General features: G+C 42.3%; 11 protein-coding genes across 13 annotated transcripts in view; 5 read left to right on the forward strand and 6 right to left on the reverse strand.

The window, feature by feature from the left end:
• Positions 1-3,168: 3,168 nt before the first annotated feature.
• Positions 3,169-16,288, reverse strand: LOC310966649 (protein-glutamine gamma-glutamyltransferase K-like). The gene is made up of 14 exons (XM_083940456.1): positions 16,216-16,288; positions 12,296-12,598; positions 12,001-12,192; positions 9,140-9,391; positions 7,915-8,033; positions 7,714-7,821; positions 6,229-6,406; positions 5,998-6,136; positions 5,712-5,904; positions 5,245-5,398; positions 4,816-5,100; positions 3,985-4,145; positions 3,760-3,896; positions 3,169-3,663 (listed from the first exon to the last, which is right to left on the reverse strand). Exons 2-14 carry the CDS (start codon positions 12,585-12,587, stop codon positions 3,504-3,506), a joined length of 2,370 nt encoding a protein of 789 aa, XP_083796582.1. The 5' UTR covers positions 12,588-12,598; positions 16,216-16,288; the 3' UTR covers positions 3,169-3,503.
• A 1,416-nt stretch (positions 16,289-17,704) lies between these two features.
• Positions 17,705-27,463, reverse strand: rabggta (Rab geranylgeranyltransferase subunit alpha). The gene is made up of 17 exons (XM_083911544.1): positions 27,398-27,463; positions 27,011-27,051; positions 26,740-26,850; positions 26,104-26,228; positions 25,797-25,984; positions 25,394-25,651; positions 25,130-25,213; positions 24,903-24,985; positions 22,282-22,377; positions 21,231-21,336; positions 21,094-21,145; positions 20,078-20,166; positions 19,843-19,931; positions 19,651-19,767; positions 19,434-19,547; positions 19,189-19,276; positions 17,705-18,487 (listed from the first exon to the last, which is right to left on the reverse strand). The coding sequence occupies exons 2-17, from the start codon at positions 27,011-27,013 to the stop codon at positions 18,339-18,341; spliced, it is 1,752 nt and encodes a 583-aa protein (XP_083767670.1). The 5' UTR covers positions 27,014-27,051; positions 27,398-27,463; the 3' UTR covers positions 17,705-18,338.
• Positions 27,464-29,395: 1,932 nt separating this feature from the next.
• Positions 29,396-36,397, reverse strand: LOC310945431 (GTPase IMAP family member 8-like). Its single transcript, XM_083911517.1, has 6 exons — positions 36,230-36,397; positions 34,385-35,095; positions 32,488-33,186; positions 31,166-31,945; positions 30,888-31,064; positions 29,396-30,806 (listed from the first exon to the last, which is right to left on the reverse strand). Exons 1-6 carry the CDS (start codon positions 36,243-36,245, stop codon positions 30,604-30,606), a joined length of 2,586 nt encoding a protein of 861 aa, XP_083767643.1. The 5' UTR covers positions 36,246-36,397; the 3' UTR covers positions 29,396-30,603.
• Positions 36,398-45,192: 8,795 nt separating this feature from the next.
• LOC310945292 (capping protein, Arp2/3 and myosin-I linker protein 3-like) lies at positions 45,193-77,846 on the forward strand (the record flags this gene model as incomplete). The annotated part of the gene is made up of 40 exons (XM_083911341.1): positions 45,193-45,250; positions 48,536-48,630; positions 51,531-51,581; positions 51,676-51,735; positions 52,491-52,612; positions 52,707-52,801; positions 53,124-53,194; positions 53,319-53,392; positions 53,471-53,546; positions 53,641-53,729; positions 54,755-54,849; positions 54,979-55,065; positions 55,586-55,695; positions 55,800-55,877; positions 56,000-56,076; positions 56,598-56,702; positions 56,834-56,903; positions 58,770-58,851; positions 59,176-59,272; positions 59,493-59,547; positions 60,525-60,697; positions 60,802-60,870; positions 61,314-61,407; positions 63,442-63,540; positions 63,628-63,747; positions 63,837-63,950; positions 64,225-64,400; positions 64,511-64,598; positions 64,695-64,811; positions 67,625-67,691; positions 68,015-68,202; positions 68,608-68,687; positions 71,981-72,154; positions 73,622-73,820; positions 73,917-74,664; positions 74,801-74,901; positions 75,065-75,191; positions 77,047-77,118; positions 77,279-77,386; positions 77,619-77,846. 40 exons carry the CDS (start codon positions 45,193-45,195, stop codon positions 77,657-77,659), a joined length of 4,602 nt encoding a protein of 1,533 aa, XP_083767467.1. The 3' UTR covers positions 77,660-77,846.
• Positions 77,847-95,765: 17,919 nt separating this feature from the next.
• Positions 95,766-99,356, forward strand: nrl (neural retina leucine zipper; the record flags this gene model as incomplete). The annotated part of the gene is made up of 4 exons (XM_083911029.1): positions 95,766-96,383; positions 96,488-96,775; positions 97,887-98,102; positions 99,195-99,356. The coding sequence occupies 4 exons, from the start codon at positions 95,766-95,768 to the stop codon at positions 99,354-99,356; spliced, it is 1,284 nt and encodes a 427-aa protein (XP_083767155.1).
• A 2,889-nt stretch (positions 99,357-102,245) lies between these two features.
• LOC310945054 (GTP-binding protein REM 2-like) lies at positions 102,246-108,192 on the forward strand (the record flags this gene model as incomplete). The annotated part of the gene is made up of 5 exons (XM_083910996.1): positions 102,246-102,299; positions 103,503-103,812; positions 103,936-104,009; positions 105,781-105,958; positions 107,900-108,192. 5 exons carry the CDS (start codon positions 102,246-102,248, stop codon positions 108,190-108,192), a joined length of 909 nt encoding a protein of 302 aa, XP_083767122.1.
• Positions 108,193-110,920: 2,728 nt separating this feature from the next.
• On the reverse strand, positions 110,921-120,424 carry paics (phosphoribosylaminoimidazole carboxylase, phosphoribosylaminoimidazole succinocarboxamide synthetase). 2 transcript variants are annotated; one of them, XM_083911431.1, is made up of 15 exons: positions 120,102-120,424; positions 119,379-119,852; positions 119,240-119,299; positions 118,540-119,163; positions 117,911-117,988; positions 117,460-117,608; positions 115,395-115,437; positions 115,098-115,295; positions 113,081-113,259; positions 112,811-112,990; positions 112,603-112,716; positions 112,432-112,515; positions 111,627-111,807; positions 111,394-111,552; positions 110,921-111,277 (listed from the first exon to the last, which is right to left on the reverse strand). In XM_083911431.1, exons 1-15 carry the CDS (start codon positions 120,394-120,396, stop codon positions 111,111-111,113), a joined length of 2,985 nt encoding a protein of 994 aa, XP_083767557.1. In that variant the 5' UTR covers positions 120,397-120,424; the 3' UTR covers positions 110,921-111,110. The 2 variants fall into 2 exon arrangements, with proteins under 2 accessions (XP_083767557.1, XP_083767556.1); XM_083911430.1 differs by having other exon boundaries at positions 120,096-120,424.
• ppat (phosphoribosyl pyrophosphate amidotransferase) lies at positions 115,453-125,503 on the forward strand. Its single transcript, XM_083911432.1, has 11 exons — positions 115,453-116,206; positions 120,961-121,027; positions 121,299-121,505; positions 121,753-121,865; positions 121,947-122,092; positions 122,235-122,307; positions 122,391-122,542; positions 122,670-122,797; positions 122,884-123,105; positions 124,534-124,654; positions 124,802-125,503. The coding sequence occupies exons 1-11, from the start codon at positions 116,079-116,081 to the stop codon at positions 124,975-124,977; spliced, it is 1,533 nt and encodes a 510-aa protein (XP_083767558.1). The 5' UTR covers positions 115,453-116,078; the 3' UTR covers positions 124,978-125,503.
• A 104-nt stretch (positions 125,504-125,607) lies between these two features.
• LOC310966543 (uncharacterized protein) lies at positions 125,608-126,887 on the reverse strand. The gene is made up of 3 exons (XM_083940301.1): positions 126,127-126,887; positions 125,950-125,985; positions 125,608-125,856 (listed from the first exon to the last, which is right to left on the reverse strand). The coding sequence occupies exons 1-3, from the start codon at positions 126,723-126,725 to the stop codon at positions 125,853-125,855; spliced, it is 639 nt and encodes a 212-aa protein (XP_083796427.1). The 5' UTR covers positions 126,726-126,887; the 3' UTR covers positions 125,608-125,852.
• Positions 126,888-130,163: 3,276 nt separating this feature from the next.
• aasdh (aminoadipate-semialdehyde dehydrogenase) lies at positions 130,164-138,306 on the forward strand. 2 transcript variants are annotated; one of them, XR_014593158.1, is made up of 14 exons: positions 130,164-130,489; positions 131,215-131,335; positions 131,990-132,285; positions 132,362-132,554; positions 132,625-132,866; positions 133,565-133,671; positions 133,760-133,932; positions 134,228-134,552; positions 134,637-134,749; positions 134,850-135,549; positions 135,631-135,794; positions 135,909-136,034; positions 136,144-136,270; positions 137,870-138,010. XR_014593158.1 is itself a non-coding variant. In XM_083911584.1 (14 exons), the coding sequence occupies exons 1-14, from the start codon at positions 130,239-130,241 to the stop codon at positions 138,263-138,265; spliced, it is 3,339 nt and encodes a 1,112-aa protein (XP_083767710.1). In that variant the 5' UTR covers positions 130,164-130,238; the 3' UTR covers positions 138,266-138,306. The 2 variants fall into 2 exon arrangements, 1 of the variants encoding a protein (XP_083767710.1); XM_083911584.1 differs by having other exon boundaries at positions 136,139-136,270; positions 137,870-138,306.
• A 170-nt stretch (positions 138,307-138,476) lies between these two features.
• cracd (capping protein inhibiting regulator of actin dynamics) overlaps positions 138,477-142,276 on the reverse strand; it is a 7,515-nt gene continuing 3,715 nt past the window's right edge. Inside the window, exons 5-8 of the mRNA XM_083940484.1 lie at positions 141,396-142,276; positions 140,940-141,130; positions 140,673-140,835; positions 138,477-139,917 (exon numbers count right to left, since the gene is read on the reverse strand). The exon at positions 141,396-142,276 is cut by the window's right edge and continues 1,364 nt beyond it. Of these exons, the coding sequence (XP_083796610.1) occupies positions 139,757-139,917; positions 140,673-140,835; positions 140,940-141,130; positions 141,396-142,276 (1,396 nt within the window). The 3' untranslated portion in view covers positions 138,477-139,756. The remainder of the gene's footprint in view (positions 139,918-140,672; positions 140,836-140,939; positions 141,131-141,395) is intronic.

The following is a 142,276-nucleotide window of genomic DNA, read 5'->3' on the forward strand; positions in this document are numbered from 1 at the left end:
GAATATAAAGGACCTTCTGCACCTCCATATCATAAGTCGAGCTCTTAGGTCCTTTACCCAGGGCTTTCTAAGTGTACTCATTTTAAGACTTGGGGAGATTGTGCCTTCTTTATTTATTGGACTTGTTTTTAATTGATTTTATTATTTTGACTGTGAAGCACTTTGTGACTGGTGTCTGTGAAAGGTACTATATAAATAAACTGCTTCAGCTTTGCTCAATTTTGTTGTTGTTGTTGTTATGCTGACTGAATTACATTACAAGGTGTTCCTAGTGTATTGGCTCTTCTATTACCTACAGTGTATAAATCAGATGACTAATTTTAATATAATAACTACTAAGGTTGTCAAAACTATCAGAGTATTGAAACTTGTGTTTCAAAACTGTATGATATCCACATTTGATAGTATTAAAAGTCTCAAAGTTACAGTATTTTAAAAGAGGCAGATCTATAATCTTTTTTAAAACCAAGGCTGCACATATACCAGCACACCCTTCACTATTCCATACTAGTGATATATCCGCGTTTAAAATTCTGGTATTATGACAACTGTAGTCACCACGAAGTACAATCTCAAAGCATACCATTAAAGGTCCCATATTGTAAAAAGTGAGATTTCTAGGTCTTTTAAAATATAAACCAGGTCCATGTGCTGTATAAATACTCAGACAGAGTTTACTGGGGCGCCTAAATGTCACCATTAACGTTATTTATAACTGTACACCGTGAATATCTACATTGATGATGGTCCATATTTCTTTTTCCAAAATGCAGGTGTGCTGTCAAAGTCTTGTAGATGCTGTATATGCTAGATTTATCTTAGCACAGCAAACTTTCATTAAGAAGGATGAAAGTCACTTTCTGTGTAAACATATAGGGGGCACGCAGTACAAGCTCCTTCATTTTTATTTGACAATATTATACTTTGGGAATCTTACTCCATATATTAACCCATCCACCTCCCATTGAACACAGTCAACAGACAAACTATGCTGGGGTTATTAACTAAGCTTTGATCATTTCTGTTTGCCATTATAATGCAGAAAAAGAGAATCAGAGAGAAAGAGAAAATCAAACAACACTGAAACTTTTGCTTGTCAGAAACTCAACAACAGTGTGAATATCTACAAACAAAAAAAAATAATCATTCAAAACTTAACTCATTGCCTCTTCTCCAGTCAGAAAAGCGGGTAAATAGAATAACAAAATGGCAGGGGAACTGAATGCTTTATGGAAATATTTTGGCCCATCATTAACATCAATTTGTGTCTGACTATGTTGTCTCCTTGTTAATATGCACCTGTGTGATGGAAATGCACTGCATCTTTTAGTCCTGTCACTATTAGGTAATCACCAAAAGCAGTGAGACAAATGCAATCATTGCTGGGCACTGACTTCATTCCCATTTTAACCACTTTTGAGGTAGGTTCAGAATAGGAAAATGTGATTTGAACTCTCCCAGATTCCCCTTCATGAATGCAGCATGAGGTTCCTTGTGGAAACCCTCCGCTGTCTGCCTGCGATGTGTCTTGATTGTAAAGGTCATCTAATCTAAATGTCATTAACATTAACTATGCAGCTCTGTACTCATCTTTCTGCCAAGACCTTAAAATGCAGCACAGAGCCAAAACAAAACCTATCTATTTGACAGCAAATACAGCAACTGTGAGGTCAGTTAAGTGGCCACTTAGATCACGAGCAAACTTGTTGAGGTGGGCAGGACACATTTGATCTAGCTAATCAGAAACACCGATCTGTTGTGTAAACAAGTAAACCTGAGGATATGTTAAGTTCATGGAAGGTTAGGCTAAACGCATATTAAATATATGACATAGACTCACTCATTTATGCTACAAGTAATGTCAGTCAGATCAGTTACTCGCTGTCAATAGTCAAAAAAGATAAAGGAAATTCAACACATTTAGTAGGCCTAATGTGAGTACTAACTATACCTTTAAAGAGGACCTTTAAGCCTTGCTAATGCTTTTCCATCTTTCCTGACCTTTAAATGTTGTTATAATGTTTTATAGTCATGTTAAACAAAACCAAAGTGTCAAATAAAGAAGTACTTGCAGTTAGACGTGAGCCCTGTCGCCCGTCTGGGTTAGCTGTGCTCAGCTCTGAACGCTAGGGTGTTGGTGGCTATTAGCAAATTCTTTGAATTTCAGCCAAATATGACCCTGAAAACTAGCATAAAAGGGCATCTTTAATATTCAAGACTTCACTCACTGTTGATGCAATGATCCATGCAGATATGATGATTACAATTTTGGTAGTCATGGTTCTTCACATTCAAGTTTTTCCTCTGGAGCACTGGTAGGCTGCCCACTAGAGTAGCATGTTTCTGAAATAGAGCGTCAGTCTGCATGCAGACCGCATTCATAGGGCATATCTAGTTTATGGGGGAAGATGCTAGATGTAGTTTCTGTAACCCTAACCCAAACACTTTATTTTAACCTAACTTTCATAGCTAGCTAGCTAGCTGCTACCATAAGTGTTGACGCCTGCGCAGTATATCAGTTTTGTTCAGTAACTAGGGTCGTAGAAATGCGGTCCATGACTGCTTATATGACTTGTTTACTCCATAAACCGAAAGTCTGACTCAAACAGCTTATCCGCGGAGTAATACAGTGCACGATACAGTTGCACTTACTGTATGTGTAAGAATATGTTGAGAAAATGTAGCGCCAAGGGAAAGGGTCTGATTGCAAGATGAAGCAGGGAAAATATTCTATTTATAGCATACACTTAAACTGATAAACATTTTCTTAGGTGGGCCTTTTCTTAAGGGGACTAAAGTAAATTTTGGTTGAAGCTGTTGCCCCAGTCCACAGCAGGTACTAGTGTCTGTTTCTCCAGACTAGAGGTGTGCTAACCACCATCTACCGTAGGTAACACTGATTATGGATAAGTACCTCATACAACCTCATTTAAAAAAGCTGAACTATGCCTTTAGCTTTAAGTGTTAAGTGTAACACTGTGACTATTGGCAACCTATGTGAATCCATGGCAACAGAACATTCCATGACAAAACTGTTTTGTAATCTGACCAGACTTCAGGATACATTTTGAAATATTTTTTATTTAATAATACAACAGTTTTAGATTAAGATTTAAATAAAACAAGTTTCACTGCCAACACATGGCAAAGTAAACAAAATAAATGGGTTTCATAAATACAAAACATGATTTCAATGCAGAACCTGTTTAGTACATTTTTCATCTAAGCTGCCGCACTGATTTTATATATTTTTATAGATTTTATTATATATAATACTGGTTTTCAAACAATATAAAAGGTGCTGCCCCACAAACACCACATTTTTCTCATGCTTCATTATCAGGTGTCTTTTTGTCTTTTGAGATTTGGAAATTCTCTTGCAAAATAAAGCAGCACTGTAGTGTCATATTTTAGTCAATTTAAACACTAAGTTTCCACATAAATGATCAAAAGATTTCTGTCAAAGAAACATTCAGTGTCCAAGTGTCTCTGTTTTCAAATGGCTATAGAGTACCGTTGCTTTTTTCCTCCACAGTGATGTCAGTCACACCATGAACCTGTGTGAGCTGCTTGCAGTCCATTGAAGCCAGTAATTTCCTCAGTCCAGGCAGAGTGGGGACAAGGTGCTCAGTCAGAGACACATTGGCACGACTACCAATATCTCTGAGGGTTGGACAGGAAATGACAGTGGCAATCACAAAAGAGAAAGATAAGCAAGGTATTTTCAAAAAACTGAGCAAGTATATTTTCCCTCCTTACCCAAAATTAATCTTTCGAGCAGTTAGCAGGCCCAGTCCTTCAACGTGGAATATCACGGCTTTCAGCACCTGTGCTAGTGGGTTGGTAAATGAAATCTCTACTGCCATCTTCTGCCCTACCACCGCCTTCCCAATTGGCTGTGTGAGAGAACAACAAAACAAGAAAACAAAAATCAGATCAGAATTCACATTTTAATCTTCTTACTAGTAATATTGTTTGGCTTACCGTTATTATGAGGTCTGGGGTCCTGAGTCGGAAACTGAACTGAGTGGCCAGGACCTGCTGTGTATCTTGGACCCTGCCTGACAGCGTCAGCATCAGGGCGGCCTGGTCTACCAGTTGGTCCTTATAATCTTTGTACTCCAGGGTCCACTCCAAACACTTCACTGTAGACAGAAAATGTAGGCAAGTGAGTTGCAAGTGTATTTCCATCTTTGTCGTCTGCCTTATTGCTTTTTAAGCTTTTTTTTTAATTGTTAAAGCAATCGTTTGATATTTTGCTTTCTTACTTAGAGTCAGATCAGAACACCAATAACGCCCTCATATCCATCCATTAGATATAACGCTGCCACCAGCAGCCAGTTAGCTTTGCTTATCACAAAGACTGCAAACAGGTGGGAACAGCTAGCCTGCCTCTTTCCAAAGGTAACAAAAACAGCCAAACTTCACCTCTAAGGTTCACTTAACATTTAATTTCTTGTTTGTTTATCCATGTGAAAGCCAAAGTGAATGGAAGATTTATGTGCAATAATAAAATATTTCTTGGCTGGAAGCAGTAATGTTTACATTACTTAGCTTTAGAGGTCTGGTAGTTGTTTCCAGTCAATGAACTAAACTAAGCTAACCAGCTGCTGGCTGTAGCTTCATATTAAACAGACAGAAAGGAAAGTGATTTCAATCTAACTCTTGTATTTCCCCTAATACTGAACTCTTCCAGGATAAAAAGCCTTTGTTCCTTGTTACTTTTCTTTGCAGTTTGCAGAACTTTCCACTCAAGAAATGCCAAAACCTTCATATTCTTCTTGCACCCCACGATGACTAAGAAGCTCCTCTCACCTTCGTTGGGCAGCAGGTCCACATCTGTCTTGTCCGTTCTGACTGTGGCCTTGTGGACGCCGGTGTAGTACATAACTGCCACCTGGCTGTGCAGGATCAGCTGGCGTGGCTCTGAGCTGCTGTTTCGCAAAGTGATGGTCAGCTCTGCATCCTCTCCCATTTTTGGACCGTCACCATCCATGGTCACTTCTAATGAGACGTCCTCTGCCGTGGGAGAGGAGTAGGCCTCCGCTTTGGAGCCATAGCTACATGCTGTTTCCACAGCAATTCGTTCCGCCTCTGTGCCTGAGAATGACCAGAAATGTTGAGTTTAGTAAACAGACGATACAGTATAGATATCTTGGTCAACCCACTTTTGAAAAGATTTTTTTTATCTCATACGCTGAGTTTCTATCATCTCCATTAAATGAGCATTTTATTTTTTGATACCTTCAGCGTGTTTGTAAAGGTGCGTGATGTCATCGCGTTCATCAGTTCCAACAGCCTTTGTGCTGATGAAGTGGCCCACCACCTTTTTCTCACTGTAGATTTGACTGAACGTGCCATCTAAGTTCTTCTGCCAGTAGATTTTATCACTGTTCACCTGAAAGTGCGCAGAGGGGGAGAAAGAGAGAGAGAGTTAGAAAATAAAGCCCTGAACAGATGGGAGACGTCACGCCTCGCTTGATGTACGCCATATGGCTCATGATAAGTTCACAGCACATGCATAATCTAAGAACACAAAACAACGCCTGAAAGATCAGTTGTTCCCTCCTGTGGATCAAGTTTGTGAGGGAAACTCTATTTTAGAGGGTTTCTTTCCTGCATATATTTTACCATTCTTTGTCTACAACTTTCTATAAGTGCAAAACAGAATATATGGAGTGCTCTTAAGGTAAACTATATATTCCACAAACCTCAGCAAACACAAACGGAGAGTCATGTTTGAGGAAGACCTGACCATTGCGCACTGCAGCAAGAGAAGCGGGACCACAGCGGAAGGTGCCCTGGCTGGTCTCCTGAGGTGTGGCGTCGACAGCTTGCCAGCCTCCATTGCCGGGGGGCAAGTCTGGTCGAGCCATCCAGCAGTCGGTCCACACATGAAAGTTCCTTTAGGGAAAGACTCCAAGGTCAGGCTTAATAGAGTAGAGTGCGAAACATGTCACGATGAGACAGCATTACAATGATGGTGACAGGACGTACCAGATAGAGTCAGCGTTAAGGTAATCTATAGGTTCCAGGTTCTCGTCCAGGTATATATCTGTTGTCAAGGAGACGTCTGTGTCATGAGCTGAGCTGAAGTTGGTCACAGTTCGACTGGGAATGCCCAAACACCGTAAAACTAAAAAGAACATAGAGGGATAAGGCGTTAGTGGTCAATATCTGGGCAACATTTATCCGTTACATGTGATAATAATAATAAAACAAGCCAACCTGTAGTGAAAACACCAGCAAAGATCCAGCACTGGCCGTACTTAACGGGAGTGCCATTATTTTTATGGTATTCCCTCAAGATTTCCACACTTCCACTCCAAACTGTTGGACTAGTTCCAGCTGAATAGTCCCCTGACCAGTCTCCCTCCACGACACCACGATCATCAGGGGAGTTGATCTGGATAAAAGAAGCAGTGTTTTGGTTGTTTTTAAATATATTTCTGAGTATGACGTTATAATCTCAGTTCCCAGAAAAACAGAAACCCAACCCTGCTGAATAAGACTATGCTTCTCTTCTCTGACAACATAGTTTTAACAGGTTCACTGCTAAAACTCAGTTACATTATTTCAGTCTCAATTACATTCAATAAAGCAGATAAAAGAATGGTTATATGTATTTTTATGAAATGTGGGTCTATCCATCCATCCATTTTCTGTAACCGCGTATCCCAGTAGGGGTAGCGGCGATGCTGGAGAAAATCCCAGTTTATCGAGACACGGGGTACACCCAGACTATGTCAGGGCTGACATATAGAAACAGACAACCTTTCACGCTGATATTAGCACCAGGGTCATCCCCATGTTCCCCAGTCGGCGATGGGAAGCGTCATGCCTCGATTAGGGGATGAGGGTCAGAGTTAGGGGGTAGTGTTAGGGTCTACATAGGAATATTTGCCATGGAATTCGGCACTGATTTTGGAAAAAATAACAGACCGGGGAACATTAGACTCTTTCTTTAAAAAAGGCGGAACATTGGTACGCTCCCTTGGCACCTATAGGCAATTTAGAGTCAACAATTAAACCCTGACACCTGCATGTTCTTGGACTGTGGTAAGAACCTGGAGAAAACTCACGCTGACACGGGGAGAACATGCAAACTCCACAGAAAAGGGCCCCAACTGGCTGACATGGTCGACCACGAACCCTCTTTCCGGGTGTGCTAACCATCACTTTGCTTGCTAATGTTAAGCAATATTGTATCAAAGTTATTTCCCAGTGTTTCACATTAGACAATGATTGGTTTATGGATTAGCGACGTTCCAACTAAAGCTGCCTGAATATGTTTTCAATATGTTCTCGAATCTCAAATTTCAAAGAAGTGCACAGACATCTCCTTCAGGAGAGGAATATGAAAACACCTCTCTAGTGACAGAATGTGCTCAGATACAAGTCACTAAAGTCAATGTCAGAAATTTAGTAAAATTAAGAAAAACACTTTTTTTGTGTAGAGGGGGAATTTGAGCATTGCAAAGACCTTTCTAAATTTACCATTTTGCACTAGAGCACAAAAAGGAGAAAAATCTCTCCGCCTAGACCCTGGGATACTAAAGGGTATCCTGCTGAACCACCGCTGTGATGTGTAGAAACTGTTTTTATGGCCACAGCTGATGGCACTGAGCAGGGTTTCAACTGTACCGCTCCAGCACATTATGAGGAGAATGTGCAGGTCGGTAGTTGAAGTGTGGAAAAATAGCACAGTCTCACCATGGCTGATATGACTCGCACCACATTAATTGGGTCTCCCCAACCAGACGCAGGAGTTCCACTCTTTTCCAGGACAAAGACACAAGCAGCAAGAATCCCATCATCAAACTGAAACCAACACACAGAAAACACACGCAGGGTGATTGGAACCAGCTCAGTATGTTTACCAAAGACTGAAGCATTACACAGGAACCCACTCACCTGTCCATAGTTCCATGTCCGCACTCCAATTTGATCCTGTGTGCCGTAGTAGATGCGTCCGATGTCATTCAGGACATATTCCTGCCTCTCCTCCTCAGAATCCAAGAACACTGTGTCATCTGACAGAGAACAAGTTAGAATTTTAACACACATTTATGGGATTTTTTTGGTCGAGTGCAGAGCTTATGTCTGCAGTATGTCACAAGTTTTACTGTGTTTACAGGTTACATCTCTGCTTCATACGCATTTTCTCAGAAATCAGAATCATAAATACTTTAATAATCCCAGGGGGAAATGGTTTTGGTTGCAAACTCCAGCTATACAAACAACATATTTAACAACAACAATATTATACAGCTAACATATATTTGTAAAAACAGAAATATAAAACAGTATATACATATATAACTATATATATATATAAATTACCAAATTTACAGTACATACTAATCAAAAGTACTGTAATAATGTGCAAAGTACCGAAATGATGGTGAACACCAAAGCTCATAAGACTAATGAGAGATGCTGAAGTCGTCCTATTAGTATCTCCAGGGGCACGATATAAAAAACATTTAACATACACTTATTTGCTTTCTCATGGAGTGAGATGAGAAGATCAATATCTCATGTCTGTTCAGTATAAAGACCATGACGCACCAGGCCAGAAAGCCCTAAAGGCTACCTTGTCCAGTGTGTCCAGTCTTCCAGTTCAGTTATTTCCTCTCATGCAAGCACCTGACGGCTGACGTACGGTGGCTGATGGATGTCGGTGAGCCTTCGTCAAAGCTATTTCTCTGGTTTGTTGTGTCTGGGCCTATTTGTAGCCTGTTAGCTTAGCTTAGCATCAAGACTGAAAATAAGGAAAGCTAAAACTTACTAATTAATATCTATTTCTCTACTTTATGGTAAGGTGTTTCTAGGACGGTGTATAAGGGCCGAAAAAACCCATAAAGGATTATGGACCCGGGAGAGTGGGTAATATTTCAAGAATGAAGTCACAGATCTATGAGATCAAAGTCGCAGATTTACAAGATTAAAATGTATCAAATCTCGTAGATTTTCCACTTAAATCTCATTAATCTGCAACTTTTTTTCTCAAAATATTACCCTCTCCCCTGGGTCTATAATTGTTAATGGGTTTTTTTGGCCCTAATATGCCGTCATATGTTTCGGACACATGTAAACCTTTAATGTGTCTTTGATGCTTTTTTAATCCAGTGTTTACCTTCACACCAGGGGTTGAACAACAGGTAGATGTCATTAGCAGGGTCGTGTATGGAAACAGCCTGGCCGTTTGTACTATTTGTTTCCACTGTGAATTGATATCGGCCAATGATCGCCGTGGGGGGAGAATTCACCGAAAGCTTTATCCTTTTGTCGTCCTGTTTCACAACGGCAGCCTCCCAACGGTCGTCCTCCAACTCCTCCACCAAAGGGATGACTACATGGGTTCCCTTTGACACTGTTGGCAGTGCCCCTGGGAAGAAAGGACACAGGTGAAGGAATAAAGCATGTGGAATTCATATCATGCCCAAACAGAACTGGTCTCATTCAATTTAAGCCACACCTACATTCCTACATTATGTTTGAGTAACATAAACAAAAGAAGAATCCAAAATGTACTTCCATGACAATATATGCACACACACACACACACACACACGCACACACACACACACACACACACACACACACACACACACACACACACACACACACACACACAAACACACACACACACACACACACATGACTCAGCATGTCATGACAGCATTTGACCTCAGTGCAGGTGTGCCATATAAGGAATATTTGGCATCAGTTTGCTGTTCTGCCACAATGATATGTCTTTCTTAAACCGTGCTGATGTCTAAGGTAGCTGTAGTGCTTCTGCATCATTTAAAGAGAGATACCAAACTCTTCAAAGGGCTCAGTGTTTGTTCTAGAGGAAGAAACTCATGATTACCTTACATAGACGTTCCCTTAAAAGTATGTGTGGAAAACTACAGCCCTCCCTGGATTTTACCCTCTACCCTCAGTGGGTGTGATTTGATGTGTTTGCAAATGTCTCAACAAAATTGAGCCACTTTGTTGCGATTTTACCATGACATGTTTATTTGTGTGAACCCTCCTACAGAGAAATGGATGAAACAACTAATGGGAAATAAACAAGCCTCTGCATTACACGACCAAGAAACTGAACTGACTCCTTTTTTTGGTGACTTCCTGTCCTCTTCTGGTGCGTCAGAATCAGTCACATTTCCATGAATATTACTGAGCACATTCACGCTCCCGAGAGGCCAAAGTTGAGGCCCGGAAAATTTCACAGTTTGACTGGAACCTGTTGACGCAGCAGGGGTGCCAAATGCCCCCTGCTTTGATTTAATGAAGGGGGCTGTTTTCAGTCTTAACTGCTGCTTAAAGCAATAGACTGACATTTGGGGAAAATAAGCTTTTTTGCATAGAGCTAGATGACAAGTTTGATGCTATTGTCATATCGTTCCAGTAAATATACAGATATAGCGTGGACTGCTCTGGGCAGTCCCATAAATCCCCCCTAAAATGTCAATTTTGCACACAAGATATCTTATAATCAAAGAGGCAATACATTCATGCTCCCAGGGGGGAAAGATTATTTTAGTTTCTACTGACACTTAGATAGATAGATCCTAGATAACTTGAATTTTAAAAACTATACTTGATGGATTGGGCTGTGATTTGCTTCATGCTGCGGGGCTTGCTTCTCAGAATACAGGGTGTGGACTGAGTACATTGCACTGTAGGCACTGTTGAAAACTGATACAAGCAGAGCAATGGCACTTTAAAATAAAATATCTAACATTTTCGGAGTGCATGATTTCAAAAGACTAAAAACTTGCATAATCTGCAGCTGCTATTATCCTCAGGCTTAAGACTGGTATGGCAGATGGCTTCTTTAAATTATTGGATGATTATTCACGATAAGTGTTTTTTATCACACCACATTGTGGACTTAATAAGTTGCAACAATATATGTTTTTCTCTCAAGGCAACATAGGAAATATTTATTTTTCAATTTCATCTGCAAAATAGCAACCAATCAGTATACCATGCATGTTTCCTCAGGGATTTTCATCCCTGGTATGGATGCACAGCCTTTTCAGTAAAAGAGACAATGTAATTATTCTCTTCAAGCTTCACTTGTTATCACACACAGCTATAATTGTAGGATCTATATTGGTCTGTGTCCTCTCTGCCTTACAGTACCCAACAAAATGAGTGAGAGAGAGAGTGAGAGAGAGAGAGAGAGAGAAAGAGAGAGAGAGAGAGAGAGCGAGAGAGAGAAAGAGAGAGAGAGAGAGAGAAAGAGAGAGAGAGAGAGAGAGCGAGAGAGAGAAAGAGAGAGAGAGAGAGAGAGAGAGAGAGAGAGAAAGAGAGAGAGAGAAAGAGAGAGAGAGCAGAAACAGAGACAGTTGGAGGTGGCAGCATCAATGGTGAACTGTCAGCAGACAGGGTTTTTAGTTAGAGCGGGACTGAGGACTCGGCATCCGTAAAACTCCCTCCCTGAAGCATAGCAACCAGAGCTGTTACCATAGCAATAGTAACCAAAAATCTCTCTCCCTTCCTATATCTCTCACCCTCCATTCCTATCTATATATGTATCTATTTCACACACACGAATGCAATAAAATTTAAATTCCCCCCACACACAGACAGCCAAAATAACAGTTTAAAACACGAGCATGAACAGCAAAGCTTCCTTCTGGTACATCTTCGCTTCTCCCGTAACCCTCAACCCACCACCTTCCTCTCTGCCCCTGTGACTGTCTAGAAAGAGGGAAGTCTTAATTATCATGTGCAACTATACACAGGGTTGCATGGAGGGTCAGGCTGGATTGCGTCTATCCAGTTTCACACTTGGCCTCAGAAGCCAGTCATGTAGGAAATTAGTATTCATAAGCATGGCTACTGTCTGTGGAATCATAGTTTATTTTGTTGTGAAAGCTTCTGTCTTCATAAAGTTATTCTGATGTCTTTTTAGAACCGTAAAACATAAAAACACAAATGAGCAACTTTCACACACAGTTTCTTTCAAAGACTCTGACTCACCTGTTTTAAGTTCAAGGTGAAGTTTGTCAGTGTCGGGGCTAAATGGTCGAGACAGGGTAATCCACATCTGGAAAGTCTGTCCTCTGCGAATAATAAAGTCATCACTTTGGTAGAGGTTTGTGTGGTGCTGTGTGCGGTTCACCCCTGATTTACTTTTCAGCAGATCAATTGAACGCACTCTCAGGAGGAGTTCTGCGAAAACAAAAACGAATACATGGGTGAAGTCTGTCTCATGGCCGGCATTTACTTTGCTTGATAAGGAACACAATTGCGAGCTCTCTGAGATGCCATTTACCATCAAGCTCGCTGTCGTTAGTCTCAGGTTTGTCTGTCTCGGGCTTGTCTGTCTCATCCTCCTTGTCCAGCTCATCAGTCACCAAAGTGTCTTCGACATCATCTTCATTTGGCTTTGGACAGCAGCAGGGGCAGACCTTACGCAGCCATCTCCGACATGCATTTTCTTTCTCACCACTGATTTCCTCTGGCTCTTCCTTTTCTTCATCTGCGTCATCCCCAAATCCGAGAGTGACTGATGGAAACCGACCCACTGCAGATCTGTCTCTCATTGATCGGGTTTCTACAGGCATCCTAAGAAAGGCTTTGACATTGATTATGCATCAGTTACTCATAAGACACAAAAGGTTGTCTTTTGGATAGAGGTTAACACCAGTCTTCACACTAAAGACTGCTGTGCATATTTTACTTTGGTTTAAAAAAGTGACTGAACGTCTACAGTAATCTTAAAGTTAATTCCTTGTACAGCTGAGCTGAATTAGTCTAAGATTGAGAGTGAGGCAGGTTTTATTTGAGTCCCATGTGTGTGTTGCAAATGGAATGAACATCACAAAACAAGCACATAATGGTCAAATTAAAGAAGATTCCTAAGTGCTACATCGAGTGACAGAGAAATGATTAACTTCAGTATAATGTGAGTTGACTCCAGACTAGATGATTTAATATTCATTTTAAAATAAATGTAATGTGTGTATTTTGGGGCTGTGTGTAATACAATACAATAACGAGTGTGAATCTTATTCTTGATGTTAACCGTTTATCCTTTAGTCATATAATTGTAAAGGTGCTCCAAAAAAGTGGACTGAGATCGCCTCCACGTTGCCAAAAGGTGAAATTAAAACAACAAAACAAAATAAAAAAATGTTTACGTCAATATGCACTAAGATGTACGCATAGCCGGACCGGCTATCACAACAAACAACAGAGAAACTCGGATGTGGGGAAGTAGGCCTACCCCTAAATACATGTACTTGGGAATCACTAATATATATGAAGAGACACAGAAAAGCTCCTGTGTACTTGTACAGTATAGTGTAATAGCCCTCTGTTCATTTACTGTATAATCCTGTAGGCTACAGATATTTTGATAATCGAATCTAAAGTATAAAAAGAGGAACTGATTCATGTGTGATTTTGCATGAAAGAGCTTTTTCTTGCAGTAAGAACAGCACATGCTGAATAAATCTGATACTGATATTGCTGCTATGCATAATAAATCCACAACTATTTTGAATTGTTCATTTTAGCTTTGTAGCCCACACACAGAATAATCCTTCAGGACATCAAACAGCAAGGCTGCTTCCACTGTGTGATACCATCAGGACACAACTGGAGCTGATCCACTGTTGCTGAATTACAATCCGATTAAGGAAGTCCGTAGAAGCATCCAGGAGATTTTCTGGGGAGGTTAGCACATGCTCTGATTCACAACTGTGCTTTGACAGAATTCAATTAAATTTAAACATCGAATAAAGATCGAAACACTGTGCCCTCTGAGAATCAAAGAAAAATGCACATGACTTCTGCAAAACCTGCAGGGCGATATGTTTCAAATCTGTCATGTTTGCCTCTCAATTCCTCCCTCCACTTGTGTTTGTTTTGCTTGGATGCTCACCTCACTCTGACTTTCATCTTTATAGCAATTCCAGCTTTCAAGAAATGCTACAAAACCACTGAAAACCTTTCCCACCCACACTTTACATTACTCTGCAACAATGCCTGTTACAGTAGGAGGTGACTTAAAAGACTCCGACGAAGCCATAGCAAGACTGACACTGAGTTCACTCCTCATCATATGCCACTGGAGCTGAGACAGTGAGTACAGACAGACTGCAGGTTAAGAAATGCCTCCTCCTCCCACCTCAGCATTGTGCTCATATTTACTGCAGACAGACGAGGCTAAAAACAACTTAACAAAACCATGTGAATTAAAAAATAATCCATATTGACCTGATAAACTAGCAAACTACTACTGTACAGAAAAGTGAACAGTATTCTCCAAAGTAAGAAACTTAGACTTTGTTTTTTCAAATTGCATTCAGTGAACCAAATGAAACTTTACTTTAGTAGTGAACAAGACTAAGAAGCCATGCTCTGAGGCTAAAGCGAAGCAAAGCTTTGTGCTAAACACTAGCATTGACATGCTAACATGCTGATGTTCACAGGCGCATACATATCTTCCCTGGGACCTATGTTCCCCGCTTTGTTTGTGACCTTTTTAAAGGTCCTATGTTCCCTGGTTTTCACAGAAAGGGTTCTATGTTCCCTTGACTGTTATTTTTTCCACAAAAAGTGCCAAATTCTATATTCCAATATGCCTATGTAGACCCTAACCCAGGCCCTACCCCCTAACCCTGACCCTAACCCTAACCCTGACAAAATGCTGAATTAAATCGGCGAAGGCAGAAGCTTACACGACTGGGTAGGACCCGGAGAACATAGGGATGACCCCATGTTGACCCCCTCAAGCACTAAACACAGCTGAGGCTGGTGTCATCAGTTTAGCAGGTAAGTACAGTCAAGGCTGTCATAGTCATTGAGATATCTGCAAAAAAAAGGCTATCCAACCAGTATTTCCATCCCATGCCAGGAGCATGTATGTTCAGCTAAATGTACCTCTGATTAGCCATGTCACTAATGCATTTTCACCTGCAAGTGCCCACAATGGTAATGACTGGGAAGCCTCAGTAGGTTGAGAAAGTCTACTGACGGGTGGGCCCTCACAAACAAATTATAAGTGAAAATGATGTCCACCACAGCACCTGTCTCAGGGCCAAAAAAAAGGGCGGTGGAGGAGAAAGATTGCATGGAATTGTGCTCCATATGGTTGAGATTACAGTCTGCTTGCAGGGCAAAAAAAATGACACACCCATACAGATCAACAAAACACTTTGCATCCAATAATCTGTTGAATAAATAATAAAATGTTTGCACTGCTGTCTGTAAACTAATGCAGTGTGATGAGGAGGTACAGTGCAATCCTCACCAGGCTGCACAGCAGGGAGAGCGACATGTTGTGGATGATAAGATGCCCGACCACTGTGATATGAGTTCCCCAACGCTTTATCATCCTCACTATCATCCCCACTACTCACAGCAGGCTTTCTCTGGCTCCCTCTGGGTCGAGGCACAGTTCTGGGTGTCTGCATCCAACATGCTTGCTGGAGCCCATGTGTTTGCAACTGAATCATACACAGCCCCATATCTTGGAAATGGTCCTAATGTCAAATGAATTGAGTCTATGTTCACTACGACGTGCTATTCATCAAAGTTGGACATTTTCCTCCAGGAGGGTGATGATCCAGCAAGCATCTCTCGGCTGCACTCATGACCCGTTCACTGCTGATGTCAGATTCAGTGCATCCACAGGGTGCAAATTAACACACAAACACTGACTTTGTTTTTGTGCCTGAGCCAAGTGATGTAAATATCTTGACCTTTCACATCAGTCATGATGTGATGATGATGCTGTCAATGTATGGCATTATTATTCTGGTTCGTTACACTTTTTAGCTGTGGGTCCCATGTGATATATTACATATTTTTGCAAAGAAAGGATCCCTTTCTCTCACATTGTGAGATGTAAAACAAACAAACAATATGTTATAGCTGTCTTGTGCAGTTGTGAGTGAAGAATGTAAATCCATTCAGGAAACAGATCGACGTTAAATGCACAGTCTTGTTAATCATGCAAAGTAGATATAAGTCCTATAGAAATACTTTGTTAGGGCATGTCTCCTTTTCATACACTGTAAATCAAGAGAATTACTTGTGCATGCAATCCAAGAGTCCTCTGCTCAGGAGAACAGCTTGAATGTGAGTTAACTATTGTTAACAAAATTCATAAATCAAAGGCGTCATTATCAGGCTGTATAAAAAACAAGAGCAGAGCTACACGTGAAACAGCTGCTTCAAACTCACTCAGTTCAATGACGGAAGAAGTGAAACAATGCAGACTGGTTGAAGAAATCTTCTGTTCGCTGCGACGTCTTTGTGTTTCACAGACTACGAGTTCAGACCTCCTTTAAATACTTGTGAGCTACAGTAAGACGTTGAGGAGGACACGCCTTCTGCTGCACAGACAGACAGCAGTCGGGCCAGATTTTTTCATGCAAAAGCAACATATGAAATCATTAAGGCAGGAGTCAAGCAAGGTTGAGGATTAGAGTTTTGCAGTGTGATGCATTTTTTTTACGACAACACATTATTCTATACTTTTATATAACCAATAACCTTCATCATAAAAGTGTGTGATTATTGGATTATGAGAAGTAATAGTAATTCTCATATCAGGGAAAGCACTGGTGGAGCCTGTTAATAAGGTCCTACTGTGACATGTCAAAGAGGCTACACCCATCAAAATGACAGGTTGCTCACCCACTGGGAGTGGGAGGGTCCACTCCTATTTTATAGTCTGACACTTTAAGGGAGTGGGTTTTACTCTACTTTTGTGTTAAGTTTAATAGATGTGACTTGAGTTGGATGACGGAGTTATCTGACTGGTTGAGTCGGTTTTCATTGTGTTTCTCAACTGTGTGACGGGTCAACTCTGAACAAAAGCAGCCTGATTCGATTGCATCATTTAGAGGCATACGGAATAAGTGTCAAGTTGAGTATTGCACAACAATTTTTTGGATGCCATTGGAAACTGAAAAAACCCCCAACAAAGGCAGGAACATCATTACACCTCAGGGACCTAACAGTATGTGCCTACAAAATATTGCTATGATTATTTGACTGAAGCTGACATTTGTGGTTTTCAGTGAAATGTCTGAACCATTGAATGAATTGTCATCAAATCTGGCATTCATGAATGAACTATAATAACTTTGGTGATCCCCAGTTTTCCCTTTAATGCTACCAGGAGACTGGTACAAGACAATGTCCTCGAGATGAATTGTAATAACCTTTAGTGAGCTTTGTCTCTCATACTCTGAGACATTCTTAATAATTCGACCAAACGACTCCACTACTAGCGCACTGTGAGGTTTGGCCATAGCCTCTTAGTGTGGTTTCTCTACAGGTGGCAAATTCTAGCTTCCTCATCAATTTAATTATATAAGAGAAAATAAGGATAAGATTATTTTAATCTTGTTCTTCCTTAATGAGTTATGAGCCAAAAGGTGTGATATATTTCAAATTAAAACAGATTTCATTTCAGTTTACATGTTGTGGTAAGACACTCCCAAAGGATGGTTCTCACACAACGGGTTTCCAAGAAAACGCCAGGACATCATCAGGGTAAAACAAACATCAACTTGATAAGTCCCAAAGTCAGATTTATCACATGAAAAGGGCAACCATATGAACAAAGACAGTAATACAAGTGAAGGCTGAATGAGGTGACAAACTCTGGCACACCTTTAAAACCACCAAATGAATGGGTTAGGGATTAAGGTGCTTTCAGGAAACTGTATATGCTCATTAGTTTCTGACAACAGAAAGAAAAACACAAGAAGCTTTTTGGAAGGCAGTGACACAATGTGTGCTGTTTTATTACTGAATCTGTGACTCACTGTGCAACAGTATAGTGTCATATATTAAATGCTTTACACAACCCTTTAAAAAAATGTTTGAGACAACTATGTGATGTTCTGATCATTAGATAGCCTTTTCCCCCATATGCAACCGTTTAAAGCTTATAGACGCAATAAGCCAGCACTGATGTAACGCCAATCCATAAACAATCAATTTACTCTATTCTCAGGGTTTCCGCATGCATTTGGGTGTTGTATTAAGGACATCTGTACACACACACACACACGCACATGCACACGAGCGCAACATTGGCAATCACTCACACACAATTCTAGACATTTTTCTGAATGTGTTTGAGGTTTCTGACATTTGCTCTGAGGCATCAGGCTTTCAGACCCTCAGGGATCAGTGTGATTGACAGTGTCCCAAACAAACAGGTGTAACAAACAGTCACAAAACGCTTGAAAAACACCCACTTGCAACTTCACAAACAAAACACGCCGGAGAATGTGAGGGACAAACGAACGACGGGGTGATGATGGCAGTGATTCCTGCCCTGCGTCTAATCAGAGCAGGAGGTCTGTGACTGAGGGCAGCAGCTCGGCCAGCTCTGACTCGATGTTGGCTGTCTGAGTGATGGGGTTGCCACGGAGATCAAGGAACTTCAGCTTGGGGCAGGATGCCAGCGGCTGAAGATCTTCCAATGTCGAAATTTCTGTGCATTTGGGTTAATGGAAAAGCCTTTCTGCATTAGCAGCAGTGGCTAGAAAGAGATAGGGTGGTGCAAACATAAGATCCCCATGTCAAATATGACACTGGGATATTAATTAATTCTTCTAAATATAAAACCTGGAGGCCTAAATTTGCATTAGAAGGTATGCTCTGAAGCTGCAATTCAAATGTCATTACAAAAAACAAGACTTGAATGTAGCCGCATAACCTGTGAACCTTTATTTCTCTCGAGCGTATCGGGGGACGTGAAGCATGAAGGAGAAGGAGTCTGGGGAGATGATGTGTTGTCAAGTGTCTCTTCCCTTCTTAATGATGCCGTTTGCTCTTTAAAATTGCAGTGCTGTTTATTTTTTACTCAATCGCTAAACAAAGTTTCAGGTGAAAACAAATTATTCATGCACTGAATCTGAAGAGTCTCGTTCCCACCGCAATTTTCTAAACTCTGTAAACATCCTCCTGAGTGTGTGTAGTGTATTTTACATCGCGCTCTTCACACTCCGTCAGCTGTTTGAGCTCTTTAGCGGAGCTGTTTTGCAGCACCGAGCCCCGAGCTGATTCACATGTCTTGAGTCACTTGTACACTGTGAGAGGAGTATGCAAATATAATATTAATTGTTCTCTATGACACTGATGCTACAGGATTCAAAATAAACAAATGAACATCAACGACTGATTTAAGGATACTGTTATTCTTCAAGAGGACTTCCTCCAGTTTGGGAAGGTGATACACTCCTTCCAGATTTTCTATAGAGTTGTTATCAGCCTCCAAGACCTGCAAGCAATTTAAAAAAAAAATTTGAATCAGACATGTTGCAGAAAGAGAAGTAATCAATAAGTATCTTTCATGTTGTCAGCCACCAATTGTGGGATGCACAAAAGGAGAACAATAGTGCTCTTGTAGGACATATAACCAGTTTGAGCTTCATCACCTCCAGGCACTGCAACATGGCGAACTGAGGAGGCAGACGCTGCAGCTGATTGGAGGACAGGTTGATATGGGTAACCAATAGCAGCTGGTCCAGGTGGCATAAAGTGGTGAGGTTCTGTTGGAAAAAAGAAAATGGAGAAATCACTTTTCAGAATGTGGGAGGCACGTAAAAATATTTTCATTATAAGCTCATTTATTTTTTATAATTCTGAACCAACCTTGTCAGAAATACTGAAGACGCGCACTTCAGCATATTCCATTTTCAGGATGGTGTTTTCAATCATAAACTTGCTGCACAGGTCACTGTAATATGCAGAGCGCATGGAATCCACTTCCTGAGGGAGAAAATGAGAGCATTCAGTCAAGGATCTGTTCCCTTGTCTGTGTCATAGACTGTGGTTGGTACTCACTTTCAACGTTTGGAAATGAGCAAGGGTCTCCTTCTCATATCCCAGGGGGTCGAGTGCCCTCATCAGGAGGATAATGGTCAGTAAGCACCCTGCCAAAGCAAGCAGAGTGTTTCAGTGGCTACCTGAAAACATCACAATCAGCTGCAGCAAACTTCAGGATTGAAGATGAATTGTTTCAGTGATGTTGGTGACTTGGTTCTGTAAAGAATACAAGGATGCATTTAAATGCACTTACACTTGTTGAGTGGCTCCAGTTCTTGTAGCTGGTTGCATGACTGCAGCTCTGACTGTAACACCGAGGTCTTCTCTACTGAGAGTTCACTCCTATGGAGAAAGAACACACTCAGTTCTTACTCCTTAAAGCTCCCATATTTGCAAGCCGCTTGCTCGATAGCTGCATACATCTCATCCGCGGAAGTCACCGTTGTTTACACTGAACAGCAGGTTCACGTTGCCTCACACTTTGAGCCGCCTCAAAACCAACCTCGATTGGTTCGGTCGCTTGGGCAACCTTCTCAAAATTTTCTCTGCCACAGGTTACCAGACTGATCTGCCAGTAAAATACAATGGAGGCTTGTTTACATGCTTTAATGATCAAAAAACATTTTTTTACACTATCTGTCTGAATATACCGGTACTCTCTCACTGTTTAAAATGCTTTTTTAGCCAAGGGAAACTATTAAAGAAGAAAAAAAAAATTTATCGTAATATACATAATGTGTTTTCTTGTATTATGTGGAATCATGTTTCAGTCAAAGGTGAAACAACACAGACATGATGGGTTATAGTGAGACAATACAACTGGCATCGAAGCATAATTCTAATGATGTCATGACCTTCTTTCATATTTTCCTTATTTTTCGCGTCTGTCTCTTTAAGACCCCACCTGCAAAAGCCCAGTCTGCTCTGATTTGTCAGTGTTCACAGGTCTTACCATTTGCACTCCATGTCTCTGCACCGCCATTGCAGCGGGGGAATGACTGGCACTGTAGCTGCACCTGCACGTTCTACCTATATATACTACAGCTGTGACATCACAACTGTACAGAAATCCTGACAGCTTGTTTAAAGACACAGTTTCTTAATGCAGGGTGTGTGCATTTCTCTGTGGAGTCAGTGTTTGGATACTTTCACAGTATTTATATAACACCTCAACCTGCTTTATAATAAAAAAAGTCATGGAAATCTCACTTTTTACAATATTGGACCTTTAAAAGGACACAATGTGCTGACATTGTGGCAAGACAATACCTGAATAGTTCCTGGTCAGTAGCAGAGTCCCGACACCAACTCTCAGTTCGACCTGTGGAAGTTTAAAAGTTCACAGTGTAATGAGGCTGAAGAAACACACATGAACACGACATGTAAAGACGCACGATATGCGTCACCTGTGTACAGCGCACAGTCTCTGTGAGTGTGTTTTTCAGTCCAGTGCACAGTCAGGTTGTGTTCATTTGTTATATCACTTATCGTTCCAGGAGGAAGATCACATATCTGAGCCGGTGTTAAGGTTACAAAGGGAAAAGATACTTGGATTATTTATTCCACAGGTAAAAAGAAGGAGTTTGATCAGCCACTGGCCGAGACCCACAGCGTGAGTGTGCATAGTAAGTTAATGTCTCATTTCCATGCCATATAAAAGACTGGTAGATCTGGGCAGTATGACAAAACATTACATCCTCAAGGGAATAGCAAAACTGTATTTAGACAAACTAGGCTTTAATAAATTAACTTAGATTGACAGACCAGTAAAACATTGTTTCACTGAGTGAGTATTTTGGCATTTCCAGTTTGAAAGAAAACAGAATTAAAATACAAACTTAAAAACAAAAAAATCAGATTATGCCGAATATGCATACAGTCCCTAAGTGAGCCCACACCTGCATCTGCTCTCACCATGGAAAAACAATATTAACATGGGATTATGAATGAATACAGATGAAATCATAACAGCTACTTGGCTTGCTTGGGAACGGATCCATTTCCATGACAACTAAGCAAAACCACATCCACTCAGGAAGACTGTGCGATACGGTTGAAAGCTCTAGCAAAGGCCAGCGAATGGACCTTGAGTTTGGACTGTTTTTTCGAAGTATTAACACCCACTATTCCATGTTAATTATGGATATTCCGTATTTTTTTTAAAGACTAAACTTGGCGTCCTCTGTGTCACTGTGCCCTAGGAAAAGCTTAAAAAGCCATGACAGGAAGTCCCACGACACGTCTGCGGCAAAGGTAACAATAGCATTCATTTGACGATAATCATAGCTATTCCGATGAAACCTCTTTGTCATGCACATACCACAGCGTGTTATCATCATCATGGGGTATGTAAACAATGACGAGAACAGAATGTTGAACTGGTATCACGCTCAATCAGCAGCACAGTGACAGTCAATAATAATATCTTTGGCATGACCAGCCAATGGAAAAGGATACCCAGACAGGGCTTTGTTTAAAGCGCGGATGGACAGTCCTCCACTCCACTCTCTGGGGCTGACCGTCGAGGACCAGCAGGAAGCCGACAGACTGCGCCTGACCGAACAGAGGCAAATAGAGAGGTTGTTCAGTATTTGTAAGTAAGACTCCCCTGCATGACACTGTGCAGCTCCTTCAGTAAAAGACTGCGGAACGCAAAGTGCATGGATGCTTGGTGCTACTGACATGACATCAGATAATGTAACAGGGTTGTTGTCTCTGTCACCATGACTTACGTCTAACATCACAGCAGTCTATCCTGTGTAATTGACCTGCCAGTATCCTGTGCAATCATATATTATATTATATTTATGTTCTTGTATTCAAGAACAATTCTACATGCCAGTGCATTACATTTATTGGGCAACTTAACTCTTCTGGGTAATTCGTCCAGCATGGACATATCTGTATAAGTGAAAGGTGTACATAGCTATTTTGGTATATAATATTATATTAAATTATTAAATATTTGTATTTCTATCTGTTTCATTTTTGTATCACTGAGTCACTCGTTTTCCTTAGCTTTTTTTTCTAAACTCTTGAGCTGCTTTAACATGAGAATTTCTCCAGTGTGGGATAACTAAAGCAGGGAACCCCATATTACATCACAGTTTGTTACAGTTGGAATGGTTAAAACAATTCTGAATACAGAGTTCACTTTTCTAAAACTCTTCAAACAGTCGCACACAACAGTCATAATGGACTAAACTGGGAGCAACTTTTCATTGATTTGACCCAAAAACCGTTTTCTCACTCAATCACCACCCAAACTCTGCATACCAACATACTTTACAAGTCATTTTCCACGTGTTTATGTTTAAGCAGTAGATCATATTGGTATATTGTGACTAATTACAGCTAATGGACGTTGTTTGGCCCAATGCAGAAAACTACAATATGAAATTTATAGACACAATTCCAACAATTCCAATAATTAGACTTTTATTCATAATGTTCACAGTAAAATGGGCCCTCCTGGGCTGGCTGCCTGCACATACTGAGGTGGATGCCATCAGTGGTGTATTGGTAGCAGCTAGTATTTACCAAAGTCACACAAGAACACAAACAAATAAACTGATGAAGGCGGTGGTAGACATCTCCTTTGTTCTAGGAGGTAAAATTACTGTTTTTTGTGAAAAGAGTCTGATGGCTTTGAAGAGAGCGTAGATAACAACTTCAGTTCCCTGTCGGAAAGGGCTGTCAGACAGCAAGGTAGGGCTGATATTCGCCATTTTTTTTTAATTAAATTGAAAGATACGCGTTGCAGCACAGTGTTTGCATTTCAACTCAGTGTGAGAGTCTTTACGTGTGTTGCTGTCATTTACAGTTGCTTCTCTCTTCTCCTCTCCTCACACTCGGTTGCTGGGTGGAAACAGAGAGCAGCTGCAGGACAAATGCTAACTTTTTCTTTACTACCAACATTAGCTGCTCTGTTTCAACAATGTAGGCTTAAAAGATGTGCATGCAGACTAAAATGAACCGCAGAGCAGAACTGCAGCCTGTGCATGTCAGAGACACAGAGACAATTCTGTCAGAGTTGCGTTTTAACCGTGTGTTTTGTGTAGAGGTCTGCATGCTTAACTCTAGCAGACTGCTGTTTTTTTTAGGTTTAATGAATTTGAAAACTGTGGGCTGTGCAATATGCCCATTACGCACTGAGCTGAAATATTCGAATATTCCCTGTTGATTAGTCCTGAATATTCAGAGCTCAAATAATGGTACTCTGGCCCTATGGCAAGGTGACGTTTTTTTCAGACAAGCAGTGATGCTGAATTATGCAAAGGAATTAGACATCATAGCTGTTATATGCAAGTATTTAGCTATGTATGTATAATCCATTTTTTTAAATCTTACATTGAAATTCAGAACATAATGCAAAATGAGTGTAAATTGCACAGCGACTTGCTAAATTCTACAACAACCTAAAAACATATAAATCCTTTAAAAAAAAAAAAAACAACAACACATAAATGCTAATTAGGGTGTAGGAAAGAGCTGTGCCAGGTGAGAAAAGGGGGCTACAGAGGACTTAAAGAGGGATGTGGATGTTTGTTTTTATTGCATTACTTGAAAATAAAACCTATTAAGGCACAATAATGCAGCGATTGTGTGTTGGGCTCTAAATGCTGCCTCTACATGGGTTACCTACACTCAATACTGCGCCCGAACACATCCTGTATAGACACAAATAGAGCACTGAAGCAACACGCTACTCACGCTATGTAGATTCATTTCTGTAATATATACTTTATGTTAGGACAAAACATGCCGTAAAGAGGTGTCATTTCGAATCTTCAAAAAGGTGTAAGTGATACATCCTGTAATGCTTCAAGTTGTTTGTGATTTTATGGCATTGTGTTATGAGTGATAGTTTTCTTGTTTGCAGACATACGCTGTCAGTGAGTTTATCCTGGAAGTGTTTTGGTTGCATTTCGGACTGCTGTGCTGAGTTGTGCTGGTTAAGAAAACTGTGAAGAGTTTTAAAAAAGTGGACGCAGTACAGAGAAATGTGTGTAACCATTTCTTTGAGGACATGCAAGAATGTGAAAGCTTAATTTCATGAAAATAAGTAAAGAACTCACATTAACAGGCCTAGAGAAGGCGACGGCCACTCTCTCTTTATCCCGACTGACATACACACAGCTTATCATCTCTTCGCGCTCCGCTGTTAGAAAAAACAGTTGTATTTGTGAAACGTATGTCTGATAAATGACCAAGAAGAGCAAATATTTGCATGCACTGAACAACTGCTTTGTACTTTCATGAATATTTCTGAATACAAATTATTTAAAATTACAGATGGACATACCTCTGCCTAGCAACCATCGATAGTAGAACCACGCACTCTGGTCGTTGGGGTCAGTGAAGAAAGCATTCTGTACAAGCTCATATTCTGAAAAGAAAAATGTGTAGAAGATGTTACATGTGTTTAATTACACAGCAGGCATCACTTTTACTGTACTACTGTATTTACAGTCATATTAAAGCCTCAGACTGCCCCCTGTCTGTTGTTATTAGGTAATGCCAAGTGCTCAACCTGGCCATTTATTTGCTGAGTTGTTGATAAGTTTACCTTTGAGGAGCTGCTCTTCACAGACGCGGTGGGAATGGGTTTGCGGAGAAGGTGGAGGGGATGACTGGGGAGGTTGGCGGCATGGTGATGGGGGCTCAGGAGATTCCGGGTGAAGCAGCGGCAGCAGGGTGCTGCGGTAATGCCAGCTGGAATAGTTGGAAAAGTTGGAGCCAATGAGACGATCAGTGAACGCCAACTCCTGATCCACAGGAACACCTGACATCTTCACAACCATCCGGCGATAATCCCAGCAATGAACTGGTTGAGATGGGAGAATATGGTGTGAGAAAAGAAAAAAGTGCATTGACATATAAGGTCAAATAAATGAAAAACAATGACACTTATTAAGTTTTAACATCCTTGTTTTTTTTCATGGCTTCCTTTTTTTTACTCCATTACTCACAGTTGCGGTCGTCCAAGCTCAAGCAACGATCACACAAGCTCAGCTCTCTGGCCCAGTCTGGTCGAGGCAAGCGGGTTGAGACCCAGCATCGGTGGTGCCAGCTGCCGTAGGACTTTGGGTTCACTTTCAGGCAAGACTCCAGAAAAAACAGCTCAGCCTCGTAAATATTTTGCACTTCATCCTCATCCCTGGAGTGGACATCGAGAAACAAATGCAGAATTCTTCCATCATACCTTTGATGATTAATCATTCAAAAGATGCTATAATGTGAATATACAGGTGACAAGATGACAGGTAATGATCTAACTTCACAGTCTCCAGGTGCATTAGGATCTCTCTTCTATAGTTCCAGAGGGTTGCGAAGTCAGGATTGGATGAGAGTAGCTGCTGGGTAATCTGGAGAGCCTCATCATCCCAAATACCCTCCTTCCTCTGTCATACACAGAGTCATAGACAGATGAAAGGACATTTAAGAATCGAGCACAAGAACAAAACAAACCTTAGTAAGTGAAACTATTCAATAAGCACTTAGCATGATATTTTGTTTTAATACTGTCACAGGTAGATGAACATGTAAAAGATAAGGATGGTGTTATTCTTCCATCCATCTCTAAATCCGTTCACACTTCCCTATCCTGTCTGTGGCTGTCAGCCTTGAGTCCATTTGATCTTACTCAAGACACAAAAGCTTTTAAAAAACAGGCCAAAAGGTATATAGTTTAATTTTTTAAGGCTCTGCAATTTCATATAACAGCTTGGAACTGTAGTTTTTATAGAAGGTTACAAGAACAGGTAAACTATGTCAGGCTGTAGCTACACGGATGATATGTATTAAAAGGATCACTAAATTATTAATACATTTGTTAAAAACTAGCAGGACTCTGGAATATTACCAGCCTTAACATGTAAAACATATGGTATAGATGTGTCTTTGTAAAAGGACCTTAGAGAAACAGGCATCACGTGCAGCCACGTATATCTTCAGCTTCTTCTCCCTCTCCTTTCTCTTCTCCTCCTCCTGCTGGGCTGTAGATTTCACCTTCACTCGTCCATGCTGTCAAAAGTAGAAAGAAAAACAGGGCAGGTAGGGTGAGTAGAGTTTACTGGTAAAGGTCAAAAGTTATTAATCACTCCATGTACAATATGAACACTGCACCAAACAGTAAATATACATACATTTATAAAAGAAAACGTGTAACTGATACATTTCTTACCATTATGTCAGTCTGTTTGCACAGGAGACTTCTCAAAAGATCTGTTTATGATGGAAAATGAGGAGTGATGTTCAGGTTCAGGCCTGAGCAACGTTCACATGACAAAGACTGGCACTAAAGTCATGACAACTCAATAATATAAACTCAACCGCTAGCTTATCATCGGCAGATATATATACTTAGCCATCAGTAATGTTAAAACACAGAATATAAACAGCCCGAGTCTGCAGTTAGCTTGCTGATTAGCTACGTGTCTAGTAAACAACAGTGGGCTGGGCTCATTCAAACCTGCACACAACAGTGAAACAATACAAATAACTTTGTAATATTATACTTTCATATCACATAATAACTGAACGCCACATAGTTTATCTCATAAACACCCACCTGTTTGTTTCCTTGGCTTCTTGTAGGTTTTTCAGAGAGCAGTTTTATTTGTCATGTCACTATCAGCATCTCTAACGACTACAAGTCTTCACTTCCGTCTCATGACATCTGCGTCACGGAGAGCGCTTCCTGCCCGCGGTGATTTGCAGCTCTCTGCTGGAGAAAACAGCGAACAGCACCGCAGAAAGGATACACGGAGCAGAGTTTGACGTCTGAAGACACATGGACATGATGGAGTAGTCACATCTCGTAGACTTATGGCAGAAGTCCCATGAAGAGGGGAAATTAAATGACAGTGACACATCCGCTCGAGAGCATTGGTAAGAATAACATTTGACTTGTTAGCTAAACATTTGTTAAAGCTAAAGAGACTTTTCTAAGCCATGCTTTAAGAGACTTAACATTAAACGACAGACCTTTTTGCTAAACATTTGGAGATGTTTGACTTGATTGTTTCAAATATGAGAGTCGTAAATAGTAGTTTGTGTGCTACTCATGCTAGAACTTAAGTTACACAGATACATTTGCTGGACCAAAGTATCAGATATTAGTAGCATACATTTCGGGTGGTTATATATTTTAGTTATTTAAATAACAAAAACTGCAGCATATAAACATCATAGATATGTTTTAGGTAGTTTCAAAACAATTTTGCCCTTACGTTGTTGATGATAAGAACTGCCATTTTTTAATTTAAAACTGTAAAATGCACCAGTCAACATGTCTTGGTCACCTGGTCCACACATGTTAAAAATGGTGATTGCATATCATTTTTTGAAACTCTCAAATATCTGTCTTGGTATCGGCACAAAAAACCCTAATCGGGTTGGGTTAGTTCACATGCCGTAAAAACGTTCCCACAGACCAGGTAGCAATGTGTGGTGCAGGGCCGTAAGGAGACCTTTTAAGGGGCAGGGGCTCTGAGCGGGGGAAGGGGGCGTTGCTGTTTTCTTTTGTACAGACTCTGAGAACAGACGATGATAGATAACCATAGGCTGTATAAAAAATGGACGTAGCCTCTCTATCAGGGTCCGTTCTCTCAACTTGATCCAATCGTACTCGCCTCTGGGAGTCTCATTTCCTCTTACCAAAAAAGGGCATTGATGTGACGTTGGGGGGAGGGAGATACGTCCATCTGGCGGACGCTCACTGAATTAGCCACATTAGCTCCACTGCCTGGGAGCTAGGCTAACAGAACACGTTACTAGATAAACGGGAATGGGAGTCAATGTTGAGATTTTTTTGCCGGGGCCGGAAGGGAATGGAATTTTTTTTTTTTTTTTGTAACGGGAATGGGATTTTTTTAGAGGGGAGTGACTGACATGCCACTCCGTGTATCTGATTTCACCGGCTCCGCGAGTCAAGTGCAGGCAGCCAGCATTTACTATCTATGTTTTAAACTGATATTCAACACAGTACCATGCTCATAGACTGACCTTCGTGGCCCGAATCCTTCGGGTGGTTATAACGACGCACCCTAAGTCAGCACAAACAACGTTGGTAATGCAGCAAACAATGCGATTAAGATGAAATGTGGTTATAGTTGATATAGGCTACGCCTATAGTCCTATCAAAAAGAATAGAAAACATTTCCAAGTTGTTTCTATTCTTTCCCAGATGAGTAGATGAGTACACACACAGAGACACACACACACTCTCTCTCTCTCTCTGGATTTCTCAGCTGTGAATAGGATGAGCACATAGAAATTCACTATGCCCCAGTATCTTTCTTGAAGTAATGGGCATTTTAGTGCTTGATTGATAATAAATTGTATTTCATTTTTTTAAGGATAACAGTTTAAGGATAACTGCAGTATTCAGGCTCTAGTAACTTTTCAAATGAAAAGCATTTTTATTAATAGCTGTCTCAAACGGCTGTGGATTATTTACGATAATGATGACTACTTTTTATGCATGTAATTGCAAAATGATAGGGTGTTTCATTCATAATAAAAAAATCATTATTTATTATTGTGTAACAGGAGTAGAAGAAGCAGGACACACAAAGTAAAGTTACAAGTGCTCAACTCTCAACAAATAAATACCCCACATAGCCATTCTACTTTTATGTACCACTGCGCTTGACTGCATACATCATTGAAGAAGAAGAAGAAGAAGAAGAAGATTGGTTTATTAATTGAGTGGAACAGTACACTCTGACATTAAATTGAAAAGATTGAATCTTTCATTTTAAAAAAACAGGGAAAAAATGACATTACCTGCTGAAGTTTATCATCTTGGTGGGTAAATTCTCAGGCTTCCATACAAAAACAAATCCGGTCGACTGTTTCTAGATTGCCTTCCCTTCATTTGGGATTACTTGTTGGTCAAATAAAATAAAACTGCAGAATAGTCTCCATATAGCCCAAGTCAGATTCAGACAATTTTTCTATCGTCTGCATCGCAGGTTTGATACACATATTTTGTGTAATTTATGTATAATGGTGAATACTTGGATATATAAATCACCAAAAAGAAAAGGGAACTAGGTAAAGTTTCATGATTGTAAGGTGTACATTATATATGTATTATCATTATTCAAGTTATCAAGTTATTCCAAAAATAATGTTCAACCATAAACAATTTTAGATCTATTAGAGAATACCTGAAACCTAAAGCTGCTATGATTTTCTCTATAATATACATACTATATAACCACTGGGTCTCTTACCACTGATAGATACCTCTACATGTGTATATAAACAACTCTCAAGGGTCTGAACAACAAGGCTGTGGATTAACAAGAATCTGGCGATATGATGCGTATCATGATACAGAGGTTACGATCAAATATATGGTGGTAAGTTGCGGTACTGTAAGCAAGGGGATATAGGTATTACAAGGTCATAGCATAAAGAACACTATATGCATACGTTGTTACGTTGAAGTGGAAGAGTCAAATGGCTGAAGTACATTACAACACTGTTATCTAAATGAACCACTGTATTAAATATTGCAGATTTGTTCCAAGGAGGCAAACATCTTTCAGTCAGACATCTTTACAGTAAGATCTTCCAATTTTTGGAGCATTCTTTCATATGACATCAATGGAAGAACTTTATCATATTCTGATAACATGATATTATTCCTTCTTCGTATTTAACATAGGCCCACCTTTCTCTAAGACCATCTAAAATTCCCTGAGTGCAAAGTCTGCATCGCTAAAAGGCATTTTTTTATTACCCCAGCCTAATGAGACTATTTATTCAGGAATATTCTTCAGCGTCAAGGTCGTCATGTGGTATCACAGATCTGTATCCTGATGTCTGAGAGAAGTTGAGCGTCATCTGGTTCTCTGCATTGGTGCCAATCTGAAGTGTGGACAGCCAATCCAGAACTCTATCAAAGTCGCCGGTTGAGGTTTTACTGTCTGTCTCAGCGGTAGACCCTGCTGGACTCTCCCCTTTCACTGTAATTGAAACAAAACACAATTTGATGTCATGCTCATTACTACTGTGATGTTAGAAATTAGGACCCCATTGTTACTTACTCTCTGGGAGCAGGAAGTCCATGCTGCTGTGAAAAAGATCTGAGGATTTCGATAGTATGTCCTTTTCCAGCTTTTCAATTTCCTGGCTGATTTTTGCGTCTACGTTTTCCGTCTTGTTCTTAACATCTTTCTTCCTCTGACCAATACCCGTGGTTTTGAGTTTGGTCATGTCACCAACTAACAATTTATCATCACAACAAAAGGTTAAAACAACAGAATATTTATATTATGATAGAAAACAAAAACAAATGATTAATCAAACACAGCGTAATACTCACTCAGTGACTTGGATTTAGTGCTTGTGGCACTTCCCCTGATCTCAGCTTGCAGCTGGAGCAGTTTTCCCCTGAAGCCTGTCAGCAGCTCCAGCTCTCTCCTCCTGTACTCCTCCTCCAGTCGCTGCTTCAGCACATGTTTTAACTGCCTCCTCCTGAACTTCTCATCAATTCTCAAGTAGATGTCGCTCATCTCGGGGCAGAACAGCCGGCCGCTGTTCCCTGACACCATTTCCTCTATCTTCTCAAACAGCTCGGTAACCTGACTCATATCGGCTTTCTTCATATTGTTCACAACATGGTATTTGTTCTCACACTTGTCTATTAACCAGCGCAGAGCAACATGCTCCCTCTCAATGTGCTCTTCTACGGATTCATCTGCTAGTTTGTCTCTGTATGTGAACAGAACCATGGTGTGTTTCCAGACGCTTGCATCAAAGAGGTTCATGTGTTCCTCCAGGGCGGCCCGCTGAGCTTCTCTGAACGTCAGGTCCAAGGGAACAACCAGCAGAACAGCATGAACCCCTAACGGGCTCATCGACAGACCGCGGACTATTTCCTTGTCCATCTCTTCAGTGCAGCAGGAGGGATCCATCCGCCACCCGGGGGTGTCGATCACTGTGACCAGTCTGCAAGCAACTTCCCCCTCCTCCACCTGACAGCACTCATTCTGACAGGTGGGAAACACTTCTTTACGCAGGAGGTTATTTCCTGTTGCACTCTTTCCAGATGTCTTCTGACCAAGCATCACAATTGTCAGCTCCAGTAATCCTTTACTGGAACCTGAGGAGACAAACAAAGTGCAGTGTGAAAAACCACATCCAATCCTGTACACACAATACTAATGAACAGCAGGGTGATTTCATACCAGTATTCATAATTAGTAGCCCTACAATAAGTAATAATTTGACAAAATTAAAGCTCAGTCTTGACCTGTAGACTCCACCAGTCAAAATCAACATTTGTGTATAGAGAGGCAAATACAGATTGCACTGATTGTCTATGGCTGCAAAAAAATACCAAGCGAATTTGTTGTGATAAAAATCCACATACTGACATTGCCATCCGTAATGTAGAGCCATGTGTGCAAGCATGGCTAAATATCTGATAACAGCAATACATTGTATACGTGCTGATATATCTGTGAGTAGCTCTGGCTGATAATATTGACCTGCCATCTGACACCCAAATGGAATAATTACTTAATAACACTACACACTGCTGCATCAGCTCTGACAGTCCCAACAAAAGCGTTGGGAGTGTGACAACTGTTCTGTCAATGCCAAACTGATTTACTTGTTACACTAATGCTAGATGACTGATACCTCTGAGGGACTTTCTTTTGGCCTTGACTTGATTTTGCCTCAGTATTGCTCTTTCTTCCACCCTTCTCCTTCTCTCTTCGATGGTCTGAAATATCTTGTCATCTGGGACAAAATAGTCCCAACCATTTCCAGCCACAGTCTCAGTGATTTTCTCCAGCAGCACCGTGATTTGAGTCCCATCATCTGCATTCTTGTTATCAATGACATGGTATCTGTTTCCACATTGTTCAACTAGAGACTGCAACGCGTCCCCCTCCCCTTCGATGTACTCCTCTATGGTGTGTGGTCCCAGCCAGTCTCCTCTGGTGAAAACTACTACAGTGTGTCTCCACACTTCTTCTCCAAGAAGATCCATGTGTGTTGTCACTGCACCTAAGTGTATGGCATTAAAGGATGCATCTGCGTCTATCACCAGCAGGAAGACGTGAGGCCCAGGGAGGCACAGAAACGGGCTCCGCTTCACTTCGTCTTTGATCGCTTCTGGAGTGTCAAACGCAGAAAAGCCTTTCCACCAGCCTGGCGTGTCAACAAGAGTTATTGCAGTTTTACCCACAAAACCCTGCCGGGCCACAGCACGAGCCGTTCTTTTTCCATTTTCTAGCTCTTTGATTCCAAAGATGGTGTTTCCTACCAACGTCTTTCCAACGCTTCGGCTACCCAAGAGAATCAGGTTGAGGTTTGGGATGGTTTTCTTCTCTTCTGTTAGACAAAACAAAGCTTCATTAGTCATGGAGCTCGCAGCAATTTGGACTCAAACTACTTAAAAGCCAAATGGTTTTATAAAGCAACTAATCAGTTAGGTTTTGATTTTATCCTGAGTCTGAGATAAAAGAAAAAAATCCATCAATACATAAATGGAAAAACAGTGGATGTTTGAAGTCATTGTAACAACATAGTCTATGTCTTAACTGTCAAACTGTTAAACCTGAGAAGATTTTATAGATGTGTATATTTCACAGTGGATAAGCAAAGGTAGTTTGCAGTGGAAGCAATTGGTCCTGTTAAAAGGCAATTGAACTTACAATTTATTTTTGTATGGATTTAAGAAACAAGATATATAAAAGTGTTAATAGGTTTACTGGTTGGTGGATTATGTTACCATCAGACAGAGCCAGGCTAGCTATTTCTCTTTCCTAATGCCTAGCTAAGATAATCGTCTGTTGGAGGAAGCTTCATGTTTACCATACAAAAACGAGGCAGAAAGCAAATAGTATTTCCCAATATGTCAAACTGTTGCTTTAAAGCTGTTAAGTATGATATGGGAATATATAATACAAGAAGTGATTATTTGAGGTCACCTAAGTCCCTTTCACAAAAGCATTTCTCACCTGAACTTATCTAGACATTAACTGGATGGGCTGTATTTGGTAACGCAAATGTCCGAATTAGTTGGATCGGACATCAAACGGTCTTTACCCTACCAACTCCCTAGTTTAAAGTCTGTGTAATCTCCGATTGATGGAGCTCATACAGTATGTGAATAGAGCAGGTCATTGTCCGGAATATTCACAGCGTTGGGTGTTGCTACTTTTGAAATGAAGAATAAAATGACTAAATTGTCTAACTGTAGAGAAATCCGAGAACTTCTGTCGGTAAGGGTCGATGCTCAGATAAATAATTGGCACGGCAAGAGACTATAGTTTCTGATCAAATCTGAACCGGATATGTGACCACAGTGTAAGCCGCGGCATGACCTGCTTCCTGCACACTCTACCAAAGCACCACCCTTCAACTAAACCGACCTAAATATTTCCAGTAAGTGAGAACCCATCTGACAATGACAATCTCCTGGTGTGTGCTGCATGTGTGAAAGGGAAAGTTCAGACAATGCCTGGACCTGTTTTGTGCGATATTGTCCAGGGTTCATAAGAGAAACGGGCTCTACTGTGACATTCACCTTGAATGAGTGTTTTCATTCGTTGTCTTTGTTCTTCTAACATCCTCCTTCTCTCTTCCGCCCTTTCAGCCACCTCTCGTTGCTTCTCTTTAATGATGACAAGGGTCTGTTCATCTACCTCGTAGAAACTGCCATTGTTGTGCCTTACCATCTCATCTATCTTCTCCAGCAGCCGTGTCACCTGATTTGAGTTACTCTTCTCCTTGTTATTAAACACGTGATACCTGTTACTGCATCTTTCTATTAACCACTTAAGTGAGTCTCCCTCGCTTTCAATGTGCTGCTCGATCGTCTTCTCCCCGAGGTAGTCCCCACAGGTGAACAGCACCATGGTGTACCTCCAAACCCGCTCCCCCAGGAGCTTCATGTGCTCCTCCACAGTCCTCCTATTGTCCACAGAGAAAGCTAAGTCTATGGGAATAACAAGGAGAAAAACGTTTGGGCCAGGCGTACACTTGGACGGGTTGAGCTTAAATCGTTGCTTGTCCCCCTCTGGGATCTCAGTTAGGGAAAGGGAGCTGCTCCATCCTGGGGCATCGACCACGATGAGCTGCCTGCCCTCAACCTCTCCATGCCTCACTTCAGATTGGGCCGTTCTGGTTCTGCCGCACTCAAACCTTTCCCTTCTCAGTATGGTGTTCCCAGAGGAGCTCTTGCCAGCCCACCTCCCACCAATCAGGATGAGTCTGAAGGCGATGCTCTCTCTCTCCCCTGGAAGACAAAGGGAAACTTTTTGAACCAGATGGGAAGCTATAGAGAGTGATAGTTGTACCAACATGTCATGTTTCAATAACTTTGTAAAACAGCTTCCTCAGCTTGATGATAATACATTTTGTCCTGATCAAATTTTCTTAGAAACTTTCATGAGAGGACATCAGCATATTCCTCATGCTGAGGATGAGAGCACAAGTCAGTTGAGATGAGAAAAATCACCGAAACTAAAATGAAAAGGTTATCAAGCAGATGTCTGTGCTGCTTTAGATGACTGACAGAAGAGAAATGCTTTGGTAAACTTGTGCTTGTGTTGTTCCTCAGAGTTATTTTTGACTTTATTAATCCCTTTGATTGAGTCTGAAGAATAACAGCAAGGTTAGAAAAACACATTTTTAGAATGACCCTGCACCAAAACAAATCATTTTGAGACACAATGAAAATAAACTACAAGATTGGAAAAAAAAAAACATCAGCTGAGAATGACTCATCGCCTCCAGTTGTCTCAAGACATACTGCAGTGCAACATAAGAACATAATAACCAAATGCTTCAGTTTAGAATATTTTGTCCTCCTCACTTAAATAAATAAACTATATCTACTGTATATACTAGAAACAACCAATTCATCTACACCACATGTAGATGACTGCATGGAGGGCGCAATTTGTGCATTGGATTGTATTGTTGTTTTTTCCCCTTATGACTCAGTATTTACACAAAACTACTGGGCGGAGTTTTAACCTTCAAGGAAGGAAGGTGGTTACTTTTAGATCCTGATGGGAATCAAAGAACGAGTCTAACTGGTTTTACTGCAGATTACATTCTGTTTCGCTGTTGTATTTTTATACATGCATACAGACACGTAGCTATTTCAATTAATATGTGAAGTCAATGCTTTTTGCTCACTGTCGCTGGAGAAGAAGCTGAATTGACCTCAAAACAGGTCTGCATGTTGAATGGATCAATACACAATCTAAATAACATAAGGAAGAATGCCTTTAGAAAAATTAAATAAAACATATAAAGTCCTGTTACTAATAAAGTACTTACGCTTTAAGTTATTGCATCTTGAAGTGGGTTAAACTAGCTACAGTACCCATGTATCTTCAACATTACCTTTGGATTAACTCACCGAGACTGTTTTCCATTTTTAGAGTTCCTCTCTTTTCGTAGCCGAGTTATTATCATCTGAACACCCTCGAGAGCTCTGCAGAGGTCAGTGGACGAAGTCTGTCCTCAGGAAAAAAACGTTTTTTTTTAATAAAACAGGTACTGGCATAATTTACAGCCCGTCCACACAGCACTGACTGCACGCAATGAGACAACAAAGCAAAAGTAACTCCAGGGCAGCCAAAACAATGCAGCCGAACTGGTTTTACACAGGTTGTGTAACAAGTGCATGTTCTGACATGAGAATTCAGAACACAAACCCATCTATTAAACTATGAATAACAAGACTTGAATAACAAGGCTTTCAAAACCTGTGTTTTCTGGAATGCAGGGAAGTCTATTTTGGACTAAGTATGAAAGTAGATAAAGTCTATAATTGTATTAATGCACAAAGTGCTGAGCCTAAAAAAACAAACATTTGCCCCTATATCTGTATGTTTCTTTGCAGCAGAGTTCACATCAACACTATAACAACATTCCTCCGGGTCAATATTTTATGAGATTGAGCTGTTTCTGTATTGATGTTTTTGCAGAGGTTTTGCAGAACCTTGTCTTGTTATGTTGTAGGCTTGCTGTATTCATTTTAATCTGTGTCCCAACCAGAGCCCTGTTTCCTCTCTGTTTCAGCAAATCTTTAAGAACTGGGACCAAAAATTCTCATTAAACCCGTAGATATTTTTTTAAGACATTTTTACCACCTGCAACCGCGATGCTGTTGCCATCCGTGACAACAACACTGCCATTGTTTTCACCTTGTGAGTCTGTGTGTGTGTGTCTGTGTGTCTGTCAAAATGGCAAAATATCGTCCTGCAAACACCTACTGTAGCGAGAACTATTACAGTGTTACAAGTTACAAGTGTTTATGTCTGTCTGTCTGTGTGTCTGTCTGTCTGCAAACACATTTTGTAGACTTCAAAAAAATTTATGTGCTCCAAGCAAGAGGACTGGGCCATCCTACAATAACTGTGCAAGGTACAGTCTCTAAAAAAATCCACTCTAGTGTGGTTCCTTGTCAGCATTCAAGGCAATAAAAAGTAGAGAAACTGTAAATAAAATGCTTGGCAGAACTTTGGAATGAATTAAATCAAAACCAAAGATTTACTGCATGTGGTATGCATATGTATTTATTTGACAGTAATGTGCTTCATTGAAATTACAAAAATATAGTGTGTTCAATGATGAGTCATGCAGTGCAGCGTGCCATCATAATTATCCTGACAGATACATAATGGTTATTGCTCTCTATATCGAATGGTATCATTTAAATCCAGAACCTGAATTAGCCTCCAGTGGATTGTGAAATTACAAACCTGTCTTTCAGTCTTTCAATAGACTTATATGTGCGTGCAGAATATGTAGAGTTGTGTTTGATGTTTTGGCTCTGACTTCGCACATTGTGAATTTGTTGCTCTTGTAAAGTGTAGGAACATATGTGTGTTTGTGTGTTTGTGTATGGATTTAAGGTCGCACTTACACTTGGCCCAGATGATCCGTGCTTTAGGATGATTGTCCCCCCCTCCCTCTTCCCCCGCGGCGCAGGCCCGCCTGCACTAACAATTCTTGAAAATGATCCGAGCCTCGGCCTCGATTGCCTTGCTTATAGACGTCATCACCCCTCTGAGATTTTTGTTGTCCAACTTTTTTTGAATGTTTTCATCTGACCAAATATGCAGCAAACACTCCACCTACGCATCAGACCACTGCAAATCCCTCAGTGGCATGTTTTTAAATATCCGTCACGGGGAACAATTGTATATAAATAGTCTCAGGATCGCCATCAATGCTTGTGCTTGTGCTTGTGCTTGTGCTTGTGCTTGTGCTTGTGCTCATGCTCGTACACATGCAATCGTCCTAGGCCTAGACATGGCACACTTGTACTCACACTCGTCAAACGAACTAGAATTTAGCCGGGATTTGTGCTTGGGCACGGTACGTATGGACAGCGTGAGTAGCCCCAAAGAAGAAAACATATAGGGGACAGATTTGAAGTAGAGAGGTGAATGTGTTTCAATAAAGTTTAAAAAAGAGCACAAAAACAAACAAAAAAAGTCAACACACATAGTGGCTGCGAACGTGACAAGATGGAGGGCTCTGAAAGAGTAACATCTTACCGCCAAAGAGGCCGCTAGAAACAACATATCTCAATTCTTATGGAATACAACTTTAAGAAAGAAAATCAAAGATAAACAATAAAGAAAAAACAGCAAATAAGCTATTTGACACTGTCAACACTTGGGGAAATGTCAGGGTGGTTATTGCAGTTGGTACAATAAAATATTTAAAATGTGAATGTTATAAATACATAATAGATTCTTAAACAGTGGCACAAATGAGTTACTTGAGCTCATAGTAGCACCCATGATCATCAATAACTATAAATTGTTCTTAAGTCGTGTTAGAAGCAGCACTGACTGAACTACCTCATAGGTTTGACTCCATTAAGTGTTTTCTATATGCTTCAGAGTGATCATTTAAGTGCCAGGATATAACTGTTTATCCAACAGATTGGACATCTCCATCCAGGACAGGTCCCACTGCACCTCTGTCACATCCTGCTTGGTCGCAGGGAGCTCCACTGCTGGAAGATCTTCTTTGGAAAATGGCCAACACCTACGATTGCAAAACGCCTGGTACCTTCATATACAATACAATAATACAATACACACAACAATCAGTGAAGCATTTGCTCAACTGTTGCACTTGTGATTCCTGACAGGATATTATCATTGGTCTGATGACAGACTGATACAGACCTGTGGTGACGGACTAGCCAAACAGTTACAGGAATGAGGAACAGAGGTACAGTTGCACATGAAACAATGATCCATTTCCAGGAGCCTGAAGAAGAGAACCAAAAAATGTGTGTAATTGTGTCATACAGTAACAAAAGTTGAACTACATCACTGCTACACTGATTCATAGCTTCTTATGTTATAGTACAGATTAATAAATGGGGCGATCATTAAAGAATGACTTATTAGAAAGTGGTACCCACTGCTTTAACCAGAAATTATCATACAAAATTCCATCCACACTAGTAACTGTATCAACAATACAAAATAATTTTACCACTACTGGAGGCTGCTGTCCCCTCTGATGATGTGAAGTTGCCTGAAAGACAATAATTGTCATATTTCACTGATCAGCTTTGACTGATATTACACTAAGCAGAGTGATGAATATCATCGAATGCAATAAAGCCAAACCTGAATCAGGTCTCACTGATAACCAGCTCCTTGGACTCTCCATCTTTCTGTCCTGGGACGCACACTTGTAGAAGCCTTCATCTTCCCGTGTCACATTCTCAATAGTCAGCTTTATTACTCTGTGTGAGCCAGAGGAACTGGCGAAAGTGACGATTTCTGCTCCGTTTTTAAAGAAGGTTGTATTGCTGTGATTGCCTGTCCAGTACTGACAATACAATATCACTTTATTGCCCTCAAATACAGGGAAGGCAGGAGTTTTCAAGATGATGGTACCATCTGTGGGACAAGGATAGTACACATGGTTAACAGACAATTAGCTCCTCGCTCATTCCTTTTTTTTTTTTTATGCAGTCCCTCACATAACACATTTCAACCCTCAGACTGTGATTGATAATGCAGGGTGCAGCAAACTGAGTTTGAGCCATGTTTTGCCTTCTTTCGTGGTTTCTCCCCCAGTTTGTCCAGTGTGTAACATCACTCTCACACAAGACTCACAGCTTACTGTGATGTTGACTGCGTTGCTGCGGCCCTCTGCACCCTCACACCAGTACAGTCCACTGTTCCTGCCGACCGCAGTGAACACACAAGTATCTGACTTGTCTGCACTAACAGCACCTCCTAGTGGTGAACACCAGTCAGTGTATAGGACTCTGTTCCTCCTTCCACGGCCCGGAGGGAACTGCCTCAGCACCCAGCCTGAAGAATTGGTCTGAGGCGTTGGGCACTGCACAGTGAAACGCTCCCCTCTGAAGATCTGTCTGGTACTGGGAGTCAGAGTCAGAAGCGAGGAAGGAGGCAGCTCTGGAAGGGAGAGATGGACAGAGGGAGTAGAAGAATAGAAGCAGACATACAGTAGGAATTGACAAATAGCTCTATCTTAATATTTTACCCGTGTCTGATTACCATAAATGCACTCGCAGCTCCTTATGCCCCGCTGCAGACTGGGGGCACGTGGGACCAAAATCAATACAACTACAAATCTTTGTAAAAAGCATTACAGTGATCACATAACAACAATATATGTTTCTATTATCCGGTCTTTATTGCAGCAAAGTGTAATAATGAGAGATGGAAGAGCACTTTGTACTCTTGACACTCAGCAGCAGCAACACTGGAAAAGCACAGATTGTACAATTTTGTACAGTGTGTACTGATATCAGATACTGTAAAATGTTGCTTAGTCTGGCTTACCTGGCGTGTGAGAGAGGTCGGACCCCTTCCACTATCTCCACTATATTTTTCATGGGCATAGTTGCTGTATCAGGGGTTTAGCGCCGCCCAAGATGATTGAAATTGGTTTAAAGGAATACAAACAACCCAGAGCGTTTTTTTCACCTATCCCAGAATGATAAACTGGTGTAGCCAGACCATACTCAACGCTGACACAGCGCTTTGTAGATAGGTCTGGCCTTGCAAGACTAAATGCTGCTTGACAGATTTCATTGCAAAGGATGTAATGCTTCTTTCAACTGAAACTCATCTTAATTTTCCTATACTACATGTCTTTTTTTAATTAACAGTTATTCCTTGCTTTATGAGGCAATGTTATTATATAGGAATATTCTTGTGCTGGCTCTGGGGGCGGTCAATCTGTTGGTCAGTTCACTTCACCACTTTAATTTTGGTCAAAACTGAAATATTTAAAAAACTAATGGATACATTGTCCTTAAAGTTTCTACAGACATTCGTGGTCCCCAGAGGATGAATTCATCTAACTTTTTCTGTAGCGCCACCATGAAGTTCACATTTATGTTTTTAGGTAAAATGCCACAACAACTATTGGCTGGGTTGCCATGAAATTTGGTGCAGACAGTCATGTTCCCCTCAGGATTAATAATAATAATATATAAAGTAATACCATTGGAGATCCCTTCAGTGTTCAATCTAGCCCCATCATAAGAAAATTTTCAACTACACGTTTCCTTTAGTGTGTTGTTGTGTACATATACTGTAGCAGAAACCAGATGCCTGGCTGCAGAGGTTGTAGCGGCTGCTCACCTGACACACTGAGTGTGGACGGCTGGCTGAGGAGCACCACAGAGCTGGTGTTGCTCTCCCACCGCTTGGCTTGGCACCGGTAGCTGCCCGCATCCTCCCTCGTTACTGCGGTGATGGAGTAGCTGTCACCTGAGACCAGGTGCCTGGGGTTTGAGGTCGGGGCAGGAGCAGCGTGTTGCTTGTGCTTTAACCACCGGTAGCTCCACACATAACTGGAGTTTGACTCCACTGAGCACTGCAGCAACACACACTCACCAAGGTAAACGCTTGACCCCGGTGGCCACACAGACACACTGACCTTCAGAATCTCTGCAGGAAGACAGAAACTCCATCATAATCTTTTCTTTTCCACGCTTGTGCCAAATGTAAGTTAGTGTGAGACAGGTGCACGCTCTGTCTGTTTATTGTCTGTTGCCAGTACCTTTAGATGTAGCAACTTGGAGAACAAATGCAGCTACACCTGAAATACAGAGAAATGATTCCACACTGTCACATTAAACACACATCAGATGTCTTCATATACTGCCACAGCTTGTCCCTGCAGCAGTGCCATTTTGGGTACAGTATGTGTAGGCTAAAGTCTGCTCTGCCAGGAGTAAAATGTATTAACACAAACACCACATGCAGCTCAGATGGTTTGTTCTCACACGGCAGTGCAACAGAAAGTCAGTTATGGTCCACTGCAGATTTGGGATTATATAAGCAAGACATTATTAAGTAAAATATCTAAAAAGTTTATCTCTTCAGACAGGTTTAACAGCAGCAAACTTGTGACTGTAAGACACAACAACAATCAATACTTCTGCTGAGACGTTGCTATAAGGACACAAAAGATCTGAGGCACATTCCTCTCACACACACACAAACACACGCACAGGGTCACATTGCTGACAGTGTGAAAGAGAGGAGAGCTTCCTATTCCTTAATGAGACTGTTTAGACGGTATTCATCCCCATGGGAACAGAAGGAATGTACACACATTTGCTGTATTTCCCTGTTAGACACCCGTATCACCCTCACACATACAGCAGGGTAACATAGTACTAGAGTCTACAATTTTGAACATGACTCATGGCTGCCAATGTTGGAATAGCAACACAACAGTTCTGCAGGCCTGTCCAAATCATTTCATTAGTTCTTTTCAGATTGTGGAACATTTTAACCAAGAAATGTCTGACTGAGACTCCCAGCTACAGGCATACAGCCCCATCAAATGTATGACCCTGCACAACAAACTGGTATACTGATATCTGCATTAAATAAGACAGTACAGATGTGGCTCTCAGCTAGCACTGCCCTGACAGCTGTATGAAGACGCTTCCTATTTGACAGTAGCATTTCTTTTTTAATGGAGATATTTCTTGTAAGTCTTCCAGGTAGAGGCCACTCAGTCTGAACGCAGCCATCCACTGGTTTAGAAAGAGGCAGGTGTGTGTCTGTGTGGTACTCACCCAGCAGTGAGGAGACGAAGATGAGGTTCATTCTGTCAAATGTCCAAAAGCCAATTTGTGTAGCCCCTCTGTGACTGCGTCTTTAAAAAAGAGAGAAAGTGAAAATGGTTATGATTTAAGGATTTTAATCACTAGAAAAATGTTTCAAAATTCCATTATTTTTCCACAGCCTTTTTAGTTTTACTTTAGAAGCGATGAAAGAGAGAATAATAGTCTCTCTTTAGATGAGTTTCAGCCACAGACAGAGATGGCCATCTTGGCGGAGACATTTCCTTCCTCTGTCAAGCAGTTAACAGGCGGAGCCATCGGACGGCAGAATCCAGGGACACACAGAAAGGCAGAGAGGGAAAGATCCCAAACCACAATACAACTGATTTACTGTCAACGCAAGCAGTTTTACAGTTTCTCTGTCTAATCTCTGCCTCTCTGAAGTCATCATAATCACCAGCTGGTTTGTTGCACGTTTATGTGACCTACCAAACCTGCTGTAGATGTGAAAGTATGTTTTTCACATTATGTTCATATTTTCACACTTAAGTCTCAAATTATACTGCTGGTGTTAAAAGCATCCTGCCAATGCTGAAATCAATTTCTGTGTTTCACAGTTGTATTAGTACATACTGTATCTTCTGAGGTTGTTGGTGGTTTTCTTTATTTATATCCTACTTTTCTTTCCATGTCTTGCTGACATTGATGCTTATTTTCATTTTTTGGGTAGAGTTTCATTTTATTCAGTTTAATCCAATCAGGTGCAATCGGTATAGTTTGGGTAAATGAAATGAAAGGAATAATAACCCCCAGTCATTTAGGCCTTTTTTTGCCATGCTAGAAGCATAGATCTACAGTATAGATCACAACGGTATGTCCATCACTAAAATATATGACTAGCTACCGGATGGGTTGCCATGAAATGTTTAAAAGATTTAATAATTAAGATAAAATTTGTGATTCCCAGAGGATAAATCCTAATAACTTTGGTGATCTCTTGGCTTTTCTTCTAGCGACACCAGCAGGTCAAAGTTTTCACTTATCCTGTGAAATACATCAACATCTACCTGATGGATTGGGATTGGGACGAGAAGCATTCATGGTTCCCAGATGATGTATTTTATGACCTTTGCTGATTTTAGGACGATGATGTTGATGGATGGATTGCCATGAAATGTAACATTTAAAACATTCATGTAGCATACCCCTCACTATTAATTGTGATAACTGGGGCGGCTGTGGCTCAGAGATAGAGCGGGTCATCCTCCATTCGAGATATCGGTGATTCGAACCCTGGCTCCTCTGGTCCGCATGTTGAAGTGTCCTGCGCTTGGTTCACATAGATCTAGATTAGATGGGAGGTGGGTGTCTACTGCCATCAGTATGAATGGGTGAATACTCAGAAGACTAGAACGGTGCTATATAAGTCCAAGTCCAAGTCCATAATAAGCATAAAAATGGACGTAGCTTCTTATTGAGGTCCGTTGTCTCAACTTGACGCAATCGTACTCACCTACTGAGTCGCCATCTTGTCAGACTTTGACTCCGCCTCATTTCCTCTTACCAAAAAAGGGCATGTATGTGACGTTGGGGGGGGGGGGGGGATACGTCCATCTGGCTGACGTCTACCTCTGAGGTGAATTGAGGGCCAGTGGATGGCTGTCACTCAAGATGCCCCACCCCTAATTATTCATAATTTTTAACCTCCATTAACAAAAACTAGCCTGGTACAAAAAAAATTCACCCCATCAGTGTTGTCATGGAGACATGACCTAAACATACAGATTAGAATGTTCTTTGTACCATGCTAAACTATTGTCTATAGCCTAGTCTACGCATTAACAAAACTGCTCATTATAATCTTAAATATAGTGTTTTCAAATAAGTAAAAACTCATCAGTCTAGTTTATGTTTTTGTGGCTCCTTGAGATTTTTGCAGACAAACCAAGGTACTGTATATTTCCATTGAATTTCTAACTTGTGTGCTTGTGTGCTAGGTCCCAGGTACCTAACCACAGCTGCCTCATTATCCCTCATGAGCCCCGCCTTCTCCCCATCATCCCTCCCTCTTCCTCCCGTCGCTCCCACATCCAGCCTCCCAGCATCCACACGGTTTCATCCAGGAAGCGCGTCGGGCAGTCGGATGCTCTGCTGGAATGCCTGGCAGAGAGACCGTCCATTCTGTCCATCTCTGAAAGAGAGAGAGAGAGAGAAAGAGCCAGTGGGGAGGAGGTGGACGAGAGGAGGAGGAGGAGGGGTGGCGACAGGAGAGAGGAACAGACATGGCTTCTAAAGAGATCACCGCTTCTGGTTTCGTAAGTGTGAGCAAGGATATCACAGGTGGGTAAAAGACAGCCGCACTGTTAGTATTTTTTCTCCTTGTTGCGGGTTGTAGCCGCGGTCACCCCCGGCGTGTCTGCGTCCAGGCTCGGGATGCTTCTCCTCCGCGCGTCTGGCGGAGGCTGCGACCGTGCAGACGCATTGGGTGATAGTCATGAGCTGCACCTTTGCATTTCGTCCTGAGGCTTTTTCCGTCTCTGTGCATGCGAATCAGTTAATGTGCAGAAGAATTATTTACAGTGCAGGGAAATATACATTGCTTTAAATCTTTCCCTCGGGGAGGATCAGGTAATAAAACCCCCAGCCTTAGGCCAGAGAGGGAAAGGGGCGTTGTGGAAATAACTGTGTGTTCTTGGGTCTGAAGGCGTTTTGTTCTGCGCGTTTTTACCAACAAACCCGCTTCAGAGTGTGATCTTTCCCCTCCAAACCTGAACCCTTGTGTATTTAATCTTGTTTTTTTTCTTCTTCTTCTTCCTATAACCGGCTCGAGCGCTATGATTGTGCGCGTGTGCGTGCGAAAGTGAGAAGAGAGAGAGATAAAGACAGATGTTCACTGTATCTTGCCAACTAAATGCATAAGCTAGACAAACCCGCGACAGAATGCACAAATGAGTATTCATTTTTTTCCCTTCCCACAAACAGCAACAGCTTACACATGTCAGAGTCAAAGCACAGCCTTGGAGTGAATGCCGTGCACGAGCGCAGCGCACGCGCACACACTCCACACATGCTCATGGGTAGCAGGCACTCGGCTGCTGCGTTAATTACTCCTAATGGCTCTATTAGGCGCACTGTGATGATTAATCCAGCGGAATCCCTGGCTCCTCATTCAGTCACCTGCGGGTGGTGCACCCCTCCTCCTGCCCTGCCTGCGCTGACTGACTGAGTGACAGGAGGAGCACCGGGCCCTGGTCTGGCCTGCAGGGCTGCACAAGGTCACCTGAATGATACTTTAGTCCAGATCTTTACTCTGGATGGACTAACATTATTGTTCAGTGTTTTATCAGCGTCTCATAGATGCTGTACAGTTAATTCACCGAGATGACCGACCTTCATATGATCATACCTTCATACAGCAAACTGCTGCCGATTGTTTTTTGGAAAACTATGTTTGCATTTTTTAGGCTTGGAAAGTACCCCCAATCTGTCTTTTAACATAACTAGATACTACTGCAATACACATTTGAGCAGTTGAGGAAGTACTCCCATCCCCTACTTAAATAAACGTAACAATAGCCTACCACAATATAAAAATATTTAAAAGTTAAAAACTTTAAAAAGTACAGACGCGTTATAAGCAAATGTACCTAAAGTGTCCTAAAAAGTGCAAATTTTCTTACAGAATGGAATATTATATTATTGGATGATTGTTAGTCAAATACAGTGGAGTGAAAAGCACAATATATTCACTTGCTTCACTATCTGGTGTGACTGTATCAACTCCGCTGACAAAACCCAACGTCCCGGCTTCAGTATCGATTTGTCCATAACGCCGTCAGTCGGGATGCTCTGCAGCCACAGTGAAGGAAAGGCTGAACCGTGTCATTCCTGCCAGCAACTGTACGTTTCTGTGGTCGCGTGTCGTTGCCGTGTGTTACCAACCTGCGAGTGACACTCTTCCTCTGGCGTGGTATACAAGTCAGGGGTCACAGCACTGACAGTGATGCTGTTTGACAGGAACAGTTCTCGGTGAATCATAAACACTGATGCTCCGGTGTGTCATGTATAGCTCTTGTAAAGAAAAAGCCATGAGGCATATTGTGAACCATTTTGATGACACTAAGATAGAGCAGCTTGGTGACTTCATTTGACTGGACTCATTGAGTGAAGCAGATGAAAATGATTGTTGTATCTCTGTGAGTAATCCGTGCAATCACTTACTACTTAGTACTAAATGTCAGTCTTTTTGCTTCAGTGTTATACGCAGATTTAATTGTTTTGCATGTTGGAGGTTTGTAAGTTCTTTAAAATCATCATGATACATATAGACTCGCAGTTCATTGGATTGTTTTATCATCTGAAATGCCACGACAGGCCATATTCAAGTGATCCCTCAGTTATTAGACCAAGACATGAACCCAGGGCTGTCCACCCAAAGGTCAAAGTGATTTAGCGCACAATTTGATTTTGACTCATCTTATTTTAAAGGCCCCATATTGTAAAAAGTGAGGTTTGCATGTATTTTATTTATAAATTGTGAAAGTATCAATTCGCGCAATCCACAGACAAATGCACACAGCCTGTATTCAGAAACTATCTTTAAACAAGCCGTCAGGACTTGTGTACAGCTCTGATGTTACAAATATAGAAAGTGCCGCTACAGTCATGTGACAGTCATTCACGCTGCGATGACGGGCCAGAGATGCAGAGAGCGCAGATGCGGGAAACCTGGAAGCGCTTTTTTTTTTTAAATTAAAGCATGTAAACATGTTCTGGTAGAAACCTAAAATTCAAGTATGAACCTGAAAATGATTGCAATATGGTGCATTTAAAGACCATACTGGAATTTTGGATGTTTTTTTAAATATTTTGGGAGTATTTCTATGCTTTCATTAGAGACTGTAGTAAGATAACAGGAAATGAGGCGATAGAGAGATGAGGAATGGGGTGCACAAAGATCCCTGGCTCATCTCGAATCAGAGATATTGCAGTTACATCAATTCTCTGTTTTACACCATTTACTGTGAAGTATGCGTACTCATCAGTACCTACTACCTTCTAGTGTTTTTAAACGGGACTTTGCTGTACCTGGAGGGCAATTATGATAAGATGTGAAAATTGACTTGCAGAGACAGTCAACATATCCCTTTTTATTTAGTCAAACTAATGTTAATGTTGTAAACAGAAACTGTGTGGACTTTTCAAATCGATCTATGGGGCTTTTCAAAGATGTAAACATAAACGTTAAAAAGAAAATGCTAGTTTATTTCCTGTTGCCTAGCAATGGAATATCATTAAAAAGGTCTATAGTCACGGCTGCACATGCAACATTAATGTGACTTTGAGAAAAACAAATGCAGACATCACTTTCACTGTGATAAATCACCTGTCCAAAGTTTTCAGTCTCAGTCTTTACACTGTGAGGAAATGGCTGATACCAGTGTGTAACTGGAATGTAGGGCAACACAAATAAATCTGCAGCTTGCTTAGAGAAATGCTCAGCAGTAATGTGTGCAAAAATGCTGGTTTTATCCTTGAAAAAGATTGACACAGAGAGAATGAGTGCCCTGTTTTTGTGCATTTTTCTTACATTATATGTCAATATGTTGTGTTTTTCTTCCACAGAAAGCATCAAGAAGATAATCGATAAATCATCAATCAAGTTTGTTCACGGAATTAAGCTTGACACCAAAAATGGCAAGACAGAGGACAGGATTCTTGTAAGTTGCTGCTCTCAGTCTGTTCACTGAGCCTGTTATAAATGGCCCTCTGTGTTACACTAACACTGGTCTGCTGATGTTGAAGAGCATCATAATCCTGCAACATAAGCAGTTTGATGTGTGCACCATGCATGTACACTATCTTTGATGTTAACTCCCTCTGCAGTGTTAATGGATCTCTGCCACAGCGCTGACATCCGTGACAGCAGAGGTAGAGGCTCTCCGTGATTTAACAGTGAGGGTGAACATCCTTTACTAACTGCATCATAACTTTCACCTCCTCTTCTGTGACTGCTGTTTGCGGCTTGGCAGGATGAATATTGGATCGGCAGTATCTGTGGGAGCCGCTGTGGATTCCTCTGTGTGTGCTGTGGAGGCAGTGGGGGGGCTGAGCAGCTCGCAGCCTTTGATTCTGGGGTGCTTTCATCAGAGAATATGGGGCAGAGATGTGAAATCTCTATTTGAGTGAGTGAAGCTCAGCCAGCTATCTGGATCAAATCTGGGGAAATCAGCTCTTACATTAGGGACCGGCTGGACCCTCGAAGGATATTTTTGCAGAATGCAGTGGACTTATATAGGTGCATGAAAGCACACAAACAGGCAACATATAACTGAGCAGGTTTTATTGATTGAGGGCTCTTTTAAGTGCAGCAACTGAACCACACGTCTATATACAATTTCTAGTTCAGCTGCAGTGAAGCCAGTGTAGTTTTACACAATTTAAAGACAGGTGACGTCCGCTGTCCCTGCTGCAATCCAAGCTTTGCCTCGACGGAGCAGCGCTTCCACGCAACAGATGCTTTAATGATTCGTTGTGTGGTGAGTATGGGTGGTTGGGAGCGTTTCTGCATACAGCCTTTGATATTCAAACACTTTGATATGTCTAACTTCAAGAAACATCTTTCCAATAATCTCTTTCCACGTCTCATTTACTGCTTCCTCTTAAAAGCTGAACTGGAAAGAAACTCGCTTCTTCTTGGGTGCGCTTAAAAGACAGAGGGAAATAGATTGGAGTTTGTTAAAAAAGCTGCAGCTTTTTGGGGCAAAAGCAGAATTTAAACTCGTTAGGATTTTCAGTCGAAGCTTCTTTAAGGTTGTGATGGCACTGGCACTGGTTGTCACTGGCACTGCAGGTTACATGCATTTATCTTGATTACTTACAGAAGCCTCACCCAAAGTGTCAGACAAGAGAAGATTAGAATATCTGTCCTATGGCAGCCCTCCTGCATAATTATACACCACAATAAGCACGATCGTGTGTGTGTGTGTGTGTGTGTGTGTGTGTGTGTGTGTGTGCGTGTGTGTGTGTGTGTGTGTGTGTGTGTGTGTGTGTGTGTGTGTGTGTGTGTGTGTGTGTGTGTGTGTGTGTGTGTGTGTGTGTGTGTGTGTGTGTGTGTGTGTGTGTGTGTGTGTGTGTGTGTGTGTGTGTGTGTGTGTGTGTGTGTGTGTGTGTGGCCTCTCTTTGATGTGGAGAAGTCTCTCTCTCTCCTGCTGCATCAGCATGATTTTACTCTTGTTTACTCGTACACTCTCTGTTAACTATCCCACAACCCAGACTCATCGCCGAAATGTGATACAATCTGGCCTTCTTAATCAACTCCTTCAGACAGTCTTTGAAGTGAAACGCAGATCCTGCACGCTCTTTCTCTCACGCTCTATCACATGCACATTTTGAGTGACTACATTTCCGACACCTTACTTGCTGTGTGGGTGTAAGAGGCTGTCAGTGTGTGGTTCTGACAGGCCTGTGTCAAGCTCCTCTCTCTCTCCAAAAAACACAACTGTAGAGTGGTAGAGCTGTAATTTAATTACTGCTTTTTATCTGGGAGAGGCACACGGAGGGGGGGGGGGGGGGGCTTTGTCCTGAGGGAGTGTTTTAGCAGGACCATCGTAGAGAATGGAGTAAATGATTGGGAGCGACGGAGCAGAAGAGGAGAAGAAAAAGAGCAGAGGGCAATACTCGGGCTGGTGGCGAGCAGCTAAATGCCAAAGAATCACTGCTCTTTGTTTTTGCCTTGATGGAGAGAAACACTGACTTTTTAAGGAGATAGACATTGCCGATGATAAAGAATCAGATTCATCCAACAGCTGCATGACACAAATGGTTTCCATGCTGAGAATAAGGGGGTACGGGCGTAGACAGGCTGCAAAAGCTCTTTGTATGATTTCAAATTGCTAGTCACATCCAAACTCCCATCAACTTTGCATTCGGTAAAAAACTATCCCACGCACTTAAGACCGCATACGGCATATTAGCAGAGGTAGTGTGGAAAAAATGCGAATTTGGTGTCCTGACCTAGCGTGAACCAGCATTTCTAGTTCTGGAACAGATGTGCGGAGGAAACATAATTTACTAGTGAATGGGCGGTTCTTTTTTTTTTTACACTCTGATATTAGAGGGGTCCTCTCGGAGCAGGATGCCTTGGTCAGAAAGCACAACCCATCAGGAAACAAAAACACGCACTGCTCCATTTATACGCTACTTTTCCATTTTAATATGGATATATTATCTTTCTGTTTCCAGAACGTGTATCTATAAGATCTGGAGAAATGCTGAATTACCAAAAATGATTGCCCGTTGAGCCCTGAGCCACACTCAAATTTAATATATGAGCCACTTTCATGTTTTCCCGCAGCAAGCGTAACGTTAGACTAATGAAATTACATGTCGCATTTGTGAGAATGTGATTAAAATGTTGCAATATGCCGTCATTTCTCAGCCTCTATGTCAATCTGTTAATGTTAGTCAGTTCAATACATGAATATGGAAAGGACTCCTCATTTCCTTCTCATCATTACCATGGAAACTTCTGGGACTATTTTCTCCCCGCGAGGAGAATGACTGTGCAGTCAACTTTTCCGTAATCTTGATTCAGTTTGATTTATATTCCTTTCTTCAGGTCCTCACAACGTGGCGTCTCTATTTCCTGGCGCCAAAGATTCCCACTAAGGTACTTCTAACTCCAGTTACTGTGCAGTATGAATCGTTTTCTTTCACCTTTCAGGCTGAAACGTCTACTTTGTCGACTGTATCTTTAAAAACAGGTAGAAACCACGTTCAACTTCTTGGAGATTCGAGCTTTGAATTCCCACCCTGAGCACCAGGTGAGTTTGAACATTAATACTAAGCTCAGCTTCACTGTTCCAGCTAAATGTTTATCTGTACAGTTGTATAATAGAGAGGTTTCATCACTTTGGCCTTCAAGGAGTGACAAAAGAAATAATTGCATTTATTGAAACAGCTACGGTGACAGTCAAAGCTCTCTTATTAACTTGTTCTCTTCTGTTGTTGACGACGATGGCAACAGGATGAACTACTTAGGGACTGTACAAAAAAGGATTGTTGGGGGTTTTTGTATTCTTTTATGTATTTTCCTTTTTGATGAAGGGACGGTAGTCTGAGTTTTGGGAGAAATTTTATTTTTCAGCCTTCACTTGTGAGATAAATTATAGGAAAAAAAGATCAAGTAGTCACAAATGATAGCTTTTGTGTGGTCATAATGGTACGCTGTGCCATACGCAGAGGAAACAATCTTCTTACCGTTTTAGGGCTTCATTTTTCCCATCACTAGCTAAGGAAGAAACACAAACACAATTGTTGTTGTGGACATTTGTTTCCCCCTTCAATTCAGTCTGCATCATAAGTTAAAGTAACTACTTTAAGTTTAGCTTTTTATTTCCTATTTCTTTCTAAATGCAGTAGAGAGTTGCTGGAATAATCATCATTTACTATTTAAATTCCAAAATGGGTAAAAAAGATAATATTAGTGATTCTGGGAAGTGTCTTGCTTTAAGATGCAACACCCTTCCCCTCCGTTTTAATTTCCATGCAGTCCCTTAGAGTTCCATTTTCTGTGCAGGTTATTATCGACACTGACAAGTCCGGCTACTCCCTGAGGTTTGAGTCACGCGAAAACCTCAATCATGTGGTCAGCCATATTAATTTTGCTCTGTCTCGAATATTCAACAACTCCATTTTTGCGTAAGTCATACTCACTCACAGGAAAGATGACCCTTATTTATGCAATTATCTAAAGAGAAATGCTTAATTTTCTCTGTTTCTTTTATCTCTGCAGCCCTTCCATCTGTCATTCAGACAGTGACCTTTCTGAGGGCAGCAGGAAGTATTCACCCAGCTCAGAGACTTCAGTGGAAACCCAGAGGGCCTGTGGTAAAAGAGACATTTTCATCAAACATGGGAATTTGCACGTATGCATATATGTGCAGTCACACACACACACACACACACACACTCACACACACACACACAGATAGGGGCACATGCACACCATGTGGCAGCCTCGAGAGGAAGTTGGCTCACACACTTCATCAACGCTCTTCCAGATGTTCTTTTTAAAGTGCTCTGTCACACAAATAAAAGACTGATAATTTAGACAAATGTTCCTGTGTACATTTTCCTCCCTTTTCTCTGCCGCTATCGCTGAAGGAAGCAGCTGTTCCCGTCTCAGATTCATTTTTTTCTTTTCTCTCAGGAGGCTTCTCAGAGACATACGCCGCTCTGTGTGACTATAATGGCATCAGCTGCAAGGAGGAAGTGCAGTGGGTAAGAGCTGTGGGACTGTGCCTGTGTCGCTGTGAGTGCTTTTGTGTGTTACGTACAGCACTGTGCACAAAATGAGGGGGTCATGTACTGCAGCAAACAGGCTCATGGGTAATGTTGCTCCTAGGATGTGGACACCATCTATCACTCCCAGGACAGCCGAGAGTTCAACCTGCTGGACTTTAGCCACCTGGAGAGCAGGTGAGGGACGAAGAGCGGTCAGACAGTTTTACCTCCAAAAATACGGTACCTCATTAACCTCGGGTTTATCTCTTCCAGGGATTTGGCGGTGATTGTTGCGTCAATGGCATACAACACCTGGTTCACTAAACTGTACTGCAAAGACCTGCGGATAGTAAGTATACACTTTGCTGTGTTTCTGTTGAGTTTTTTTTTTTTTACCAAAAACAGGTGGAAAGTTAAGTTTAGATGTTTTATTTTTCCTTCAGGGGTCAGAGGTCACTGAGCAGGTCCTGCACACGGTCAGCAAATCCTCCAGCCTGGAGGAGATCACTCTGGAGAACGCTGGGTTAAAATCGTGAGTTTAGCACCTCTCTTTTACTTTTCTTCCATTCAATCGTCTATAAATGGCTACTCAGCCTGTGAAAACAGCATAATGTCCTCTGTGGCTTGAGACTTTGAATGTTTAGTTACAAACTGGGGGCGTTTCAACGATGCAGGCATTAACAAGTCAGGAGATTGTTCGAATGAACAACACTATTGAGTTGCACTGTGGGAAGTGTAGGATCCAGTGTTTTTAGAACTTGCCCTGTGTCAGGAAATCTTGTAGCCTAGCATCTGCATGTTACTCTTGAACCTCTCAGTTAATTTTCAATTTCCAAGGGGCGTTCAATGATGCAGATCAAAGCGCTTCTGGACACAGTTGGATAGACCTACAACCAATCAGAGCAACTGGGTCACAAACGTTCTCAAATTACAGCTAAACACTACACTAAAACTGCTTTTTTTAGATGAGAAATAGACAATACAGTAACACAATCTTGATTCATATGAGATCAGCGTTGCCTGGTTTGACAGGTTGACCAGAGTTTTGTGAGCCTGGTCAGTCCCTCTCATAGAGCAGCAGTTACGTTCAGTGCCTACATTCTAGCATGATGCTCCTCTATCATGTATTGTCTTAAACCCTCCCCGTATTAGATAAACTGTTGTGATTAGCCCACCCAGGACCTGGTCGGCTGGAAATCTGTATGAATGGGAGAGGGGCCAGACATATCTGCCAAAGGAAATGAAACATGATCTCAACAGATTTGTTTGGTTCCCAGGCTAGAAATCTCGGCAGCAGTGTCTGGAGGCATTATGTTTTCGGATTGTCCATCTGTCCCCTTTTTGTGAACGTGATATCTCAACCCCTGGAGGGATTTTCTTCAAATTTGGCCCAAATGTCCACTGAGACTCAAGGATGAACTGATAAAGTTTAAATATGAAAAAGTTTAAGTCTATCTCCTGTGAGTCTTAATGAAAGTACAATGCTAATTTGCATACAGTGCGCCTTTTCAATGCTTGTGTGTATTTACAACATATTGTATTAAACTGTGAACCCAGAGACTTTCCACAGAAGATGTCAGCTGCTCTGTCAGAGAACCCTTCTTCTGTCATCCACTCACTCAACTTGGCCCACAACTCACTGGACAACCAAGGTACACCGAAACATTTACTTCTCTTAATTTAGTGAACTGTTTTTATTTGTATCTACAGTTTATAATCCACTTCTGTGATCTAAATACTCCCTTCCTCTAAGTTGTATACCTCTTGGATGTACCCTGCAGGTGTGTCCAACTTGATTCAGCAGGTGTGTCGCCTCAGTAAGGGACTTCGTCTCCTCAACCTCTCCAAGACCTCGCTCACCTCCAAAGGTTCGGGCTCATCCATCCATCAAGACAAGTTGGCCGTAATTAAACAACTCCCCAAAATAGAATATAATACATTTTATTGTTATTTCACAGCAGCTGTACAACGGCGTTTCAGTGCATCTCCTTCAGTGGTATACAATAATAAAGCTGCAGCTGACAGAGGAGCTGTCTGAGCTGAGATCATCATTTAGGAAGTAGAAAACCTCCTCAGATGATTCTCCCTCCTGAAGAGCTTTGTTTCATGTTTTGCTACGACTCCATATTTACTTTTGATGTCTTCGTCTGCCCTGCAGGCAGCATGTCTCCTGTTACTGTCTCATCTTACCATGTACCCAGTGGAGAATTTAAATATTACATTGAAGCAGGCAGAAACTATGCACTGCCTTCCATAACATCCACTGATACCTGCTGCTGCAGATGTGTATGAATAATGTAAGGACACAAAATGTTTTTTAGAGTGTTCTCTGTCTTTTAATATTGTACCCCCCGTCTTTTCCCTTTTATCCATCTCGCTCTCTCTCAGGAGTGGTGTCTCTCTCTCAGGCTCTGTGCTCCAGCGATGAGTACTCCAACTCTCTCCTGCACCTGGACCTGAGCAAGAACCCCGGGGTCCTCTCGGGGGAGGATGCCTCGGTCAGAAAGCACAGCCCGTCTGGAAACAAAAAACCCACACTGCTCCATTTATTCCCCACTTCTCCATTTTAATATGAGCTCTCTCTTTCTCTTTCTGTTTCCAGAACTTGTATCTCTTCTTGTCTCAGCCCAACTGCCTGGTCCATTTGGATCTGTCAGGCACAGATTGCTCTGTGGACTCAGTAAGTATTTATTTTATGTCTGGGCACGATCGAATGTTTATGTGCAATGTGAATAAGAACTGCATTTCTCTCCGTGTAACGCTCGGCCTAGATTAACTATTTCCACCCTGTGTCTCATGCAGCTATTTGGGGCTCTTCTGAGGGGGTGTTGCGCTGATCTTTCCTTTCTGAATCTTTCCAAAAATTCCTTCTCCCACAGGTTAGTCATATCTTTAAGATTATCCACACAATAAATGCGTCTGCGAATCCAAATCTGAGAATATACCATCCTTATTTCCTCCGTAAATGCCCTCTCTCTCGTCATCCCTTCTCCCTCTCTCTTTCTTTTTTTGTCATTATCTTCATCTCTTGCTTAATGGGAAACCAGAAATGAGTTTAGTGTGGATCACTGGTACATTGTGCTTCCTCTCTGTGGGTGTGTCTACTGCCGTTTAAAACCAGAACTCCCGGCGCAGTCTGCATAGATAAGACTCATGAATATTTAAGCAGAAGCTATCTATCATTTGACCCCGCTCCCCTCCTCTTACACCAAAGCAATATTCACTCATGCCGTCTCAGTACTCTACGCTCACTAGCACTGCACTCATTTTTACCCCCGCATGTCAACAATGTGACCTCCCCTCTTCTGTGTGTTCGGTCTCATCCCGTCCCACTTTCTCTATCATCTCCTCTCTTACGTCTCTCATCTCTTGTTTCTTATCCTTTTCTTTCATCCAACAGGAAAGTGAAGGACACGCTGCCACTGTTCCGTCAGTTCTTCAGCTCTGCCTTTAGCCTCACTTATGTCAGCCTGGCCTCTATGAAGCTGCCCGCTGATGTTCTGAGGTACTCTTCATGTCGCCTCTTATTCTCTATCCAGAACCACTTCCTTTCATGAAGTTAAGCTTAAAGATATCCACAGCTTCCTCCTCTTGTCTTTCCTCCATCACTCACTTCCATCCTTCTTGTCTCCACAGGGCTCTCCTAACAGGGTTAACCTCCAATCCTCATATCAATGACCTTCATCTGGACATCAGTGGCTGTGAGGTAAGAGTTCATCTCTACGCCCCGCAGTGGATTCTAAGCTGAAAGTTAAAAGCATAATTCAGTATTTCTTCTTCTTACAGAGCGAGAGAATGTCTTTATATCTCCACATGCAGTTTAAAGATATCTTGAATCATGAGTTTATCCTGTGCCTCAGTGCGCACTATTTTGGAACGATGTCCGAGCGCTGCTTGCATGAAACGGACGTAAGTTGTTATTGCGATGACAAAGAGTCGCAGAAATAGTCGTGGAAAAAAGCGGCGAAAATCACCCGGGTGTCATGTTTCCATCACAGCTGAGCTTGAGCCGCTACATACAGTACTCTTGACTGCTGCAGAGTCCTTTGTCCTGGGAAGAAATGCAGATTGTAACCTTTCCCATTCAAGACAAAAGCCAGATGTTAATGGGTTTTTTTGTCAGTTGGGAAAGATTAAGATTGTGAGTTTGTGGAATGAGGTTCAGAAATGATTTCAGGGATTGTAGTCCGTCCAGAAAAGGGTTGTGAATGTGTAGAAAAGATTTGTTGTGATCGAAAAAAATTAAAGGTCTGAATGACGTAGACGACTTTTGTGAACATAACGACTCAAAGCAGAAAACTACATGCATGTCTGAAACACAAAGTTCCCACACTGCAGTGACACTAAAGTCACACATAGGCAGACACACATTTGAGTCACAAGTACAACTATTGGCCCTGCTTTCACATCTGAAGTCGAGGCCAAAAATATTAGCTTGGATTCTTGAGAAAGTATGTTGATATTTGAACTCAACACATAAACATTTCTTTAATCAAGTTGGCAAGGTTATATCTCCCATGTTATTTTCCTTTCATTACTGTCGTGGAAGAGGGAGAGTTAACAGAATAGTGTTGTGTGACTCAGTCAGAGCCATTTTGTTCCCCATTTACAGAGCCAGGGCTGTGCATGAAAACCAGATTTTTAGGAAAGTATCCCTTTAACTCACTGGCAGATGGGGAAGTAAACGTAATGATGCCCCAATGTTTAAATACTGAAGTAAAGCTACTGTATTTCAAGTGCAACGGTAAAAATAAAAGTACAAGAGCTAGCAGCTAAATTCACTTAAAGTTAAAGTACTCATCATGCAGCAGCATGCGTCCTGTGTTATACTCTAAAATAATGGATTCTATTTATTTTAACTGATGCATTAAAGTGAAAGCAGCATTTTAATGTTAATTAAGATGACAAATTAAATAAATTAAATGATCATTTTATGTACACTTAAGTTAAATATTCAACACATTCTGTATGTTAAATATTTATCCGTCAATTGACTAGTAATTGGGGCTCAAACGAAACAAACATGCTGCGGTGGAGTAAAAATACTCAAATGTTTTGAAGGACAGATATTCTTCTCTCATAGAGCAAATGTAGCTCAAACGTGCACTTATGAACTGTATTCAAGTAAATATACTTAGTTAAGTGTATCTAGTTAGTTAAGGAGAGATCATTTGTTGGCCCAGACTTTTATTTATTTTTAAATTTATGAAGTTGCTATATTTACTAAGTGTGTTGATTAAATGCATCACAGCTTCGATGATGATCTTCCAGGTTACTAGGACATAATTATTTATTTATTTATTTACTTGCTTGTTTAAGTGAAAAGTGCTGAGCTCACAAGTAACCTGAACAGTTTTTTCTGAGCACTAAATAGAGCTGTTGCAGATCACAAGCAAGGCAGAACTCGGTGTGCAACAGAACTTCAGACTGCTTACAGAGACATAAAACAAGGATTCATAAATCTGCTTCACTGTGGAGAAATAGAACGATTCCCCAAAGACTAACCTGGAAACGACTGGGATTCATGCCTGTGCATATGTTGGTTTTCCCTTCTCTCTCTCTCCTTCTCCAGTTAAGGTCTGCAGGAGCGGCTGTTATCCAGGAACTCTTCCCTAGAGTCTCCTCTATCGGCACTCTGGATCTGTCAGACAACGGTACAGTGGCACACTCCAACACGTCCTATTGTGACCTTGACTCTTTGTCCTGGGGCAGCAGAGGTTTGAGTGCTGTTAATGAATCAAGCCATGTTGAGCGCTCTCTATATATATATTTGTGTATTTGTGTGTGTGTGTGTGTGTGTGTGTGTGTGTGTGTGTGTGTGTGTGTGTGTGTGTGTGTGTGTGTGTGTGTGTGTGTGTGTGTGTGTGTGTGTGTGTGTGTGTGTGTGTGTGTGTGTGTGTGTGTGTGTGTGTGTGTGTGTGTGTGTGTGTGTGTGTGTGTGTGTGTGTGTGTGTGTGTGTGTGTGTGCGTGCGGACAGGTCTGGATGCAGACTTGCTCACAGTACTGCCGGCCTTCTCCAGACACCCCTCGCTCAAACACCTTTATCTGGGCAAGAACTTCAACATCAAAAACAGGTGCAGCCAGAGCTCAATGTAATGCTTTATTTCGATTATTTGTGTGTGTGTGCGTAAACACGAGGGTGTGTGTGCTATAACGCCAGCTCGAATATACGTGTCTGTGATTTAACTTCCGTTTTCATAAGCTGCTGCCGCTCCTCGGGCAGACAGCTCACCGCTGGCAGCAGGAAATGACTTGCTCCAGCTCATCCAGCCTTGTCTCTATGTCTGTCTGCAGGGTTCTGGATGAAGTCCTGCAGAAGCTGGTTCATCTCATACAGGAGGAGGAATGTGTGAGTCATAACACAGGATATCTTCTCACTCTTAAAAAAACAAGTTGTACCAGTCTGCTGCCACTGGATCTGCTTCTTTATTAATCATCCAAATAGAAAATGGATCAACTGAAAAGCCATTTATGTATGGAGTGCCACAAAAAAAGAAGAAACCTGTGAAGGAATAAGAAAATAAAAATGAAATATAAAGAGTAACACATAAATTAATAATATATGTGGAAATGATGAAGACAAATGATGTGCTGTGTTGCATCTACTTCCTGTTGTCCGTCTTAAAACAGCTCCTACCAGTGCAGGATACATGACTTGACGACTGAACGTGGACAGGGCGGCCCACCCGATGCCAGTTGATTGACAGTTTAAGACTAAAGAGGAGCAAAAGCCACAGAAATAGAATAAGATCAACATAAAGGGATAAAAACAAGTAAATTAAAATAGAAATAAAATAACAAATAAATGTGGAAACCAATAAAAAAAATGCTTATAATTATTCTTTAAGATTTTGTTATTTGTCTTTATGTTTAATTTGTTTATTATTTTATTGATTTCTCTATATATTTCCACATTTTTATTTACTTATTCATTATTTCATTTATTCCTATCATTATTACTTTTTTTAGTGCACTCCAATGACTCCATGTTTCAAAAGGGGGAAAAAAATAAATATGATGAAATTGTTTTGCTTAAGGTTGGATTCCTGGACACATAATTCCTGTAGACGTGTCATTGTATCATTAATAATTACTGTCTCTGTAACCCTTGGGGGCACAGTGTCTATATCACTACGCACACATAAAGTAAATAATTCATACATACATGATGTGAAGTCATGTTGGGGAGCAGTCGTCCTCATGGTTCCCCAGGCCCTGTCTTTTTTTCCACTGCTCACTTGATTTAGTCCCAAATATCTCCCAACACACCTACTCACTTTAACACACAAGTCCGTTTCCTCCTTTGTGTCCCCTCTGCCTCTCCAGGCCCTGCAGTCTCTGTCCTTGACCGACTCGCGCCTGCGCTCTCGGGGCACGGTGCTGGTCAACGCTCTGGGCAGCAACACCTGCCTGAGAAAAGTGGACCTGAGCGGGAACAACATGGACGACATCGGAGCCAAGATGCTGAGCAAAGCCCTGCAGATCAACACCACACTCAGGTGAAGGAAAATAAACGTAGAGATGATATTTCTTTGTCTTTGCGGTATAACGTGTGCTCTATATGGAGATTTGTATTCAGTGCAACTCACGCTTTGCCCTGCAGGAGCGTGACATGGGATCGCAACAACACCTCCGCAGCGGGATTTCTAGATGTGGCCCGAGCACTTGAACAGTAAGAGCATTAAAACATCATCGACATGTTTGTTCTTGTGCACGCAAGAAATTTGTCGATAAATAAGAGGATGTATTATATATGCTGCGAGAACAGTGTGATGGATTTAACTTCTATTTAAAGGCTTTTACACTGAAATTTGCAACGAGCTAAGCAAATTGTTGCTTTCCACTTTGTTATCTTAAATGGTTCAGACTTACCTTTAGGCTAAGGATGACATGGTTGCTAAGATCAAAGTATAACTCACTCGCTGCATGGCATACTGTAGGAGGGATATTTTGGGATGAGCTCTGTCCATTGGGGATATTAACCTTAACTAACCCTTGAATCTGTAACCCACTTTATTTCTCTCTCTTTAGTCCGTTACTGTCTCCTCCAATAACTGGACCCTTCCTCTCTTCCTTCCTTCCTTCCTTCCTTCTTTCCTCCGTCCTCTCTCTCAGTAATTTCACCTTGCAGTACATGCCTCTACCCCTAAGTGACATCAGCCAGACGTACCGCAGCGCCCCTGAGAGGACAGAGCAGGCACTGACCAAGGTTGGCATCGAGACCAGCTGCTGTAATAGAAGCTTAAATTCAACAGATTTAGACTAAATCTGGGAGATTTGATGCAGTCTTTCTGGTTTTCTGCAGAACATCTTTAGCATGTTGTCTTGCATCTTCAAGCTTTACTTCTACCATTTGCATTTGAACTATAAATTCACCAAGTGCTTTGGACCTAAATATAAGTTTTCAGAACAAGAAACTGTATCTGGGTCGCGGGGGCAGCAGCTTTAGCAGGGGACCCCAAACTTCCCTTTCTCAGGCCATATTAACCAGCTCTAACTGGGGGATCCCGAGGCGTTCCCAGACCAGGATGGAGATATAATCTCTCCACCTAGTCCTGGGTCTTCTCAGAGGCCTCCTCCCAGCTGGACATGCCTGGAACACCTCCATAGGGAGGAGCCCAGGGTTCATCCTTACTAGATGCCCAAACAACCTCAACTGGCTCCTTTCAACGCAAAGGAGCAGCGGCTCTACTCCGAGTTCCTCACGGATGGCTGAACTTCTCACCCTATCTCTAAGGGAGACTCCAGCCACCCTCCTGAGAAAACCCATTTCGGCCTCTTGTACCCTCGACTTCGTTCTTTCGGTCATTAAAGAATTTGTGTGGCAATTATAAAAATCCTATTCTGAAGTAGGATAATGTTGGAAATGTCTGATTCAAGTCATGAAGAAATGACCAAGACCCTTTTACCACAAAGCATCTCACGGTTGTGGTTATTTTAGTTTTATCAAGTCCATGAGCAAAGATCTACTTAGCCTTAGGGTGCTTTTGGGAAACAGGTCCCAGGGAAGTGTTACTTGTTACCTGGCTCTTGAGTTTTCCCACAACAGAACTTAAAGTGGCTGTAATCTTTATTTTTCCATATCTTCTGCCTTGTGCCCTAATTGTTGAATGCATTTATTGGAAGTCGCTTTGGACAAAAGTGTCAACTAAATGAAATGTAATGTAATATATCAAGAATGTGTCAAATGAAATGTTTCTTTAAGCTCTGTTTGTGGTCTCTACCAGCCCCTGACAGAAATATCTGGTATTTAGCTGCTAAATGTCCCACTAAAATCTCCAGCAAGTCTCTAACTGAGTGTGTCGGCTGTTTGGTGCAGAGCAGGTAGTGTACAGTGGGTTTTCTCTGAAAAAAGCTGCCTGCTGTGACTGAAAACAACACTGAGAGCAGTGAGAGTGAACCAAAACAAAAGCGGAATAGAGCTGCAAGGTTAGAAAGAACACAACAGAAATATTTCATACTTTTCATTGAGTATGAAAGGGAGTCAGCTTGCTTCACTTTGTGATTGATGTTACCGCATGAAAGTAAGTTTAAGAAAGAAAATGTTCATCAATGTAGTCACAGCTGGAGGCAGACGGTCCTGTTAAATACAAATTAAACCTGAAACAACATACGCACAGCATATATAGAAAGAAAAACAAGAAACTGAAAACATCAGGAAAGTAGCATTTCTGCCCGAGGAGGTTAAAAACTGTGCGTTAGGATTCAGGCAGAGGTTCTTTACACCTTTCTCCACCGAAGTGCTGCAGTCATTACTTTAATCTGGACAGTGGCTGCCTTACAGGGGGAGAAGAGGTTGGCAGAGTGAATACACAGCATATGGCAAACCACACATTTTACCTCAAACAGCATCTGTGGTCAGGAGAAAAGTAAATGAACAAAAACAATATTTAAAAAATGTAGTTTGCGGATTCTAGATCCGCTCTTGGCCTCCTTTAAGTGTGAAGGAGATGCTTGATGATCTGTGTTGTGTGTGTGTGTGTGTTCGTAAGGTGGATTCAATGATACAATGATCTCAGCCTTAAGATGCCTTTGGTAAAATGGGTCCAGAAATATGAAATCCAAAATGACACAGTACAGCAGCCTCTTCTCTGAAATCCTTTCACTCTCTCCGTTGCACTTTGTTTCCTCAGAAATCTGCCTGTTGCATCATCACCTCGTCTTTTCTGTCTGTCCTCGTGTTTCTGTGGCCAGTGTATTAAACTCAAGGCTCTCATCAATCTTCTGCCCTTCTGCTGCACAGATCCAGCGCTCTCTGGTCAGAAACAACCAGACCCAGCGCTTCTCTCAGAGGCAGGCGCTGCGGCTGCACCAAGGCCTGGTCACAAGCACTGCCGAACAGGTAGCACTCATCTGTGCGCACTTTATGCTTATGAGTGTTTTATACGCTGTTGCGCTCGTAACACTCCCTTGCCTGTCTGTTTCCAAGGTGATGGAGCGCCTTTGCGTGCGTGTACAGCAGCAGGTGTGCGTGTTACGAGGCGTCGGAGAGATCGAGGAGCTTCAAGCTGCTAAACAAGTGTTAAAAGAGGCCAGGAACTCCCGCGCTGTGAGTGGTGTGAAATATGTGTGAGCGTAGTAATTGCATTACCGTCACACAAATATTTTATTCTTTTTTTTTTTCTCTTTTCTATCAAGCTGTACCCTTCGCTGTGCGAGCTGGCTCATGTGCTGTCTGTGGACGGACCGGTGCGTCAGAAACTGGACTCTCTGGCTGGTGAACTCGCCAAAGCTGCGGATAAGGAGCTTCAGGTAGATCTTTTGTTTTTATCATTTTTGAAAAAAAAAGAAAGTGAAAACAAGCTAACAAAGTGTGTACGTATAAACACTCTCTACCTCACACACATCTACATTCTCTTCTCTCAATAGCTTTCTAATTGTTTATATTTCATCTATTTTCAAAATTCATTGATGGTTTCCTTCCATTTAATCATTCAAAGGCAGCTTCAGGTCGATCTAAAGTCCTCTTTTCACAACACGGTACGTCGCAGGCGACTTAGTTACTGACTGCTGCCGTCCATTGCAGGTGATCGTCGACTCGATGGTGTCGCTCTGTCGCGAGCTCTGCCCTTTATCTTCTTCTGCAGCGGAGAGGTTGAATCCTCCACTCTCGTCTGTCTCGGAGCGCGTGTCCATCCCTCGCTCTGCCATTCGGACAGCTCTGATGGAAAGAGCGGCGCAGGACATCCACCGAGCCTTAGAGTAAGAGACGGCGGTAAAGGGGTGAATTTTAGAAGCAGGTTATTTCCTCTCACTTTTACCAAACCTCTTCCCGTCTGTCTCTCCCTCTCCTCTAATCCAATCTTCTGCAGAGAAGTGAAGCTGTCAGTTGTTTCCTATCTCACCAACTCCATCGTGGACCAGATCCTTCAGGAGCTCTACGCCACCCATAAGACGCTGGTAAATACACTAATGGTGGAAGATATTAAGTGTCTGAGACAAAGTGATGGAGAAGGTTCATCAGAGGGACTGAAGAGTGCTTTTTCTCTGTCTCAGACTCGGCAGGTGTCTCATCTTAAACGCTGGGATGGAACATATGACGAGGGAGGCTGGAGGTTCAACAGACACAGAGACTCTCTGGACATCACAGACGAGGAGCTCAGCACCAGCATAGTGAGTGTGGATGTACAGACACATTTTTATGGCTGTCTGAGCTTGTATCCATCAGTCCATTCGTCAGCTTGTGTATCTCAGGTGGTACAGTGTCTTGCCAATCATCTAACTCATCTCAGCCACCATCATCAAGTTTTGTATATGTGTAGGTTGCATGATCAACACAAGACTTCTACTAGAACAGGCTCTTTGAATGGCATCTTATAGGCACATATATTTATTTTGTCTATTTTTTTTAATTTAACAGTACTTTATTTATCTATTTATTCCATGCTATTTATTTCACTAACTGTTGCAGTTCACTCATCTTTTTTGGTGTTACGCCTGGAGCCATCTCTGTGTCAAGGCCAAAAATTAGTATTTAACAAGACCTGCCAATATAAAAGTAAAAATAAAGAACAAGGACAATAAATATGAAGACTGTCAGACACTTTCTTCTTATCTCGCTGCCTCCAGCTTTCAGTTTGAGAGTCACATCCATATCGTATTATGTTCTTCCAACTCTCAAGACCCTGAGCTAGCATGAGTGTGACTTCATCATATATTACTGAAATCCTTGTCAGTTTTATCTCCAGGCTTCATTTTATCTCCTATTTCTGTCTGACATGAACAGTTGAGTAATTACGGAGTATTGCATTCTATTGTATATCTCGTAATATTAGATGTTTGTCTTTATCTTATATGCATCAGTGAATATGTTGACTAGGGTCGCTCCTTTGCCTCAAACCCGGCTTCAGTGTCGGAGAGAGGGAATGATGGATTTTCCTCTGGGATCTGACATTTGAGACATTACACTGACTTTCTCGACAAAAGAACTAAAGGTCAAAATTTGAAAAGCCTCAACTCCTTCACTAGAGATGTGATTGATCATGAATTGTCAATTGAATTGTGTTTGGCCTTTAGAAGCTTTTCACTGATTGACTTGATTGAAGCACAGTATTGGAAGTCTACATTTCAAAAGGCCTGTAATTCAAAAGCCTGACTGACATTAAATTGGAGAAAATCCAGTTATCTTTAAACATGATACGCCCTGGCCTAAAAATGAAGTTATACAAGTAAAGTTTGAGTACATTGTTTTGTTTAGTCCTGTCCTCTCGGTCCAAAACTCAGAAATGCTTCATATCTTTTTGATCACAGGGCAGTTATTTGAATTCCCATCCTTCCCCTTCCTTAGTTTTTACACTGGTTCTGCACACTTGTCCATTTCAAATGACAGCAGTTTTCTGTTTCCTTTGCTGCTTGTCCTTTTTCTTATCAAATCTCAGTATTCTCCTCCTCACTTACCTACAAAAGAGCTTGTTTTCATATGATTTCTACCTGCTAAACTATTCTTTAGCATCAAGCAGGGCTCAAAATATACAAGAAGCCAAGCACAATCTGCCATAAGCCCAGTGTTCTGCCCATCAGTCCAGTCGTTACCCCTTCATACACCTCTTGCCTTAATGTTAAAACCTGCCAGAAATGTCTTGTCTGCTTTGAAAAGCAGTTTATCCGGAGCAGTCTCTCATGAAATCAACAACTTGCTGTGTGGTCACCGTGCCCTCCAGTGTACCCAATTGTACAGATATTTGGAAATGGTTGTGACAGCTCTGACAGATTAAGTAGTACCGCCCTGTTTCACACCATCAGCTGTGCAACCACTCTTCACAACACCTTCCCTTGACTGGTGACCTTCAAAAGATTTGGTTCCAACCCTCCAAACTCATTTTTTACAGTCATTTTGCTGCAGCCGGTTTACTTAATAACTACTGTATACTTTATCAGTTTTGATCTGAATTTAATAATATAAACTTATTCAGCTCCTTTGGGGATCTTAAATGATCTGCTTTCTGTTGGTTACAGTTCTTACATTGGTTATTGGCACCGGCTAATATCTCCCTTAGAGTACCTCTTCTAATTATTCTGGGGCTGTAATCACAAAACCTTTTATCTTAGCACTAAGAGTTCTTAGTTAAGAGTAATTTCTTAAACCTATTCCCAGAGCCTCTGAGACCAACTTTTACTCAGGAGTGGGATGGACTCCTGAGCTAAGACTCGAGGCGGGGACTTGTTGCCATTGGATGAGAGACGCTGAGATCGTCTGTGTTGCACAGCTGCATTTTCCCGTGGCCAAATAGCGGAGAGTTGTAACAACTTTAATCTCCAGTGATATTGGGTTGTTTTTATTGGTTGGTGATGTGATGGCATCCCTGTCCAACTCTACCGTGTTCATAATGCAATCTCGATTAAGGCCCTTTTTAAAAGCTCACTATCATTGAATCTAATAAAATGTTGACTGCAGCAGCCATGTTAGGTTGTTCCTGATTTACTCTTTGTGACTTAGGAGCCCTTGAGAGGACCTACTCTTAGCCTTAACATGTTGTGTGAATACGGCTCCACCCTTCCCTTTTCCTCCCTGCTAACACTGTTGTTTCTTGTTTCTTACAGTAAAAACATATATAACATATAATATATAAGAGTTAGGGGCATGGTTCATGACACTGTCTAGTAGCTTTCTCTAAGCAAGTCTGAGCTGGTCCTTTGATGCCTTTTTCCCCTACCATATAATATATATATACTGTAGATAACTGGACTAAGGGCCCTATTTAAATTATCTATAGCGCATGATCTAAAGTTAATGATGCAAGTGCATTTAGGGCAGGTCCAGCTCCACTTTTGCCTGTTAGATGGTGCAGAATCTGGGTCTTTCAAATAAAGGTGATTTGACAATACTCGCTGCATTGGCTGGATTTGTGCTACTTGTTTACCCATCCTTGCTTGTGTGCCCTACTCTAATACCATCCCTCAGCACCTATTTTGTTTTTTTCTCCCAGGATACAATAGCCATTAAGAAGCGCAGCTCGAGAACAAGACGAATACGACCTGTCTCCACCAGGCTGAGTGAGTGCTGCTATCTATCCTCTTATCCTCCCCTCACTCTCCTCTTTCGTGTCTAGCTCCGACCCCATCCTGTCTCTTTCAGGGCTCCATTAGTGGGTTTTTTTGTTGACTCTTTTTTTCCCCCTCTCATGCCTCTCCGTCTTTTAATGTCTGTTTTAATCTGGCTTGAGTCAACTCTGAGTCAGTACATCACAGAGCGGTCGCTGATTGTTTTAAATTTGTCGAGAATGATGGCTCCCTGTAATCCCACCTCTCGTCTCCTCAACTGTGTCTTCACAGTTTCTTGCCCTCACATCTTCTGTAATCTTTTCACCTGCCATCAGGTCTGTGTGACGACTCCAGCTCTTCTCCACCCCCCTCCGTGCCATCGTACTCCTCCCCGCTATCCCGCTCAGCATCCTGGGAAGGCCTGTCAGAGCTGCCTACACAAGGTCTGCCTCTTCATCATGTGACACGGGTTCGGCCGAGGCCTCCGCGGAGGCACAAAGGAGGGCACCTCCCTGCTGAGACTGTAAGGCGGGTTTGCTCTTGGCACTTTTGACACATACCTAATATCTATCTAACTATCCATCTATCCATCCATCTATCTATCTATCTATCTATCTATCCATCTATCCATCTATCCATCTATCCATCTATCCATCTATCCATCTATCCATCTATCCATCTATCCATCTATCCATCTATCCATCTATCCATCTATCTATCTATCTAGAATGCATAATTCTCCCATGTCCTAATGTTCATGCCTGCTGGCAGTGACTCCTGTCTTTCTCAGAGGTCTATACAAAGTGGATGGCTGCAATTAGATTATTTCATCTCACTGAAGCCAGTATAATCCATTTGTTTTATTGCATGCAGAACATTTACAAATGAAACCCAGTGCAAGTACATTGACCCGTGCGTGTGTGTGCAGCATTGCAGTGAAAATGGAGGAATAAGTCCTCTTGATGACGGACTCCCAGATTTCTACACTAAAAGAGTTCTCCATGACAGGTAACACTTTCTTCACTATTATCTCTTTATTCTTTATTTTACCTACAAAATAAATTTACTTTCAATTACTGCTGTTTCCCAACGCATACCTTCAAGTCTGTGTATAGTAAACTCAGAGATTTGTTTCAAAACACATTATACAGGCTGGAAGATGATGTCAACATGTGAACAGACTGAAGTTCATGTAATACTGAATTATGGAGTTGGAGCATTGAACAGATTTTCACATTTTTCTGGGCGGGCATAAAATCATGGCCCCATGACACACCGGGGCCACAGAGACAGAGCCACGCCAACAGCTCTCCATTGAGTTTGCATTGTGTGATGTGCCTCCTTGTTAATTCTGGCTGCAAGCAAAAGACAGAAAAATGCTGTTGTGTGTGGGATGTACGACGAATCCAGAACAATGTTTTTACAAGAAAAACGGAGCCAAAAGTGAATACCAAGGGAATTACATATAGGCTAATGGAATTGAACGGAAATTAACTTGCGAATATCATATCATCCTAACTATAGCTAGTATAACCATTAGGCAATTATTAGCTCAATGCTAACACTAATGATAATGAGAATTATCATTTAAGCGCTAATGAAAATACTAACCCTAACCCATCCTAACATAAGATCCACTTCACATGTTATAAAACAACATGTGTACTCAAGTGTCACTTACAGAACTATTTGGCCTAAAACTAATGTCCCGTTGTCCAAGTGTCAGTTTCTTCTTCTTTCAACTATGATGAAGCATTCAGCTGAGAGAGGAGAGGAGGCGGGGTTTCAAAGAAAATCCTGCTTAGTTTTTATGATTTTGAAAGTTTATTTTGTCATACTTTGCGACATTTTTATACATTCAAATTTGGCTGGGTGGTTAATAATCATAACTCAGATCCCACTTTGGTGATTGCTTTATATGGACTTTAAGATTTTAGATTGAGTTTCTACTTTTCAAGCACTTATTATCTTCCATTTATTTTCACCACACTTTGAAAAACTTACAGTCGTCTTCAAACTTGTATGAGATGGTCAGAGAGCGTTGACTGATGGGACTCACCTGGCTTCGAAACATAATTTAATAAAGTTTATTGCCTCAAGTCTGTGTACTATACGTTGCACCAAGTCTCTGAAGTCTCTCCCGATACAATACTTCCGAACTCTGAGAGCAACGGACAGGCTTACTATTCCTTGTGAGACGATTGAAGCATGTAAAACCTCTTCCTTCATTTTTCACAGTGAGCGCTTCGTCACGTAAAATGGAAATGCAGCTGTGAACAGAAACTGCTTTGAAAATTCTTCCTTTGTATGGACGTCCGAGAGATTTTAGCATAATGAGAATGTAAATACAAAAAGAAGAAGACATGTTTTCTTATTGTTTGTCTTCTCAGTTTGAATACAGCTTGGAAATAAAATACACGGTTTTCATTTCAACTGTGGTTGAAATCACTGTAATCAATGCCAGGAGGTCACTCTAAAATGCTTGGTGGGCTTTGGGTAAAGTGTAGTAAATTCAAATATTTTCCAAAGGTGGAGTAACAGACAATAAGAGGAGATTTCATCCACCAATATAATAGTTCCTATGTGAGTGTATTTACAAAAGTAAGGAAACTGTCTCAGTGGCAAACTAAAAAAGGCACACAACAAAAAACACACATATTCCACTATCACAGTAAACACAAGTGACTGTGAGAAGAGTCTTTTTAATGGAAATGTAGCTGTCAAAAGACAAAGATATAACCTTGGTTGATACGTTCAGGGGCTAACCCACAGAACTGGTTTGAAGTTGCATGAAAGGAGTCTTTACTGTCTCTCATTCACTGACAGACAGGGGTTCGTACAGGTCCTGGAAATCCTTGAAAACACCGGACTAAAATTCAAGTGTTTGAAAAGTCAAATGGGATGGCACATGTATATACGATATAACACAGGAAAGAAGATCTCCATATTTGACGGACTGAAAACAGCATTTTCTTGCATTTTTAAATGACTTTTGAGGATTATCAGAATAGTCGGTGATTATATTTCTGTTGATCTATAAGTCAAGTTAGTTTTTCTTTCATTTGTCTTACTTCTGTAGACATTTTGAAACACTGTGTCAATAGGAAAACAACATCTGATTTAATGTGATGATGATATTGCACTGTATACAAATATGTGGTTTATCACAGCTGTAAGGTGCTGGAAAAGCATCAAAATGCATCTTGAAATGCTTGAATTTGACTTTGGAAAAGGTGTAAAACCTGTTAATGAATACCATCCATTATAACAAGCCAGAGTGGAGTCATTGCATACTCCTTTAAGTGTGATATATTCATGAGAAACAAAACGTTATTAAGCGTGACATTAAAACAAACATTAAAAGATTGATACATTTCTGAAATTTCCATATTACATCTTAATTCAGTGACATTTTAATTAACACAATACTTGGGATCCACACAATCCAAGAGCATTGCTGGTTTTTGACAGTTTCTTTACTGAGGCGTCATTTTAATTGGCTTATGTTTAGGTTCTCATTCCTCGTAAATCAAGAAGGTTGTGTTTCTCTGACCAGCGTGTTGTCTTTCTTTGAAGTGCTCTCATGGAGAGGTTCAGCAGGTTTAGCACATCCTGCGGGCTGCTCGTATATTCAGAGGTAATTTAATCTGCTGTCCATCATCTCTGCTCAATCATAACACAAATTGAGTCACTCTTTGATGATTAGAGGAGCTGGAGCTGGCTGTTCGGAGCGTTTGGGGTTGGGTAACAACAAGACATGATTGGTTAGTTGGTGACAGCATGTCGTTGATCAAACGGTTCTGAGATTCAGGACACAGCTCAAAGGAGGATGTTAGCTGTGTGTCATTAGCAGCTGGATTTTGTTAAATTTGTGATCGTTCTTCTAATAGAAAAGAGCATTCAGTCCTAGAGCAGTCATGCAAATAAAGCAACGTTTTTAAATGAATGTGCCAAACCATGCAGAACCACCAGTGTGGCCCCTTAATGTACAGATGCAGAAGTTTGGTAAGCCTTTATTTTGGTGGAGCTGAATTCAGGAACAGCTGCCACAGCTTATCAGAGTAACATCGCTCCCTTCCAAGCCGTTGATCATCAGGTTAAGTCAGTGCTTTTAATATGATTGCATTTTTGATATCATAAAAAGGGAGGATTCATTTTGTATCAGAGATGTAGCCTAGCAGTGCGGAAATTTCCAATGTACCAAATCAGACAAAAAGCAGGCATTGGATGGCTGTGATGAGTTCAATGACATACGGAGATGACTGGACTGTCTGACATTCAGCCTCTTTTGCTTCTTTCAGTCAGCTCTCCTCTCTGCACAAAGCTCACTCGCTGAGGAGGAAGAAGAGGAGAAACATGCTGGCCATCTTCGGTTTCCGCAAGAACCGCAACCAGACTGTGTCCAATCAGGAGCCTGAGTCTGAAGCAGAGCTTTACGGAGATGGGTGTCACTTTGTTGCTACAGCACCCTCAGGGTTTGTGGCTGCACAAACACAACACGCACACATTCCATTTAGAAAGGTATGGCCTTGAAAACGACACAGAGCCCATATGATGCACTAGATAACAATACACACACACACACACACAAAGGACTCGATCATTTCCATTCCATGTTCTACCGTACATCTTCACATTTGTCTCTTCTTGGTTTTCAGCAGAACTGAACTTTATACATAAATACTCAGATAAACTCTAAATCTCCCTCATTTCTTTGTTGGTACAAGAAATGGCTGATAGCTGCCAAAGTGCAGGCAGGCTGATACCAGCGTGTGTACACAGATGTAGATGACAGCCGGTGGCTCTGATTCTGGATCCAACAGTTAGCCAAGCGATTAGAGATAAACATGCTGCATGTCAAATGCAGATTAGGATAGCTAGATAGATTTCTGCCATAAAACTGATACTTCCTAATTTCACAGTTCTCAAAGCTTTTTCATTTTAGTCTTAAAGGTGGAATTTTTAGAATCTTTATTAAAAGCTATATATATTTTTTTTTTTTTTTCTAAATACACCCATAAGGCGTTTTGAGGGGTACAGAATAAAAGTATTGCTTTTCCATAAAAATATATATTTGTTCTGAATTAATATTTAACAATATTTTTGACGGGTTTGACAATGACTTTCTGTCACGTTCTGTTTACATTGTACCAGCCAATAGCAGCCACCAGTTGGAAACTGGCTAACGTTAAATCAAATCAAATCAAATCAAATCAATCTTTATTTATGTGGCACTTTTCATTCTTTGACAGCAGCACAAAGTGCTTTACAGGAAATAAAAGCAGAACAAAAAACGAAACAAAACATGAACGAAAAAGAAACACCATGAAAACCCAAACCTCCCACCCCAAAGATAAACACACAGAGATACACAGAGACATACACACACCCACACACACACACTAGCGATTGCTGAGGAGACATGGCTGGGCACCGAGATCTGAGGTGAGGAAGAATCTACCTTTGGGGGCCACGCACACCGAGAGGAATCATGGTCTATGGCTGTAGGGGGCGCCGCCACAGGGAAAACTGACGGGCTAAAACAGTAAAGTCAGATAAAAAGGGTATAGAAGCTAAAAGCTGAGGGAATAAAAACAGTAAAATAAGATAAAAGGAATATAAGCTAAAAATAATAAGAAGCCTATATAAAATAAATACTGTTGTAAAATTAATTGATTAGTCAAACTTAGCCGTTCCTGTATGATTCATCACTTGACATGGCACAGGCTGATCGCTTGACACACTTAGCAACTAACATGTCAACCGGCAACCTGACTGCTGGAATTATTTTTTCTTATTGTGACTACGATCTTGACACACTAGATGGCGGTGTTCTGATCCTTCTCTACATTCAACCTTTAATTCTGTATTTTGAATATGTGTAAATATCAGCAGCAAATCTTTCCTGCAGGCTAACGTCTTCAGTGTCTTCCAACTCTTAGGACAGCCACAGAGAATGTGTACACATTCCTTCAGCCTCCGAGGTCCGCTGCCAGAGCTGGATCTCCCGGCGAAGGGGCTGATGGGAAAATAAATGATCACCAGGGGAAAAACGCTCTCGTTTTGAGTCCAGTACAAGTGCCGGGCATCCCTCACCCCGGCATGGGAGGAAGCAAGCATCCCTTTTATTCTCCCAGAGAGGTACAGTCAGTGAGACCCGCCACAAGCGTTGATTTTACTGGAAGTTTGCTCCGGGTCTAATCTTCTCTTTTGCCTTTTCTTGTTGTGTTATGACAGAAATCCGAAGTGGATGCTGTGTTTGAACATCCGTTAGAGACAGACAAGTACTGGGTGGACGACAAACATAGGCCGACAGAGGTGGTGCCGGCGGACAAGCCGTGGATGGAGGCGAGGCAGGGTGAGCAACACACTGAGAGACAGCGGTTTGACAGCAGGCTGCAAGAAAGAACTTTTGGAGAGCCGAGGACAACCGACAGACAAACAGACCGGCACTTGACTGAGAGTAGACACTCAGACCGACACATGGACAGACAGTGGACTGTTGACAGACACACCCAGCGGCAGATTGACAGAAAGATAGAAAGACAGTGGATGGGCGGCAGACAGATAGACAGGTCCTGGTCGGAGAACAGACCAACAGACATACAGGTCGACACCCTATGGACTGAGAGCAGACAAGGAAGCAGGAAGACAGAGAGACAAGTGCAGACGCTTCATTTGGCCCAAAGGCCATTGCCTCCGTATCCCTTGGACAGAACTCCTTCGCCAAAACTGGAAACTGAAGCTCTGAAAAGCGCAGAAGCAGGAGCTACAGACTGGCATCAGCAGGACACGCAGGGAGACAAACAAATGTGTCCGGACGCTGGTGGAGGGTTCACGGAGGGATGGAGGAGCAGCAGCGGAGGAGGAGGAGGACGAGCTGCTCCCTGTGCATCTAAACCAGACCCGCCACCTCAAAGCAGCAAACCCAACCTGTCCAAACTGAGGCAGAGACATCGGCTCGAGAGCTCAGATGCTCTGCCAGGTACTTCACTGTCAGCCACATTCATGTGTCGCAGGTCAGAAAGGAGGTTTGAGCTTTTGCAAAGAGGTTGCAATCGTCAGTGTGTGCGTGTGTAAAGAAACCGTAAACCGATGACACTAGCTTTTTTTATTTGTAGGTAGAGAGGAGGAAGGAGATGTAGAGAAGGATCCTGGACAGACAGAAAAGAAAGAAAAAAGAAGAGACTCGGAGGGTCAACCTCCTCCGATTCCAGAAAAGGTACGCTATTCAAAGCGGTTTATCACATTCGTTTTGTGTATTAAAAAACATTATACGTCCATCAATGGTTACTGTAAGTCTAGAGCAAATTTGCCAGTTGCGATAATTCCTTTGTCCTTTTGATTTTTTTATATTTTCTGTTCTGATCCCCCCCAAAAAACAGCCAAAGACGCCCTCGTATGTGACTTTTTCAAAAGAACCAGCCAATGAGAGGAACTTACCTCCTCCTCCTGTGCCACCTCCTGTTAACAAGCCTGTGCATGGATTACCAGACAGAACTGCAAGTCAAGGTAACTCCAACCACTTAGTGGTGTTAACACATGTATAACTTAAATTGCTCAATTATGTTTACATTCCTGTTATAAACATTTTTCCAGATGCCTGCCTGACTTAAAATGGTTCACTTTTTCTCATTTGTTCAAACTCTTTGGGATATCAATGGGCAAATAAACAGTGCAACATGAAGAAATCATCAAAGAAATTGACATTTTGAGAAATACACATATTTGCTTTCTTGCTGAGAGTTTGATGTGAAAATGTATGCCACTCTCATATCTGCCTGTTACTCATGGAGCTACAGGGGGAATCAGAAATGTGTGGCCTCACAGTGGTTGTGTGTGGGACTCCTTCTTGGCCAGGCACAGTGGTTTTCTGGAGTCACAAATGATAGAACCGCAACAGCGTTATCTTGGTTGTACATTAAAACAAACAAGATATGTATTAATTCATAAGGGATCTTTAGATGTGCTGGTGAAGTTCTCATAAATTAAACGTTCAAAGTCATCAGGTCGCTGTACTGTTCACACAACTTGCTGTCTTGTAATCGGGAGTCTTGAGAGCTTTCACGCTACATATTAACTAAGCTAAATATTAACTAAGCTACATATTAACTAAGCTACATATTACACACATTAACCTTGGTCATCTCATCTTCAACCGCTTATCCGGGGTCGGGTCGTGGGGGCAGCAGCTTTAGCAGGGGACCCCAAACTTCCCATTTCCTGAGGCGTTCCCAGGCCAGTGTGGAGATCTAATCTCTCCACCTAGTCCTGGGTCTTCCCCGAGGCCTCCTCCCAGCTGGACGTGCCTGGAACACCTCCCTAGGGAGGCGCCCAGGGGGCATCCTTACTAGATGCCCGAACCACCTCAACTGGCTCCTTTCAACGCAAAGGAGCAGTGGCTCTACTCCGAGTTCCTCACGGATGGCTGAACTTCTCACCCTATCTCTAAGGGAGACTCCAGCCACCCTCCTGAGAAAATCCATTTCGGCCGCTTGTACCCAAGACCTCGTTCTTTCAGTCATGACACATTAACTGTGGTCCATGTTGCAAATGCGACACAACCAGTAAAGTTCCTGTGGAGGTTTCCCATCAGCCTGTGTCTAGTGCTGTCATTGGCTGTGGCTCCCTTAAAGCCCCAGGTACTTAACCGAATAGATATCTGGAATATGTCTGGGAGCACCAGCGCGTGTTTTTGAACAGTTCACCTGTCATTACATTACAAACAAAGGAAACAAAGTTTTTCTCCTCTTGTATATAAATAAAAGAGTCAATTCAATTTGATTCAATTCAGTTCATTTCAATTTTTTTTACAGTGCCGAATCATAACAAAAGACACTTTACGTATCGAGTAGGTCTAGACCACACTCTTTTACAGACCCAACAAGTCCTCCATGAGAAGCAATAAGTTGCACTATATATCTATAATAATGATAATCACAATAATAATTTCTATTTACAGTATTTATCCAGAAGTCTTGTGCACACAATGGCAACAAATACCTTTCTTTTAACAGGCAGGAATGAGTCCCATCCTAAAAGACAACTAAGGTTTTTTATAATCATACAACCAATGGAAGTCATAGCCTTTTATATCATTATATAAAGCATGATCAAACAAACAATGGAGCCCATTCCTGTCAGACCGTTGAACCTGCTAACTTCTGTGGGTAATGGTAATCTAACTAAATGTGACTGTACACACAGAAACCTTTGACCTTTGACTTTAAGGTTCTAGTGTTTTAATGATGGTATGTAAAGCTTATTTGTGATAACTGTTTTTGCCATACATCAACAGACCATCTTATTGAATATGTGCATTACTCATTACATTTAAAGTCATTTTTATTTCAAACCTGTTGTTCAGGTGAAGAAGGACTGAGACCTCAGGCACCAGCGAAACCACAGAGGAACAGAAAGGCCATGTCTTGTGATGCAGGTACAATTATTCTTTTCTCCAACACAGTTTCTACACTTAACACTTACTGACATTATATTTGTGTATATTCATGTTGGGAATACGTATATATATTTTTATCTGTGTGTAAAGCGTTGGTATCTAACTGTTAATTTGTGTTTTTTGTCCTCACTGAACTCAGGCACTGACAGGGAAAGCCCTAATAACGTTGAGAAGCCCCCAAATCGCAAACCCCCTGTGAAAAAACCTAGACTACCCCAAAACAGAAATAAGTCACTGGACTTGTCTGGTACATGTCTCTCTGTTTTTATTTGTGTGTGTGTGTGATGTTACAGTGTGGTAATTATGCGCCACCGTATGTGCTACTCTTGTGGAACATGAACATTGAATTGCTATCTATTTAACACGAAGTACAGTGGACAGTGTGTATTTCTGCATGTTGTTGTCATTTGATGATGTTGTGTAGTTCACAGCTGAATCCTTGTATTGATTAATCACAGTTTAACCCTGTTCTCTTATAGACAGCCTCAACTCAGCCTCTGGTCACAGCGAGCTGTTGTGATGCCGCGTGTGCTGTCCGGCCGAAGCGTTGTCATGACAACTGAGGAGCATTTCATCCAACGAGGAGACAAAGAAAACCTTTACGAGGAGGGGAGAGCCAGAGAGAAAATGCCCGACGGACATCACAAAGCATCGGTCACTTGCTTCTGTTGAAACACTCCTCAGTGTCACGTTCCTCCCTCTTGCCCCTGACCGTGTTCCTGTCTTTGCTTTCCTCTCACATGAAAACTCTTTTTGTGGCTACAGTATTTTAACAGTATTTGCTACTTTAGAAAACCCAAATGATCATTGTCTTTTGTGTCGGTGGACGGTGGGCCAAATGCCGGAGCGGCGTGACTGTGTTAGGCAGAAAGAGAAACGTCTTTATTAGAATGTGATTTCTTAAATCTGCAATGCATTTCTGACTGCTGATACAGCTGATCGCCTTGGTTGACACTTGAAAATGAGTTGCTTCTTATCAGATGAAATTTGATGATTTATATCTAGTTTTGCTTTCAGGAACTGAAAGGTAATATATTTTATAGAAGAAAAAAAAATATTGTGTATGAGCACCCTCACTGTATGAATAAAACACTAATGGAAAACAACTATGACTCCTGCTGTGGCTGCTGTTGTTAGCTATTGTGAGCTCTACCAGGATGTGTTTCTTACTGCATGTGTGCAGCTAGCTTAATCATATCACACTAAATGAATTGTTTCACTTGAAATACACTTAAACTGACTATAATCAATATTGTTGTATTAGCAATGGATCACATGGCTACTTGTTTGTGCAAGGGTCGAACTGGGGACAAAGCCACAGGTAATTATTTATCTATGGAGCTTTATAGCATCAGTAGGCCTTTTGGGACCAGACCCAGATAAAGTAGGACCTGCCCACTGAGGAGGTCGCCCGAGAACTATACCTTCAAGGGCTTTTTGCTGTTTGCATTCCCCCTGCAATGAATGCTGAAGTGACGGGGTCATCTCTATGTTCCCCGGTCGCATAAGCCCATACCTCTGCTGATTTCATTTAGCATTTTGTTAGGGTTAGGGGTTACGGTTAGGGTCAGGTTTAGGGGGTTAGGTTTAGGCTCTACAAAGGCCTGTTTGCCTTTTCTTATGAAATATAGGACCCTTTCATCGGACCTTGTACGATGTTTCCCGGTCACATACAAAGTGGGAAACATAGGTACGCTCCCGAAGTTACATGCTAGCAAGCTGTTCGGGGGTTAGAATCAAGAAGATTATTATATTTCGCTTTGCATACAATATATGTTTAGTAACACCTGGGCTTCACTGTCCGCATTTTGTTTTTCTTTTCCGGTAGCTGGTGCATCATTGGGTCATGTGTTCAACCAATCAAACACTTTTGTGAATTACCTACTAGGATATAAAAATAGGAGCTAAAAATGTGCCTCAAATTAACCTTCTAATTACTACGATCTTTGGGTGCAGAGACCATACAAATGGGGGTTCTTATGCTTAGAAGAGAAGCGGTTGCCCTCCACTTTGCTTGTTTTGGGAAATGCTCTAGACAGTAGAAAAAGTATGAAAACTATGAAAAAGTTCCTCTAGTCCATTTTGATTTTATGTCCCATTATGTAGCACCTCGGCCTGCTGTATAATGTTTAAAAACGACATGGAAATCTCACTTTTTTATAATATGGGACCTTTAATACAGTTACAGTAATCTTGTACATGTGGAACTGCTAAATTACTAAATATTGCTAATTAATGTCTAATTAGTTCACTATCACCCTAGAAAGTTAACTAAATGAAGGTTATCAGATCATAACTCCAGCTGTAACAAAGATCCAGCCGACTGGTTTGAGTTCTGTGGTCACAGGTGGATGCTAAATTTGCTTCCTGACTTCAGAAACGCACCTCTCCGGTTGGCATGGCAACCTCACATATGCAGAAGTCAAAGAATGTGCGAAACAGCAGGGGGCGACTGATCCCTATGAATGAAGGAGAAACACACACACAAATAATTTCAGTGGAGCAGCAGTCTCCCAGGTTGTCATTAGCAACTGTGCCGTGACCTTTTTTCTAAAGATGCTGTAATGAGTCAGAGACAGTTACAGATAGACCAGAGTGAGGAAGTCTTTGCAGTTTGTTGAAATGTCGATAAAGAGGCTGTTTTTCATACTAAGTCAGAGCAAACAGCCTCTGAGGAAATGCCAAGGAGGTTGTTTTTTTCAGAAGAACACCGAATATTACGCATTTTGCACAGTTTTTCTCTTTTCCCTGGATGTTATTGCTGCTTGGATGAGGGAAATACTGTATTACTTTATAATCCATTCAATCATTCAGTCTCCATATCCTTGTTAATTAATCACTGCTTGCCTCTCAGAAGAAAGATGATTTAATATTTCTGTCCCGCATCCACTCTTAGCCCAGTATGTGAGAAATGAGCAAGTCTCTCCTGAAGCAATTTAACATCTTAAATTTAGATTAATGGTGAGATTCCAGGCAATACTACTGGCAGTCTTCACAACAATGACTTCATGACAGTACAGTGAAATATGACCGGTGTTGGTTTGAACTTTTACTCCCACTCCACCTCAAATGTAATGTGAAATCCACAGTGGTGAGTGCTCTCATGTGATGATATTCCGCAAAATGAATGTGCCCACTGTTATTGATGAACTGTCAAGGAAGCAGCTGCAGAGTGAAACTTTAGGCTTTAAATACACAGATTTTGCTGTGAGAGTTCACACATTTGAACTTAACTGTTAACAACCAAACAGTACAAAAATAATTTAGTTCATTTATTTACTTAATTGTTACTTTTCAAGCCAGCTTGATTTTTTGGTAAACATATAGGCTCTTATTTTGTACAGTTAACTCTGACATTCATTTGATCAGGGCACCGCAGTGCAGCTAGTGTCTGTAAACTGCTCAGCAATTAAAGACCAAGTGCCCGGCTTAATGGCACCTCAACAAATGTTCTTAGAGGAGGAAAGATTATTATTATTATTATTTTATTTATTTTTTTTAAACACAAGTTTCCTTTCCCTAACAACCAAAAAGTGATGAAATTACAGGTTCAAGAAGCAAGAATTTCATCTGCATTCTCTGAACTGAAATATTTTACAGTATTACAGTTTCCTTACACCGTATTTACAGCTGATGTGAGGACACATCACATCACACAGGAGGCACCCGAACACATCCTACTCTTCTCATCATTCTTCTGCAGTTACCAAGCAACATGATCACATAAAGGCCAAGGGAAGCGAGGAGCCGGAGAGAGAACATGTGTGGGTAGAGGAGAAAATACGTGAAAATAAAAGGATGCAAGCCGTCCACAGCAATGTGCATGATTGTGCTCACACAATACCTCCCAAAACCCAAATCCTCTCCTCTTCCTTCCGGCTGGAAGGAGGATCCACCGTGTGAGAGAAAAGGCCTTAATGACTCATTAGGCCAGGCTCTGTAGTTGTTGGCACCAACACGAGCATTAAATAAAACTGTTTAGACTGTAAATCTACCAAACGTGTATAGGTATTTTTAAGTTGTCGCAGCATAAACAAACTGTGAGGGCGTATTTGCCCGTGGCTCCTCACAGCCGGCCTGCTGGATGATTTTCGTGCCACAGCAGCGCCATGGGAAATGGCTCATGAAAGCAGACAATGATAAGATGCAGTGTAATTTAATGTAATTACAACCATGTCTACAAAAGGTCATGAGTGAGCTATTCAGCTAGGTCGTCATGGGAACCGTCTCCCTAATGGGTGACAGGGACTGCTGCCTTGGAGTCACCTTATGGCCCGACAGTCTGTTTGTTAGACGGAGCGGCTGAAACAGCACCAGTCACAGGTGTGGAGCAGCTGATCAACACGTATCCACAACCTGCACAGTGACTGCAGCTATTCAGGATTATGTAATTATATTATGTTATTACTGTCAGAAGGGAGTGTACCCTCCTCCATATATATTCTGAAAGTTTTTTGCTACAAAAAAAGTGTGCCGTTTCAGTTAAAGTCAGAGAAATGTGCAGAAGAAGACTAGTGACAGCAACAAATAAATAAAGCGTGAAAATAAATTAGTGCCGAATTTCACGGCAAATAGGCTTATGTAGACCCTAACACTACCCCCTAACCCTGACCCTAATCCTGACCCTAACCGTGACCTCTAACCCTAACAAAATGCTGAATTAAATCTGCAAAGGCAGAAGCTTATGCGACCGGGGAACATAGGGATGACTCCGGTAGACTTTACCCTCTGACACATGAACATTTCATACTTGTTGAGACATTTTAGACCAAAATCGTGGACCGGTATGGCAAAATTATCTTTGTTAATACACAACAAAAAAATACCACACATTACCATAGTTCAGTTTGATGACTACAGTCACAAACGTATTCATAAATATAGCTGTATATGCCTTTCTTGAAGTAAACGTGTGTGATTGCTGTGCAAATTGCTGATTGGCATGATATTTGGATGACTTTATAACCCTAATAAAAAGAAGCAGCTTTACTTCAGTATTAAACTACATCTCATTGTGGTGATCTTATTCACAGCAAGTCAGTGTTTACTATAGTCCCCATTTTTAATGATGAATGGAGTTTGTACTTTATACAGTTGTTGTTGTTGTTGTTGTGTTATATATACACTGAGACTGAATTGGCCTCTATAGACTTTAATTCAATATATAAGCACATGATCATAATGAGATTATTTAAAGTTTATCAGTATATATATTTTTGAAATATCAGTGCGGTCTTCACATTATAATGACTAAGATACAGTATAATACAATCGATAGGACTGTTTCTTGTACAATAATAATAAGTAATTAAATATAACCATTAACAATTACACAAGACAAATGAATCGTCTTGGTTGCATTAAAACTGTGGGAGGAAATAAACAGACAGACGAACAACTAATCCAATGTGCAAATTCAAGTAGATTGGATAAAGTGCAGGCAATAATAATAATAATAAGGGCATAATAAATAATATTCTGTCATTAATAACAACACAAAAATAATTGCTTAAAGGAACATCAACACATACAATTTCGCACATATACACGCATAAACAGGGATGCAAATATGTGTCCATTTATTTACATAAGACACTTGCGTAAATAACCATTCAATCTAAAACGTTGAACAGTTAGTCATCTGAGTGCATAATAATGTTGCAGGTGTACTGCGGAGGAGCCGCAGCCTCAAGTCAACGCCTCCTCTGACTAAACTCTCAACAAAGTTCATCATTACTGTAAATATATGGATTTATTTGGCAAGTTCCCTGATCTTTTTTCTCCCAAATGTACTTTCTGGGAACATTCTGTGTTTACGCGAATTGGATATGAAGTGTTTCAGTAAGAATTACGGTGAGATATCATAATCCTGCAAGAGGGTGATGGAGGAGAGAAGAATCAGAGCGAGGAGGGGTGGAGAGGGGGAATGAATTAACAGATTTAGTGTCATCTCTCAGTCTGGGAGAGGAGCCAAAGTATCGACCACCTTAATCCGTTCATCCCTCTCTTCCTCCTCCTCATCCTCCCTAACCTCTCTGTCTGCTGCCACCCAGTGATTTCCATCTCTGTTCATCTGTGTTTTTTAAGATTAAAGTCGTCTAATACTTCATGTTTTGTTGTGTTGACATGAGGATGGACATTTTAAGCCGCCTGTCTAGATTTAGACCCCTCCAGGGTTTCAACATTATTGTTGTACATGAATTATACAAAAAGACGGTTGCGGGTGAGGATGATCTACAGTATGAGCAACATTTTGTCATTTATGAAGGAAAATGAAGGGTTTATTCAATCATGGATCAAACAGAAACATAATGTGAGTGTAATTTTACCAGTATGATGCAAATAACATGACATACAGTGAAACAGCATCGACCAGCAAGTTTTCCAACTCGTATGACCGCAAAGGTTATTTGTTCCTACCCTCTAGCACGACCGACAAGAGCGTTTCCTAAATTATGACTCCTACCGCTGCCTGGTTATAAACTAGACTGCACTGGATAATCTTGTCCCCAGTGACATTTCTGATCTCGTCGTTCCTCATTCTACTTCTCGACCACGCCGATCATCTAATCTGGGCCTTCGATTCCTCTCCCCAACAGCAAAACAAAGGGTGATCGTTCGCTGTTTTCGCCCCAACCCTCTGGAATCAGCAACCCAATTATATTTCCGTGTCTGTATGTGAAGCTCTCTGCAACCGTGTGTTTTAAAAAGAGCTGTATACAACTGTAAATAAAGCTTTTCTTACTTACTTACCGGTGGCAGGAGATTAACACGTCTTCATACCTAAACGCAACAGTTACAGTTTCAAACATGGGGTTAACATTTAACACGTTAGGTTTAGGCAGCAAAACTACATGATTAGATTTTGGAAAAGATCGTGGTTAAAATAAGTACATAAGTTACATAATAAGTATGTTATGTAACTTCAGTTGGGCATGTACGTTATTTAGTGCAATATAGTTAAACGTGCTGTCTGCAACATTTGTTTGATCATGTTCACTGTAGACCACACTATGCTCCAATAGAACAACATAAATCACCGGGTTTTATAAGAGGAGACTGTGAGATCCCCCACAGGCGCACTGCATTTGGGAAGAATGTGTTGTCTGTTGTAGGGGGGGGGGGGGGTCTGGAATAGTCTTCCCTCCACAATAAGGGAATGCCCCACATATTCCTCTTTCAAAGGTCAACTCAAAATGTGGCTTTTATCAAATCAAAAGTGCGACCACTGACTCGTCTGTATCATATTGCACACAACGTTTTATTTCATTGATTTATTCTGTGTGGGTCTGGTGTCCTCCTGAGTATGTAATGTAATGTGCGGTGTGTCTTGTCTCTTTTATTTGTATTTTATTTACTTATTTAGTAGTATTTGTATTTTTTCTATTTCTTTTAGCAGGGACTACGGATGCAAATTAGCATCTTGCTATAATATGGCACTCTTTTACAGTGATATGTCGTTATCGTTGTTCATTAATGTGCACTGTCCCTAACAAATAAAGTATTGATTGATTGATTGAAAATAAATGCGGCTCTACGTGCACCTCAAGCTTGTTTTTGTGCAAAAATCCACCACGTCCGTGTCATCCTGTCCACTCAGCGAGAGCGTACCTATGTTGCCGCTTTGTATGTGACCGGGGAACAGCGGACCTCTTTTTAAATGAAGGGTCAGCTGTTATTTTTTTCACAATCAGTGCTGAATTCCCCAGCAAACAGGCCTATGTAGACCCTAACACTACCCCGTAACCCTGAACCTAACCGTAAGCTCTATTTATTTATTTATATTTATTATTTATAATTAAATCCGCAAAGGTGGCTTATGCGACCGGGGAACATAGGCCCCGGGGAACATAGGGATGACCCCCACTCAGCGCAGTTCACCGTTCGTGCACACGCCACAGATCCCCCCCCCCCCTCCCCGTTCACGCATGTGAGTGCACACGCCTCAAACTGGGAATACGCTAAATGACGTTGGCAGTTGCTATCTGAGTAAGTTAGCCAGCCAACCTCCATGTAGGATGTACTCCATTCCGTTTAACGATGAGAGAAGAGACGGGTGCGTTCACAGGAATCTGGTGCACTCGCATTGACCAGCACTCGATGGAGGGGAGCGGAGGAGCTCGGTGATAGGGAGGGGGGGGGGGGGGGGGGGGGGGGGCTTGAGAATTGTAAACATCAGAAATTTGTCAACTTGATCTGCCAGACTTGCCGACTGCAGCTTTACATGTAATGTAGCATGACATACTCTCCACTTAAGTACGTCAGTTAAAATCCGTTGACTTTTGGTTTCCTACAGGACACCAACAGCAGTCTCCTGGGTTAGGGTCCTGTGTTTGTTTGTCCCATCCAACACCCCACCACCTCCCAAAGCGGACCTTGTCGCTCTTTATACTACGTCATCTGACTTCTTCCTTTGCTCTGGTCATAATTACTACGGGCACGAGAGGTCGCCACAATAATAAACAGTTAACGTCTCGCATCAACATAAGTAAGAGTCCATCAAGTAAGAACTTCTGTGATGATACAACACAGGTATACTATTTTCCTAGCACATTACAGCCCGTTTCATGGCATAAATGTCCAAATGAAGCTCCAGCAGTGTGCTCACAGACCTGCCACTGAATAAAGGGAAGTGATATGATCATGATTAAGAGTGTTCATTGATCTGAGGTGGGGATAGACGGTTGAGGCTGGTGGAGTGGGTGAGGTCATAGCAGGGGTACTGACAGCTTATGTCTACATTACAGATGGTTTATGAACGCATGGGTATCTGTTAATCTGACACTAGTTTAAGGGAGAGAATCAGCGTTAATCCTATGACTAGCCTGATAAGTCCACTCACAACGAGACCCCACGTGTGGACAGCATGAGTAAACACACAGACACAAACACAAACAACAGTCACGGGTAAGATGGTCTGGAATGAAAATCAATAAAAGACAGTAAATAGCTTAAGAGGTATGAAATGCGTAATCTTGTAGCCACACAAACTCAAAGTCAGGCTTAAAAGGGCAGTTTAAATCTTTACAGTTGAAGTGATGGATTAGATGACTGTTACAAAAACACTGAGATTAGAGGCAGAAGGGGGAGCAAAGAAGTTGATGGTAAACAGTAAAGGCAGATATTACTAAAGACTCAAAGAGAATGTAACACTGTGTGCCTGAATGTATTTGATCGTCACGAAAACTTCACCGCATGCTGAATTTGTTTTCTGTTTAAATGATATGATCTGAATTCAATCAGAAAGGAAAGAAACAAAGGGCTGCAGATATTACGGTCATGTATGAAGTCCTGTGGGTAGACAAAATAATGCAAACACATCAGAAGACTAGGAGTAGTTTGACACTTTGGGGAATGTGCTTATTCTTGAAAAGAGTTCAATGAGAAAATCAATACTTCTCTCATGTCTGATCAATCTTCTCATCCAACTCTCTAACCACACCTTTAACTTTGATATGATGTTATTAAGATAATAAATGTCCCTAAATGAGCCACAGTAGGTTGAGTGCCAGTCAGCAGCATTTGTCAGCTATGAAAAGCTATTTTTGCTTTTATTGGATAGTATACACCATACAGCACTCTGATTTTGACTTGGAAACAGAAAGATTTAACAACAGTACATATATGTTATATATACTGTACATATAACATACAGTGCGGGACGGTGGAGTGTTGGTTAGCACTGTCGCGCCAGATGTCAGCTGGGATCGGCTCCAGCCCCCCGCGACCCGACAGGGACAAGAGGTTGAAGATGGATGGATAGATATAACATACAGAAGCTTGATTAATGCCTTTTTCACTGAGGTAATTTTTGTCACAGTATAAAGAATACATATATATATATATATATATTATTATTATTCTTTTTTTTTTAATGTGTAACATGAAGAAATACATAAAAGGTCCTGCGTGTAACATTCATCCATCAACCGCTTGTCCTAAACGGGGTTGTGAGGGGCTGGTGCCGATCCCAGCTGACGTTGGGTGTGAGGCGGGCACCTACAGGCAATTAAGAGTCATCAATAAACCTAATCGGTGCATGTCTTTGGACTATGGGAGGAAGCCAGAGAACCCAGAGCGAGACACAGAGAGAACATGCAAACTCCACACGGAAGCCCAGATTCGAAGTAGGAACCCTCTTGCTATGAGGCGACAGTGCTAACCACCACACCAACAAAACCACCACCAGGGCTGGTCTGGCTGTCTAGCCTCTTGCAAAATTATGTTATAGGCCATCATTTAGCCAATCATCCTCGCTAAGTCAAAGCTAGCTGGCGAATGTTAGCTCAGAGAAACCTAGGCTGGCTGTGGCTTTGCACTACAGTTGCTTGGTGGCACTGGCTGATGGAGAGATTTGCAAACAGCAAGCTAGAATTATTGTAAGATTGTAATTCATTTTACCACATCATACCAACATGATGCCAGTCAATTATGTTCAGTGTCACAGTTTTGGTCGGTACATGCTACTATGGAGTGTGCTAGCATGCAGGTGCAAGTATCAGGATGCTGCCTGCAGTTCACTAACAGCCACCGGTGTCACTAAATCCAAAGATTTTCTGAAAGTTACACTAAGAGAACCTTTAACTTGTTAAAGTATTAAAATACGCACAGTGAAAAGATTCATTCACCACTGAACTAATAAGAGCTTAAAAATCAGGCAGAGGCCAGTTCACTTAGTTTGAAGTCCTTCTGAGGGAAGCAGAGCACAGAAAGCTTTCTTTCCCAGTTCAGTCTGTGCAGTTGGGTACTATTTTCTGTACTATTGTTGACAGCTTGCAATTTGGCCACAGCCTCTGTAATGTGGGCTGTCTTTAACAGTTTTCAGACTCAGACAACTAAAGTTCTTTTTATATAGTTTGGATATTATTATTGCTCAGGGAAATAAGTTAGAAGTTGTCTAATAAAACCAAAACTGGATGGAGAGATTAAAAAACATTTTTTTTGCATGTCATTTGGGTGAACGCTGTTTTCAACCCATTATTATTATTAATAAGGTTTTGTCTGCTGTGAGACTGAACCAGGATTAAATCAAACCTTTCAAACATTTTTGTTTTAATTGCTTAGGCCTGATAATGTCTATCTGACAGACAGCGTCCCAGTGTGTGTGTGTTTGTGTGTGTGCGTGTGTGTGTGTGCGTGTGTGTGTGTGTGTGTGTGTGTGTGTGTGTGTGTGTGTGTGTGTGTGTGTGTGTGTGTGTGTGTGTGTGTGTGTGTGTGTGTGTGTGTGTGTGTGTGTGTGTTTGCGTGTGTGTGTGTAGAGAGTGAAGGAGACAGATCCTCAGTGTGAGGGAGGGAGGGGGCTCCTCTTGAGGTGAGACGTGTAAGCCTGCTGCTTGTAGCAGAGTTAGTCAGGATTAGGACATGTATCTGTGAGATAAGGCTGCGTTAGTGGGAGACTAAAGGCCTCCACCTCACACCATCTGTCCAAACAGTCCAGGACTATCCCCAACTCTGTCACTCTCATTCACTTCTTCTTCTTCTGAGTGTACTTCTGTGCTATTTCCTGTCCTCTTTTTTCTTTTTCTTTTTAAACTAAAAAACCTCACCTCTGCTTGTGGTTCAGTCCCCTCCGAAGTTTCTCGCGTTTCATTACCCCAAGTTGCCCTTAGAGCCTCTTAGAGTATATAATCTGAAGGATATGAAACCGGGTTTACAAGGTGACAGAGGGGTTAAATTCCCATTGAGGGGTGTTTGGGCAATGACTGGAGTTGCTCAAGCTTAAAAGGTCAGTTCACCCAAATCACCAAACCATATCTTTTATTCACATAAAGATAGTCCAGGCTTTATTAGTTGATGTTTCTGAGATACAGTAAGGATGGAAACTAGTTTATGGCACTAACAGAATTGTAAGATTACACTCAAAAACCTGGTTCTGGGGTGGCTGTTGGGGTGGCTGTTGGTACAGTGGTTAGAGCATTTGCCCCATGTAAAGAGGCTGAAGGTCCTTGAGGCAGCGGCTGTGGGTTCGACTCTGACCTGTGGCCCTTTGCTGCATGTCTCTCCTTTTCTCTCTCACCCCATATCCTGTCTGTCCTATATAACGAAGGATTGAAAACTGCCAAAAAAATCTTCCTCTGGATAATTCTCATGACAACAGTATTGTTGTTATAATAGAATATTGTAAAGTATCATTGTAACTTAAATCTCTCTGAGTCCCAACAAACGTATTTAGACTTATTTTCTTTGTTGCAGAGAGTTAAATGAGAAGCTTGATACCGCTCTCATGTATGTATGCACAATATAAAGCTAAAGCCAAGAGCTGTGTAGCTTAGCTGAGCTTAGCTTGTAATAACTATTTGTACCATGGTGTCGGTAGCCAACAAAGATGTTTTTTTCCTGATCCTAACCAAGACATTTCGTTGACTAAACCTAACCAAACTGCCAAAATAATAAGTAAAATTGTGCCCCAGGCTGAAAATTCAAACCATGGTCTCCCGAGTGAGAGCCTGATTAACCCACTCACACTGTTAACTACTACAATACCACACTTTGTCGCTCTTTGAGGCGGTGGATGAGGGGTCTGGTGTAAATAACCAGATCGTGCAGCAAAGGCTATTTACACCCAGGTGTAAATACACACTATTTAAAAATGTAACTAATTAAGTAGTAATTTGTGAGCTTTAGAGCACACAGGCTGGTGAACTGAAGTTTAACAATGGCATGTTGTGGTTGTTCAGGAGTCTATTCCTTTAAAATCCAGATGATGACCACTGACCAAATGTCCTAAAATCTTTATCCGTGTCTTCATTCCAAGCTAATATAACACTAACCATTTTCTGGTTTCAATAACACTGTCATGTCTGTACCATAGACTATATAGAATTATCTCTTGACGTCACCTATGGGTTTCTGAAGGGCCAAAATAAAGCTTAATGTGTTTGGCTCCAGCCGTCACCATCCTGGCAATACCGGAAGCCATCTAACTCCCAGCTAATACAAAGATGGGCAAAGATGTGGAGCGCGGATGGAGTTGACACAGGGCCGAGTGAAGGCTAAGCCTGTGCTTGTTGCCTGTGATGACACCTACCTGTCATTCAAAGCAACAAAACTATAGTATAACCCTTAATATAATTTAAACCAGTGAGTGATGTAAAAATGCACCCCATGAACAGGGAGATTAACCATAGAGATCAAAACTGTTTTTTGTACCAGGCTCTAAACATGTTAATTTCTGCTGTAAAGTTGGGCATTTTAACATGAGGGTCTATGGGGATTTACTCGCTTTTGGAGCCAGCCTCAAGGGGCCGTTTGCGGAACTGCCGTTTTTGGGTCGTCTGTGCTGGCTACATTTTCCTTCGTCTAAATGCAAAATATGAAGATAAAGCCGGCAGCCAGTAAGTTTAGTTGAAGGGTGCCCGATCCTGCTCTTCGAGGGCCCACTGCATGTTTCAGGTTTCTCCCTGCTCTTACACACCTGGATCTAATGATGTGCTCTCTACCAAGCAGCTGAAACTTGTCACAGGTGTGAAAATCGTTAGAATCAGGTGTGTAAGAGCAGGGAGAAACCTAAAACATGCAGGGCAGTGGGCCTCCAGGACTGGAACTGGCACCCCCGGCTGGGTTTAAATCCATACAAAAACAACAGTGTGCACTATTTCTTCACTGAACAGAGTAACTTCCTGGAGTCTATGCTGTGACTCCCCAAAGTGTTGAACTAGTCCTTTAAAATCCCACTGACAACCACTCATAGGCTCAAAAGTGTTTGTCATCACTTCTAGGGACAACAAGTCTGTAGATGAGCACAGGGCATTTGTGTGAATGGTTGTACAATTAATTAAACTATTGTAATTAACCACATAGTAAAATATATACAGCCTGAAATCAGAATGCAATCACCACATCATCTATAGCTACTTCTACCACTACCTCTACCCATTATGATAATCACAGTGTGGGATCCTAAAGGGCTAATTATTTAAAGATACCTCTGTAAAAAGGCTGCAGAGGAGCAGTGAACAGTCTCAGACCGTAACAGTCGGGCCCATCTGAATGTGAGGCGCACTGAGACGCATCTAAGTGTCTGCGGGACAAATGTGTGTGTGGCTGCAGATGCAGGCGGGGTGGTGGTGTGTTTGGCATGAAGTATGAGGTAAGTTCCTCTGTGTCTCCCCCTCTCTTTGTCCCTCACCCTCATGGGAGGCCCTGTTGGTTTAGCTGCTAAGCTTTCCCCGGAAACACAAATGATGGACAGATAGAGAGGTTAAAACAGAGAACTAGAGGAAGAGAAACTGAATGAAGAAACTGTTTTAAGGGTTTTCTTTTCCACCTAAATTGTTGTTGAATTTCCCTCATCCCTCGAAATATTCTTTACTCACCAGAGATCCTATTTTTGGTTGAACTGTTCAATCCTGTCTGTGAGTCTTGAGCTGTTTCCATGAGTCAGCGTGTCTGGTTGCCTTAAAGGTTTTGTTTACTGTCCAAATCAGATTTGTGAAGGCACTATTAACTCACTGATTCCTTAACGAGACACTATTAAGACACAGAGAGACTCCGGATTAACAAGTTTAGCTTTTAAGGAGCATCGAGAAGTGCTTGTTATGCATTTCTCTGCTCTGCTCAGCGGACTTAAATGAAAAAAAGCCAGAACAGAATTAATTTACAGATTTTGAGCCTAAGTGCAAGAGGCAGGGCAGTGTGGAGACACAGGGAGGGGTAACTGGTGAGAACAAAAACAAACCTCTTCTCCCCTTTACAACAGCAGAGTTCTGTTTGCCCACAGATCCAGTTTTAAGACCTTGATTATTTGAGCTGATTGTGTGTTGACTACATGTTCCTCATTCAAATTTGTGTTTAATCAAATTGCAAGACAAACAATTAGGGGTTCAGTGTCTTGTTCAAGGACACTTTGACAAGCAGACCGGCAGACAGGGGCTCAAACCTCATCTCTCGAATGGAGGACGACCCGCTCTACCTCTGAGCCACAGCCGCCCCAACTGGTAATTAATACAAATTCCTCCTCAGATTCCTGTCAAGGTCCCGGTTTCATGGGCAGTGTCTTTACAAATGTAATGGACGTTTGATTTGGAAAGGAACTTGACTATTTAATCCGCTCTGGAAATGTAAATAAAACCAAAAAAGGCAGAGATGGAAGATATATTCAGATCCTTTACTTAAGGAAAAAAAAACAACCAGAATCTAAAAATGCTACATTAAAAGTAAATGTCCTGCATTCAAATTATTATTTAGGGAAAAGTGTTAATGTTTAAAATGTAATGCAAGTGTTTTTACTGCATTTAGTTTTAAAAGACTTTTCGAATAAGGTAATAACATTTTTCATCTTAGTGGTTTCATTGAGGTGTGCAGCTCATGTGTTGTCAGGCTCAGTTCAGTAGCTGTGTGTCCACTGTGAGGCAGTACAGAGTCTACAGTCCAACCCAGCTGTCAAGACTTTGTTTTACTCTGTGAAGAAGAAGGACTCAACTTTAATTTCTAATGAACCCGAGCTCACGCCATGACGCGTTGTTGTGGAGATGAGTGTGTCAAAACTGCATGTGCCTTACAATTTACATGATTTAGCACGTGACAAAATACCTGACACGTTTGGAAACAGAGTGTGTGGTGGTGTGTGTGTGTGTGTGTGTGTGTGTGTGTGTGTGTGTGTGTGTGTGTGTGTGTGTGTGTGTGTGTGTGTGTGTGTGTGTGTGTGTGTGTGTGTGTGTGTGTGTGTGTGTGTGTGTGTGTGTGTGTGTGTGTGTGTGTGCGTGTGTTTGTGTATGAGAGGGGGGGGGGGTCAGAAAGAGACAAAAAGAGAGAAATTAAAAATTAAATGAGAATAGAGACATGGAAATAGGGATAATAATAAGGAGACAGAGAGACATAGCGAGAACTGAAAACAGAGAGGCATTGCTGGAGTGTGAACATGTCTGTGAACCATGAGAGAGAGATATTGGGGAGAGAGAGAGAGAGAGAGAGAGAGAGAGAGAGAGAGAGAGAGAGAGAGAGAGAGAGAGAGAGAGAGAGAGCAGGGATTGTTTGAAACAGGGATTTGCAGCAGAGGGGACAGAAAGAAAGGGGGCAGTGGCACTCAGTGACAGAGTGCTATACACACTCACATGCGCACACACAAACACACACACACACACACACACACACACTCAGTTTCCTCTGTGTCTCTTTCCAAACGTGTCAGTCAACCAGTCAGTTGATTATTTGTGTGTGTGTGTGTGTAGTGGGGTGATGTTGAAAAGAGCTCGAAACCATCCTTCATCTCTATGACCAACGGTAAGATCATTTCATTCACTTCGACTCTCTTGTCTCCCATGTCAGGCTTTTATCTTTCATTCTACTTTTTTCTCTCATGCCTGTGTGTGTGTGTGTGTGTGTGTTGCTCTTTTTTGACTGGCTTTTTGCCGTAACTCTGGTCCAGAGCCAGATTGAGGCCTCCATGGAGCCCTGTTACTGTTTGCTTTCTTTTACAATCCATTTTGAACCACGGGGGTCGAAACTAATGAGCTGTGCCGCCGAGGCACTTGTCGAAGGTGGACTTTTAATGACATGTTCATTTTAACTACTATATTTAAAGTTCTTTAATCACTGTTGTCGGACTCTTCTACGGCTTTCTTTGATGTAGTTACCACTGTATGATGTTGGCAATATTGAACTTTTCATTGATATTCTGAGGAGATACTTGGTGTGTATAAATGTTTTGAACTGTCAGATGAATGTTTCACTTTGGTGTCATGGTTGAAAACAAGATAACCTGGAAGTTATTCTATATTTATTGTAACTATTTAACTCTGAGGTATATATTCATGCAAAACCAATTCTTTTGATTCTGAATCTGGGTAGACTAGACAGAAAAAGTTCAAAACATTTTGATGCACACCATTTAAGGTTAACACCAGCTTTTTATACCCCGTTTGCAGTATATAAAAATGTGTTTCGGGTTATTTGAGAAAGTCTCAGGCTCTGGATTAAAATCTGAACATGATAATTGGATTTGGTCTGTGAGACTTGTGGATCTTTCTGTCAAAAATGATTAAGCCCTCTGAATTCTCGCGCTTCAGTTGTTATGTGTCCAGTAGCCAGATCATTCTCTAAATATTACATTTTATATCTATTGTGTGTGATTACACAAGTGCAACGACCTGCGATGATTTATACACAGATATAATACAACACTTGGCAGGGGAAGATGACATTTAGTTAAACAAATCATGCATGTTTTTCCCAAACAAAGTGAGATATTCTTTAAGTGCTCCCTTTCACAGATGAGGATTGTTTGTCATTTTTATAAAAATGAAGCGACATAAACTGTTGAACATGCATTGGCACAAATTAGGGAGTTTCACTGTAAAACTTTAGCGATCTCCTGAAGTCCTGGTTCGTCTTTATTCGCATTCATCTATGGTCTGTGTCTAAAAGGTGATGGGCAGGAGAGATGTGCTGCAGATTAGTGTCTTAATCTTACACACACACACACACACACACACACACACACACACACACACACACACACACACACACGCTTGCACACACACACACACACACACACACACACACACACACACACACACACACACACACACTGGACAAAGTCAGAATGTGCTTTTAGTCAAGACATTTAGTGCAATCATCTTTAATACTGAAAGTGTGACATGTACTAACTGAACATGTTGGACTGGTTCAGAACATATTTCTAAAAAAGTGGGTATCACGTTCTTAAAAGGCTTTATGAAGTGCTTTATTAAGGGTTAATAAGTCATTGTTAAATAGACTTACTACATTAACTAACTGTAACAAGTCAGTGCTAATATATTGTTAAGGAATGGATGTTGGTGGTCAAAGTGTTCATTTAAGAGGAGGTTTCTGTTGAATATAAGAGTTAGCTAAAAGCACAAAGCAAGTATAATGCTGGAGGAGGATTTTCTACAACCTGACAACCAGAAAATTGTTCTTATTAATGGTTTATAAATGGTCTATAAAGCATTAGTGAGTAATTAAACGGGAACCCCAATTATTGTAGACACCAAGATCCCTTTACATGAGTTGCGGAGTACTGCTGCACATGTGGCAAAAGTTGTTTGAAGACTTTCGGAGCGGCACAACGTCTGATGAATGTCCTCAAGTGATGTCATTTGAGCTTGGACTAAGGACGTGGAACATTAAAATAGCAGCCAGCTCCTCATCAACTAACATAACTCACTCCAGTCTCCAACCAAACTGCCTGTGGTCCAGTTGCACTGTGGGTATTTTAGGCGGCAGGTTTTGACAAAGAAGAAGAATAAAAAAAGAAGATATCTCTGGTTACATCAGATTTTAGCCTTTTTTTTGGCTCCAACAATCTTATGCAAACAATTAGTAAAGGCATTAGTTGCAGCTTATAAACCCTTTTTAAGGGTGCCTAATTAGAAAGATGTTCCAAAAAGTATTTTATAAAGACAGTTTTTTGAACCCTCTCTTTTTATTCTATCTTTCTTCAGGACAAGAGAAACAGAGACAAGGACACAGAGAGGAACAGTTTCTTACAGAGGAATATCACCCACCAGTCTACTTCCTGCCATCACCACTGCTGCTGTCTATGAGCTGCACTGAGGCAGAGGAGTGGACTTTCCAACAATCCTGACACACGGAAAAACACTGTTGAAGCTCCAGCAGCAGCAGCAGCAGCAGCAGCAGCAGACACCATGTCCTCTCCTTCCCTCCCCATGCCCTCTCTCCCTCCCAGCCCTCTGGCCATGGAGTACCTAAACGACTTTGACCTCCTCAAGTTTGAGGTGAAATCTGATACTCCTCCGCTCCCTCCTCCGTGTGTGTATCCTAAATCTGGCCTCCCCCACGACCCCTCCAGCTCTCCGTACACCAGCCAACCTCCGCAGGACTCCAGTTTGAGCTCCAGCCCTTACAACTCTCTGCCACCCTCGCCGACACTCAGCGACGCCCACCCGCCGCCTTCAGGCTCTTCCTCCCTCTCTTCGTCATCCTCCTCCATCTCCTTCCCCCTCTCCATCTCCAACAGCTTCACTTCCGGTATAAGCTCGGGCTCTCAGGGGAACGTGGAAGGCAGCCCGGCCCACGGCGGCCCTCAGGGTCCCACCCCGGCCTCGCTGGAGGACCTGATCTGGCTTGCAGCACTGCAGCAACAGTTTGGAGGCGAGGTGACGGGGTCCGCCACTCTGCTGGGAGCCTTGGGAGGAGTGCCAGAGCGAGGGGACAGAGATAGGGGGCCGGTCAATGGCTTTCTGGGCTGTGAGGATGCCGTGGAGGCTTTACTGAACTCAGCAGCTGCGGCTGTCAGCTCACAGGTAACAATCCGTCATTTCACCTTATGATTCTCCTCTCTCATACAGAATGGTTTCATGAAATCTTCGCCACTCTTCGTCATCTTCCACACCTCCCCCCTCTTCAGTTTCCAGGTCTTTCTCAGAGTTCGAGCAGCAACCTGGGCGACTCCAGCAGTGACAGCGGCGCCGACATCTCCTGCCCCAAAGGGACAGACATGTGTCACCGCCCGCTCGTCTTCCTCTCATCGGCCCAACCCTCGCTCCCCAACGCCGCCCCCGCCTCAGCTCCCTACCCACAACCCCTCAGCCCACAGGGCCGCCTTCATCACCACCAGCATCACCATCATCAGCACCACCCGCACCACCCCATGCACGGCAACCATCACCATCATCACCACCCACAAATGAATCAGGTACGGACTCGCGCTCATCAATCTGGGTTCGGTGAGATAAGTTGATAATGATGATGTTGCTGGACAGGAAGTGTTCATCAAGAAAACAAGGAGATTTTTGGAGGTGAAAGAGTGACACCTGTGGCATTAGAGAGCTGAGCGGATGGGGAGAGGGATCGAGTAGTGAAGGATTAGGATTAGGACATTAGAACATGGTTATTAATGTCTGTGTCTATCCCAAGCATCACTTTAAGGATCACTCTCTGCACGGCAACAATAAGTGTAGCTAAATCTTTGTCTTTGAGGGCGCAAAGTCTTCATTTCCCATGAAAAATATTCACTTATCTGTAGAATTATACCCCACTTAGCATTTCTAAACACTTTATAAACGTTTAATACATGGTTTATAACACACTATAACAAAGTTCTAACCCTATACAAGGACATATTCAAGTATTTATTGATGTACAGTATTTAGAATATTTTATATTGTAAACTGTGTTTCACAATATTTTCACTTAAAGTTGTCAACAAATACATTAATAGAGTATGTCTGCTTACGACTACATTATAGTGTTGAAACATTTATGTTGCTTATAAATGCTAAAGAGGGGTTAAGGGGGTTATTTTTGAAATGATATCTCTCTATTTAAAAATTCCCCCGCAGACATTTTATAACAATTTCCACACATTGACACAAGTCAGTTCTTAATCTTTGAAGCAATTTAGTGAATGATTATTTAAAAACGAACAACCTTAACATGCTCGGAGGAACCATACATTGCTGTTAATAAAGCTCAGCCGTGAATGCTAATTGTAATTTTAATTGGTAGCAGCTAAATAAACTAATAATCTGTGTTCTGGTCGATCAAGATGTCTCGCTGGATCTCTATGTGGAGCACAGTATGAGCTTATGATAATATCTGCTATTATTGCTGTGTGTAATCCTGATAACTGTCACCCACACTTAGTCAGATTACATGACAGATTATGGACATGTGGTGTTGAAATGTGCCCCCTGACAGACACACACACACACACATCACATGTCCACCTGTCATATCACAGTCATACATTTATGGTTATGGTTAAAGCATATTCTCTCTGTGTGCTTCCTCCATCTGCTCGGCAGTGTGGGGCGAATGATCGCTTCTCTGATGAGCAGCTGGTGAGCCTGTCAGTGCGTGAGCTGAACCGACACCTGCGGGGAGTGAGTAAGGACGAGGTGGTACGCTTGAAGCAGAAACGCCGTACGCTGAAGAACCGCGGCTATGCCCAGTCCTGCCGTTACAAGCGCCTACAGCACCGCCATGCTCTGGAGTCTGAGAAACATGTGCTAACACAACAGGTACACACACATGCTTGCATTTATGACTGTCCCCGGCAAGCTTGATAGTTCATCTAAGCTTCATCTGGCCCTAAACTTCAAGTCCCATATTGTAGAAAGTGAGATTTCATGTATTTTTCATATTGCAGGTCGAGGTGCTATATTAATACTGTGAAACTAATATACGGCAAATAAAACATTTTTTTTACGCGTAACAACTATTAACAGAGAAATCCCAGAGAGTCAGCCGGACATGACTAACACTGATTAGCTCGGGGCAGCACAGTGAACACATTACAACAGCTTTTTTAACCACTAATACTGCTCAAAATAACACCAAACCTCTGCTTTAGCATGATAAGAGTCCTTACACATAAAACAAAGCACCAATGGGCTCCTTCATTTGGGATTGACTTTGTTAATCCACTTGAATGGACTTTACTATGAGAGGAGCTGGTACCAGGGCCAGTTGGTAAGTTTTTAAAACACTCTTTTAACAAACTCAGGGTTCACTAACTATGTTGTTGATGCTTAGTTTTATGTGTAGGGACTGTTCTCATGCTACTGCAGGGGTTGGGTGTTATTTTGAGCAGTATTAGCGGTTAAAAAAGCTGTTTTAATGCCTTCACCGTGCTGCCCCGAGCTAATCAGTGTTAGCCACGTCAGGCTGTTAGCAGCTCTCCTGCATTTCTCCATTAAAGGTTGTTACATGAAAAAAGCTGTCTTGATGGCTTATTTGATGTATGTAAGTGCTAAAAAAGACAGTGGGACGATAATGCGCCGGATTTACACTTTAAATGAGTGATCAGGACTTCTATATGGTTGTGATGTCACAACTATACTAGACCCACAAACACTGACCAATCAGAGCAGACTGGGCTTTTACTGGAGGGGGTCTTAAAGAGACAGGAGCTGCAACAGAGTGTTTCAGACAGAGTGAATATCCAGACACACAGTATCAGAAAAAAAATGCGGGTCTTTTTCAACTATTTGAAAAATTCTGACAATCCTAAATTGCCAACTTTCCGGTCGCTTTATTGCATGGATAGTAAGTGAACCTCTTTGCACTATGGTTCGGCAAAAGCACAAAGATTTTTTTTTTCTCCTTCTCAGTTGGATCAACTACAGTGTGAGCTGACTCGAGTGCTGAGGGAGAGAGACGCCTACAAGGCTCGCTACGAGAAGCTCCTCAGCACGAACCATGGCATCGGCAGCGACGCCCCACCAACCCGCACCAGCAACCCACCTTCCCCGCCCCCTGACTACTTCCTCTGAGCTTAACCCACCAGGGAGAGGAAGGAATAAAAAAACAGGGGAATGAGAAACCAGCCAACGTGGAGCAATCAATGATGAGTAATCAGACTTGGGGAAGAAAACGAGGATGTGTATCTGTGTGTGTGCGTGTATACGTGTGTGCGTGTGTGTGTGTGTGTGTGTGTGTGTGTGTGTGTGTGTGTGTTTGTGTGTGTGAGAGAAAGTGACAGAGAGACATTGGCTACAACTGTGAAATTCACTCTTGGGTGATGAAAGGGGCATCGACTGTTAATTCATAGGGTTAGGCTCAGCTCTAGGCTGCTTCATGAACTCTGCTTTTACTTCACTGTGAATGAGGACAACCAAGACTGTGAAAAATGGATGGAAAAAGCTTTATCTTGCATTAAAACTTATCAATAGTCCTGACACTGCTGAACATATTATATATGCAATAATATATAGCTGCAATACTCTCCAAATGAGAGGTTGAGGCTCAACTGTAGTTGTGTTTTTTTATAATAAGCTGCTAAAGCTGCAGAGGTCTGAGTAGTGCAGTGGTGCTGGATGTGGAGTGGTATGGGCTTGGATAAAATATCCACGGCATGCAGTTGTATTTGCCAGCTAACATTTCACAGTTGCCTACCAAAGTGTTTAAGCTCACCAAGACTTGTTATTCTTTGTTAAATGAATAATCATAGATAAAAGAATGTACAAGGATACCTTTCATGGGAATCTTCAAGTGATTGTGCTAAATGAATAGTGGGGACACTGCTCTTGTGTTTTAGCAAAGAAATCTACATTTTGCTAGTTGGAAATGGTGACTTTTAGCCATTGACAAGAAAGACTTGCTATTTGCTCTTAAAAATGGGTTTTAACATACAAAGAGCCGGTAGTGTGCTGAAGTAAAGTACCTGCATATGGAGGAAGAGAAAAAGAAACCCACCGCAGCGGGTGAAAAAAAGTGTGGCATGATTTGTGTGGTTGTGTCCAGTTCTCCAGACTAGAGGAGCTATTTTGGGGCACATTGAACACCGCTGTATCAGGGACGATCACCATATTTATGCAACATGTGGCACCACAGAGCTGGTCCCTGTGGGCTCAGGTACTGTGGGCTACCTATGCAAGAGAAAATTAACGGTGCAGGGATTTAAAAAAATAAAAATGCAGAAAATCTCTTTGTGGAGACACCTTCTTAACTATCCCATGAGATCATTGCCAGGGTTCATGCATTAGAGCTATTTATTTTGTTTGGGTGTAGGTTATATAAATTGTTCTTTTATTTATTCACTTATTTATTCAGTATTTATTGTTTATTTATGTACTGATTCTAATTATTTTACTTTACTGGTTTTATTCAATTAGTGTGTATTTTTACTTTCCTACAGTTTATTATTTTCTCCAATTGTGATTAGAATTAACATTATTACAAACATGGCGGCCATTATCGTGGTTTCCTGCTCCTGTTGTAGTGTGGTTTCATATGCATATGAAATAAACAAAGTACTTCACCATCCCTGTCGTGCTGTGGTGTGTTTGTGTGCACCTCCGTGCAGGTTTTTAACCTCTTTTCTATTCACCTATCTGAGCATCTCCCTCTGTCAGTCTTCCGCAGGCCTTTTCTCTGCAGTTCGCCCCGCAGCCCCCACAGCCTGCTCCATCCCTCTCTTTATCTCTGTCTCTCTATAGTGAGGCAGTGACCCTGGGTGTGCACTGTTTGGGATGACCTCATCTTCGGCTCTACCTCCCTCTCTGTGTCTCTCGCTCTCTCTCTGACCTGTATAATAGGAGCAGGATTAGGGCTATAATAGCGCCCTGGCTGCTCACTGCCGGAGTCTATTGTGGCTTTGTGTGGGAGGGACGCACCACAGCTCATGGCCCGCACTCACATTTTGACAGAAAACATGTCCAAACACACTCCTTGGGTCAGGGACTGGAAATGACTTGATTTAATTGATTAATTCAATGAGCCAGTCCCTGAAAAGACCATGTGTGTGTCTTACACAGGAGGGACACACTGATAAACCTTTTAGGCAGGTTGTCGTGCTTTGATCTACCAAAGGAATACCCCAAATGACAAATAACATACATCCCCCAATGACACACAGAGAAACAGACAGACAGACAGACAGACAGACAGACAGACAGACAGACAGACAGACAGACACACACCCTCATACACTCAACAGTGAGGAGAAGACTTGTGCTGTGCTGCCCCCTCGCGGTCACTTTGCATATCGCCTCCTTCTTCCAGAGGCCAATGAGCGCTTCGTGACACTGAGCATCTTCCCACAGTTACCTCTCCATGCCTGCCTCTCTTCCTGCACCACCGCTCCACTTTTTTTCTTTTTTTTTTTTACTACTGAGCTGCACACACCTGCAGCAAACTGTCACAGCGCGTGAGTTCTCCCTCGGGAGCGCTATAGTTTCATCTCTCCTCTGCAAAAATAAATACGGGTCAAGTCGGTGAGTCCCAGTCAGCGAGAGAGAGAGAAAGTGAGAGGGGGAGAGAGAGAGGGGGGGAGAGAGAGAGAGAGAGATAGAGAGAGAGAGAGAGAGAGAGAGGGAGAGAGAGAGAGAGGGAGGGAGAGAGAGAGAGAGAGGGAGAGAGAGAGAGGGAGAGAGAGAGAGACAGAGAGACAGAAAGAAAGAGAGAGAGAGAGAGAGAGAGAGAGAGAGAGAGAGAGAGAGAGAGAGAGAGGTGGCACAGAGCGCGCGAGAGAGGCAAGAAAGAGAGAGAAAGAGTCCGTGCTTACTTTGTAGTTGCCGAGAGCCGCGTGACAGGTGAGAGCTCGTGCCGCGCTGCCGCTTTGGGCTGGGGTTCATAAAGTGGGTGGGGCAGAGGAGGACTCGGGGTGTTCTGTGTGTCTTTTGGGGTCCTTTATTCCCGGCCCCTTGGTTTTTCGTTTGCAGATGCCGACAGATGTGCCCGAAGACAGGCGCAACACCGAGGAGAAGGCGGCCAAGGTAAGATGCACGAGCTCAGGGCACACAGCCCCCAATGTACCAGGGTTCAGTGCGCCCAGGCCGTTTGGAGCAAAGTGTCAGGATGTGATAGTGTTGTGTTGTTTGCCAGATTAATGAAGGGAATAATTTTGAGCTGCCAGTGTGTGTGCGTGTGTGTGTGTGTGTGTGTGTGTGTGTGTGTGTGTTTGGTGGTGGTGCAGGGAGGAAATGTCTACATCTGACTTCGTTTCTCGTTCAAATGCTTAAATCCAACTTTTAAGCTAATGTGTGAATATTTGTTGCCCATTGCTTTGTCAGATTTTTTAATGTTAGCAATGAAAAAATAATGATGTGTCCTAATGTGAAAGGTGTTGTTGATAAACCCACACAGAATTATCACTTGACTTACTGTTTGTCAGTTCCCCTCAGCTGTAAACAGTTTCATAGCTTCTTTTAACTGGGCTAATTGTTTGGCTTTTGACCCAATAGGTATCCTGACTTGGTTCACTCACATCAGTTCCTAACCTTAAACCCCACTATAGCCTAGTTAGGCTACCAGACTGTAGACGAAGTGGAGCATTTAGCAGTTAAATGCCAGATATTTCCCCGAGGAGTTAGTGGAAACCGGAAAAACATGACTTCAAACAAATTGATCTGAATAAATAACAAGTTTGGCAAATGAGCATAAAAGGTAAAAATATGTCAGTGTTGTGTTTGCAGCTTGTTGCTGTCCCCAAGTGGCCAGAAAATGGGCTATTGTAGGTTTAAAGGGGCACGTCACTGATATACACAAAGGTCAGGTAAGTTATCACGGGGATATGACTACTGCTACTACTCAGCCTGTGGAAAAAAAGCTGTATTATGTATTCTCTGTCTGTGAAGGAGCTTTGTCAACTTAATGAAGAAATACCCTAATGATGTCAGCAGAGTTATTTTAGATCAGGCTAACACGCTTTATTAGGGAGCGCAAAGTTTGAGCATTTAAGAGGCAGGGAAAGTCGAAACGACACAAAAAACACTGCTGAGTTGTAGCCTACTGTGACAATTTAATGTCCAGTGTTTTTTAAGCCTGAATGTATAGAGGTGCTAAATACTAAATAGCTGGAATACCACAACATCATGCAAATCGGACTTTTAGTTAGTATTATATGAGAAATACCATCTGCTTCACTGTAAATGTTATTTAATGAAGAGAGTGCCCCTCTGTGCTCCTCTTTCCTCCAGTGTGACAGTATGACTCTGTCCTGCAACCCGACTGTTCGCAGAGGAAGCACTCCTCTGCCCATAAAGCACCAGCTCAGACGAGAAGAAGCTGTCCACGATGACTGTGACTGGGCGTCAGGTGCAGCTGGACCTTCTTCTTCACCAATCAGGTTCAGCCCGGCCTTGGATGACACTGTGACTGTGGCTGTGGAGGATAGACCTGATGGGCCTTTGAGGATCGCCCTGCTGGGGCAGAATGGCGTCGGGAAGTCTTCTCTGGCCATCGCCCTCGCTGGGGACATAGACAGGACTGCGTCTGTGGATTCTGAAGGTACAAAGCTGTGTGTTTGACTGGAGCAGTATAATGCAGCGAGGGCTGTCGCAGTGAGCAGCAGGTAAAAAAATCACAACACCCATCTCCCATATGAGACCTAACTGCTGTCCCTGTCCTTAGGGGAGGGTTACGTGCGCACAGTCACCGTGGACGACGAGGAGAGCACCATCATTATCTATGACAACTGGAGACAGGTGAGCCAAACAACACTTTCCCCGTTCCCACACTCCCTGCTCCCTCATTAGGCCACTGAGCCCTCTCTGCCACTGCATTCAGTGTGCTCAGCTGCTTTTTGGCATTTCACTGTGGTATCTATATATATTCTGTACATCTGGTCCTGTCAGAGGGCCAGCAGACTGCAAAATCCTTGGACTGTTTTAAGGCGCTCAAAATGTACCTTTTCAGTTTGGATTCTTAACTTAATTTTCCCACAGCCTTGTTTTATTGTGAAGTGTACGCTGCAGAGGATAATATTTGTGCATTACCAGGAGATAATCTGGGAAATGACCTGGACGTCTATAGCTGAGTGAGAAAAACCATCAGCATCTATTGAGGAACTTGAGCTTATCCCAGCATGCACATGGACATGTTACTAATACAACTTACATGTAACGAATAAGAGATGGGATGAAAGGGAACATGTTTTGTTAAATGAAAGAGGTAAAAGGCCAAATAGGTTAAGAAAAAAAGAAAATGAAAGACATTTTAGTACGTAAACAGATGATTACTGAGTGCGTAGGAAGCATATTTTAGATGTGTTCATATTGTACAGTATATCTGGAGCACATTGCATTGTTTGTTGTACTTGACATAACGGAAATTGATGCCAAGCTCAGAGAAAAAAAGACAAGACAATAGATGTGCTGCCTCTGCATCTGGTTGAATGAGGAAAGCTCATTATCAGGTTGTTTTGCACACTTTTTTTCTTTCTTTTCCCTCGAGTGCAGTTCAGAGGAGTGTGTGTGTGTGTGTGTGTGTGTGTGTGTGTGTGTGTGTGTGCGTGCGTGCGTGCGTGCGTGCGTGCGTGTGTGTGTGTGTGTGTGAGAGAGACAGAGAGAGAAAGAAAGAGATTTCTATAACTGTATTTTGTTTTGTTTTGTAATTAATAGCTAATGTGTATCATTGTTGTTGTTGTTTTTTGCTCTGGCAATATAAGAAATGTCTTTTCATGCCAATAAAACTCATTTAATATATAATGAATTGAGAGAGAGAGAGAGAGAGAGAGCAGATGTATCAACAACTGCATTAATGTTGAATGAAAAATCTAAATACACACATTTGTAAGTGACACAATAAGTTACTTTTTTGTGTTACATGTTTTATCATAAGCTACATTTGTCGTCAGAGACACTATAATCAACTTAAAATAAATGTTTTTATATGATTGAAGTAGTGCGCATGTCTCTTTCATTAAAAACAAAAGGTGTCTTTGGTCTGTGCTCAATAGTGGAATTAATCAAAGTTCAATGAAAAGTCAATGGACCATGGCCGCTCCAACAAAATAGAGCCTGAGGTTCACTCAGTCATCTACACTATGAAGAAATCCACTCTTGGATATTTTATTTTTAGGGTTTTGTGTCGCTCTTGCTCAGATGATGATTATTTGTGTGTCAGTAAGAGGCGAAGGTGTTCTCAGTTGGTGCTGTATAGTAATTTTCCCTGCACCACAGGGGATTGTAGATAGAGCCCTCAATTGTCTGCTGTGTCTCCCGACAGCACTTCCACTGTTCCTCTGCACATGAGGCTTTGACAACAATATTAAGAGAACATGGAAACTAGAGTGTTTCATAAGTTAATTTGATACAAAAGCTCTAGCTCAAGTTAATGGTTCTTGTTTGTACTTTGACTGTTTTACAGTGTGGGGATAGATATAGATAAGAGATACACTGATTCATCTTCGATCTCCTTACACTATATTTGAATGGAGACTGCATCATTGTAACACACTGTGTGTCTCTTCCTCAGGACCTGTCAGCTCTGCAGTGTGAGGTGTGTATCCTGGTGTTCTCAGTGACTGACAGGCGTAGTTTCCACCGCACTGCTCAACTCCGACTTCTCCTGAGAGAGACTCAGCCCCAAACTCCCATCATCCTCGTTGGTAATAAGAGTGACCTGGTTCGCACACGTGAAGTCACCTCTCAAGGTTTGATGAACCTTTCATACGTTCGTCTTTACCGTACTGCGCTTTTCCTCACCTGTCGTATGCTTTCCTTCTGTTGTGGATTTCATTCTCACAGTTTTAAAAATGTCAGTAAACACTAACGTAGGGTGAAATACTGTGTGTGAAAATGTAAATGTCAGTGTCTCAGTTTCATCGCAGTGTGGGAGTATGAAGGGAGTCCAGTCCCAGTTAAAGCAAGTATTCACTGTGAGTGCAGTTCTACAGTTCTGTTACGGGCTATTACACAGACGTTCCCCCCAACTTAAACAATCATTGATCAAAAAAATGATTCTAGGAGAAGTTATTTTGGGTGCCCATTGTTATTTGATAAATAAAAAAAGGTACACGCCTTTGTTAAGAAAAAACATTGGGACTTAATTACGATTCTCAAATTTAGGCAAGAAACAGGCGATCACAGTGCTAAAACTCTGCTGTATGTGTAACGGAGTGTGGAAATTAAAAATTATGATGTTGATAACTGAACATAAATTATGAATCTCTAAGGGATTCTTTCACAATTTAAATCTAGCTCTGTGTCATGTTTGAAACTGTCATGACAAAATGACAGTCAAATCGCGATTTCTTCGAAACAAGGTTGAAAGAATTCTGGCCATTACACAAACCTATATGACTGCTCCATTATGCAGGAGAGTCCCATGATTCGATGTTGGAAACACTGAGAAATAATTCTCAAGAAATATTTTTTAGAATAGGGTAAGAAAAACTGTGGAACCACACCACCACCAACCACAACTGACCTGACATTTGGATTTAAATGGCACTAAATTCTGATTCATGAACAGAAATCAAGAAATGTCTCATGTAAAATAACCACAACTGTTCCAACTATGGCAGACAAGAGTGTTTCTTGTATGATCCCATTGCTCATAGCAAGAAGCTGACTAAGAAAATACCTTCTCATGGCCTTTAAAGTTGTTAACAGTGTTTACAGTTTACTGTCTTAAGCCTAAGTGAAAATAAGTCAAATATCTGCAGTTTGTCAACAGGATATTCCTTATTGATTCTGTTGTGTATACTGTCATATATTAAAATCGTGACATCCTGCCCTGACTGTTGGGTGTTAATGTGAGAGGGAGTGTGGTTGTGGTCTATCTCAAATGTATTTATGTAGTGTTCTATGTGTATGTTTTGCGTTTAACTTCAATTAAATGTACTATAACTGACTGCAGGGCTGCTATGCTGCATTGAAATGTGCTTCTGTGCATGTATCCTCCCCCTAAAATTGAGAAATAACCCTGAAATGTCACACAGCTGTACGTAGCTCCAGCTGTTTTCCCGTCTTTGTGGCCCGTTCACCAGTCAGTGTTATGGTGTGTTCATACCAAGCACAAAGCGAGCGGATAGATGCAAATTCATGCCGTGTGAGATATTTGCACGACGCTGTGTTGTTGAAGCCTGTCACGTTGAGATTCTCCGAGCTATCTGAACTCCATTCAGAAAACAATTGTGTGTGTTTGTCGTCTTGTGGACAGACCTGACAAAGCATGGATTTAGACATTTTACAAAGCTGCATCCTGATGAAGCTATTTTGGCATATTTTTTTAAGCGGCAGTCGTCCGGACGCACTTTGAAAGTCACTGAGCTGTGTGAATCGAGCTAGACACTGTTTGGTTTTTACGACGTATCTGGGACTAACGCTAATGAACACAAATGATCCAAATGTGATCCCACGGTCAAAGTTGCATGAGTAATGTTAGGCAAACGTTTGCTTCATGTTTGCTGTAAACGCAGCATTAGACTCAGTGTCATGGTGGTAAAAAACACAACATATGGTGTTTTGTGATATACGCAAAGATTCAGAGAAACTCTAACATTGCTGCAGCTGACACTGGTCGCTGTCACCCTAAATGTAAGCTTACAATGACAACCTTTTAATCATATTCTCCTAATCTCTTTCCACAGAGGCCATGTCCAGCGCCGCCCTCTTCAACTGTCTGTATCTGGAGATTTCTGCTTCACTGGACCACCGCACCCCTGAGCTCCTGGAGTGCGCTGTGCGGCTAACCAGGGGCCAGTCTCCCTGGCCCCCGGGGACCACTGCGGAGGACTGGAGCGGCGAGGGCCAACGTGAGAGCATCACCTCCCGTGCCAAACGTTTCCTGTCCAGTCTGGTGCCGCGGTACCCTCGAGAGCGAGATGTGGGCAAGTTCATGAGGCAGAAGTCCCGCTCATGTCACGACCTGGGAGCGCTGTGATCGTATGCCGCGGGGAGGTTAAAGGTTAGATTGTTAACAGAGGTAGCTCGAAGTGATTTAGTAACAAAGAGAGGAAGCAATTAGTGGACAAGAGAGGTAAAGGTGAGAAACAGAGGAGGTGTGCCAGAGGGATGGCAGGACAATGTTATGTGTGATCATCATGTGCATCCAGCAGAGGAATACAGGGAGAATGCCAACAACGTTAGTGATGATGTTTATCCCTTGGATGATATAGTAGATTTTGTACACAAGACCAAACAGCAAAGAGGAGAGATAAGAATACTGTTGTAGAACACATGTAAATAAACTCTAGTAGTGATACATAACTGTCACACTTGTAGCTTTTAGAGCTGAATAAATGACTTTTTTGGGTCTTGAGAAAGTCACTGCATGTTTCCGTCACATCATTATGTAGAGGAAAGATTTAATCACAACCGTTTAAGCCCAGGATAAAGTCATGACCACACAAATTCAGAACTCATTAGTGGGTTAGACACTGCTGATGATTCATGTTGTCTTCATTTACTCTCAGCTTGTGGTATCCATGGGAATGGTAAGCAGTAAAATAGTGAAATGCCAGCTGGGAGAGAATGGAACTACAGAGGTATAAACTGGACTTATAGAGCTCAGCGTGACGACAAGAGAAGGAGCAGAGGAGGAAAAACAGATTATTGTATGTAGAGTGATTGTTGCCATGTTACAGTTGTCAAGGAGACCTCAAATCACTGAGACGTACACATTATGTCCATTTCAGCTCTGCGGCTACACCTCGACTCTTAACGCTGCCTACAGGTTTAAAGAAGGGAAGGCTGATTCTCATGCAGTAAATTGTATTTTTAAACACCAAATTCAACTCCAAATTAAAATGCAGAGGATTTTGTCAGATATCAGCTTCACTACACTCATCTGTATCACTCTCTACCCTCAGCACTTCCATCCTCCCACTCCCACCCACACGTGAACAAAGATTTAGCACATCAGGTCGTTATACCCATCATTTGCTATCAAAGGGAGAGCCGTGCTACAATAGAAGTAAAAAATAAAATGGTGGCATAATATTCTGACTCATTCCCTTGGCTGCAAACTACTGGAGCAGATTGAAATACATTTGGATTGTCAACATGAGATACAGGCTCCCTCTTGTGGTTGAGTTGAGGTCCCACAACTGAGCTAATGAAAAGGGTTGAATTGGAAAATATAAAGGAGATATTCATGAAATGAGCGGCTCTCCATCCCAGTTCATAAGTTGCTGACACTTTAGTAGAGCACCCAATTCACTGCATTGTGATACAAATGTATGTGGAAGTCACAATAGAAAAAAAGAGTAGACTTTGTGGGTGCTGTAAGGACTTTTGCATCATCGAAAGGAGCTCTGATTGCTGTCTTATAAAGTGTACATGCAAACATACAAATAAACTAGGCCATGAACGACGTTCCAGATATACAAATGTATGCATCAACTGTGTGCAATGCATGTAATATATACAATCTATAACATGTCAAATCTCTAGCAACAATTTACTGATTTTCATCTTGATCCCTGTAGATCTTGGAGTACCTTTGAGAGTGAAATGAGCTCCAAACGGCCAAGAAAACCCTTTTAAAATTTCATAAATACTAAGGTAGTTCCTCTACTGCAACCCACGCTGACAATCCTTTTGACTTTACAGGGAATAGAATTCTGGTGGAGAAATACTTAAAAAAAAGAAAAGAAGCATTTGTTGTTTGCAAGAAACACTCAAATTGAAATATGCTTAATCAAATAACATCAAAAGCCTTTCAAAGGCAATCATGTCATTTTGTTATGTTCCCTTTAGCTGTATGGTGAAACAGTCCTGTATCTATCACTCTGGCCAAAATATCTCTGATGATTCTGTTTAACAGATAAAATGGGAGAGTCAAATGAGAAGACTGATACCACACTGCTCTCGGTTCATCAAGTAGAAGACTTGGGGCCATCCCCATGTTCCCAGGGTTATGTGTTCTTGATATAAACATTGTAACAGATTGGAGAGTTCAAATTGCAAAGAACAAAGGGCCATGAACGGTAAAAATGCGTTCAGCCACTGTGGAATTATTGTCTAAAGTCAGCTGGCGGCACCTCAGCCAGTCTAAACCCCAGCGCTGGTGGTCTGATCCCAGACGCAAAATTACAAATCCTACTATGGCAAAGGCATGTCCACCCTACTCTCTCCATTTTCCCTACTCTGTCCCTGATGGGCTTATCCTGATATTCTTGACCTAAAGGCTTTAACAAATCCCACTCTGCATGCCTAAACCTATCCAACCAACAAAGGCAATGGGTTCTGGCCAATCAGATGCAGAGTGGGTTAGGACATGCTTCTGCCATAGTGGGATTCGTAATTTAGCATCCCGCACCACACAAGACCAACCCACTGCTGGAGCAGCAAACTACTTGCTGCCAATCTGGGCCTCCACTGCAGAATGTATAACGGAAACACAGCATGTGTGGACTCTAACGGTCGGTTGTTGATGTTAGCGGAGTCCATTTAGCTGTTGGCTGTAAGTGAGCTGAAGGGAGGTGAGGAGTAGAGAGCAGAAAAAACATCACATCATTTGGAGTATCCAGGAAAATCCATCCCAGATCCTTTACACAGAAATCAGTCCACAGACTTATACATAACTGTGGAAGTTAGTGAAGGTCTCAATTTATAAGTTGCGTAACAACCCTGTTCGCCCATTGGCAATAAAAAAACAATACAGTTAAAACGTTACACACAGGGTCTTTAATCACATCTTTAATTATTTGCCGTTTTAATGGAATGATTCATGTGTGTGAGAAGGTACATGTAGATTTCATCTACTGTTAGTGGGTTTTCATGGTAAACAAAGACATGACATCGACAGACAGTGAAGCTCTAAAGAGCACACCGAGCTCAAAGGGGTTTTGAGCAACTTTACAGGCTGCAGGCCTGTAACTTCTTGTCAGCCAGCTTGAGAGACACCCAGGTGTTGAGCATGGAGGCTCTCAGTTTGCACCACACCAGGTGATTGGTCAACCCGAAGATCTGCGCAGCAAACTGAGCAGCGGCCTCAGGGGAGAGGGTTGTGGAGCAGCCGAGACCTAAAAAGGAGGAGGGGGGAACAAAGGCTCAGTTGAAATGATGACTAGTTTAATTGTGACTAAACTCACATTTGGACTAACAGTTTAAGATACAATACAGGGAGTAGTCCGCTTACCGCTTGGCATACGCAGCGAGGACCAGACATCTTGTGCACCCCAGTCTGGAGTGAGAGGTGGGCAGTTGATGACGGGATATGCTGTGTTTCCAGACATCACCGGGCCGAGGCCGTTACTCCTGCCAGCTACAGCCACAAACACAGTTGGCACGCCGTCACCTGAGGAAAAACAGATACGACATGAGACAACTAAATCCTCACTTCTTTAGAAAAGGATAAATAATACTACACACCTTCATATTCTGCTTTGATGCGGAGCGTCTCATCTGGACCTTTGTGTGCAGAGGTGACTCTCAGGATGCAGGGAATCCCGTAGGAGGTGCAGGCCTTCCTGATCTTTTCACAGTGAGCCAGGTCTGAGGTGGAGCCCATCAAAACCACCACCCTGCCGCTGGCCTGGGGCTCCAGCAGCAGCTGGAGACATAACACAGATCTCGTTAGTATCATGCAAGTCCCACTTCACAAGTCCGTTGAAAGCAAGACTACGCAACATTGGTTGAGAAGCAGCCGTATGCGACAATAACTGGATAATCTGAAGGCCAAAACAAATGCAAGATTAGTCTGGTTTCCAGGCCATTTACATGATTTAATGTTAAGAAAATAACAAAACCTGTGAGTCTGAATATACCTGGATTCACCCTCTGTTTTAGCATCTGTCTCTTTAAGACCCTCTCCTGAAAAAGCCCAGTCTGCACACAATTTCTGAACAGGAACTGTGTGCATTTCTGTGGATTGATGGAGCATTTTGATACGTTCATATTTATATCATCTCGACCTAATTTAGACTGAAAAACAAAAAAACTTTTTACAACGTGGGACCTTTATCAATCAATATTTTAAAAATTATAGAGCACCTGTGAGAACAGATAACTATTCAAACACAATTCTGAAATAAGTCTTACACACAACAGGGGAGGGCCACAAAGCTAAGCTAATGGTTTATGATTAACTGTGTGTGTCTGTCAACAACATGTTGATTAAAAGCAAATAAGAGCCTGTCCTGATAAAGAGTAGATTGGGACATTAAGTTCACTGTACCTTGACCCTTTCAGAGACCCACTCAAAGTTTCTCTTCACCATCTGCATTGCCTCAGGGGTAATTTCTTTGAGGTCGCGGTACACCTAGGAAGTTGATAAGTTATTTCAGCTTTATCTTGATTCTTTAAAAAAAGCCAAAATGAAACAGCATGACCAAAGAAAGGTCCTGACCTGCTTATCCTTCTGCTGGCTTCGATCTCCAGCTGGCCACAGCCTCCATGAATCGTTGTCGATGACGTCAGCCAGGACGATCTCTTGAGTCTTCACATTCACGCCAAACTCGATCTATGGAAAAGGAAGGTAATCCTAAATTTGTGAAGCAGCTATAAAGAGCTCAGTAGTAAAGTTATCAGATTAACAGCAGGTGGCCGCTGCATACCTTCATATCCACCAGCGTGCAGTTCTGAGTGGCCCAAGCCTTCTCCAGAATCTCAAAGATGGCCACGGTGCTGCGGTTCATGATGTCCACCTCGCACTGACCGATAGTGAGCCCAGCCAGAGAAAACTTATTCTCCAGCAGCTGCTCCTCTGACCACTGGGGGTCATTGTTGGCATCGTCCTAGATCAGAAAGCAACCGATTACATAAAGATGGATGCGCGTTGACATTTGGACACGCTGAGTCAAGTTACAGCGAGGTCTCGAACTCACTTTGAAGAACATCTCCATCTTCAGGGGGGAGAAGCGGTAGCCTTCCTTGACTCCTGGATTCCTCTTGAGGAACGATCCTGTTGCCACTCTGCGACACACCCACTCAATGGGAATCATCTCACAGTGGGCTGCGATGAAGGCCGTGTCCGAGTGCTGCTTCACAAAGGCAGTCTTAATGCCTGGAAGAAAGGGTAGATGTTAAAAATCAACCTCAGACCATTACGCAGGGATCCATACCTCTTGATTGTAAAGAACAAAGTAAAGTAACATCTGAAACTATATATTATAATGTTACCCTTCAGTGTTCAGCACACTGCGGGACTTTAAAGAGTCTGTCATGTCCAAACCAACAGTGACTTTCTGGTTGATCCAATCAGGAAGTGCCAAAATTTGCACTTCTGAGTGTCCACTAGGGGCAGATTTCATAAATAAGGAGTTTTTATTGACCCCCCATGTTAAATAGGCCGTTTTCACAGCATAATTAAACCTATTCTGGGACAAAGAACATACCAATCTGTATTTTAAGGTCATATCTCCATGACAACACTGAGGGGGGTGAATTTGTTTTGTACCAGGCTAGTTTTTATTTTATTGGAGGTTAAAGTTTATGAATAGTTAGGGGCGCGGCCTCTTGAGTGACAGCTAGCCGCTGGTATAAGTCAGCCAGATGGACGCATCACTCTAAAAGTCAGACAAGATGGCGACTCCTGTAGGCGTATACGATCGGATCAAGTTGAGAGAACGAGAGAATCTGTGGTCATGTTAAGTGAGGGCGATGTGGTTGGTCACATTTTGGTGAATTATGCACGGCAGAGTTTCAAGTCACAAGACCGCCATTACCAGACTCACGAGTGGCATGTGAGTGAGAGTTACCAAATTACATTTTAAATTAAAGCAAGGTGGAGAGTCATTTTTGGACCTAATGTCAAACATCCACGCACAATTCCCCCTTCACACGTCAACATCGCTGCATGGCTGTGAGCTCTGGACGTGCAGGGTTCAACGGGTTTTGTTAATTACAGGGATAAAAAAAAAAACGATGAATGGCGTTACTGACTTTTCTGAGTTAAGTGGTTCTCTACAAAGCTGAAACACTTTCTCAGTTAACAGAAAACTAACTGTGATAAATGGTTTCAGCAATTTTAAAACAAAGAAAATTCTGGTTGCAGCTTAATAATGGGAGTATTACCTGCTGGTCATCTTTAAACTCCACATTAAACTCAATCTCTTCAGGTTTTTGACTGTTTGTCAGAATAAACAAGCGATTTGAATGTCAACTTTAAAGTCGTCCTCCACTCATAAATAAGTTGTTCTTCTGAGCCTCACTGTGCAGAATGATGCATGTGCACAGTTTAACACAATACGGCTGTTTTTACGTGAATCTGCTGAAAGAGGAGTTTCTGTGCTCTTTGAAAAGCTGATATAAATTGATGATTTGTGACATCACAACTAGTTTGGATGTTTGGATATTCAAGTGTGATGGAAAAACCTGACGTTGCCAGGGCACAAACCCTGAATGGATGTGCAGTCAAGCAGGAGAAAACTTTCAAAATCAACACGATTTGCACATTCACAGATTTTAATTTGATGAAGTAAAAGGAGTTCTTGTCTTTTTAAGGATTTTCAACGTGGAAAAGATACTTTCTTGTGGAAAAAATGAAAAAACAGGTCTGTCTGGAGATCTTTATATTATTTTTACCCCTTTTTAAAACAATTTTCTGAAATTTCTTGGCCAGATTATACCTTTCTTTTCTAAATACACTAAGTTATTCACAAAAGTGAAGTTATTGAGGGGGAAGTGTGTGTGTGTGTGTGTGTGTGTGTGTGTGTGTGTGTGTGTGGGGGGGGGGGGGTTGCTAATAAAAATAAATAAATGTCATAACCTTACAGTAATGATGGCCCTCTGACATCGAAGTATTCACAATACCAAAGAATGTGGCTCTAAATGTGGGAAAGTTGCCTCAGGTGCGCTCAGCAGCGTTTGAATGGGTCTACTAACTTTAATAAGGGTCCTCACCAGAGTCCTGGAGAAGTTTGAACACGCAGCTGGTCGTTTTATTGGCGATGGCAGCCTTGCCCTCCATCTGGTCCTTCCTCGCGGCATTCCCGGCTGTGATCTGGTCTTTGGACTGGACCAGAACCAGTCCGGGCTGGTCCGCGAGCTCAAAAATCTGCTTCGTCTTTCCCTCATTCAGCTTCTGGCCGACTTTCAACTCTAAAAACACGCACATATGCACACAATAAGGAAAGGCCCAAATGAATGGCAGCACTTGTACCATCTGCTCTCACGCATGCACCCATCGTGGTACTGTACCTGGTGTGGAGGCCATGTTGGTGTTCTTTGACGACCCGCAGTCCTGAAACACAAAATGACAACTGACGCACAACTCTGCAAAGTTGCGAGATGAAGAGGCGTGCAGGAGGAAGAAGAGGGAAGTGGAGTCCGTCTTACGTGCTCTGAGGACCAATCACATCCCTCAGCTCATTCAAGCAGCCAATCATAGCAGCGCGTTTTTCCCCACGTGAGGGGGGAAGACGCTCCAACTCCCAAACATTTGGAAGAAGAACTTTTTTTTGGAGTTTGTCCGCTCAACAACATCCATTTTCTCTGTGGCAGCAAGGCTGATTCATCAAAAAACTTCATCAAGAGAACACAATTGCGATCGAATCGATTAATCAGATTATTTGTGGCCTTCGTCGATAAACACCACGTGTGTTCCGTCAATATCAATACGTTTGATAGCGTGCGATTTGTTGACGTGACCTCAGTTACGGTGGCCTGTAGCGTCTTTTAAGCTGCGCTCACTGTTGAAGTCTGGAGTTCACGGCCGCGTCGACCATGTCGGCTGAGTTTATTTTGTTTTAACGAGCCACGTTGTACGCTTGCTGCACGTGCTCGGTCTGCACTCTCAGAGGTACGCACGAGCTTCATTGCCCAGGCAACCAAGCACGAGACTGTCCGCCGGGTGAACAGCGGACCCAGACATCCAGCGGCGGGATGGAGTTCGAGGAGAACGGTATCGGGGAAGAGTGCGGGGTTTTCGGGTGTGTGGCCGCCGGAGAGTGGCCCACGCAGCTGGAGGTGGCTCAGGTGTTAACGCTGGGACTGGTGGCGTTACAGCACAGGTGGGTGACAGGGAGGTGTGTGTGTGTGTGTGTGTGTGTGTGTGTGTGTGTGTGTGTGTGTGTGTGTGTGTGTGTGTGTGTGTGTGTGTGTGTGTGTGTGTGTGTGTGTGTGTGTGTGTGTGTGTGTGTGTGTGTGTGTGTGTGTGTGTGTGTGTGTGTGTGTGTGTGTGTGTGTGTGCTTTAACGTGAGTGGTTTGATTAAAAAGAAGATAACTGTGATGAGGAGACAATGCCTCCACAGCTACAGAGTTGTTACATTAACAAGAAAAAAGTGGTTATTTTCATTATCGATTAATCTGCTGCTGAATTAATCACATTGTGTGTGTGTGTTGGTTTTATAATCACTCAGTAAAGAATGTGTTTAAGATATGATAAAAAGCCATTCATTATGATAAATATTACATAGGGTACTATTCAATAAGCTTTTGCTTCTTCCTATAACTTTTCAGGTTACATTATTATAGTATTTTTGTTCCTTTTAGCTTTTATTGTATTATGTATTTTTTAATTTACATGGTCGAAACAAAGCATTCATTCATCCAATAAGCTATTTCAAATTGCTTGTTTAATTCGACCAATAATCCCTAATTTAATTTATGATTTATGATGAAAAAAAAAGCAGCAAATCGAGGGTTGAGAACCAGATTAAAATGAGTTATATACATATGTGTAAATAAAGCTCCCAAAAGGGTTTGTGTGAACTCCAAACCAGTCCAGAGTTATTAACCAAAAGGCCGGACCCTCGACACATACAACTATTTGAGGCCAAAAGGGTGTAAGTTTACCTAAAAATAAAAAAAATATAGTGTTTATTCAGTATAGTGTCACCTATATGTTTATGATTGTGAATTATTTTAATATTAAAGATTGAAATAAACAAAGTTCCTTTTTCTTTTGGCTCCGCTGTAAAGTTGTCCAAAAGTCACTTACACCCCTTTGATTCTCAACCCTCGAATTGTAATAGTTTGACGTTTTTGCTGGAAAAATGTTAGTCATTTTATCAAATTGGTTGATCTAGTCAATAAACTCATTAGTTAATTAATCGTCTAGGGGTTGCAGCCTTAAAATATGATGCACACAGTCTCCTAAAGGCAGAAATAAAATGGATAATCTTAGAGTTTACAGGTTTCCTCCCAGCACAGCAGTGTCGTGTCTATTCTGAACTTTTACGGCCTGTTAAAGAATAATTTCTTCAGTTTACCTTGATTGTGTAACGTTTGTACTATTTGTCGCGTGGATTAGGTAGGTATTACCTCTCTCTCTGGGGATGAACTGTGTGAGGCGAGTGAACAGACTGAATTAATCTTCATTATCGGGATGGGGTCCATTTCTTCTTTACACAGGACCTCTGCGTTATCAGAGCCAGTGTCCAGTTTTTTTATGGGTGTCTGGAGTGTGGGTTCTAAAAAAAAAAAGGGAACAGAGGCAGCTTTAAAATCAGATACCTGAATGCTCTTACTTGTAAAAACAAAAAAAAGTAATACATTTTACATCTTCATGGCTGAGAAAAGTTTCTTTTTCTCTTGGTCTGACGGCGGACGCCACCATGATTCGGGCTTCTTGTCAGCAGTTCCAGCCGTACCCTTATCTATAACTAAATTATGAGGCGAATCATGGGACTGAGTCAGAAATTACAAAAGCTTCAGTCAATTGTGGACATCATGTGACACAGAAAGGGATTACAGAGAGGGGCACATTTCAAACCTTGATCCACAGCTTTCCTCTTCATTCTTCTGTGTGCTGAATAGATCTCCTCTCTCTTTACCCGAGTTTCAGAAGAGCCTGCAAACAACATTCACAGTTACAAGACAACAGGCCATTGTTTAAAAAACAAAACAAAATGTGTTTTTATATCTAACCTATGGAAAAAGGTTAATATTTCCCATTTATTTCAAGGGTTTTCTTAAATTAAGATGTAAAGGGTCACTTTGCCTAAATTAACCATTAAAAACACATTTTCTCATTTATCACTACAGCTATCCAGCCATGCACATAGTTCTGTTTCCATTCCTCTGGATTTTAGATGGCCATCAATGAGATTTCTACTCCTCTCTCAGTACATGTCTTTTCATAATTATAACCCACATTGGAATTACTTTCTATGTTGAACCAACTGTGTAAAAATGTCTCTTATGTGTTGAAGTTTGGAAGATCATATATTGAACTAAAGTGATGTAGTACTTGAAATTTGGTACGTGTGAGCTGATGACAGAACTTCTGAAGACGTAAGAGGTGTAAAATCAAAACAAAGCTTGAATGTTTTTGTCTGCAACACATTTGGATTTTGGACACCTCCCCACTAACTCATGAATGAATAATGATAACGGGCTCACTCATTAATCTGTGCCGTTGATCCAAGCGAAGCTGCTGGACTGCATGCAGGTTCACTCCTTCACTGTTAGGCGTAAAATCGAGGCACATTGACGAGACAGAATCAGAACTACAAGTCCGGTCCTCGATTGCTCCCGCCATTGTTGTCGCTGTGCTCATCTTTGTCAAATAGACGTCTACGTGATCGCTCTCCTCGCATCCCTCCGACATCGTGAGCCTGCTTGCATCTGTTCGGTGGTCCGCGGCTCCTGTGTCATGCGGCGAGCCGTTGGTTGTGCGGTTCATAATGGCGTCGACCTCATCGTAGAACCTCATGAGGCGCCTTGGGTCGACTTCATCGCCCTTTCCTCTTTGAAGAGATCGGTAGAGGTACTTGAGGTTTTTGTATTTAGTGTGGCACTGCTTCCAGTCACGCTCGATGCCCTGATGCATTAATCTGTTGGAGATCTGGACGAAGATGTCTCTCTTCCTGGTCGAGCTCTCCAGCTGCCTACACACGCGCTCGTCAGACCACACCTGAATCAGCGCTCGCACCTCCTGGTCGCTCCAGTTTCGGCCTGTGTCCGACACCGTGACCATGTGGAAGTGTTCTGAGCTGGATGGTTCTGTGAGTGTGCGATGGGCATCTGGAGGGAATAAAAACAGATTAAGGAAAGGAAAGCTCACGTACCGTAAGCTGCACTTGTTGTTCACGTGCCATACCTGTTCCTCTCCATTTTGCTTCTGTGTCTGCGTCCATATCGTAATCATCGCTGTTGTCGTCTGAACATAAACAACACAGCAGTGAAATGGATTGTTCTTTCAGCCTTGAATACAAAACTACTGCAGACTGAATACATACCATCATCAATTTCAATGACAACCTCATTCTCTGAAGCTGGTGTCTGTAGCCTGCCTGCACCCGCTTCTCCATCATACAGCCTCTTGTGCATCTCCATGGTCCCGTCTTCCAGTCCCCGCTCCAGCAGAATAGCCTCCACCTCGTCAAAGAACTTCATGTACTTCCCCGGGCCTCCTGCGGCGCTGCCTCCAACAGCGTGAGCGCTTTTAGCTGTCTTGTAGTCATATTTCAAGTTTTTGTATTTAGTTCGACATTGCTTCCAGTTGCGTACCACTCCAAAGTTTTTTTGCATCTGACGGGCCATCTCTTGGAAGATGGATTTGTTGCGCAGCGTGCACTTCAGGCGCTCTCGGATGCGCTGGTCGGCCCAGACACACAACAGTGCTCTCACCTCATCGTCCGTCCAGTGGCGGCCCCCCTCTTCAGCCACACTCCCAGTGTAAGGAAGAGTCCGATGGATTAGACTCTTGACGCCTAGACACACATGCACACACTGTGTTATTTTTGGCTCAGTATGGTTTGAAAAATATGTTGTAGCTTGTAACAAAATATTTTATTTACATCTGACTTTAGACTGCAAAAGTTTTCTATTTCAGTTTGAGGCTAAAACAAGTTTGTCTTGTTTATCTTCCGATCCGTCAGTTGATTAAATGCCAAAATGTGTTGAGCTTTGTCAGATATTGACATCATCAACGCTGCAGTGGGGGTTGAACCTACATTTACCTTCCTGCTTTGGGATAGTGACTGAGGAAGGATAGATTCCTCTTTGATTACCCACATCCTCCACCTCTTCCTCCCAGCTCTGCATTGGCCTTCCATCCACTCCTGGGCTGTAGTTTGCTGAAGTGCCTGCTGCTGCGTCTGGCTTCCTGCTTTGAAGTCCCAGGCTCCTGCACTTGGCCTGACACTCCCACCAGCTGCGCACAACACTGAGCCTCCTCAGACGCTCTGAGATCAACTCAAATGTGGTTCTGCTCTCAGCTACGTGCTGAGCTCCCACCTCGTCCCACACTGACATGAGAGCCAGCACCTCTGCCTCCCCCCACTGCCTCTCTACCGAGCCTTTCTCCTCTGCCACCTCCCTATCACCTCCTCTTTGTCTCTCTGCTCCTCTCTCCATGTTTGAGCTGACCTGGAAACGCTTTCTTTTCCCCAATCCGTCTGTCTCTGCTGCCCGGTTCCCTAGGCAACCAGGCGGTTAAGCCTGAAAGCAACGCCTCCATGCTGAAAAGCAGCCTCACCACTGGCTTAAGCTGTGTGCCGAGGGGGCGGGACCAACTGTAATCCGAGAAGCAGCTTGGTATACAGGCTGAAACTGCAGCAAGGCGACTCTCCGTATATGGAAGCGCCACAGCAGAGAAGCAGACGCTCCTGTTTTTTTTTTCCTGCTCCTCATTTCTGCTTTATTTTGCCTGAAACAAACCAGTTGGGTTTGCCTCGAGGCTCATACCCAGCTTTGATGAGAACAAGTTTATTCATGTTCAGCTTTGCACAAAGGAGACTGAAAGATCCATCATTATAAAACTCACTTCCCACTGATGTGTATATACAATGTAACATGTGATGGTTTGTGTCTACTCAGGGGCCAGGAAAGTGCTGGGATTGTCACAAGTAATGGAGCCACTCCGCCCACATATGCAACCCACAAGGTAACATCAGTCATGACTAGAAGCCCCTTTTAAACTGAAGTAGAGCTGAACTCATTTTAGCTGCTTTTCAGTAAAGGTGCACGCACAGATACACTGACCATTACTATAATAGTTGTTCAGGCTGTGCTGGTTTGTTCTACAGCTTCATCATGACTTGGCTTTCCCCTCTACAACATGACGGCTGCATATCACTACTCACTTTTAGTATTTGTCCAGATTTTGTGACTGAAAACCTCATCAATTGCTCCTGGCGTTTTTTTGTTTTTTTTAGGGAATGGGATTAGTGAGCGCTGCTTTCTCACCCGAGGCTCTTCTGAAGCTGCGCTATGGTAACCTCGGTATTTGTCACACACGCTACTCGACTACTGGGATCTCAGAGCTGCAGAACTGCCAGCCCTTTGTTGTGGATACGCTGCACGGCAAGATCGCCGTAGCACATAATGGAGAGCTGGTTAATGCTCTTGCCCTGCGGAAAAAGGTGAGGACGGTCCTTAACTCACTGAACCTGGTGCACACCAACGACAAACCAGGCCTCTACATGTGCACAACCTCTGTTTAATCTGTCAGTTATGCTTGTTGCTATAATAGCTTTGGTCTTTAATACATAAGTAAATATATGCAAGGACATTAGCCTGGATGAAATAACACTTGTCTGTCTCTCTCTTTATCTATCTATCTACCTATCTACTGTATGCTGAATCAATCATTGTGAATGTGCCATGCAGGTCATGCGCCATGGTGTGGGCCTCTCCACCAGCTCAGACAGCGAGCTCATCACCCAACTGCTTGCATTTACTCCACCTACGGAGGAGCAGGGTGCACCAGACTGGGTTGCCAGGTCAGTGTTGTGACTTAATTCAACATAAATATATATATATATATATATAATAATTTAAAACCTGTTTATTTTGTATTGTAGAATAAAAAATCTGATGACCGAGACCCCTACATCGTACTCACTGCTGGTGATGTTCAAAGATGTCATCTATGCTGTGCGTGACCCTTACGGAAATCGCCCCCTCTGCATCGGACGGGTTGTTCCTGTCTCTAACCTGCACAGCTCAGGTATTGTTTCACATGTTTGTCAGAAGACCCTGACTTCCGCCATTGACGAATACAAGAGCATGTCACCTCTCAAGCCAGAATTCAGAGGTCAGAATTTGCACGCTGGTGGATGATTAACGTCATTGTTTGACCCTTTGGTCAGGAGCCGGAGAGGAGGACACTGAGGGATGGGTTGTGTCTTCAGAGTCCTGCAGCTTCCAGTCCATCGGTGCCAAGTCAGTTTTTACTGCATATTGAATATGTTCTATGGTAAAATGGCGGTGTTTTGACCATTTTTATGTGCCTTGCTGGTTCTCAGGTATTACAGAGAGGTCTTACCCGGAGAGATAGTCCAGATATCCAAGCACGGAGTCAAGACTCTGAGTGTCGTCCCTCGCCCTGAGGGGGACCTCCCTGCCTTCTGCATATTTGAATACGTTTACTTTGCCAGACCAGACTCTATTTTTGAAGGTTTGAATATTTGTTATGAACCATCCTTTATACCGCTCTGATATTAACACTCTTGTAGAATTGTTGAAAATACTTTTTTTTAAGTGAAAGTGTTGAACGTTCAGTATTTTATACCTGTGTTCTGCAGGGCAGATGGTCTACACTGTGAGGCAACGCTGTGGTCGGCAGTTAGCAATTGAGGCGCCAACAGACGCAGATGTGGTCAGCACTGTGCCTGAGTCTGCAACTCCTGCAGCACTGGGCTACGCTCAGCAGGTCTGTGTACAAGCCGTCAACTCTGTAACAAAATAACGTAATAGCCGTCTGTCCTCACAAGCTTCCCTCGTCTTGTCCTCTCACAGTCCGGACTGCCATATATAGAGGTACTCTGTAAGAACCGCTACGTCGGGAGAACGTTCATTCAACCAAATACCCGCTTGAGGCAGCTAGGAGTTGCCAAGAAGTTTGGGGCTTTGACCGACAACTTTGCTGGGAAACGAGTGGTGCTGATTGATGACTCCATCGTCAGAGGCAACACCATCTCCCCCATTATAAAACTGCTGAAGGAAGCCGGTGCAACTGAGGTTTGTTGACTAAGGATGTTACTTACTCTCTTATATGTGGTGACATGACACAATATTTTAATAGTGGTCTAGTGTTTTAGCAGGGATTGGGACATCCACAAAGGGAGGCAAGGTCATTTTGAGATGATAAAAATGACTGGAAAATGTATTATTTTATTGTCATTTTTATAATCTTGCTCCAGTCCAATATAACTGGATAATTTTACCTCTTCTAGTTCTCCACGGTATTTTATAGTAGAGCGCCCCGCCTCATCTGCAATAAAAAGCAAATCCTCAAATGTCAGAAAAAAGTTATTACACTTTTATGAAATAAAAGGCCTATTAACCATCAGTGCAAATGAGCAGTGCCACTACATCGGGCAATTAAAGCAATGATTAAATGAGTGAGTCGACTGTTTAAACCGACGTTTAGGAACTATATTGATAATAGGGCTGCAACTAACTATTATTCATTTCCACATTGAAAACCGATTAAAATGAGCTTTCTTTTTCAATTATCCAAATCAAAAGAAGAATCGGCAATTTAAATTTGACCATATGGCCTTAGTGTGAGACATGACAAAAATTATTATGGCTGTTATATCACACTTGAAACCATGTAGCCGATCTCTTTAAAGAAGAATTTGAAATTGTAAATGATAGTTGTCAGGGCATAAAACAAAATCTGTTGATCTTTACAAAGACTCACTAGTCAATGGCATAGCTGTCAGTGCTTAAAAAAGTTTAATTCTGTTTGAATCATGGATTTGGAGACTCCTGACACCCTAATTTATGTTCAGTATTAATGGATGAATTGTTTGGTCTTTAAAAGTGTCAGAAAATAGTTTCTCAAAATCCAAGGTGAAATCTTTGTTTTGTCATTCCAAAATCCAAATATCTTCACTTTAGCATGATATAAAACAGAGAAAAGCAGGAAAAGTGCATATTTGAGAGGCTAAAAACAGCTTATTTTTCATGAAATGATTCAGATTAATGAATTATAAATCTATTGGTCAACTAGTCATTGCACCTTTTTAATTGATAATGAAATAAGTGTCGGGATCTATCTGCTTCAGCTCAGCAGCTGATTGACCGATCGATCACATTAAAAGATCACGTGCACATTGCAATACCTGGAGGCTTCTCAATGTTTACAAGTTGAGAAATGTAAAGCCGGCAAATTCAGTCGTGCGCTGCTTGTGTTTACCATCTCGGAATCCCTGGGGGGGAAACAATAGGCTGTATATTATAAGGTCTTGGGGGGGGGGGGGGTATTACAGACTGACCGATTACAACTCCTTAACACAATAGAATATCAGATTTTTATCTGTGGGTAGGTTGATGATCAAAATGTGAAACTTTACTGAAAAGTTCAAAAGAATTCCCCACAACACTGGCACGCTTGTAACTAGCAAGGCAAAATCCTGACCTGTATTTTCTCCTCGACAGGTCCACATCAGGGTCGCCTCTCCACCAATCAGACACCCGTGCTACATGGGCATCAATATTCCAACCAAGGAGGAGCTCATCGCCAACAAGCCAGAGTTTCAGGACATTGCTGGATACATCGGTAAGTCCAAATACACTGGTACATCTCACTGACCATGTTCAAAAAAGTCACATTTTTGTCAGTTCTATTTTTTTTTTTTTTTTAACAAACTTTATCTTCACTGCTTCATCAGTTTGGTGCATCAGTAACACTTGACCTGTTGTGTAGGTGCTGCCAGTGTTCAGTATCTGACTGTGGAGGGCCTGGTATCAGCCGTTCAGGAGGGAATCGCCTCATTCAAGGAGAAGGACGAGATGATCAGCTCTGGTAACAAGTCCAGCAAGAGAGCGGGCCACTGCACCGCCTGTCTGACTGGGAAATACCCAGTGGAGCTGGAGTGGTAACGCCATGACGAACCATAGTTACAGCCGTGGGGTTACTGCAACCTCCCACAGCCTGATACATGTGCCTGAAAAGTTCTGGGGGGAAAAGTGGGCTATCTGCACTAAGAGATGTATTAAATACACACAACATATGCTTTCTCTACAGAGGATCGTTCTCCTGCTCAGATCCTTTAAATTCAGTTGGAAACTGTTACTTTGATGACCTCCAGTGGTTACAGTCTCACCTTGCTGCAGTTGTGTAGAAGTGTTCACTTTAAGTCTTTACAATAGTGTCGTACAGTTCCACATACAAGCCTCAGAACAGCAGCATTAAATACAATTTGCCATGTCAGAAAAGCGCACATGGTTTGTGACCAAAAAGTTAAATAGTCTTTATATTCTTTATCATGTTTACTTTTCTACCTTTGCTTAAAAATAACCAATACGCTCTCTTGTTTTTGTCTGACTGTTGGATATTTTGTTGTCTTAACTTTAAACCTCACATGAATATAATGGAACGTTAAATAATAAACAACTGCAATGACGAGTACCTTGTGTCCTTCAGCAACTGCATTTCAACATTAACTTTTTATTTTAATAATGAACAGGAAGTGCACATGGCTGTATTCACAATGAGTAAAAAGCTTAGAACATACAAAAAGCATCAACCATAATCACTCAAACAAACATGGTTTCAACAGTACTTAGCATCCAAACGGATGGGCGTAACGATCACTTTGATATTCAACATTAACAGCTGCAGTTTAGCAAAGGTCATTTCCAGGGCTCTGCTTCTGACTTTCAACAACATTTTTTTATCAAACATTACACTGCTACACAACAGTTTACAGTGATTTGTTCACAACAAAACAGCTTCCTTCTTCTGTGGGCGGGCATTACCTGCACATGAGAAAGAGAAAGAAAGGAGGGTGATTATGAAAACAAATGGCCAGAAAAACACTACATTACTACTTGGGAATTAATTATAATCACCTGGGGTAGGAGCCATTGGCCATGTAGGTGAACTTCCTGTTAAATGAAACATAATGACTGAAGGAATCTGATAAAAGCATTCAACAGTTGCACAAACTGCGTAATTTAAACAGCAGACTGAGATAAAAGACTTCTGGAGCATAATCTAGTGTTTGTATAGATGAGGCCCACCCATACCTGGAAAAATCGGCGTCAGACACATGGCGGCGCAGACTCATCCAGGATTCCTGATGTGCATCTGCTGAGCGCTGCTGGTCGCGGGATCTTTGAAACACACTAGCTGGAGTTGAGCCACAGGAGAGGCCACAATGAGACTGTTCATATTCAGACTGAGAGAGACGGCGCCTCAGCATCTCTTTCCCGTGGCGATTGGAACCTGGGGATGATGCGCAGTACTCGGCCCTGGAGCGTTTGGACAGGGGGTGGCTGTCCCACGCTAACTCTCTATGGCGTTTCCTCAGGAGGGAGCGGTGGGGCGACAAGGCGAGAGCCGCCAGAGACGAGGAAGAGGGGCTTCTAGTGGCCTCAGAGTTTCTAGCACAGAGGCGGCAAGGAAGCCCTTCAAAGGCAGGCGATTTGTTCTGGCAGACAAACTTGTGATAGAGCCTTATAAAGTCCTCGTCCAGCTTCTCTAGGGAGTTAGAGACACAGAGCGCTGGCATGGAGGAGTCAAAGGAAAGGTGGCGCCGGGGCCTGCCACGACCTACTGCTGTGGATGACTGAGGTGAAGGCAGCTGCGAGTGAAGGGAGAAATGGAGCTCTTGAGGGTAACGCATTCTCAGTGAAACGGATGGGTTTTGTGGAGGGGTGGAAGGTAACCTCGGCCTCGTAGGCTCTCTGGAAGCTCTGTTCACAGAATGAGCTGTGGGACTTCTGGGAAAGGCATAAGGTGATCTACTGAGGGTGCTCACTACCCTTACTTGTGAGGGACTCTGCCTGACTGGGGAGCCGTAGATGTCTGGTCTCTCTCTAACATCTGTGGTTTCCGATGTGTACATGGAGCGGCTATTTGCCTGCGGTGAGTGTGCGGTGAGGGAAAGCCTTCTAGCCCGGAGAGACTGGTCCAAGGATGCTTTCACCGTGGCACGTGAAGGACTGAAAGTAGAAAAGGAGGGCTGTTCTCTGTGCTTGGGTGCTTCAAACATAGTGATGGTCTTGTTCAGCGGGCTTTCTGTTGGCATAGAGATCTCAGAGAAGTCCATGACGAGGATAGGCTTGTGCTGCTCTCTTCTCACCCTCCCAGGAGACTGATGCTGTGCTTCCCAATCCTGCACGTGGGTTGCAATCTGCAAGGGAGACCGAGGGGTAGTTTCAGTTCCTTGCCTCTTCACAGAGTTGGTGTTTTCACTGAGCAGCGTCTGGTTGGCTGTTGGTCTCTGCCAGACGATGAAGGTGTTTTGGAGATTGCTCCTGTTTGACCGCTGTCGCCATCTGCGGTACCTCCTCACCACCTCCACAGCGGCCTCTGTGACATGCTGCCGATGCCACGCCATCCCTATCCGGTTGATCATGCCGGGGTAGAGCTCCACCAAAGAGCTGCCATGACTTCTCAGACTCATTTCCAGCTCCTCATCTCCGTCCTCAGGCTGGACGTAAGTCTCAGAAATGGCTCTCCGACTCTCATCCAATCTCCTGTTCCCAGCTAGGTGAGTCGAATTATTGGCGGCCATCCCTGTAGAGTGCAAAAAGGGGAACGTCACCTAAAATCACACACTTTTTCAATTTCCATTTGTGCAACAGCTTGTCCTGCCATGTGTTTAAAAAGTTTGTTTCTCTCTCTTGCTCTTACCATAATCCTCCACAGACAATTGGGTAGTGGAAACAGAACTCTCATCAGATGCCTCATCTTGTTGCGTAAAGTCCAACTGTTAAAAATGAACCGTGAGTAATTGAAGATAATCTATATATTCAAGACAGAACTGTTGAAATAAACACAGCACATTTACCTGAGAGTCACTTGTGGTGTCCTGGGCTGTGGTGGAACAAATATCAGAGTATTCAAATTAATAAGTATACCATTTATAAATCTCTGTAAATTGCTTTTCTCGTTTTAGGTTTTGGACACTTACATCTTGACTGATCACTCAGATCTGCCAGACTCTGAGGAGAGGACACATGTTTGATTAAAACACATTCACTAGAGAATCTGCAGTCTGTCGAACTGCTTCCTAAATCATGTCATTATGATTTTGTGTCGTATGTGGCTGCAGAGTATATTCCACGCGACCCAAACCTCCGATTCCAGCTTGTCCACGTCGATTCTGGACTGGTTTATGTAATGTTCAACAGCTTTATCATGCAAGGAGTGAAGACAGAAAAGATTCACAATGAGTCAAGGCCATGACAACTACTGAACTGCAGAGATGGAAACAGATCACTGACTGGTTAGTTCAATTGAGTGAATACAAAAAATAGTGCTGCTGCAATGTACAATTATATATCATTATTGATTAATCTGTTTAATTAAATGGCTTAATTAATAATTTAGCCAAAAAAATATCATAAAGTAGCGAAATACCAACAGATTCTCAGAGCTGAAGGGGAAATGAAACCAAAATGCCATTGCAAGGATACACAACACATATATACACGTGTGTATATATATATATATATATATATATATATGTGTGTGTCTGTCTGTCTGTCTCTGTGTGTGTGTGTATATATATATATATATATATATATATATATATATAAAATTAGTGTTCCCACACCTTCTTAAACATTAAATTCAATGTCTTTGTAATGGCTTTGTATTGTATGCACAATAAAGAGCTGTGTGTAGGCTGATATTTTTACTTTTTCTAAGTACAACAATAGGGCAGATTTACATTTCTAAAATGAACATGTCTGAGGAGAGAAAAACATGAAAGGATACAATATCAATAATAAAATTATGTTATTAAAAATATAAACAAATTCAAATGTGCGTATAGGATTTAGGCCTCACTAGCTGTTAGGCCCAATATACAACTTAGATGAATACAATATTTGGAGTAGGGGGGCCTGCTTCCTGTGTTTCAGATAAGGGGTCCCCGGCCTAAAACACGCTGAAGACTGTTTACAGCCGCTAACGCTAGGTGGCGCGCTGTCAAAGACAATATTGACTTACGTTAATTGCAAACAAGTTGAGTTATAACTGAGTTTGTTTTATTTTGAACACTATACATTCGCATAACCTACAGTTGTGACGTTGCATAATGTTACAGCCACACCAAGCTTTGTCCGTCAGTCGACTTACTTTCTGTGGCGGTAGTGTCGAGGTCCACCTCCTTATCTCCATCTTCGTACTGAAGCTGACAATACTGTTAAAGCAATTGCAGAGGTTACGGTAAGAGAGTGGTTCTCAAACTCGGTACATGCCGCACCACCTGAGAGAACCTCAGGCTCTCCCGAGTCCCACCACTAACACAGATATTGAAATACAGTTTAGCTCGTGACTCATGAACGTGACTACATAGCAGTCTGAAATTGAAACAAAGATATTACAGAAAATGCTATTAGTATTTTTGTTCGATACGTTGTATTTTGAAAGTATTATATTTATTTAGTAATGTGTCCTTTTTATTTTGTGCAACCAGTGGCACAAGAAACCCCGTTTGAGAACCAGTGCGTTAAGCAATCTGGGGTTTTCACATCGTTATAGTTTATCTTTAGCGTTAAACTCGCGCTACTTCACTTCGTATTAACGGTGACTTTACCTTGTCTATGATTCGTTTCAGTTCCGTTTTGTAGATCCTGCTATGTTCGGACAGTTTTAACTCATATAAGGCGTCCATGGTGCATTTAAAAGCGCGAGTCCTGACGGTTGTTAGGACACAAAAGGCGGTTTGGGTTCAAAAAAACGTTCTAGCCAAAATAGAGACGTGTGATTGGACGAGGAGGCCGCGGTACCTTCACTGCCTCTAGGAAATTTTGCTTTCACACTGTCGACTATTTCGATCGAGAGTAAACACGTCTTGAAAGAAAAGAAAATGTTGTTTTTTTTAATGGCATGATTACATTTATGTGTGAATAGTGTGGTGGAAGGGACATGTCAACATCCACTACAAAATAGCCCCAAAGTATCTTTTTTACGACTATAACAGAGGTATTTGAAATAGACGTTAGTGGGACGTCATCTTTACGCGACAAAACAGTAACGCGTTTCCGCCTCTAACACCTGCCTGGATATAAACAAAACATCGTGGACTTTGACAATACACGAAGTTGAAAATGATTTGTACGTTTTTGTCCAGAATCGGCGCTAACAGAGAAGGAGCTGCTGGTCCTTGAAGGGCTCGTCGGTAATGGCTGCCCGGACCCTGCAGGAGCTCGTAGCCGCCGCTGCCTCTGTGCACTCGGACAGAGTAGCTGTGCAGTATGACAGCGGCTACAGCGGCTCAGTGTCAGGGGGGCCGGCACCGGCCCTGCTCTACAGAGATCTGGTTGGATTGGCCGGCGAACTGTCTCATATTCTCCGAAAGAGCTGCTCTCCTCATAACGGAGTGATCGGGCTGTATTGTTGGGATGATTTGTTCGTGCCTGTGTGGATTCTCGGGTGAGCTCACTGTTGTTACTTACTCCATGTCTAAACCATAGGTCTAAACACAGCACCTGACAAGTGTATTCCATATCAAATGAGTAATGTTTTGGTTGAGTGTTAAGGATGACAGTCTGTCTATGGCAAGATGTTTTAACATTGAAGAGCTAGACTGAATATGCGTTGCAGATCTGTTATTCAGTTATTCCTGGTCAGAAAGAACAGTTCAGATTTCCACAATGACATTTTTACTAGTACAAATGACGTCACTTTTGCCATTCATGCATATTGACCTTTTAAATTCTAGATATAATTACATTTTATATATCTAAAATGAACATTCTGGATATCTGCAATTCAACGAAAATCCTTCCAGATATAAATCATGTAATTTTGACTATCCCAAATACATTCTAATTATTAAAAATGTCATAACTGATCTGTACAACTGTAATTGTACTAGTAAGAATTACATTACAGACATGCAGAATGTTTATTCTAAATATCTAAAATGTAATTGTGGATATCTAGAATTGAAAACCCAATACACACAAATGGCAAAAGTGACATCATTTGTACTCTGAAGAATATCATTGTGGAAATCTGAATTATCAGACTAGTAAAATTGAATTTTGACTGGGAGAAATTGGATTGTGGATATCTAAAATGTAATTAAGGATGGGAGTGTGATTCGATTAAATGTTAAAACCGCTTGCCATAATCTGTCCCCTGTTGTTTACCAGGATCATGCAGTCACGTGCTGCCTATGTCCCACTGGACCCAGCAGCTCCAGGACTCCTCACTGCCAGAGTGATGAACCAGTGTGGCCTCAAGTACTGTGCTGTGAAGAGTGACATCCTGCAGGTCAATATGAATACTAATGAATATACAGTAGATTCAATGATAATGATACTGACTAGTTGTGCAAACACAACATTTGATAATACAATAAACTACAGTTAAATTACATATTGTTCCTCTCAGGATCAGGGTTGGGAACCCTGGAGACCCAGAACCCATCCATAAGGAATCTGCACAATATAAACATCTTAAAAATAGATTTTGACACAATAAGACACAGTCCTTTTGGAAGCTGGGGGTATACATTATGGGCGTGTATATGTTATAGTTGTGACATCACAACTGTACAGAAGTCCTGACGGCTCGTTTAAAGACACAGTTTCTGAATACAGGCTGTGTGCATTTCTCTGTGGATTGAGCGTTTCCATACTTCCACAGTATTTATATAGAGCCTTAATCTGCTTTATAATAAAAGAAGACATGGACATATAACCTTTTTACAATGTGTGACCTTTAAAGCCCAAACAGGAAATTTGCATGTTTCCTGAAAATCCCATCCAAAGCTTACACACTACAGTTGACTTTATTGTATATAAGTATTAGTTTAGGTTATTATTTGAGGCTATTAACATGAGTTTATGATCTGTTGAAGTCTTCCCTCTTTGTCCCTGCTTCGTATGAATATTAACACTGATTTTCTTTCCTCGTCCCGTCAAGCGATTTAAGGCAGCTCTCATCGAGCACGCATCTGTGGAGGTTTGTGTGGTGTTGCCCAAGTTCAAACTAACGCTGATACAAATGGAGCTGCTGCGAGTCACTGAGCACCAACGAGGAGCAGAACAAACCGCAGGTCAGACAGCAGATGGTGCTGGTCTCTGTGATACAGCTGCAGGGTCAAAGGAGGATGGGCAAGGAGACTTGGCGTACGTGCTGCACACATCTGGAACAACTGGCCTTCCGAAGATTGTGAGGGTGCCACACAAGTGTATACTCCCTAATATACTGCATCTGAGGTGAGGAGTTATCTCTTTACTGGTCTCTAAAATATTGTTATTTTGATACATATTCAAAAGTGCATTTCTGGCTCAGATCTTTGTTTCAGATGAGCGCAGATGATGTGGTTTTCCTCGCCTCGCCCTTAACCTTTGACCCCTCTGTGGTGGATATTTTCCTGGCCTTATCGTCAGGGGCTCAGCTCCTCATTACCCCGACTGTGATCAAGATGATGCCCAGTCAACTGGCTCGGCTGCTTTTCAAACATCACAAGACGACCGTCCTACAGGCAAGTGTGGAGAAACTTTAGTTTGCTCGGAATAGTTTTCGGTCACTGTAACGTGGTCTCGTTTACACAGGTCACACCGACACTGCTCGGCCGCTTCGGGCACCGTATCCTAAAACAGGAAGTGTTGTCGTCAGGCTCTTCGTTGCGGGTGTTGGCTCTGGGTGGAGAGGCCTGCCCCTCACCAGCTCTGCTGAGGAGCTGGAGGCACGAGGACAACAAAACCTACATCTACAATATCTACGGCATTACTGAGGTGTCCTGCTGGGCCTGCTCTTACCAAATACCAGAGTCTCTACTGCAGTCGAACACCACGTGAGTGTACCCCGTTTTAAAATGATTCATTCGATTTACATGTTAAACAAGCTGCCGTCAGTACAGCTTGAAGAAGAAGAACTTAGAGTTCCTTTTTTTGTTTTAAAGTTGGTGGAGGTGCTATATAAATACTGTGGAAGTATCAAAATACTCAATCCACAGAGAAATGCTGAAGTTCGCAACTTTCTGTAAAAATGTGTTTTTCTCATATTTGCTGAAACTGTCACTATACCCCGACAGCACAATGACACAGATGACCAGAAGCGGTAAAATTTGAAGGTTTGTCCGGCTGGTCGGCTTGGGTGCGGGTCTTGATTTTGGCTTGACCTGATTTGGTTCCAAACTTTCTTATTTTGATGCAACAGTGCACTAAAATACCGTATGTTTCAGAAAACACTATGTGAGAAATAGGAAATAAAGTAACAGGATCTTGATTCATATTTAATCAGCGCCGCCTCGTTTCACAGTTTAATCGAAGTTCAGAGCAGTTATTGACACACACTTAAAGAGACAAGCGCTAAATCAGAGCGTTTCAGATAGAGGGTGAAAACAGATACATACAGACAGACAGTATGGGAAAAATAATGTGTTTTTTGAACATTAAAGCATGTGAACATCTTACAGTAGAAACCCCCAAATACAAGTATGAACATGAAAATGAACAGAAGATGAGACCTTTAACAGCGCAGGCCTTTCAGCACGCCGCCCTTTGTGCCGCTTGGGACGCCTCTGATGGACACAAAGGTGGAAGTAAGAGATGAGCACGGCCACATTGTTACTGAGGGGGAAGGACAGGTGTTCATAGGTGAGAAAGATGCCACTGACTCACAAATACATACAAATGTTATTCCTTTGAAAAAGATTTACATAAATCCATATGATCCTTGGTGCAGGTGGAGAGGACAGAGTGTGTCTCCTGGACGATGAGGAGACTGTGGCCCCCGGGACGATGAGAGCCACTGGTGACTGGGTGACTGTTAAAGACACACAGCTGTACTACCTGGGTCGGAGAGACAGGCTGATTAAACGCCATGGAAAGCGGGTGAACTTGGACAGCTTACAGCATGTGAGATGTTTTCATGTATATTGTATTTTGCCAGATATAAATGTTACAAATATATATGAATTAAAATGTTCCTGGAAAATAAATGAAAGAAATGCAACATCATCATTATATTTTAAGGCAGCTATTGTTTTTATTAGGGTAAGTTTTAAGTACATGAATGGGCTCTACATTTTTTCAAAGTCTCTGGGGATTTAGTTATTTTCATTTTCTTTCTATAGAAAGAAATATTGATAATCCTTTCAAACTGACTGTAAAGAGAAGGTGAAGTATTAATGTTTTATCTCCACTCCTCCAGCTCATATTGAGCCTGCCTCGGGTGGAGGCCTGTGCCGTGTGTTTGCATGAAGCCTTTCGACTGCTCGCCTTCGTCGTGGCGTCCACATCTGGAGACCAGAAAGCGGCCTCTCCCCTCACATCTGCACAGAAGCGCGCGGGGCGGACACCCTCGGCCGAGCATCAGGAAGACGCCCCTTCTCCTGGAAAGCACCGCCAGCTGGAGGCGGGCGGCGCAGATGGTGATTTCAGCAGACTCATCCTGAACCAGCTGTCTCTGCTGCTGCCGGCTCACAGCGTTCCTGACACGTTGGTACTGGTCCCGGCCTTGTGCCTGACTCCTCACGGTGAGCATCAGACACACAGACACAGCCGAGGAGAAAGGATACCGCGTCACTGTTTCAGTTATCCTTCTCTTTGTTTCATGGCAGGCAAGGTAGACATGGAGGCACTTGTGAAAATATACCAGAGACAGAGACAGGGTTTAGAGTCTTCACGGGGGGATGTTGCCAAACTAAAGCAAACTCTGCAGTCCTTGTGGCAGGTATGGCTAGTTTTCCACTACTTTGCAACACATAACTCCCCATTTAAATACTTGGTTTAATTACTTGCCTGGATGTATCAACTTAACTACCTTTTAACAGAAAACTCTACGTCTCCCTGAAGATGCAACCACGGACATGGAATCTAACTTCCTGTTGAGTGGAGGAGATTCTCTGAAGGCGCTACACCTGTGTGAAGACATCCTCGCCGCCCTGGGAGTGACCTCACCGGAGCTTTTGGAGGTTATACTTGACGGGACCTTCTCTGACGTACTGAGACATGTTGCGAGAGTAACACTGATGCAGCCGCTTGAGAGCAATCGGTTATCGCCGTCTGAGGCCCAGAAACGGCCCGCGGCCGCTCACTCTGTGGCGCCGGCGAAAAGAGAACGCACAGGGTTTAGAGCAGCCGAGGGGGCACAGGGGGAGACTTGGGCTGTTAAAGTTATAAGACGAGCAGGCGAGGTGATAGAAATGAAAACTCCACAGACAAATACAAACTTCCAGGCTGATGCTCTCAGAGAGGATTCCAGTAAGAAACTCAGAGATGATGTTCTGGACCTCAGTCTGAGCTGGTCCTCAGACACAGGCAGATGTGTGGACGCCTCTCCGGTGCTTCTAGTACGACGCAGAACAGACTCGAGGTCAGACGAGCGTAAAACAACGGTGTTCATCGGCTCCCACTCTCACAGGATCCAGGCTTTAGACCTGACCACCGGGAGCCTTCTGTGGGAGAGAGTTCTCGGGGACAGAATCGAAGGCTCGGCCGCAGTGTCTCACTGCGGGAGCCTCGTGGTTATAGGTCTGTATCATCTCCCTGAGTATCGTGTGGGAATCTGACTGCATGTTTTGGCCTTAAGGAGTTATTTTGGGATTTTCACAGGTTGCTACGACGGCTGTGTGTACTTCCTGTGCGCTGCTTCTGGAGAGACACGATGGATGTTTGAGACGGGAGACGCTGTGAAGAGCTGTCCTGCTGTGGATCCCCTCACGGGTCTAGTGATAGTGGGCTCACATGACGGGCATGTTTACGCCCTGGACCCAAAGGTAGGAAGCTTTTTGAACGTTTAGCGGCCAGTGTCTTGTTTTACGCTGTTTCAGGTTTTCACCAGTAAATGTGGTGAATAGAAATCCAGGGAAATGTATGTGTGTATCTTTTAGGTCCAGCAGTGTATTTGGAGGCGTCACTGCGGGGGTGGAGCTGTGTTTTCCTCCCCTCACCTCCACACCTCACTCAAACAGCTGTACGCCGCTTCACTGGGAGGTCACCTACTCTGTCTTAACCCTGTAAGTGAAGAAGACAATACCAAACTTCAGTAACGATTTTGTCATTTTGCCCACTGAGGGACAGGGTACACTGTACTGTCTGAGAAGTGTTGTTTTTGTCCCAGGACAGTGGAGAGGTCCTGTGGTCGTACTGTAAAAACGTCCCATTCTTCTCATCACCAAACGCCTCCTCTGGTCACGTGGCCATCGGCTCAGTGGATGGAAACATCTGCTGCTTCAGCAACACCGGGACACTGGTGAGACGCAGACTGCTGTATTTCTCCACTATTCAACGTGTTGTAGCGCTTTGACACCTGCTGTTATCACCAGTGACCACACGTGTTGCCAGGCGTTACATTAAAGATCTGGTATAATGCTCATTTTTATGTACTATACTCTTATTTTGGCTTTTTATTAGAACATGTGTCTACCTATATACAGTGGAGATCAAAATTAGGGAACAAAGTATAGATACTTGAATTGTTCTGAAATACTGTTATTTTTTACGGTTCATATTTGATAGAATATCATTTGTGGCTACACCACTGCTGAACTAGCATGTGACCAAACCTCTCATCAGCAGAAAGAATAAAAAAGCCGGTCTTTGCTGAGGAGCATGTTGTGTGAACAGAGATGAACTGGTCCAGAGTGACTTCAGTGATGAGAGCATTCTCAATTTATGTGTGTCTGATGGGAAACGTTATCTTTAGTGCAAGACTGGGGAAAGACTGAACCCAAAGTGTGTAAAGAAGTTAAATTTGGTCATGGTTTGGAGGATGTTTTCTGCAGCAGGAGTTGGGCCTCTTGTTCAGCTACATGGCAGGGTGAATGCAAATGTTTATGCGAACCTCCTTCAGCAACATGCAATACCTTCACTGTAATTTTCTCCCAATCAGCTGCAGTTTTGATACGAACACTGTCCCCTGTCACACTGTAAAACAGGTGAAGCCGTTTCTTGAAGCTAAGAATATTGAAACAATGAAATGGCCAGAGTCCAGATCTAAACCCCATAGAGAATCTCTGGAAAATCCTTGGCAACAAAGCCTGTGAATGTTCTCATTTGTCCAGGTCCTCGTTATCCCCAAAGCAATTTAAGTCAAAGCAACCGAAAGCCAAGAGGCCTCATCAGTTCATGTACACAACCGACCAGGCTGGGACTGGTCCAACTATCTGTGAAAGGTTAAATACCTGGATCTCCACACCAGAGAGTTGGACCAGTCCCAACCTTGTGTACATGAACTGATGAAGCCTCTTGGATGAGAGGTGAAACGTCTTCCCAGACAAATAACTGAACTGAGGAAGAGACTGTAAGAAGAATGGACCAAGATCAAACCAGAGCAGTGTGAGAAACTAGTGATGTCATTCAAGAAAGGATCTCTACACTTCCTATTCATTTTTGAATCCTAAAGCCCTAAGAAACATTTATTAAATCTTCTCTTCTGACACAATGGTTACCGTTCTTTAATTTTGCTCTGTGTTGTTTTTTATTACAAAATAAAGGTTTGTGCTGAAGTGCCTTGGTTATTTAAAAAGAAATGCTAGTACAGCTGTGGTATAGCAACAGCGGATATTCTATCAAATTCTGAACAATAAAAAACAATATTTCAGAATAAATCAAGTATTAATCATTTGTTCTGATTCTGATCTCCACCGTACAGAAGTCCTGACAGCTCTTTTAAAGGCAGTTTCTGAATGTGTTCATTTCTCTGCAGATTGAACATTTTGATACTTTCATCGTAGTTCTATAGCACCTCAAATTGCTTTATAATTAAAATGTTTTACAACATGGGACCTTTAAGGATTAAAACCTTTGCAAATTGAGCAAAAGCTATCTCAAAATGTGTGTTTCTCTGCAGGTTTGGCAGTTTTTAACCAAAGGACCCGTCTTCTCCTCTCCGTGTGTCACACCAGACCAGCAGAGGGTTCTGTGTGGATCACACGACGGTTGCCTGTACTGCTTGAACTGCGTCGACGGCTCTTTAGTCTGGACTTTCCGGACCACAGGGAAAGTGTACTCCAGTCCGTGCGTGTTTGATGGCTCTGTCGTGGGCAGGAGGGGCACTCTGGTGGCTCTGGCCTCCACGGACGGCACAGTGTGGATCCTGGATGGACAAGATGGACTAGAGCTGGCCTCATTCACTCTACCCGGGGAGCTGTTTTCATCCCCAGTGGTATATGAACAGTCCCTCTTAGTCGGGTGCCGCAATGACTATGTGTATTGTTTGAAGCTGACTATCAAGGGAGAAACATAGAAGTTTTGTAATAAACACTGTTGGCTTTTTATATCTGTGTCAGAGCGGCGAGGGTGCTTAGGGAAATAAACTTTAATTAAAGTTTAGGGAAATAATGAGTCTTGCAGTTCAGACATCAGTATTTAATTTACATTATTCATAACATTTTGTGTCTCTTTTAAGAATTATCTCATGAACATCTCTAAGTGGGACAAAAGAAGTGCAAATAATACCAAACATTTTTTTTTCTTGTTACATATAACACTGCGTACACTACACTATTGTGCACGACCAACGTTAGAAACAAAATGACAAAGTGACTCTTTCTGACCGAAGTTCTGGTGACGCCTTTGACTTCCATACGTACAGATCATTAAGTGAGTGGCAGGAAATGAGAATGCTGGAATCTTTTTTGTCTTTCACAGAGGAAACGCTTACATTATCATGTAAGATCATATCACATTTACGAGGAAGTGATGGCGGAAGCCTACAAACAAGTGTGTTACAGGAGGACAGCTACAAGAATTGTATGTTACAGCAAGCAGGTGTTGTCTCCATTAGCAAAGCAAAAAAAAAAAAATCGAAATCACGTCATCACACAGCTGTGACGATAATGTGCAGTTCACTGTAAATGCCCAGTAACACTTGTGGTCTTCAGTGCTGTGTTTAGGTGCACCCACCGTGTGATAATGACAAATGTTAGGTAACTTTAGAATGGCAAAATTGTACAATAGCCTTTTTGACGGCTATCACAGTCATCACGGACACAGTGAGAATTGTTATGCTAGGGTTTTGAGTATGAGTAAAAAAAAAAAAGGAAAAAAGGCTTCTTTTGTACATGACAAACAAGGCTCAGAGAAGAGATACAGTATCATTTCCACATATAAATAAAATCCGCTGCTTTACATAAATAATACTTCCATCAGCCGTCCAGAAGCAGATCCAACACGGTCATGTCGAGTTATTGTTACTGGTAGCCCTTAAAACACGATTCAGACAGTTACCCTCTGTTGATTAAACACTGTCATACGTCAGAGCTTCACCTCTCCACTAACAAAGTGCTTCACCTTTTATTGTGTTGAGCGAATGATTTATTTACAACCATAGTGACACAGTTGGCTACAAAATAAAAAACAAACAAAATTGGGGTTGGCTATTGCAATCTGATTGGCTGTTGCCCCCCAGACTGTTCGCTCTACCTGTGAGACATATACTTTGTGTGTTTGTATACAGGTATGTGCATGCGCGCAACAATTGTTTACATATATCTGTGCGATTGTATTGGAATATTTGAATGTGAAGCGCACTTTAACATGATAATAGTACCAGCCAGTGTGTGATGGAGGGCTTTACTTGTTTCACAGTCAGGAGGAGGACAGATTTTCTTGGTGGGCGATGAGATCTGGAGGGTTTTTTTGGGAGGGAAGGGACCGGTGATGAAGACTCCCAAGGTGCTTCAGAGTCCGTGGGCAGTGTGCAGTCTCAAGAGCCCAGTGTGAAGCTGATGGGGTGTTATTTGATGATCTGAGGACAGTCGCTCCAGGCTTTGGCCTTTCGCTTGGCCAGAGCCAGCCACGCCGGCTCTGTGGACACCTGTGTAGAGTCACTGGAGGGGAAGCGCTTTGTCACCTCCTTGACAGCAGGTGGCGACGGTGTAGAGTCTGCAATCTCAACTGACACGACACATGAAGGACAATAATTAGTTACAACCTCTGAATCACACCATACAGCCTTTTCAGGCTCATTTTATTAAAGATTGATGAAACTGATTTCCCCGCAACTTTTATCTTCATTATCTTCAGATTATCTTTTCTGTTATAGGATATATTTACTATAATGTTAGAAAAGGAAAAGCAGCAAATTCTCACATATGAGAACTAGAACCATCAGATATTTGGTATTTCGGGTGACCCCGTGCTGAGTGGTTAGGCTGCATACCACATGGGTGCAGCTGAATCCCAGAGGATCAGGTATAAAATGTCCCAAAAATGATGTTTAAAAAATAGATATATTTGGTGTGTAAGCCGAGAAATGACCCAACAATTGTTCATTAATTAATTTTCTTTCAATCAACAGAATGATTAATCGACTAATTGTTGCAGCTCCATCGTAATGTGAAATGTATTTTAGTTTGAGCCCTAAATCCATTTTGAATATGGATTTAGGGCTCAAACTAAGTTTATCCAATATTGATGAATCTGACAATTGTTTGTTTTTCATACAAACTGTTTATTTTGTCTGACCAACAGTCCAGAACAAATCATTTTCAAATGACAAGAAAACAAAAAAAATCCTCATCAATCTCACCCTCACATTTCAAACTTCAGCTTTTTTTTCACTTCATAAATGAAGACTATTAAAGTCACTCAATGGAATAATCATTTCAACGATACGTGACTTTATTGCCTTTTGACGTGCACATTCTTACCAGTGACAGAACTGGGCAAAGTGTTGGCTTTTTTCAGGTGTTCTCGGCGCTCAAATCGTCCCAGGAGGCTGTCGGGTCTCTTGGGCTCTTCTGGTGTCTGAGGTTTAGAAGAAGGACTGGTGCTCCCGCTTCCTTTGCTCTCTGTGGGGCTCACCAGCGTCACCTGCAGAAGAGATTAGCGACTGTATTAGTGGAACAATACTGCAAGATTTTGAATGCGAGGAAGAATATTAAAAAGTATGCAAAGAGGCAAGCTGGGGAGCGTACACTGTCTCTGTCTTTAGCGTGTTTTTCCGCCAGTTTGGCCTCTCTTTGGCTTTTACGGTCCTCTCGGTTTTGCTGCTGCTCCCTGAAGCCCTTCTGCTTCTGCAGAGCCAGTGTGATCCATAAGGGCCCGGCCTCCTTCTCCTGGACCTTCGAACTGTCCAGTGAGTGTCTGCTCTGTAGTGATGGTTTTTCTGCAGGGCGTATTGACAAATTACTAGGGCAACACACTGTTTGAAACTAGTTCCAATACGATTTTCTACAAAACACCATTTTTTTCATTTAACAAAAGCCAGAGCTCTTTAATAAAATGCAGTTGCTGTATCTATATACCAGTGGTATTGATCTTCTCATCTAACTCTGGGCAAGAAAACAAATAAGCATATAGTTCAAAATGTCAAACTACAGTATTAATGCTGTAGCACTTCTACCTTAGTGCTTGATCAAAGTAACACTGACCTCTCTTGATGAGCTCTGTCTTTCTGTCCGCCTTCTCTCTCCAGGGGATGTTAATGGACGGGAAGAAGGATCTCTTCTCCTTCGGCTCCTCTTCCCCTTGGACATGGCCTTGGCTGTTTCGGTGTAACTGGGCCACCGCTGAGGGTTCGTTTGTCTGCTCCTGGCTGGATGACTCTGCGGCCCCCATCCTCTGGATCACGGCATCGATGGGAGGCCCATGGGCCACTTTAGGAAGCGGCGATGGGGGAGGTGTGGAGACTGCTCCACTAGGTTTGGGTGACGTAGTTGGTCTTCGGTAGAGCAGTGACTTGGAAAGCACTTTTTCACCTTCGCTGTGTGAGGTCGGGCTGGTAGACTTAACCGGTTTAGCCCGAGGGAAGGCGGGGGCGGCAGATGCATGTAAGTACTTGCCCACCGCGCCTTCATTCTGAGGCGATGTGGGACTCTGGGATTTGTCAGAAAAGACAGAAGAAGCGTCAGAGTCTGGCTCAATGGGGGTGAGAGGTGAAGGGACGCCGTCAAAACTGTCCCCAGCACTGTATCGCTTCTTCCTTTTCTCAGTTGACTGCTCGCTGTGGAAGCGGAGGGAGTAATTGGTCCTCCTCAGCTTTATGCCAAAAGGCGAGGGCTGATCCTCACTGTCCTGGCCTCGGTCCTCTCCCTCCGCTCTACTTTCAGACGCCTCCGTCTCACTCTTAGCCCTGCTCTTCAACTCTGGCCCGTCAGGTTGGGCTCCAGAGCTGGGAACCAAGAAAGAGGGGAGGTCTTTGGCGAACATACATTCCTCTGACCCTCTTTCTATGATGCGGACAGTTTTACTCGTCCTGTTCTGAGGTTTACTGGTCGGAGCTGGGGAGGCTGCGGTGGGGCTTTCGGACGGA

Source organism: Echiichthys vipera (genome assembly GCF_963691815.1).
Source record: "Echiichthys vipera genome assembly, chromosome: 3".
Taxonomy (NCBI): Eukaryota; Metazoa; Chordata; class Actinopteri; order Perciformes; family Trachinidae; genus Echiichthys; species Echiichthys vipera.

Coding starts and splice junctions, on each gene's coding strand:
- LOC310966649 (XM_083940456.1), bottom strand. CDS start 12,587: ATGCCTGTAGAAACCCGATCAATGAGAGACAGATCTGCAGTGGGTCGG. Junction 6,137..6,228: donor TGCTGGTGTTTTCACTACAG/GTTGGCTTGTTT, acceptor TGTTCTTTTTAG/TTTTACGGTGTTTGGGCATT. Junction 5,399..5,711: donor CTCCGTTTGTGTTTGCTGAG/GTTTGTGGAATA, acceptor GCGCACTTTCAG/GTGAACAGTGATAAAATCTA.
- rabggta (XM_083911544.1), bottom strand. Junction 25,214..25,393: donor TGAAGAGCAGCTCCTCAAAG/GTAAACTTATCA, acceptor TTTTCTTTTCAG/AATATGAGCTTGTACAGAAT. Junction 19,768..19,842: donor CTCATTTCCAAACGTTGAAA/GTGAGTACCAAC, acceptor TTTCTCCCTCAG/GAAGTGGATTCCATGCGCTC.
- LOC310945431 (XM_083911517.1), bottom strand. Junction 31,065..31,165: donor CACTAAATCCAAGTCACTGA/GTGAGTATTACG, acceptor ATAAATTGTTAG/TTGGTGACATGACCAAACTC. Junction 30,807..30,887: donor GGACTTCCTGCTCCCAGAGA/GTAAGTAACAAT, acceptor TTTCAATTACAG/TGAAAGGGGAGAGTCCAGCA.
- ppat (XM_083911432.1), top strand. CDS start 116,079: ATGGAGTTCGAGGAGAACGGTATCGGGGAAGAGTGCGGGGTTTTCGGG. Junction 121,866..121,946: donor GCACCAGACTGGGTTGCCAG/GTCAGTGTTGTG, acceptor TTTGTATTGTAG/AATAAAAAATCTGATGACCG. Junction 122,308..122,390: donor TTCCAGTCCATCGGTGCCAA/GTCAGTTTTTAC, acceptor GCTGGTTCTCAG/GTATTACAGAGAGGTCTTAC.
- paics (XM_083911430.1), bottom strand. CDS start 120,396: ATGTCAGTGTGGGACGAGGTGGGAGCTCAGCACGTAGCTGAGAGCAGA. Junction 119,853..120,095: donor CCCAAAGCAGGAAGGTAAAT/GTAGGTTCAACC, acceptor ATGTGTGTCTAG/GCGTCAAGAGTCTAATCCAT. Junction 115,438..117,459: donor GTTCATCCCCAGAGAGAGAG/GTAATACCTACC, acceptor TTTGTGTTTCAG/GACTGCGGGTCGTCAAAGAA.
- LOC310966543 (XM_083940301.1), bottom strand. CDS start 126,725: ATGCGTTACCCTCAAGAGCTCCATTTCTCCCTTCACTCGCAGCTGCCT. Junction 125,986..126,126: donor TCTGACGCCGATTTTTCCAG/GTATGGGTGGGC, acceptor TTCATTTAACAG/GAAGTTCACCTACATGGCCA.
- aasdh (XM_083911584.1), top strand. CDS start 130,239: ATGGCTGCCCGGACCCTGCAGGAGCTCGTAGCCGCCGCTGCCTCTGTG. Junction 130,490..131,214: donor GTGCCTGTGTGGATTCTCGG/GTGAGCTCACTG, acceptor GTTGTTTACCAG/GATCATGCAGTCACGTGCTG. Junction 132,555..132,624: donor ACAAGACGACCGTCCTACAG/GCAAGTGTGGAG, acceptor TCGTTTACACAG/GTCACACCGACACTGCTCGG.